This window comes from Oncorhynchus masou, chromosome 31 (genome assembly GCF_036934945.1).
Source record: "Oncorhynchus masou masou isolate Uvic2021 chromosome 31, UVic_Omas_1.1, whole genome shotgun sequence".
NCBI classification, from domain to species: Eukaryota; Metazoa; Chordata; class Actinopteri; order Salmoniformes; family Salmonidae; genus Oncorhynchus; species Oncorhynchus masou.
The window spans coordinates 26,063,317-26,207,495 of NC_088242.1; the positions used below are offsets into that span (position 1 = coordinate 26,063,317).

The following is a 144,179-nucleotide window of genomic DNA, read 5'->3' on the forward strand; positions in this document are numbered from 1 at the left end:
TAAGTATATTTTAAACAAAATACTTTTAGACTTTTATTCAAGTAGAATTTTACTGGGGTACTTTTACTTGAGTCAGGTATCTTTACTTTTACGACAATTGGGTACTTTTTCCACCACTGATGGCCAGCTATGTAATCTTTAACATTGATTTATCCTGCAATAGATGTCATTCAATTTGTAAAATACATTTTTGTCTTCATCTAATGCCTCTTAAGGGGAAAGTAATCTAAAAGTAACTGAATGTAATCACATTACGTTACTGAGTTTGTGTAATCCAAAAGTTACATTTCTGATCACGATTTTGGACCGGTAACTAGCTACGGGTTAAATTTAGAATGTAACCTACCCAACCCTGTAATTCTCATTTTTATAATGTATAGATCTAACATCCATTTATGAAATAACCTTAAAATTTGTCTTATTCGATTAGCCATGCTTAAAGTGCAATCCGTCTGAGCTTCTATACAATTATGCATGCGTAAAAGGAAAACATGTGATCAACAAACAGGTGCTTCTTAATATTTTTTATTAAGGAGTGAAGCACATAAGCATACATGCTGTCTCCTCTTCTCAGCTATATGGAGACTGACTCTAGTGGTACTGCCTGCCCAGAGCAGACACCACCACTGACAAGAACTTGGGTACAGGATCAGACACCTGAGGGGAGCGGAGATGCTGACAGTGTGTGGCTGAACAACAACAGAAGATGACGAAGAGGATGAAGATTTAAGGGACTAACACTCCAAATTAAAGTAAATCTACGTTTTCTTATTTTACCTTGACAGGAACTTTGGGCCAACGTCGTCATAGTCTAGTTTGGAGAAGATGTCGGAGATGGCCGCGCGCTCTTCATCTGTCCACTCAACCATGTTGCTCGTGCTGATTTAGCTTAGTTTCTAGTGAGATTCGGAGTCATGAACAAGTTTGGAAAAAGTTTATTTTTATGTTATTTGTGTACTCTGCCCCCAATACGAAAAAGTAGTATGATTGGTTGGAGATAAGACATTGTTGAACATTGTTGAATAGGCCCTTCTTTAGGCCTACTATCCAGCGGTTTTTGGTGAAACAGCTAAAACCCTTCCACTGAAAAAGCACTTCAGAAACCAGAAATAGATTCTGAGGGTAACCCTCACATTTTTAGCCTATATGCAACACTATCCGAAGTGTCCATAACATTCTGACCAGACCAGACACGTTGCGTGCGCGAGCGTCACAAAATACATTTAGAAATCCATGTTATTCAATTATTGCGCGCGCCAACGAGCGTCTGTGATGCCAAGGGCTAAAATAGAACTCCTTTCTATTTCTGACGCAGATCGCGCTGAAAGTCCTGCCTCTCCCATCTCCTCATTGGTTTATAGAAGCAGGTACCCACGTGCCATCTCCTCATTGGTTATACCCACGTGGGTGATTGAAAGACTAACTGTTTTTCCGGTAGTGGTGGCAATACTATGAAAGTTTAGATGCCAATCACCATATAAGTTCAAAGATGAAAAAGCCTGGAAGGAGGAGAGATAACTAGAAACGATTCAGTTGACCATTTTATGTGTGTATTAATTGTTGGAGAAGAGGACCTTGTGCATTTCAGGTAAAATAACAACTCAATGTTTATATCCCATGACAAATTAGCTAGCAACAGCAAACTAGCTAAATAGGACAAATTAGCTAGCAAGTGCAAGCTAGCTTGCTAAATTGCCATACATGTTTAATGCTTTTCGACCTGTCCCCAAATTAATGTAATTGGTTCAGAGTTTGTTTTGATATTTTAACCTGCGTGTCATGATCGCGTTTGGTGTGGGGGGACTAAATAAATTTATGCAGATGGCGCACGCGCAGCCAGTTTGGGTTCCTTGTAAAGTTGACTGTGCCTTTAGACAGCTTGGAAAATTCCAGAAAATGATGTCATGGCTTTAGAAGCTTCTGATAGTCTAATTGACATAATTTCAGTCATTTGGAGGTGTACCTGTGGATGTATTTCAAGGCCTATCTTCAAACTCAGTGCCTCTTTGCTTGACATCATGGGAAAATCAAAAGAAATCAGCCAAGACCTCAGAAAACAAATTGTAGACCTCCACAAGTCTAGTTCATCCTTGGGAGCAATTTCCAAACGCATGAAGGTACAACATTCATCTCTACAAACAATAGTACGCACGTATAAACACCAGGGGACCATGCAGCCATCATACCGCTCAAGAAGGAGACGCGTTCTGTCTCCGAGAGATGAAAAGTGCGAAAAGTGCAAATCAATTCCAGAACAACAGCAAAGGACCTTGTGAAGATGCTAGAGGAAACAGGCACAAAAGTATCTATATCCAATGTAAAACGAGTCCTATATCGACATAACCTGAAAGGCCGCTCAGCAAGGAAGAAGCCACTGCTCCAGAACCGCTATAAAAAAGCCACTACGGTTTGCAACTGCACATGGGGACAAAGGTTAGCATGAGAAAAAACAGTTACAAGTTTCAAGTTTCTAGGTCAAACGGGCGACGTATATTTAAGGGTTTAAGTAAGACTGCTTATAACAGTGCTACCTATAAGCCAATTGGTGCCATTATTTTTGACCAAGTTACTCATGGCCTCTAGTTTCTGTGTGCCAAATTAGAAACAAGTTACAAATCTATGCCGAGTTATTTGACCATGTCAAGAAAAAACATTTAACTGTTATTGAATAGGAAAACGTATTACTGCAAAACATATATTTTTTTAATGCATTGTAGAAAATAATGTGGGCTAGCAAATTGTCTTGTCCTAATGATGATGTGTGGAGGTGTAGTGACATGTTTTGAGTAAAAATGTTTAAATATATATTGTTTTAATGCCATCAATTAAACAAAAGCATTATATGTACTGAATGATAAGAAAAAACTATTAGAAAATACCTGTCCATCAATTTCTTGTCATTGGTGTTATCTCTTCAAAGGAATTGCAGTTTCGAAAACACACAACTGCCTTGAGAAGTAAACTCAGCAACAACAAAAAAAGTCCTCTCACTGTCAACTGTGTTAATTTTCAGGTGTAACAGGTGTAAATATTTGTATGAACATAACAAGATTCAACAACTGAGACATAAACTGAACAAGTTCCGAAATTGCTGCATTAAGTACAGTACTGCAGTGCATCTCCTCCTCATTGACTGCCCCAGATTGGCCAGTTCTTGCTGTGAGATGTTACCCCACTCTTCTACCAAGGCACCTGCAAGTTCCCAGACATTTCTGGAGCGAATGGCCCTAGCCCTCACCCTCCGATCAAATAGGTTCCAGACGTGCTCAACGGGATTGAGATCCAGAGTCAGTAGAAAGGTTTCTTTAGTGTCCTAAGTTTTCATAACTGTGACCTTATTTGCCTACCGTCTGTAAGCTGTTCGTGTCTTAACGACCGTTCCACAGATGCGTGTTCATTAATTGTTTATGGTTCAATGAACAAGCATGGGAAACAGTGTTTAAACCCCTTACAATGAAGATCTGTGAAGATATTTGAATTTTTACGAATTATCTTTAAAATATAATGTCCTAAAAAAAGGAAAGTTTTTTTTTCTGAGTTTACTTCCTGTGGCAAAGAGCTCATTGGAGGAGCAGCATTTATGGAGGCATATGGTGAGTCTGCATACTCTTTTCATATTCTCACCAATTTAAAGATATCTTTGGTAATTTCATGTGCTAAATCAAATGCCATTGGTCTTCGTCATTCTTATGCAAAGGGGAATATAATCATAAGCAAAACAATTAAGTAAATCACGTAATTCATAGATGTTCGTATGATTGATGAATTATGGTATGAGTGACTGTGGCCTTTATCTTGGAAAAGCCATCTTTTGTATGTCATGACTTGACTTTAACATTAATCTGAAGACTGTTATTTACCTAATTAACTAACTATGTTTAATTGTTACCCGATTAAATTTATAATGTAACAACAGTGGTTCGATAAAGAGTTACCATCTCCAGAGTTAAACTCTGAAAAGTCTTTACCTATCACATCTATAAACAGTCAACTTATTAATCATAACCTCGTATCATCATTCTGAACAGTTGTAACCTCCTTGCATCTGCAAAAACTAGAGCCTTACTTGTGATTCAGTACTACACACATTGGTTTAATTTTAACAACCTGGATGCTTTTTAAAGAAAAGATGGAGAGGAAGAGAGGGACAGAGACACTTAACATTGCCACATTCAGAAACTACTTGTAACGGCTTTCTTGTGGTGAAGGAGAGGCGGACCAAAACGCAGCGTGGTTACTATTCATGGTTTTTAATAAGACAACTAAACATGAACATAATACAAAAACAACAAACGTGGAAAACCGAAACAGCCTATTCTGGTGCAAACTAACACAGAGACAAGAACAATCACCCACAAAACCCAACACCAAACAGGCTACCTAAATATGGTTCCCAATCAGAGACAATGACTAACACCTGCCTCTGATTGAGAACCATATCAGGCCAAACATAGAAATAGACAAACTAGACATGTAACATAGAATGCCCACTCAGATCACACCCTGACCAAACAAAACATAGAAACATACAAAGCAAACTATGGTCAGGGTGTGACACTACTCTCACCTACAATAACCATACAGGGGCAAGAAAAAGTATGTGAACCCTTTGGAATTACCTGGATTTCTGCATAAATTGCTCATCAAATTTGACCTGATCTTCATCTAAGTCACAACAATAGACAAACATAGTGTGCTTAAACTAATAACACAAAAATGATTGTATTTTCTTGTCTATATAGAGTACATCATTTAAACATTCACAGTGTAGCTTACAAAAAGTATGTGAACCAATGACTTCTCCAAAAGCAATCTCTTAAAGACTTGATGTTCATCAGTCCACGGTAAAACAAATTGTCTATAAAGTTCAGCACTGTTGCTACTCTCCCAAGGAGTGGCCGTCCTGCAAAAATGACTGCAAGAGCACAGCGCAGAATGCTCAATGAGGTTAAGAAGAATCCGAGTGTCAGCTAAGGACTTACAGAAATCTCTGGAATATGCTAACATCTCTGTTGACGAGTCTACGATACGTAAAACACTAAACAAGAATGGTGTTCATCGGAGGACACCATGGAGGAAGCCACTACTGTCCAAAAAAAACATTGCTGCAGGTCTGAAGTTCGCAAAAGTGTTCCTGAGTGTTCCACATCTCTACTGGCAAAATATTCTGTGGACAGATGAAACTACAGTTGAGTTGTTTGGAAGGAACATACAACACTATGTGTGGAGAAAAAAAGGCACAGCACACCAACATCCCAACTGTAAAGTATGGTGGAGGGAGCATCATGGTTTGGGGCTGCGTTGCTAACTCAGGGCCTGGACAGCTTTCTATTGTCATCAATGGAAAAATGTATTCCCAAGTTCATTTAAACATTTTACAGGAGAATGTTAGGCTATCTGTCCGCCAATTGAAGCTCAACAGAAGTTGGGTGATGCAACAGGACAACAACCCAAAACACAGAAGTAAATCAACAACTGAATGGCTTCAACAGAAGAAAATACACCTTCTGGAGTTGCCCGGTCCTGACCTCAACCCGATTGAGATGCTGTCGCATGAACTCGAGAGCAGTTCACACCAGACATCCCAAGAATATTGCTGAACTAAAACAGTTTTGTAAAGAGGAATGGTCCAAAATTCCTCCTGGCACTTTTGCAAGTCTGATCCGCAACTACAGAAAACGTTTCGTTGTGGTTATTGCTGCCAAAGGAGGGTCAGCCAGTTATTAAATCCAAGGGTTCACATACTTTTCCCACTCTGCACTGTGAATGTTTACACGGTGTGTTCAATAAATACATGAAAACGTATAATTGTTTGTGTGTTATTAGTTTAAGCAGACTGTGTTTGTCTATTATTGTGACTAAGTGTCAGGATTTGGCCAGGGTTGTTCCGGGTTTTGGTCACTAGATGCCCCCATTGTGCTTTTTGACCTTATGTTTTTTCCCTTGTTCCCCATTATTATTTGCACCTGTGCCTCGTTTTCCCCTGATTGTATTTAAACCCTTAGTTTCCCTCAGTTCTGTGCTCTGTGTTTGTATGTTAGCACCCAGCCCTAGTGTTCTGTGTATTCTTGTCGATTCCGGTGGATGCTCTTGTGGAATTCTGTTTTTGAGTATCTCTTGAGGCTTTTTTGTGCTATTCCTACCCCCTTTTGGATTTGCCATTTTTTGTATTGAAGGACTTCTCCTTTTTACTTTATTAAATACACCGTCTTAAGTACTGCTGTGTCTGCCTCATCTTCTGGGTTCTGCTGACTATTCGTGGCTCAGTTGGTTAAGTAACTGTTTCTCACTCCGGAGACCCAGGTTCGTAACCGGGTCCTGACAGAAACACAGAGCCAAAAATGAACCCAGAGGCAGCCAGTTCCCAGGACCTTTTTGCCATGCTGTCCCACCACCAGGAGACTGTCCAACGCCACAAAGCCGCCCTGGTTCAGCAAGAGGCCTTCATGGCTAGACATTCTCATCTTCTGTCGGAGATGCTGACTTCCATTAAGCAAATATCTGATCGTCTTACCCCGGCAACAGTTCCCGTCCCAGTACCTCAGATTCACGTACCCATGGCAGTTAACCCCCTGGCTGAACCTCGTCTTCCACCTCCCCAACGGTTCTCAGGTGATCCAAGTGCTTGTAAAGGGTTTCTCACCCAATGTTCTCTCTCCTTTGAGCTACAACCCTCGTCGTTTCCCACCGACCGGTCTAAGATCGCTTATATCATCACCCTGCTGTCGGAGAAAGCCCTGGCCTGGGCTACTGCTGTGTGGGATGCCCATAGTTCCTGCTGTGCCAGCTACTCTGCCTTTGCTGAGGAATTCAAACGAGTGTTTCAAGGCCCAAGCAGTGGTTCTGACTCAGCCAAACAGCTCCTGACTCTCCACCAAGGTTGGCGCAGCGTGATGGACTATGCCATCCAGTTCCGCACGGTGGCAGCAGCAAGTGGCTGGAACAACGAGGCGCTCACGGTGTGCTTTCTGAAAGGCCTTTCCGACACTATCCAAGATGAACTGGCCACTCGGGAACCACCGGACAATCTCGAGTCCCTGATCAAGTTGGCCTCACGCATTGACCAGCGTCTGAGAGAGAACTCAACCGTAGACCTCTAGCCCCTATCAGTCCCAGCTCCGAGTCCCCACCTTTATCCTCGCTGGCTCCATCGGAACCCATGCAGATTGGACGCATCTCCCAGGCTGAGAGAGACCGCCGGATGAGGGAGCGACGCTGTCTATATTGCGGCAAACCGGGCCATTTCCGTCCCACGTGTCCCGTGCTCCAGGGAAACGCTCTGTCCCGTACAGACCGGGGGGAACTGTAACGGGAAACATAACCTCCTCCCATCCGTCCAACTCCCGTCTGCTCATTCCAGTCACCCTCTCCTGGGACAACCACAAGCTTCACCTTCAAGCCTTGGTAGACTCTGGAGCCGCAGGTAACTTCATGGATGGTGTCTGGGCGAAGGAGAATGGCGTTCCCTCTGAACCTCTAAGTGAACCCATGAGGGTCACTACATTGGATGGAAGCCCTTTGGGATCTGGACTTGTCACTCATGTCACTACCTCCTTGCGACTTTCAGTTTCACAACACCAGGAATTGATGAACTTTCATTTGATCTCCTGTTCCGAGTTCCCTCTCGTCCTTGGATACCCCTGGCTTCACAGCCATAACCCTCACATCGACTGGTCTGTGGGCACTATCAAGCAGTGGGGTCCTACGTGCCAAGCTACTTGTATTTTCCAGAAGTCCCCGAGTTCTACTCCCGAGTCTTTAGAATCCATCGACCTGACCCGAGTTCCCAAGTGTTACCATGACCTCAAACTGGTGTTTAGCAAACAGAGGGCCACCATGCTACCACCCCATAGACCTTACGATTGCCCCATCGACCTGTTTCCGGGCACTTGCCCCCCCAGGGGTCGGATCTTTTCCCTATCTCCACCCGAACGAGCTGCTATGGATACCTACATCAAGGACACTCTGGAAGCAGGCCTCATGCGTCCATCCACCTCCCCGGCGGGAGCAGGGTTTTTCTTTGTGGCCAAGAAAGACGGTGGATTACGTCCTTGCATCGACTACCGGGGACTCAATGCCATAACCGTCCGTAACCGTTACCCGCTACCCCTTATGGCCACAGCCTTCGAGCTGCTCCAGGAAGCAGTTGTTTTCACTAAGCTTGACCTGCGGAACGCATACCATCTTGTGCGGATCAGACCTGGTGACGAGTGGAAGACCGCTTTCAACACGCCTACTGGTCACTATGAATACTTGGTGATGCCCTTCGGCCTGACCAACGCCCCAGCGGTGTTCCAAGCGCTCATAAACGATGTGCTTAGGGATATGCTTAACATATTTGTGTTCGTTTACTTGGATGACATCCTCATCTTTTCGAGCTCCCTTCAAGAACACACTAAGCATGTCAGACAAGTACTCAAACGCCTCCTGGACAGCCATCTGTACGTTAAGCCGGAAAAATGTGAATTCCATTCATCCCGAGTACAATTCCTGGGATTTGTAGTGGAACCCGGTCGAGTCCAAATGGACCCCAGGAAGGTAGGGGCGGTAGCGGATTGGCCCCAAATCCGTTAAGGAAGTTCAGCGTTTCCTGAGCTTCACAAACTTTTACCGCAAGTTCATCAAGAACTTCAGCTTGGTGGCAGCCCCTCTCTCAGCTTTAACCAAGGGTGGCAATGCAAGGTTTTTGTGGGGAAGAGAAGCTGAGACGGCCTTCCAAGGACTCAAGCAGCGCGTTCTCTCTGCTCCCATCCTGATACTACCGACTACGGATGAACCATTTGTGGTGGAGGTAGACTCATCAGAGGTTGGTGTTGGAGCTGTCCTGTCTCAGAGGGGTGAAGACAAGAAGCTTCATCCGTGCGCTTTCTTCTCACACCGGCTTACCCCGACTGAGAGGAACTACGATGTGGGGGATCGTGAACTCCTAGCGGTTAAGATGGCATTGAAGGAATGGAGACACTGGCTCGAGGGGGCTTCTCACCCGTTTCAAGTGCTTACGGACCACAAAAATCTGGAGTATATCCAGCAGGCGAAGCGGTTGAACTCTAGACAAGCTAGATGGTCTCTTTTCTTCAATCGATTCCAGTTTATCCTCACCTATCGGCCCGGGTCGAAGAATCTCAAACCGGATGCCCTGTCCCGAGTATACGCTCCTGCCATTCGAGATGACACGGACATGCCTGTCCTTCCTGCGGCTAAGATCGTGGCTCCGATCTCGTGGCAAGTTGAGGATACCGTGAGACGTGCTCAAATTAGCGAACCGGACCCGAAAGGAGGTCCTGCCAATCGGTTGTTTGTCCCCAAGGCAGTGAGGACTCAGGTCCTTCTGTGGGGGCACTCCTCTCGCCTCACCTGTCATCCGGGCGTAGGTCGCACCTTGGAGTTCATCCAGCGTAAGTTCTGGTGGCCTACCATAAGAGAAGACGTTGCCACTTTCGTCAATGCCTGTCCCGTGTGCTGCCAGGGCAAATCTTCTCACCTCCGCCCTCAAGGACTCCTTCACCCTTTACCTGTTCCCCACAGACCCTGGTCCCATATCTCATTGGACTTTATTACTGGACTTCCTCCATCCCATGGCAATACTACTATCCTAGTCATAATCGACAGGTTTTCAAAGGCGGCCAGGTTCGTCCCTCTGACTAAGTTACCTTCTGCCAAGGAAACGGCTGTGTTGGTAATTAATCATGTGTTCCGAGTCTTCGGCATTCCTCAAGATATGGTTTCTGACAGAGGTCCCCAGTTCGCCTCAAGGTTTTGGAAGGCCTTCTGCCAACTCATGGGGGCTTCTGCCAGTCTATCATCCGGAGTCCAACGGCCAAACAGAGAGGATGAATCAAGAGCTGGAAACCACCCTCCGATGTATGACTCGTGACAACCCGTCCACATGGTCATCCTTTATTGTTTGGGCCGAATACGCGCACAACACCTTGCGCTCCTCCTCCACTGGTATGTCCCCGCACGAGTGTCAGTTTGGCTATGCTCTTCCATTGTTCCCGGACCAGGAGGCAGAAGTCAGAGTGCCTTCAGCCTTGAAGTTCGTCAGACGCTGTCGGCTTATGTGGAGGAAGACCCGTCTTAATCTTATGCGTTCCTCACAGAGGTACCAACAACAAGCCAACAGACGTCGCCGTCCCGGGCCTACCCTGCGCCCGGCCAGAGAGTCTGGCTCTCCACAAGAGACTTACCTCTACGGGTGGAGTCTCGCAAGCTGTCCCAAAAATACATCGGTCCCTTCAAGGTTGCCAGGAGAGTTAACCCAGTTTCTTATCGCCTACACTTACCCAGATCCCTTAAGATTAATCCCACATTTCACATTTCATTGTTAAAACCTGTTGTTTTTCTCCCCTTGTCCCGGCAGACAGACCTCCCCCTCCGCCTCGTGTCATTGGAGGCCAGCCGGCTTATACCGTCCATCGGATACTGGATTCCCGCCGGGTGCAGCGGTCCTGGCAGTATCTGGTGGACTGGGAAGGCTACGGTCCCGAGGAGCGCTCCTGGGTTCCTGCCAAAGACATCCTGGACCCTGACCTCATTCGTCAGTTCAGGGCCCTCCACCCTGAGAGAGCTGGTAGGAACGTCAGGAGCCGTTCCTAGTGGGGGATTCTGTCAGGATTTGGCCAGGGTTGTTCCGGGTTTTGGTCACTAGATGCCCCCATTGTGCTTTTTGACCTTATGTTTTTCCCTTGTTCCCCATTATTATTTGCACCTGTGCCTCGTTTTCCCCTGATTGTATTTAAACCCTTAGTTTCCCTCAGTTCTGTGCTCTGTGTTTGTATGTTAGCACCCAGCCCTAGTATTCTGTGTATTCTTGTCGATTCCGGTGGATGCTCTTGTGGAATTCTGTTTTTGTTTTTGAGTATCTCTTGAGGCTTTTTTGTGCTATTCCTACCACCTTTTGGATTTGCCATTTTTTGTATTGAAGGACTTCTCCTTTTTACTTTATTAAATACACCGTCTTAAGTACTGCTGTGTCTGCCTCATCTTCTGGGTTCTGCTGACTATTCGTGGCTCAGTTGGTTAAGTAACTGTTTCTCACTCCGGAGACCCAGGTTCGTAACCGGGTCCTGACACTAAGATGAAGATCAGACCAAATGTTATGACCAATTTATGCAGAAATCCAGTTATTTCCAAAGGGTTCACATACTTTTTCTTGCACTGTATATTTTGCACACGAACCGCCGCCCGCTTTGAGCAAGAAATCGTTTATGTTTTTACGTGAAATGCCTGGGTTCACCTGGGATCACTCGATGAAAGGGGCAGCCTTGGAAATTGGGTTGGGCCTTTTCGCGGCATGCTTGGAAGGCTCTGAATGTCCGAAATGGTTCCGACAACATTTCTACTGTTGTCCTTCGTAGGTGCCTGGTATCCGGTGACTTGTAGTGTAGTCCTGTACAGAACTACAGAGTTGATTTTCCTTCCATTCACTCGTGAAGATAGTCTAGCCAGCCGTATCGATGTTTCCCCAGTGGGGTGATGAGAGTAGCTAGTTTGAGCAGAGCAACAGGATGGTCTTACTTAAATTCGCTTTCGAAGATAACTTAATTAGGACAGCTAATCAGCTGTACCAGTGATTGTCCAGGAGGTGATTTTAACGTCTCCACCTTGGGTTGACATTCAAAGTTTAAACCATTTTAAACATGTAGCTGCCGCATCACGTTTTTTCTGGTTCAATGTGTTAATGTCTTATCCCATAATGTATACCTTTTGCTCGAAATGGCCGGTTCCAGTCGGAAGACACGCTCTCTAACCTCACGTGGGGTGTGTGTGGGGGTAATTACTCACTGTGCAAAGTTATGGAAAACAATTGTCTGTCATAGCTTCTCAAGTCACATCCATCTCTTAACAAAAACACTTTAATAATTTTTCATATTACAGTACATGCACAAGCCTTTGTATGGAAACTTCAGCTATGTAGTGTGTGTACTTTCCAAGTTATAGTATTTCCTTTAATGTTTTTAATGACATCACAAAATTACAAACAAAATTACATTAGTGTTATATAGACCGCCTCTGACCATTCCCCACATTTTACTTTAGAAATATTGTTCCAATATTCGCTTTTGAACGTGTTAGAGTTTCAGTGGGGAAAAGTCTGTTGAGACAAAGCACATTCCTTTGGTGAATTTGGAGAGCACAGGCCTGGATCTTCTCTCTTGATTTACATCAGGATGTGAGTTGTTAATCCCCATTAGTTCTTTCCTTCCCTCTCTATGGGTGAGAAGGGGTCTGATTGAAGTTATTAATTGCAAACCTGATCTGACATATTTGGATTCTCATGGACAGTCATGACTGACAGGCTGGTGGATCTAGGCAGTAACTTAGGCAGACGTTAATTAATAATGCACAACACTCATGCAATACATCAGTACATTTCTTTCCCAAATGAGCGGCTTTGTGGCACTAATTGGTGGTTGTATTGGGAACTTGTTTGTGGCAGAAAAAAAATACAAACAAGAAGATATACAAAATATAGTTACCACACCTTAATCATCTAATTGGACTCTATTCTATATACGTCCATGGTCTTGGCTAAATGACTGTTTTGTCTGTGATATCTAAGGTGATCCTGCTTAGTGGTGTGTTGCTTAGGGCACTATCTGAAGTTGATAACTACATGATAAGGCTACAGCTGTAAGGCACTAGCTTCGGACAGTCTACAGGGATGATATATGGACCTCTGGAAAGAAACGGGATTAATGTAGCTGTAGAGTCAAAGTAGCTTCAGGGTCGATTTAAAACTTTACCAAGACTGGTATTTTGCTCAGACCCTTAAGTGGTCTTAGTATAAATCCTCATTAAATGTTCTGTTGTGGATGTGTGTTTATGCTTGCAGGAACGCACATGCCAAGGGCAAGAAAACCAATTATCCTGGTAGGCTGCAAACTGGGCAGAGTGAGTCTGACGTCATAAGATAATTTCCATGTCAATGACTGTGTGTCAGTAAAAATCAGTGCCCACCTCAAGCCATATGCCAAGGGGACCTGTAGTGGTTTTACTACAAATCAATGTGTCTTATACCATTGTAGTTCAGTCCCACTCAAAGCAGAAAATGTATCATTGGAAGCAGAGTCCACTCTGAACGTTGATTCTTTGTTTCCTGAGATGGCCGCAGTGCTTGTGGAAGTGTCTGAAGGACAAGAGAATTTAATCTTAGCTACAGTACCACATGACCCCAAGGAGGAGGGAAGTTGCTCACGCACAGACTGCTTGCTGGAAATCATGAAAATAATAGTCTATCAGGTGTGCTGATTGTACAGTGCCTTGCGAAAGTATTCGGCCACGTTGAACTTTGCGACCTTTTGCCACATTTCAGGCTTCAAACATAAAGATATAAAACTGTATTTTGTGTGAAGAATCAACAACAAGTGGGACACAATCATGAAGTGGAACGACATTTATTGGATATTTCAAACTTTTTTAACAAATCAAAAACTGAAAAATTGGGCGTGCAAAATTATTCAGCCCCTTTACTTTCAGTGCAGCAAACTCTCTCCAGAAGTTCAGTGAGGATCTCTGAATGATCCAATGTTGACCTAAATGACTAATGATGATAAATACAATCCACCTGTGTGTAATCAAGGCTCCGTATAAATGCACCTGCACTGTGATAGTCTCAGAGGTCCGTTAAAAGCGCAGAGAGCATCATGAAGAACAAGGAACACACCAGGCAGGTCCGAGATACTGTTGTGAAGAAGTTTAAAGCCGGATTTGGATACAAAAAGATTTCGCAAGCTTTAAACATCCCAAGGAGCACTGTGCAAGCGATAATATTGAAATGGAAGTAGTATCAGACCACTGCAAATCTACCAAGACCTGGCCATCCCTCTAAACTTTCAGCTCATACAAGGAGAAGACTAATCAGAGATGCAGCCAAGAGGCCCATGATCACTCTGGATGAACTGCAGAGATCTACAGCTGAGGTGGGAGACTCTGTCCATAGGACAACAATCAGTCGTATATTGCACAAATCTGGCCTTTATGGAAGAGTGGCAAGAAGAAAGCCATTTCTTAAAGATATCCATAAAAAGTGTTGTTTAAAGTTTGCCACAAGCCACCTGGGAGACACACCAAACATGTGGAAGAAGGTGCTCTGGTCAGATGAAACCAAAATTGAACTTTTTGGCAACAATGCAAAACGTTATGTTTGGCGTAAAAGCAACACAGCTCATCACTCTGAACACACCATCCCCACTGTCAAACATGGTGGTGGCAGCATCATGGTTTGGGCCTGCTTTTCTTCAGCAGGGACAGGGAAGATGGTTAAAATTGATGGGAAGATGGATGGAGCCAAATACAGGACCATTCTGGAAGAAAACCTGATGGAGTCTGCAAAAGACCTGAGACTGGGACGGAGATTTGTCTTCCAACAAGACAATGATCCAAAACATAAAGCAAAATCTACAATGTAATGGTTCAAAAATAAACATATCCAGGTGTTAGAATGGCCAAGTCAAAGTCCAGACCTGAATCCAATCGAGAATCTGTGGAAAGAACTGAAAACTGCTGTTCACAAATGCTCTCCATCCAACCTCACTGAGCTCGAGCTGTTTTGCAAGGAGGAATGGGGAAAAAATTCAGTCTCTCGATGTGCAATACTGATAGAGACATACCCCAAGCGACTTACAGCTGTAATCGCAGCAAAAGATGGCGCTACAAAGTATTAACTTAAGGGGGCTGAATAATTTTGCACGCCCAATTTTTCAGTTTTTGATTTGTTAAAAAAGTTTGAAATATCCAATAAATGTCATTCCACTTCATGATTGTGTCCCACTTGTTGTTGATTCTTCACAAAAAAATACAGTTTTATATCTTCATGTTTGAATCCTGAAATGTGGCAAAAGGTCGCAGAGTTCAAGGGAGCCGAATACTTTCGCAAGGCACTGTATGTGCTGAGATATCGTAATATCTGCTTGAGTCAGATTCTGCACCAAGAGTTATCGAAGAGTCTTTTCCCCAAGGGGTCCTGTTGACAGATACTCCTTGTGGATGACTATGTTAAAGCCAGCGTTAGGAGAAGAAAGTGTGGTCAGTGGAGAGGACACGGTTACATGTGACCACAATTGGCTGTTTTTCAAATCCATCAGTCGGACCAAACGATCCATCAAGTCTGCTCCGAGAAGCAGGTGTTCAGTGTTGAGGCTGGTAACATACACAGGGTGAACAAGCGATACATCTTGGAAGTGTAGTTTCAGCATGAGTCTCATTGTGAGAGGCGAGGTAATCTGAGTGAAACCTCTGAGTCTAGTGTCGCATAACTCCATTTTTAACCAACGTTAAGCTGAGTTCACAGCCATTTTGAGATCATTGAACAATGTTTGAGGGATGAGCGATATTGTCGAGCATGAATCAAATAGCGCATCACGGGTTAAGCAGTCCTCCAGGACTGTTTCCAGGTAGCGACTTTCAGAGTTACGTTTGGTGGTCATATTCCCCACAAAGTGGCGTGATTGTTCGTAACTGCGTGATATGACATTTGTGTTCATGGTGAAAACAGATCGACTTATTGGCGGTTGAGTGGAATTGGCTATTGCGATGTTGTTTACCTCATGGGTTATGACATGTTTTATCTGTGCTAATCACCAAAGTTGGTTTGTTTATTATGTGATCGGATGGGCACCCGCTAGGGTTTTGAGTGAAAGTGGGGGTTATTTGGCTGCTTATGTCATCACTAAAGGTGTTCATTTTGGCGGATCTGTTCTCTGCCAATTCCACGCCTAGTCATGGCGACTTATCTTTTTCCTCTTACTCTATGTTTACCGCTTCTGTACTTACCTTAGAAGATCTTCTAGAGAGTATTGGTTTATGTTTTTAGCGTCATTGAACGATTTGTTACTCTTGTGCCCTGGCAATTTGTGTGGGTTGAGTTCAGGAGCGTAGCGATAAGGTTGATTGTACCAGTAGTCATTTTGCTAGCGACGTTTTTTGATAGTTACTTTAACCGCGGGGATTGTTGGTGTCGTGGTTTCGTGGTAGATACCGTCTTTGTGTGTCATCTCTCACCGCTCCTATTCCTGATGACGCACTATCTAACTGGAGTGAGTGCTCCTGTTCAATATTGAAAACCAAGATGTTAGGGCTCTTAGCGCTGCTTGTTTTTGATGCCTCAAAAGCTGTGCTCGCAAGCTCTCTGAGTTTTGAGATTGGCAAACCAATGTGGGCTGTAGGACCCAAAGTAGTTAATGACGTTGGAATACATGTTCGACAGAAACATTTGTTTGAATGGTAATAGCTCTTCCATTCCTGTTTCAGTGAGTTGGCCAAAGGAAGCTAAACGAAGCCTATGAGAGTGTGCTTGAGGGTGTTCATTCCGAGCTTGTTTGACGGTGTTAGCCAGCGAGCTGTCGTGTTTGCGAATCGCAGAACCACGGAATTCTATTTTCAAAGCCGTGGCAATTTTCGCATAATTGTTTTGCACGTTTTGCTGTTGTAGACGGATTAACCTTGTCATTTGTCTATTCCACGTTCGCTTCAACAGGTAAAGCCTGTCAGTACCCATAGTGTTCGGGTAGCCATCCAAGGCGTCCTCTATGTCTGCTAAGAACATCACAGTGTTGTTTGGCTGTCGCAATTTCTGCATTTTTTTTCACTTATGGCTTTGTGATCTAACGTTCTCAGCCCTTCGGCATAGTTTGGGTTTTCACCGCTACTGAGGTCAGCGATCAATCTTTCCATGGGTGAGGGTTCACTTATTAACGGGGGAATGGGGGGCACACCCTCTGATAGCTTGCTCATTATTATTATTATGTAAAGTTTGGGTTTTGACTCGTTGGAACCTGCAAAAACAATTTGAATCAGTTTATAGACGTTAGTGAATCATCAATACTGGATCAGTAATGTGGAAGTTGGACTTCAATGAACTTGCAAAAGCAAATGTTATATTTTTTACCTTTATTTAACTAGGCAAGTCAGTTAAAAACAAATTCCTATTTTCAATGACAGCCTAGGAACAGTGGGTTAACTGCCTTATTCAGTGGCAGAACAACAGACTTTTACCTTGTCAGCTCAGGGATTTGATCTTGCAACCTTTCGGTTTTTAGTCCAACTCTCTAACCACCCCAGGTAGCCTAGATTTAGCAATGTTAATGATTAATCACACATGTATAGGCTATCTGGGAATTAAACTTTAATTAACCTGAAAGTGTCGCTGTATCTAGGTTAAGATATAAAATGTTTCATAGGTTGGAACAAGTTAATTGGTACTTAGCCGAGTGATTAACCTGGTAAAAAGGTTTGTTTGGCAATGTTACTTCCTTGTTAAATCGAATGAGACAACGATATCCAATGAGTTGCGATATTATAAAGTGTAACAAGTTGTTATGGATGTGAGAAGATGTTTTCCCCTCACATTGGATTTATTTATTTTTTTAACAATTGTTGCAGATTCTTCACCACAAGGGGTCACCGACCCTGAAAATGGAAATCACACGGGATTCCAGCCAAGGCGGGACTTCGGGCGCCCCAAATCGTGGGATTTACGCTGTAAACAAATAAAATGGCTTCTCTCTGTTAGCTTACCTTCTAATACAAGCTAGCCGTCCTTGTGCAAGAATGTTCAGTTTAAGCACAAAAAGGTCCCCTTCAATTCGGGAATGGGGGTTTACTAATGACGTCTCACGTTCAATCTAATCGGTGTTTCTTGCGAGCAATGTTACCGGAACACATAAAGAAATACTTGTCGTGTCGTGTAATACTTTCTTGGGACAATCTAATATATGCTTTCAAATTTCCTTAAATGGCCGGCCTTTTGTCCTAGCTCTGGAAATGAATAATTCACCCTACACACTCTGACCCCTGTCAGGTATACAACACTGGAGACAATCTCTCCCTTAGGCGCCATTATGTTGTGACTGGACTTGAACACTCATCTGAAGACTTTTATAGTTCCTAATGATTTAATTGTTACATGATTCATTTCATTGGGTAACAATTTAACATAGTTAGTTTATCAGATACATAACAGTCTTCAGATTAATGTTAAAGTCAAGTCATGACATTCAAATGTCTCACTGGTGTTATCACTGGTGTTATCACTGGTGTTATCACTGGTGTTATCACTGGTGTTATCACTGGTGTTATCACTGGTGCTATCACTGGTGCTATCACTGGTGCTATCACTGGTGCTATCACTGGTGCTATCACTGGTGCTATCACTGGTGTTATCACTGGTGCTATCACTGGTGCTATCACTGGTGTTACTGCTCCTCACTTTTGTTACTGCTGTTGCTGGTAAAACCAGTGATTGTCACCAACACCATTGAACTTTTTGTCTACGTACGTTATTATCACAGTTCCTACAAATATGCTAGCAACACAAAATAGCATTGAGTTTTATTACAGTATCTTAACCAAATGCTACTGTGTTAATTTTGTCAGGTATGGCCCACTTAAGTTCATCAGAGAAGCAGGAGCTATATGCAGGAAAACTTCAAAAATACCCCTTTTGTATTTCAATTGAGTGTCAATAGGGGAATTGTAACATATTCCATTCCATTTTCTGTTTTGAGATGTAATAAATGGTCGAAGGTGCTTTGAATAATCTTGTGATAAGTCATTGGTTACATTATGTGCAGTGTAACATGTGTTTTGAACATATGGTATTTTTACCAACCTAATTATAAGATTATTCAAAAGTAAACATAATAAGGATAGAATTACTACATTTCGATGTAACTTTTTATTTCTCAAAGAAGAAGAGCATTTTTTCCACACTGAGGACCACATCGGGTGTGAGTGCTGGCGTGTTGGTGTGTGTTGGTGCTGATTGGTCCTTTAGCGGTACTTCTCCGCCAGAGCCAGGGCCACCAGGGCGAGGAACTTGTCCACCGCAACATGGATCTGAGGGGTGAACTCCTCGGCGAACAGCATGGACAAGACCACCATGATGCAGTGGGACAGAATCTGACGAGGGACAAACAGAGCAAAGAGTCCGTTTGATTTTACTTAGAAAAGTGCAATGACACCTTCTGCAAACGTAGTAGGTAGGCTAATACATGGCCCATATGCCTATAGAGCATATGGTTACATTGGCTATAGTTCGTGAAAATTACCTTGAAGTTGACGGGGTCAACTCTAAGCACGAAGGCATGCAGCTCGCTCAGGTTCAGAAGACCACCGGCCAGGTCATCGATCTTGCTCACCGCCTCGTACAAGCCACCCATGACCGTGATGCCTTGCTTCCTAACCGGAGCACCGTTGGGGCTCCGGTCCTTCCAGTGGGCGAAGTAAGACTTGGTCTGGGGGTACACCACGATCAACCTGCATGGAGGAAGGAGAGAAATGATTGCTTAGGGTATGTGGTAATTGTTCTGTCGAGCATAACAATACTCAGTACCAATAACACTCTGTATCTGACAAGTATCAGTCATGCAGTCAATTTCAGGAACTGGTTTGTATTTTTTTTAATTCATATAGGCCTGTTAGATCCTATTCTATTAGAATTGTTTAATACAATAATGTCTAATACAATTTCCATAAATCGAACGAGTTGAGATAGACTCCACCCCGTTGTAGCCAAACTGATGATAAAGTATCTCCATCTTTACCTGGCGAGAGCCTCGGCGCCGATCTCGTCCGACCTGCTGGAGACTTTCGCAAAGAAGTCCTTGACGATTACTTTTTCCTTCGCTGACAGGCTCATTTTGGCAAGAGGTTCTGCTGTACCACACAAGATATTCAGAGGATGATTGAAGCTTTAGAAGGGTCTGGAGTTAGACGGATCCCGACACCTATTTTATGGCCCAAGACACACATGTCACCAAACCCCACCTCTACTCGTTTTCTAATGGCTATGATGAGATAATTGAGGAAAATGATGGAGTGAGATGGAGCATCAGTTCTGTGAATTTAGGGTGTTGTCTTGCCTTATCGCTTTGGGCTATACATGGTAACGCAAAAAATCCCTATGCGTTTGACATAGGCGTTTTGAGTAACCAAGTTTATCGCTATGCGTTGCCGCCCTATCTATTACAGCTAAATATAGCCTAGAAACACTTCTCCAAAAATGTAGCCTCCTTTTATAGAACAAGGACTTTGTTATCTTACTATGAAATTCATATGAACTGTTATAATGCAATAATATATCTTACACAATAAAACGATAATGAAGACTTACTGCTGCTTGCTATTTGACAATAACTTAAGTATGACAATTGATCTGTTCTTATGAAAATAGATGATACTTTGCACCAATTTCTACTTTCTAAAAATGGTGCACAATTAAGAAGATAGAAAAGTGACCGTTTTATAATTGATTGAGTTGCTAACAGAGGAGTGGTGACTTTATATTAACAGATGGGGGAAAAAACAGAATGAAGACCAACATTCGATAGGTTCTCAACGAATATAACAATTTCTGGAATGAAGTGCTTGATATCGTGATACTGAGGGAATGTTATGTGGTATATATGTATGTATGTGTCAGCTGCCTTCTACACCTGCCTATGTGATGATGAGGAATACTCTGCTTGGGAACAGTATAGCCACAGTGGAGAGACATATGGTTATACATTTTATTGGGATGCTTTCATGAAATAAATGTAAAACGCATATATTCGCCTTTCACTCATAGACTTTCTCAGATCATCTCCGGGCCTACTGTATGTGTTTATAGATAACACTAGGTGTTGCCATTCTTATCTTCTAAAACCTCACATAGGTCACAGCTGGACAGGCCCGACCAGCTGCTGCAGGGGCATGCATGGAACAGGTCGCTGTGGGCAGTGGTGGAAAAAGTACTCAATTGTCATACTTGAGTAAAAGTAAAGATACCTTAATAGAAAATGACTTAAGTAAAAGTGGAAGTCACCCAGTAAAATACTACTTGAGTAAAAGTCTAAAAGTATTTGGTTTTAGATATACTTAAATATCAAAATTAAATAGAATTGCTCAAATGTACTTAAGTATCAAAGTAAAAGTATAAACCATTTTAAATTCCTTATATTAGGCAAACCAGGCCGCATGATCATGTATGGATTTGGTGTAGGAATCTTGAAACTCATGCCTGTATATACAGTAGTGAATAAAAAACTTTTGCCAATATGCACAACTTTAAGAAAAAAATGTATATGGGGTCGTTTCCTGCACCAAACAAACTAGCTTTTCCTAAACGTAGCCTACAAGTGGAGGTCAATATCAAACAAAACGAAAAACAACCTGAACAAGGGATTAAAAGTTTCTGGAATTATACTGTTTTGCATGCCGGATAACAATTTGACAACAGCTACAGTAAACTAAAGTAAATTGAAAGTAAATACTTTTGACAAATGAATATTAACTGTTAAAACTTAAACGACAATTATTATTTTTTTGACAGTAAAAAAAAAAAAAAAAATCGTTGAAGTTGCGCATTCCATCCATGAAGCAGTGATGTGCGTTTATAGCCTTCTTTTACTTCTCAGTCAAGACATAGAGGTGTATCCCTTCGCAGTTTTGTTTTTGTGTGTTTTATGCATAAATAGTCATGTTAATGTTTGCCACGTGTTTTACAGCCAGCAACAATACAATTCAGCCTGGCCAACTCTGTAGGCTTGTAGGCGATATGCATCCATTCACTAACTTGTTCATGTTGTCTAATGTATTATTGAATTCACATTTTTATCATGTGTAGATCTAACATCTATATATGAAATAACCATTGAAACCTTTAAATGTGTTATTATATTAACTATCCTTAAAGTGCAACTTGTCTAGGCTTGTATGTATATAATTACGCACGCGTAAAATAAACACACATGATCAACAAACAGATCCTTATTTGCTTATTTTATTTATTCATCGAAGAGTGAAAGACATGAGCACACAGGCTGTCTCCTCGGCCAGCTATATGGAGACTGACTCTAGTGGTACTGTCTGCCCAGAGCAGACACCACCACTGACAAGAACTTCTGGAAGGATGCCTGATATTCGGGGGTGAATGCGTTGCCCATCTTCCCAGCGATGACGATGGTCAGACAGTCAGACAACAGCTGTGAAAGAGAATAAACCACAGCAGAAGTGATATGTTTAGAATGTATTTTGGGTTAGTTTGATCGAGTGGACTTCAATGTTATTTTGTCGCCTATCTTACCTTAAAGTTGTCGGGATCCACGTGCAGTTTCTCGGAGTGCAGAACGCTCAGCTCGGCGTATGTGTTCTTGATGTCGTCCATGTTCTTCAGAGCTCTGTCCAGACCGTGCAGCACCGTGGTGCCGTGCTTAGCAATCAGAGGGTTGTTCATGATGGCTTCTGCGTTGTACAGGTTGCCGAAGCCCCCGAAATACCTCTGGGTCCAGGGGTACACGATCAGACACCTGAGGGGAGCGGAGAGAACAGTGTGAGGCTGAACAACAACAGAAAATGACGAAGAAGATGAACATTAGGGGGACTAACAATCAAAGTTAAAGTAAACCAAAGTTTCTTGTCTTACCTTGACAGGGACTTTTGGCCAATGTCGTCATAGTCTAGTTTGGAGAAGATGTTGGTGATGGCCGCGCGCTCTTCATCTGTCCACTCAACCATGTTGCTCGTGATGATTTGGCTGAGGTTCTAGTGAGAATAGGGAATAGGAATCATGAAAAAAAATCGGAAATATCTTTAGTTTTATGGTATTTGTGCACTCCGCCCCCAAAACGAAAAATGTAATATGATTGGTTGGAGATAACCAATCTTGCTTTAGATAATACATAGTTGAACATTGTCGAATAGGTCCTCCTTAAGGTGGACTTCCGTGAAACAGCAAAAAACATTTCAGGAAACCTAAGATAGATTCTGAGGGTAACTCTCAGGTTATAGCCGATACATACAGTGCCTTCAGAAATTATGCACACCCTTTTGCTTTAATTAGCTTTTTTGTTGTTGCGTTACAGCCTGAATTTAAAATGGATTACATTGAGATGTTTGTGTCACTGATCTCCCCACACTACCGCATAATGTGAAAGTGGAATCTTGTTTGCAGAACTTTAAAAAGAAAATCATTTAAAAAATGTATTGAGTCAATAAGTATTCAACCCCTTTGTTATGGCAACCCTAAATAAGTTCAGGAGTAAAAATGTGCTTAAGAAGTCACATAATAAGTTGCTCGGACTCATTCCGTGTTTAATAATAGTGGTTAACATGATTTTTAAACGATTACCCCATATCTGTACCCCACACATACAATTATCTGTAGGGTCCCTCAATTGAGTAGTGCATTTTCACATATTCAATCACATAGACCATGGAGGTTTTCCAATGTCTCCTAATGAAGGGCACCTACTGTATATGGGTACAAATTAAAAAAGCAGATCCTGAATATGCTTTGGAGTATAGTGAAGTCATTAATTACACTTTGAATGGTGTATCAATACACCCAGTCACTACAAAGATACAGGTGTCCTTCCTAACTTAGTTGCCAGAGAGGAAGGAAACTGCTCAGGGATTTCACCTTGAGGTCAATGGTGATTTTGAGACAGTTACATAGTTTAATGGCTGTGGAAAGGAAAAAACTGAGGATGGATCAACAACATTGTATTGACTCCAATATTAACCTAAATGACAGAGTGAAAAGAAGGAAGCCAGTACAGAATAAAAATAGTCAAAAACATGCAACCTGTCTGCAACAAGACATTTCAGTAGAACTGCAAACTTGAAATTAAATTGTTGTCCTGCATACACAGCATTATGTTTGTGGCAAATCCAACACGCATCACTCAGTAACACTTCATATTTTCAGGGATGGTGGTGGCTGCATTACCTTATGGATATGCTTGTCATCGGCAAGGACTAGGGAGTTTTCTTGGATACAAATAAACTGAATTCTGAGATTAATTCAACTTTCAACAGGACAATAACCTAAACACAATACCAAATCTAGACTGGAATTGCATACCAAGATGATGTTGAATGTTCCTGAGTGTCCGACATACAGTTTAGACTTAAATCGTCTTGAAAATCGTCTATGTCAAGAATTTGAAATGGCTGTCTAGTAATGATCAACAATCAACTTGAAAGATTTTGAATAATTTAAAAATAATAATAATGTGCAATTATTGTACAATCCAGGTATGCAATGCTCTTAGAGATTTACCCCAAAAGACTCACAGCTGTAATCTTCGCCAAATATGCTTCTACAAAGTATTGACTCGGGTGTGAATGCTTATGTAAATTATATATTTCTGTTTTTCATTTTTGTAAATTAGCTAAAAATTCTAAAAACAGGTTTTCACTTTGTCATTATGGGGTATTTTGCGTAATAAATGAGAAAAAAAATAGATTTTGAATTTAGGCTGTAACACAACAAAATGTGGAATGAGTCAAGGGGTATGAATACTTTCTGAAGGTACAGTATGCAACACAATCGAAAGTATCCATATGGCTGACCTATTTAATAATATAGGCCTACGTTACTTTCGACATCATTTTGTGGTTGTGAATCATTTTGATTGCATTTGGATGAGTTTGCATTGATAATCATTAATAAGTCAAGATCTCCCTTAGTTATGATTGCACAATAAGTATGTAGGCTATGGCATTGGCATGTTATTGCTTTCATTGTAACCCACCCACCTGATAGTGTACTTCCATAGTTGAAATAACAAGGGCAACGTGATGCCATCGTTTGAGATTTCATTAGGCCTAATTAAAAGAGTTACAAAAAACGTTTAGTTACAATCCTCACATTGGGACCAAGTTTCCCCATCCTCTGACTTGTTATTTGCAGCAAACATCTGTGTTATCTCCCACAGCAAGACACTCCCATTTTTGACTCCAAATGAAGCTCAAAAAGGAAAAACCTCGAACGTCATTCGTGCCATGATTGACATTCGTGCATGTAATTTTAATTACATTTATTAAATGTGGCAAGTCACAATTTTAACCAGTAATGAATACAACATTTGCCAAACGGAAACACAAATGATAGTAAGGTTATTTATTTTTTAGATGTACATACGTGATGGGTCTCACATAAGCCCTATGCGCCTCATTTGCGCTGTAATATATTGGCATCCTTGCACGATTCACCATTTCTTCTACAACAAGATGACATTGAAAAAAAAATAACTTTTAACATTTTTAACTTTAAGTAAATAAAATGGCCTGTATTAAATTATTCAGAATTCAAATGAATTTGGTTGGAGTCAGGTGATTCTCGTTTGATGTGTACTGTAATTTATCTCAACTGTAGTAAATTGCAGCTGCCTACAAAAAAAAGCCATTCCACCAGAACGTTCTGTTCCATTGCAGTCCGTTGTAAAGTGCAAGGGTGCCAATATATTAAGCGAAACTGTATAGCTACAAGAACATCAAAATATTACTTTACGCAATGATAGTCCACGAGGAAATATCTACTTTACTTTAGCACAATGCAATTTGGCTTTCTGCCAAGGACATTGAGTGTCCATGTGCCACAATCATGACAATAATGATCATAATCATCATGTCAATAATAAAATGTATTTTTAACACACTTTATGCTTGTGATTTCAACAAATTATATACACTTGGAATCAGTGCCGATTTTAGCATGTAAAAAAAATTGGGACGCATTCCAGCAAAGCCACGACACGACACAACACAACACTAAACAATACACTAATTGCACTATACCACTGCTACACATGGCTAGCGGAGCCTTGTCTGGCAGCGAAACAGTTAATTCAGCCTCATTTACTGACTTGCTTAAACAAATGTGGTTTCTACTGACAATTGAGATGCACAAACTATTGCATAAGGTGACGACAAGCAGATAAGAGGCAATCCTTAATTTCGATGTAGACATTAATGAGCGAGCTAGGATCGAAGTAGTCCATATAACTACTTGTTCAGCACTTTTGAAATGTACAATGACAGAATTCAGAACATAGGCCGTTCTTACAGTGTTCTCCCTGTACACCAAGTCAGAACCATAGGATAAATAAAGGGGGCATATAAGCAGACAATGAAAGCTCTTACAATATTCAATGATTACATTTCTTAAAATCAGGTTATAGGCTACAGTACATGTGCACCACCAAGTCAGAACACTAGGCAAAATTAAGAGGTGAAAATAGACCAAATTATTAGGGTGAGGCGAATGGGCTACCAACAGTTTACTACAACATACAATTTGTATTACTTTCTTAGCTACAGTATACAGTACCAGGCAAAAGTTTGGATACACCTACTCATTCAAGGGTTTTTCTTTATTTGTACTATTTTCTACATTGTAGAATAATAATGAAGACGTCAAAACTATGAAATAACACATATGGAATCATGTAGTAACCAAAAATGTTTTAAACAAATCAAACTATATTTTATATTTGAGATTCTTCAAAGTAGCCACCCTTTGTCTAGATGACAGCTTTGCACACTCTTGGCATTCTCTCAACCAGCTTCACTTGGAAGGCTTTTCCAACAGTCTTGAAGGAGTTCCCACATATGCTGAGCACTTGTTTGCTGCTTTTCCTTCACTCTGCGGTCCAACTTGTCCCAAACCATCTCAATTGGGTTGAGGTCAGGTGATTGTGGAGGCAAGGTCATCAAATTTTGTCATCAAACTTTGTCATCAAAGTCTGACATTCTCTGGATTTATGGTGCTTTCAAGACAACTAGGGAAAAAAAAGAAGATTCAATCACGATGACGTCAGTGATCTTTAGGTCATAGCTCTAGAAAGAGGCCCGAGTTCCCGATTTACAATTCCGAGTTGGATGAAAGTTCAAACGTATTTTCCCAGTCATACCTCGTTTTCCCCAAGTTCCCAGTTATTTTGAATTTACTATAGTCAGATTTTGTAGTTCCAAGATAAGTTGTTTTGAGTGCAGCACAAATCATGCTTCATTGACAGCATGGCCAATGTTGAATGTTTATAATTTTAAACTAGGAAAAGAGACCCTTAATCTTAGACTTGGGACCACACAGCCACTGAATATCAGGCTAATGATTGCTTTGCAATGCTTGCAGTTAGCCACTGATTCCTTCCAAATCTCTCATTGGTGAACTTGCAATTTCCAACTTGTTGTGTAATGTTTATGTTGAATGGCCGATGACTACCGCTACGTTTTATCTTTAATTTCTCTTCATTATTTCTCTTAATATGACAAGGATTAAAAATGATTTGTCAGTAGATTGTCGACTTGATTCATGATGATGACTGCCAGCTAAGATTTTGAAAGTATGATGTTGACATGATCAGTCCAATCAAAGCTACTGTAGATACAAGGTGATTTCACGACATTTTATCTGTGGCCAATAACCTTGAGCCTTCTTGGATGTGCACTTTTAATGTAACTCTATGGCAGCACCCGAGGGGCTTGAATTGTCGAGCTCTACCCTTAGACTTGGTGGTGATGTAGTGTCCCCATGAGTGACAGAAAACGGAGCCAATCACAGCGCAACACTCCGTATTTTCTGCTGGCTTGCCCCACCTGTCACATCTGCTCCTGCAACGCCCTCGACTGCTCATCCTGTGTCTCCTTGACCTGCCACCACTCCCCCAGTACTCTCTCCCTCTCTCTCAGTGTGTGTGTGATTGTGTGGGCGGAGACAGGTGTGCTGGAGTCAGAGCAGATCCCCAACAGCTGCAACCTGTTCCATAATCAAGACCTCTACAAATACGGAGCCCTGCCACTTCCACGCTGCCAGATCATAATCTCTGCTCAGTCAGTCTATGTTGCTAGCCATTTGTTACTATTCAGATCCTGTTATCCTGTTGTGCCTTGCCTGACACTGTTTTCCTCTCCACTACAGTTCTGCCCACTCTGACTCGGGTCCCTGGAGGTGAGAGTGGTTACTTCATCCCAGTCTCCTCGTCTCAGTCTGCTCTTGGGTTCCCCTGTTCCACTCTGCGTAACAGTACGATCTGGCCAAAGAGATGAACCCAGCAGACTCTGCTACTCTCCACCAAACACTCGTCGGGCTAAAGGCACCCTACTCGAGCAACATGACCAAGCCTTGAAGACCCTTCTGGAGTACATCAAGGAGTTTTAACAGAGCCTGTCTGACCTACAGGGCTGACCCATCACCCAGAGCTCCAACCAGTTCTCCTACACTCGGGACCGTTTGTTCTGACTCCCGAGCGTTACGATGGCAAACTCTGAGCTTGCAGAGCCTTTTTGGTATAATGTTCACTAGTATTTCAGCAACAGCCCTAATCTTATGCTAGCGAATGGGCCAAATTTTCCTTGCTGATTGGCTGCCTCCATGGAGCAGCGCTTTCCTGGGCCACGGTGGTGTGGGAGAGACAGTCCCCCATCTGCTTCTACTCCAGATTCACGGAGGAGATTAAGAAAGTCTTTGACCACCTGGTCTGTGGTAAGGATGCAGCTAAACGACTCCTGTCCCTCCGTCAAGGCCTCCATAGTGCTGCTGAGATGGCATGTGAGTTCCGCACCCTCGCCTCTGAGAGCGGCTGGAACGAGAAGGCCCTTCAGGGAGTGTTCCGGGAACACGCTTACTGAGTCCCCCAAGGACGAGTTAGTGTCCAGTGATGAGCCTGAATGACTTGATGAACTCCTCTCTCTCACTATCCACATTGACAACCATCTCCGTGAGCGTTGGAGGGAGAGGGTAGGTAGGGTTGCATGTCCCATAACATCTGCTTCAGTGCCTTGTCCTCCTTCTCCGACTGCATCCCATTCCCAGGCTCGTCCAGATCCTGAACCCATGCAGCTCGTCCGGGCCCGTCTCTCTCCAGAGGAGAGGCAATGACGAATCGCCGCTAGGAGCTGCCTATACTGTGGCCAGGTTGGTCACTTTGTCTCCACTTGTTCCCTGCGTCCAGCAAAAGAGGGGGCTCGGCAGTAGTGGGGGATATACTGTTGAACCAAATCGCCTGTCCATCTTCCCCAAGGTCCCTGCTTGAAGGCAACCTTGTGTGGCAGAGCCAGGCTTTTCCTCTGTCTGCTCTCATCGATTCGGGCGCCGACGAGAGCTTCCTGGACCGAGGTGTCGTTACCCAGTTGATTCTGGACACTGTCCCACTCGCTTCACCCCTCGATGCCAACGCTCTCAATGGACAGCTCCTCATCCGTGTCTGTGAGAGAACCGTCCCTGTCATCCTGTGTCTCTCTGGAAATTACCAGGAAAAGATTGATTTCCACATAATCGACTGTCCTTACTCTCCCCTGGTTCTTGGCCATCCATGGTTAAAGCTACACAACCCACAGATTGACTGGACTGCCGGAAAGGTAACCACTTGGAGTTCATTTTGTCACTCTAATTGTTTACATTCTACCCTTCCCCCTGCCTTGTCTGTGCCCTAGTTCATTCCAGAACCTCCAGAACTGTCATCAGTTCCTCTCGAGGATCACGATCTAGCTCCTGTGTTCAGAAAGCACCACGCCCTGTTGCTGCTTTCTCATCGGCCGTACGACTGCGCCATTGACCTCCAGCCTGGAGCTCCTCTCCCCAGTAGCCGGTTGTTTAACCTCTCTCGTCCTGAGCAAGAGGCTATGGAGATGTACATCCAGGATTCTCTGGCTGCAGGTCTACTGCACCCTCCAACTTGAAGCAGCTACAGTATTTTCACTAGTTATAGCCTAAACAGGGCTTCATATAACACGTTCACAATTAGGTCAAGAAGATTTAAGACATAAATAAATAAGTAATAGGGACCATCAAGTTCCCAGACAGGACAAAACTGAACTGAAGAGTCTTGTTTATCCCACCCATCACCACCCCTGTCAGGCCAGTTTAACTGATGCTGGGTTTTTCTTTGTGAAGAAGAAGGACCGGTCACTGAGGCCGTGCATTGACTTCCGTGGGCTGAATAATATCACTGTTAAGAACAACTACCCCCTGCCACTCATCAGCTCTGCTTTTCACCCCCTCCATGGTGCCACAGTGTTTACCAAACTCGACCTCCGGAATGCCTACCACCTTGTCCGAATAAGAGAGAGGTATGAGTGGAATACTGCATTCAACACAACACTGGGTCACTTTGAGTATTTGGTCTAGCCTTTTGGTCTTACTAATGCCCCTGCTGTTTTCCAGAACCTAGTCAATGACATGCTGAGGGATGTGATTGAACGCTTCGTTTTTGTCTATTTAGATGACATCCTGATTTTTTCCAAGGACCCTGAGGCTCACCAGCAACACGTTCACCAAGTTCTTCAATGGCTGTTGGAGAATAAGCTTTTTGATAAAGCTGAAAAATATGAGTTCCATGCTGCCTCAGTGTCTTTCCTGGGTTATATTATTGCACAGGGACAGTTACGTATGGACCCCGCCAAGGTCATGACAGTCACAGAGTGGCCTGCGCCCTCTAACCTGAAGCAGCTACAACGTTTCCTGGGGTTTGCACATTTTTACAGACGTTTCATCCACAACTACAGCCATCTGGCAGCACCTCTCACCACTCTCACCTCCACCTCCACTCTGTTCCACTGGACTCCTGAGGCAGAGGCAGCATTCCTGGAACTCAAGCATCGCTTCACCTCTGCTTCGGTCCTTACTCAGCCTGACCCAGAACTCCAGTTCATCATAGAGGTGGACGCCTCTGACACCGGGGTAGGTGCTGTTCTGTCTCAACGTTCCCCCTCTGATCAGCAGGTCCACCCATGTGCATTCTTTTCCTGTAAGCTTTCACCTGCAGAGAGGAATTTTGACATCGGAAACCGGGAACTCCTGGCGGTTATCCTGGCTCTGGAGGAATGGTGTCACTGGCTGGAGGGCTCTGTACTCCCCTTCATCGTGTGGACTGACCATAAAAACCTGTCCTACATCCAGACCGCCAAACATCTGAACTCCCGGCAATCCAGGTGGGCCTTGTTCTTTGGTAGATTCAATTTCACTCACTTATCGCCCCGGTTCGAAGAATACCAAGCCTGATGCCCTCTCTTGCCAGTTCACCGCCGACAACACGGGTTCCCGAGCCAGAAGCCATTGTGCCATCCACCTGCATCGTTGCCACCGTCACCTGGGAGATCGAGTCCCGTATCTGCCAGGCTCAGCAGAACCAGCATGACCTCGGGTAATGGTCCTAGTAATGCTCTGTATGTTCCAGATTGTGTTCACTCAGTGGGGGCCATTATACCCACCTCACGTGTCACCCTGGTATGAACCGGACCCTTGGCTTCCTGCGTCAGCGCTTTTGGTGGCCCACCATGGAGAGAGATGTCTGGGAGTTTGTCTCAGCCTGTTCGATTTGTGCCCAGAACAAAATCTCCACTAAACCCACTGTCTCAACCCCTCGCTCCAGCCTCAGCACCTAGTTTACAGCAACCCACCCGAGCTTCCCCTGACCTGCACTTCATCTTCCCCGTGTTTCAATAAATACCTTGGTTACTTCATCCCAGTCTCCTCGTCTGAGTCTGCTCTTGGGTTCCCCTGTTCCACTCCTCGTAACACCATCACAGAAAGCACTGAGTTAGGCTGAAACACCTGCATTTTGGAGCTGCTTTACTCAAGACCATGTTTGTATGCGGCTTTATTAAATATTGTTTGCTAACTGATGTGACACGTATTAATGCCAAAATAACATGCAAAACAGACAAGCCCCCCCCCAAAAGATATGACGGGTCGCCACTGCTTGGGATGTATGGTCCTCAGCAGATGGTTTAGTTTATACATTTCTATTCCCAAAGGGAACTCTGTCACAACTGACAGAACTTAATACAGCTGAACAAGTAACGATTTCCTCCTTATTACAGAGAGTTAACGACAAGCACTCAGGTGTTTCTGTCATGTTTTATTACAAAAGAAAAACACAAATAAAATACTATAAGTTAATGGAACAGCAACATTGTTTATATGATGGGGCTATGATGCTCCTTATCTGTATTTCTCTGCAAGGACGGCTGCGAAGGCCGAGAGGTACTTGTCCATGGCTGCGTGCGCGACAGGATCGAACTCATCACCCATGTGAGCGGCCAAAGTCACGAGGATACAGTGACAAAGAAGCTGTGGGGGAAGTAAACAAAACAAAGGGAAAAAAAATCATAAAATTAACCACAAGTGCACTTGTAAAATTTCCTTCATAGATTTGAAATTAAATTATTGGTATAAGAAATATGGTGGAAACTCCTAGTCTATGCCAACACCAATTTGTGGGGAGTAGTGAATAGGGATGTAGTAGTGAATAGGGATGTTCTAGGGCTAATATCTTATGGAAAAGTTAATCAAGAGAAATAGGGAAGGCACCTTGAAGTTGCAGGGGTCTATTCTCAGTTTGTAGGCATGCAGTGTTTGGAGCGGTGCCAGGGTGACCATCATTGAGCTGATGTCTTTGGAACACTCAGCTATCGCGAGAACTATCTTCTTCCCGTGGGAACGCAGGTGTGGGGACCGGGGTCTGATGTCTAGGTGGGCGAAGTATGTTTTCGTTCCGGGAAAAGTCGTCATCATCCTGTGATACAGTGATAAAGTGTAGGTCTGCAAGTGGGCATTATATTTGTGACTGACAACAGGTCTGTTGTTGCCTCCATTCCCACCAACTTTGGGTAAATAGACCATGAACCCAATTTAATTGCAAAATTATTGTAACAGGCTAACCATATAATAAACAAAAATGTAACAAAAACATACGTTTTGTTGTCAAATACATACATTCAAATACATGACACCTTTCACAAATACATTTTCCAATAGCAGAAGCAAAGACAGTTTTTGCCAACGAAATGTCTTCGTTTTAACACCGTTTAGCCTACCATATCGAAAGTGCCATCTTATCAGAGGAAGTTATGTTCAGATTTGTGTGTTGCTTGTATGTTATTTACAATGAACTTAGGCCTACCTTAGAAGACATTCAGCTCCGATGTCGGAAGCCACGGGAATCATTTTGTCCCAAATTTTAGCGATCAGCTCTTTTTCGTGGTCTGTGAGCATATTGTAACCCGTTGCGCTGGTGCTATGCGTAGAAGTTGAATGTCTGGACGGGTGCACGGCACAGGTCTGCGTAAAGGTGTTAGTCAACCATTTTTTTGCACCAGTATAACCCGTCAACGTGATTTGCTTGCATTTTTTCTGGCAGTATTTACAACAATTGTCTAAATGAGGTAAAATAAATGGTCATTTGCAGCGGTCGTTTGCGGTGGGCCTACTCCTTGCTTCGGGTTGTTTTCCTTCTGAATGCTGAGGAGAGATAACCACTTAAGGGTGGGCAAGTTGCGCAGAAGACCCAACATTTTCTGATATGCGTCATGTGGTCTACTGGGGGCCTCTTTTGACACACATACACAGTTAACTTGACCATAAAAAAACATAAAATAATAATGCAATGAAGTAAAATGTAAGTCTACTTAAGCCTAATGCATTGTAATAAAATGGACTTAAAATGCACCGAATACAGTGGTGAATGTGTGATGTTGCAGTCGGTGTGTCACAAAGTTACCCTACCCTTTAGAAATTCCTTGCTGTGGTTACTGATTTTGACCTAATCTCTAGTCCCTTTATCGTAATCTAAACATACCAGCCAGGGCCAGGCAACTGACTTGGCCGTGACACATATTGTAAATATATTCATGTATATGGGTGATTCTACAGAAGTGGTGTAAATGCTGCCCCCCCCCCCAAAAAAAAAAAAACATTTTTAAAAAGTGTCCAAATGTAGATTGTTATTGCCTTGGGATTAATTAGAACATATCATGATGAAAACTTACATTGTTAAATTAATATAGTACAAAGCCATTGTTTATAAACCTATTTCTAGTCAGAAGTGGCTGGCCCACAACGACTCTTAAACTTCATGTTTGATAATAAATACAAATCTGAAACCATGACTTGTTTTAAAACTATTATTTCAATAGAACACATTGAGGCGTTCTATTACCACATTGAAAGATACAAATCTTATTAGTGTTTTGTTTATTTTTAAACAACTTTCTCTGAAAAATGCTGTCCCATCTTTTGATGACACTACTGAAACAGACTTTAGCTGACTGTAGAATGAATGTGCCTTAAGCCACACCCCTACAAATATCACCAGGTGATGGGATTGCACCCTTCTCCAGCATGGCCACATGGCAAGTAGTCTGTCTGCAATCATTTGAGAAAATAAGTGAGCAAGTTGGTAAAGCTTCATGTATTTTTCAGAAGTGTCACTACCGAACATTAATATTTCATGAAATACGTAAAGTATGGTTTTGGGACTAACATCTGTCCAAATGAAAACTATCCAGCCATAAGCTAGCTATTATCCAAACCGAAATGGTCACAACCTAAACAATTGACACCATATACATTTACAGAGGTCTCACCTTTGTATCTATGTCATTATGGTGTCTGTGACAGCACAGGCAGCGCCATCGAGGCTATCTTCATTTTAAAGTTGCAAGTGCCATGAACTACCAACTGATCGACAAGAGCACTACCATGTCAACTCAAATCCAATTTTATTGGTCACATACACGTGATTAGAAGATGTTATTGCGGGTGTAGCGAAATGCTTGTGCTTCTAGCTCCAACAGTGTAGTAATATCTAACAAATTAAACATATACCCAATACACACAAATCTAAGTATGAATTAAGACTATATACACATCGACAAGCGATGTCAGAGCAGAATGGACTAAGATACAGTAGAATAGTATACTGTATATACCGTTGAAGTCTGAAGTTTACATAGACAAATAAACTGAGTTTAAATGTTTCACAATTCCTGACATTCAATCCTAGTAAAAATTCCACTTTACCACCACAAATCACCACTTTATTTTAAGAATGTGAAATGTCAGAATAATAGTATAGAGTGATTTATTTCAGCTTTTATTTTTTTCATCACATTCCCAGTGGGTCAGAAGTTTACATGCACTCAATTAGTATTTGGCAGCATTGCCTTTAAATTGCTTAACTTGGGTCAAACGTTTTGCGTAGCCTTCCACAAGCTTCCCACAATAACTTGAGTGAATTTTGGCCCACTTCTCCTGACAGGCGGCAGGGTAGCCTAGTGGTTAGAGCGTTGGACTAGTAACCGAAAGGTTGCAAGTTCAAATCCCCAAATCTGTTGTTCTGCCCCTGAACAGGCAGTTAACCCACTGTTCCTAGGCCATCATTGAAAATAAGAATTTGTTCTTAACTGACTTCCCTAGTAAAATAAAAAAAGATCTGGTGTAACTGAGTCAGGTTTGTAGGCCTCCTTGCTCGCACTTTTTCAGTTCTGCCCACCAATTTTCTATAGGATTGAGGTCAGGGCTTTGTGATGGCCACTCCAATACCCAGACTTTGTTGTCCTTAAGCCATTTTGCCACAACTTTGGAAGTATGCAACCTAGAAATAAAGAAACTAGAATTCCCACCCTAGTCACACCCTGATCTAACCAAAATAGAGAATAAAGGATTTCTAAGGTCAGGGCGTGACACTGAGAATCCTGCTGGCTTTACCAAAAGAGTATCCCGAGAGAGCCATGTTTCTGTGAAACAAAGTGTGTTACAGGCCCCGATGTCTCTCTGGAAAGAAATCCTTACGCCAAGCTCATCAACTTTGTTATCCAAAGACTGAACATTAGCAAGTAATATACTCAGAAGCGGTGGGTGGGTTGCGCTCCTTCTAAATCGAGCCAGCAGGCTACCTCGAGTGCCTCTCCTCAGCCGGCGATGTTTTGGTTCGGCCTCTGGAATAAGTTCAATTGCTCTGGGGAGAGTGAACAAAGGATCTGCTGCAGGGAAGTCATATTCCTGGTCGTAATGCTGGAATTTCTGATGAGTTCCCGCCACTCTAATATCCAATAGTTCCCCCTGGCTGTATGTAATGACACAAAACATTTCCTGAGCTAATAATGGAAGAGCGCAGTACCGCTAACTTGCTAGCCATTTCACATCGGTTACACAAACATACAAATATTTACTGTCCTCTACTGTATTGTACTTACTGAACTATACTCAACTTGACTGTACTGTACTGTACTAAACTATAATCATTAACCCATAGGAATCCCCACCCAGAAAATGGTGGAAGGCCTCAATTGCAATGTCTATTCTAAAAGGGGTTATATCCATTAAGAGTCATCTATCTATCTCTATGATTGACACTTGACTGTTAGTCCACTGTATTTTTTTTACATTTATTGAAAAAACATCTGAAAGTTACATCTACATTAAAACTTAGATCATTATTTCTATTTTGGATTATTTGTAGAGTTGTTGAAGGAAAGGGTCATCCATAAGGTGCCAACATGCTGAAAAGTACATCAGATAGTCAGAGAAAAATACAATACAATTTGCATTTTGGGAGTGAAACTGGGCACACATTTGTTTTCAGAGATAGCCCAGAATTGGTTTCATTATCCACAACTCACCATCCAGAACCAGGTTTCCATGACAACATCATACCAGTGAAAAGGCAGAAAGACACAGACAGAAAGAATTGTGTATTTTATTGATCGTCATGAATATATCAATCACATGCCTCATTCGATATGGTGTTAATTAAGTAAGCAATTAAGTTCAGAATGTATACCTCAGTTCACAACCAAAACAATGTCACTACTAAAACACCTGATATTTTGCTACAATGAAGATAGGAAAAGTGGCAATTAAACATCTAACAACATAATTCATTAGATGCATAAGTAATTAAATAAATCAATATGTTTCAGACTAATAAAATCAACACATAAATGTTGCATGCTAATAAAATGTCTAAGATAAATCTGTAATAGAAGGTTAATGAAAATGATCACTACTGTGCATGGTTCTCCCTTTACTGCTACTTTTACACTACGTTTCAGTAGTGACACATTTATTGGGGTGGTAAAGAATCAGGACAAAATGTCATATATGCAATACAAACAAACTGTGTGAGTAGTAAATATGTCTATCTGATTTGGGAGAATTAGGATACAAATTAGCCATTTTTTTCAACCCTGTATTGTTACCCCTTCTGTAGAATAACCTATATATGAGCCTTACTACATGTCTCTATATCGGTCTTCAACCCGAGCCAGGTTGTAGTAAAAGTTTGCTTGTCTTCTGGATCAACAATGCGCCATCTAGTGGTTAACATATTTGCCCTGCCCATGTTTCAAGGTTCCACAGCATGTTTAACATCTGCATAAGTCCAATTCAAGGGTCCCAACAAAACATATTACAATAAAACCAACATCCAAGAGAGCTTGCAACATGTTGTAGGATGATAGTCTTTATTCTACAGTAGTGTACAGTAGGCTATACATAGGCTTTACATACTGTACTCATACGATGGGTACAACAGCAGCTCAGTGTTAGATCTTATACTGACATAAATGGAGAAAACTACAAATAAGCTGCTCTTAGATACATTTATGTGTGTATTTATTGCTTTATTTACTATGGAACCACACACTTTTTGTTAAAACCAGATGTACCTATTTTGCATTTGTCTGTATATCTATGGTTGGAACTCCAGTGGGCATGGCCCAGGTATGGGAGAGGTCAGCCCAGGTTTCTCAGAAAGGGAGGGAGGGGGCTGATAAAGGCCTACAGCTGCCCCTATCAGCAGCACCAGACTGGGGCTCTGTTCAGGGCGGGGCAGGGGGCCAGGGCGCTGTGACGCACTGTGTAGAAGTAGGTTGAATTCCCAAAACACAGATCTAGGATCAGATTACCCCTACCTACAATTCTAACCCTAACCTCTAGGGAGTTTAAACATGATCTAATCCTAGATCAGTGGTTAGGGCAACTTCTACATATGTTTACAGGCAGAAGCATGAGTTAGCAGAAAGAGGGATCTCTCTGCTACCCTAACTACAGAGCATGGGATGAGCCAGATGAAATAATAACATACTGTTATGTTTCTATTTACTCAATATTGACTTCTAAATTAAATTAAAAGATTATTACAAAATAATGACAATCCTGACTAAATAGCAACTTAAAAACAACAAAATAATGACTAAATATCCAATGCTGTCAGACAGAATATGTAGATGTTTCTGGTTTGTCATCTGTTTAAATGTTTCCTCAGTCTGAAAGCACAGTATCCATATCCATGAGAATAGAGACCAAATCGCTTGACAAAAATCCATATTTTCCTGTAACAGTGAGTTAAGAAATTCCGTACAAGTTGGATGAGCTGCTGTTCCTGGTCAAGATGACAATTCCATTATAAGCTAGTTTTGCCTTTAGCATTGTATCTCACCCCTCCACATTGGCTGTCTGTCATCATTTCATGCCAACCAATGCCCAGCTGAGCCTGGCCCTGTCTGTGTTTAATCAGACTCCACCCACCAACACTCCACTCTCCAGAGTACTTTCCATGCACTGAAAGCCAACCCCAGACTTCATGTCAAACCTACATTCCCGGTGTATTTTGTGTTTCATAGGTAGTGGACAGACCCCTGATGAAATAAATAAATGAAATACAGATATGAGTTATACAGATGGTGTAGATGTGTCAATGCATAGGTGTAATAGGTGGCAGGGAAGTCAGGTGCAGGAGAGTCAAATGGAGTGTAAAATGGAGTCTTTTAATAAAGTCCACATAACATGCTCCATAACACTAAAAGGTACATACATAAACAAACATGGGTACGAGGACCCGACGCGCACCTATACAACATAAAACTACATTGACAATAAAACAATCTCTGACAAAGACATGAGTGGAAACAGAGGGTTAAATACACAACAGGTAATGAATGTGATTGAAAACAGGTGTGTGGGAAGACAAGACAAAACCAATGGAAAATGAAAAAAGGATCAATGATGGCTAGAAGACCGGTGACATCGAACGCCGAGCACCGCCCGAACAAGGAGAGGCAACGACTTCGGCAGAAGTCGTGACAAGATGATCCTTCACACAGACTCTCACTTCACTGTTTTCTCATCACATCTCAAGCTACTGAACAGAGACAGTCAAAATTAACTCACAGAAACACATAAAGACAGATGCATACAGTAGCTTCTAGATGTTTTAAAATGCATGTTTCAATTGTTGTAATTCAACCATGGTTTTAGGCCTCATAAAGGTTAGCTAGTAATAGCTAGTGATCTCACGTCTGGCTGATTCTTGCCGGTGATCCGAATTGTTTGGCTCTCAAGCTTTTAGTTTGATTTTAGCTCAATGTTATTTTAGCCCAATCTACAACCTTTTTTATCTCATTGTATAATTGTATTATCTAATCCTAATGTTTAATACAATGTTTCATCTAACACTCTGTCGTAGCATTTGTGTCCACACTGTTTTAGTTGCAGTGTTAGCCATCACCTGCAGCGGAGTCTGCCTGCTCCTGCCTGTAGCTCGTAAACCTGCCAAGATGGATACAGTCAGGAGCCCACTTGACCCATCAACCTGCATGGAGAAAGAGGACAGCCATGAGATGAGTCCTGCAACATGATATTGTTGTTAAAAAAAATGCACTTTCATGAGAAAAAAGTCTCACTATATTTCCCTGCTGTTGTACCTTTCAGGGTAAGGTCTAGCTTTGCTGCCTTATTAAAGGCATGAAAATTAGCACACTTTTTAGTGAATAGGGTGCGATTTGGGATGCAAATACAAAGTGCAGTTACAATGAGTGTCCAACAGGTGACACCATTGTGTTAGACTTCCAAGTCCTTGACAGACCTCTGCTCGGCATATCGCAGGTGTATGAGAATAGTCCTCTCTCCTCCGTCTACATAATTCTATCTGTCTAATTTAAGTATAAGAGTTGCAGGTAAATAAGACGTATTACAGGAATGGAGATGGCTCTCTGTCGTAAAAACAAACTAACTCTCCCAAGGGGCTATAGCAAACACAAAACAGCAAGTGGAATATCAGAGAAAAGAAAGAGGGAGTGATGGGACATCTGTGAAGATTTTCAGAATGAGAAGCAGACAGGAAGGATGTTGGTGACTGATCCATAGGAGATTAACCCTGACCTCTGTCATGCAGCCGGACACAGAACAATCAGTGTGCACAGCAAATTGGTGATATTTCAGTGTAACATTTCTAGTGTTGATTCAGGAGTGGAAACCACTCTGTAAGAGTGAAATTAACACCCCGTGATGTAAAATAACCATCCGAGTTGGTGTTAGCAACGAGAGTTATTGTTTTACACTGTGGAGAGTAAAATGGTTCCATCAAAACCACACCCATCATTATCATATTTCCCAGCATGCACTACTGCAAGTTGAATCATCTTTGTTTTTAATATATGTGTACATTGATTGATTGATTAATTAATCTAATGCTACACAAAGATAAATAACATTCTTAACTAATCCAATCAGTTAGTTAGACTTGTTGCACCCGTTACTGAAATGGTTGTTCCGGTTTAAATTTTTTTTTTAAATCAAGTTTCCTAACCCTAACAGTCATTCTGAATGCAGGTTGCAGTTTAATACAAATTCCGACTGTTGGATACCCTAACTTTGGCTGGATTCCAATAGGAATTACACATACTTTTGCTAGCCAGTATAATGTTACTTGCAAACTAGGAGTTTCCTAACAAAGCTGTGTTAGGGTAAAACCAATCCATCAATTAGGCCAATATGTCAGGCCTTATGATATATGTAATGTATAACGTATTGATAACATTTGCCTAGGAACTCACTTGATGAAAGCCATAGGTATTTCAAAGGAAAGAATTCAACAACAATGTCTCAGTCACTAACAGTTACTCTACAATTTACTCAAAAAGAAAATGTATTATGCTTTACACCATACAGTGTTAAAACAACACTCAACAATTATTTACTGTAACATTACAGGTGTTCATTTACTACACTGAGAAAGTATAACAGCTACAGCACTAAGAAAAGTGAGTCCAGTTGAATTTAAATTGAGTGTTATGTTTTACACTGTAGGTGTTGCGTAATACTCTACAGTAGAGCTATGCAAACACCACTATCAAGTTTCTTTGAACACTTTAAGAGGAAAATGGGGAACCCTGCAACAGAGTTATATATTTAACACTTTCAAATGTGTTATTCTAACACCAGTACAGTGGGACAATCAGTGGTGAGAGCGTGCTATGCATTCTCTTAGCTCTTCCTGCATCATAGAGGGAGTGTGAAGGAGGAGGAGAAGGAGGAGGACTGAACAACATCCAGCTTTTCCCCTAATCAAGATGACTATCTCACTATTGTGTTGCTGTTGGATGGGTTGGGTCTGTCCATACTGTAGCCAGGGGCTAGAGCCGTGTGTTGAAATGAAAGAAACAGGTAGAATGCATTCTCTCTCTCTCTCTCTCTCTCTCTCTCTCTCTCTCTCTCTCTCTCTCTCTCTCTCTCTCTCCTCGCTCTCTCTCCCTCTCCTTCTCTCTCTCTCTCCTCACTCTCTCTCCTTCTCTCTCTCTCCTTCTCTCTCTCTCTCTCTCTCTCCTTCTCTCTCTCTCTCCTTCTCTCTCCTTCTCTCTCTCTCCTCACTCTCTCTCTCTCTCTCTCACTCCTTCTCTCTCCTTCTTTCTCTATTTATCTTGTTTTCTCTCCTCTCTCCCACTCTCTAACTATCACTCTCTGTAACTGCATTCCCTGCCTGGTCTCTCCTTTAGTGAGAGGTGAGGTGATACCTAGTTTTCTGTGTCACCTGGCGACCTCAGTATCTGTCAGGTGATGACTCATCTCATGGTCCACCCATGAGTGACTAAATGTGCTAGTCATGCATCGAAAACACAAACCCACACAACCCACATTGAAAGCTAAAAATAGACTTTAAACGTTAAGATAGGTGGGACCTAGCACATTCATAGACGCTAAGTACCTTCAGCGTCTATTCATGAAGGTATTGTATGGCCGTGGGAGTTTTGTTAAGAGCTCCAACTCTTAACATGCACTGCTTGCGGTAGGTTTTTGGAAACGCATCTTTCATATCAATGAAAAATACCCCAAAATTAACTTGCCAAATCTCTATGTTACAGCGCTTGTTTACAAAAGACAGACGGAAGACAGAGATGACCACCTGTGCTAATTAACTATCTATTAACTACTAACACCTGTGTGTAAGCGTAACTGGGGAGGAAGTGTAGCGGAAGTGTAGTTCATCGGCTGGAGGCACACAGACGTATGGATCTGACCTGCTACAGTAAGTGTATGTTTTTATTTGAAAGATTATTTGTCACTGATATGAAACATAGTTCCATATGATTTGAAAAGTGTATCACAAGCGATGATTATTAAAGTTTCTAAACGTTAAAACAGAGCGTCGTGATTGTGAGTTCACATCGTCCCACTGGTAAGCAGTGCTTATAGCTGAGAACCCTTGGGATAAGGCAGAATGCCTTGTTAACGCCTTGGGATCTTGAGAGCAAGGTGGGACCCACAAACAAATAACAGGAATTTAGTTGAAATAAATAACAGGATTTTAGTTGAAACAAATAACTGTAATACTTGGTGGTTTGGTCCAGCCCTTTCTTATTGGATGAACACTTTATTTGAACTGTTACACTGAGGAGGAGCACTGAGGTGAAGTGTCTAGAAAGGTATAGCAAACGTATCTCTGTACAGTAACTTTTAGAATGGATGAATTATACTCCTCTAATTTACAAAGAAAAAAAGATCTCAATCTGTTTTTCTCCACTATATCCTGTAAGCCTTCACTCCATCCTGACCGACATAGATTGGACTGAAAGCTCATTTGTTCTGCTTGTGCATTGTATTCAGCTTATTCAAAAGGGAAGTGGCTTTCTGAATTTCCTGCACGTAGTTTAGGGCTCACACAGGCTACAAAACAATTAAAAGGGAGGGGAAAGGCCTGCATGCCTTATAAAAGCTATTACACGGTTAAATTTGCTCTCCCTCTCTCTCTCTCTCTCTCTGTCTGGCGTTCTATCTCACTATCCCTCTCTTTCCTCAGTTAATGTGTCTATACAGAGAGAGAGAGAGAAAGAGAGTGAGTGAGAGAGTGAGAGAGAGAGAGAGAAAGAAAGAAAGAAAGAGAGTGAGTGAGTGAGTGAGTGAGTGAGTGAGTGAGAGCGAGTGAGAGAGAAAGAAATAAAGAGAAGTTGAAGGAGAGAGAAATGGAGAGATGAAAAGAGAGAGAGAAGAGAGGGGGAAAAGCTTTAAAAATAACTAAATGAGGTGGTGTCCCTTGAGGATTATTGACTCTGGATTATACATTTACATTTTAGAAATTTAGCAGACACTCTTATCCAGAGCGACTTACAGTTAGGGCATTCATCGTAAGATACCTCGGTAAGACAACCACATATCACAATCGAAGCAAGTACATTTTTCCTCAATAAAAAAGTCAGGGCGGGATTCTGCCGAGAAGGTAGTTGCTCTGTTAGGTTTTAATGTAGTCTGGTAAGTCTCTCAGACCCTAGCTACTATCTACCCTGCAGCCATAATATCTCTTACATAGGCTTTTCATTAACATCTGAAGCCGCACTTTATAATAAGGAAATATTGTAGGCTAGCATTAGGCCACAACGTATTTGAAATGATCTAATAATAAATGGATGTGACTGTGTAAAAGATGACTTGTAGAATACATTATGGTCGTCCCTTGCAAGGACTTCTGGTTGGTTTCATCTCGTTCCTTCTGTCACCACTGGCCCCTGTATTTTATGGTTCTGACAGTAGACGGTTAGGCCATGAATGTGGCTGCTTGTGATGACATGACCATACACTATTCAAAAGACCAGACCAGACACCCCCTGGCATGCGTGTGTGTGTGGGTCACACACAATGACAACGGCTGAGAAACAGGTACCATAAAGCATGAGAATGCTCCCCTCTGCTCCCTCTCTGACCTCTGTGGGTCTTTGTTATTCCAGTTCAGCTGCGCTCCACTGGGACTGACTGGCCTGTCCAAGTGGTTCTGTCTCGTACTTCCCAGACGTGGTCCTCCAACCACCGTAGTGCCATAAACCATCAGAAACTAGAGTTCTCTCTCTGTTCTGGCCAATTATCTGAGCAGCAGAGGTTCCCAGTAAATCTACTGTATGATAACAGGACATACTCCACAGACATTGGAGTGCTCTGGTTAATTATGGCATGTCTGTGTTTGTGTATACAGTATCTGTATGTGCATTTGTATGTATACAGAACAACAATACAAACGCAACATGCAATAATTACATTGATTTGACTGAGTTACAGTTAATATGAGGAAATCAGTCAATTGAAATAAATTCATTAGGCCCTAATATATGGATTTCACATGACTGGAATACAAATATGTATCTGTTGGTCACAGACACCTTTAAAAAATGGGCCTCACAATGGGCCTCAGGATCTGGTCACGGTATTTTTGTGCATTCCAAATTGCCATTGAAAAAATGCAATTGTGTTCGTTGTTTGGAGCTTATGCCTGCCCATACCATAACCCCATCCACACCATGGGGCACTCTGTTCACAATGTTGACATCAGCAAACCGCTTACCCACATCAAGCCATATACGTACGTGGTCTGTGGTTGTGAAGCCGGTTGGACGTACTGCCAAATTCTCAAAAATTATGTTGGAGGCGGCTTATGGTAGAGAAATGAACATTCAAATCTCTGGCAACAGCTCTGGTGGACATTCCTGCAGTCTACATGCCAATTGAACACTCCCTCAAAACTTGGGAAATCTGTGGCATTGTGTTACGTGACAAAACTGCACATTTTAGAGTGGCCTTTTATTGTCCCCAGCACAAGGTGCACCTGTGTAATGATCATGCTGTTTAATCTTCTTCTTGATATGCCACACCTGTCAGGTGGACAGTTTATCTTGGCAAATGAGAAATGCTCACTAACAGGGATGTAAACAAATTTGTGCACAAAAGTTGAGAGAAATAAGCTTTTTGTGCATATGTAAAATGTCTGTGATCTTTTATTTCAGTCTATGAAACATGGGACCAACACTTTGTTGCGTTTATATTTTTTGTTCAGTGTATATTTGTAGTGGTTGGTGGTGGTGTATGTGTGTAGCCACACTGCAGCAGCCCCAGTGCCCCAGCTCTCTGACCCTGTATTCTGTGAAGTGCTGCCAGAGCTGTTTCCTGCTCAGAGCCTCAGAGCTCCGGCAGGAGGAAGGGAGCTTTGAAGCGGTCGCACAGCGGTGTGTTACCGAACATTAGGCATCCCAAAACAGGTCTGCAGGGAGGAAGTAGAATGCACACACACACACACACACACACACACACACACACACACACACACACACACACACACACACACACACACACACACACACACACACACACACACACACACACACACACACACACACACACACACACACACACACACACACACAGCAGTCCTGGGGGTATAGATGCTAGGATGTAAAGAGGTTTAAATCATTTGTTGGAAGTCTCCCTGGTTCTTTATATTTAGGTTCTGACAGAGTTCGCAAGGTCAACCTGATGATTGGTTGGGCCTGTCTTCATAGGGTAATAGTATAACAACCTGTTATGAGATGTATTTACTTTATGACTATTATTTTCTTTGACTGTCCCACAGTCTCAGTAGATGTCAGAGCAAATTGCTTGAGAGGCTCAATGTGATTTACATTTCTCTAGAAATGAGTCTGCGCTGTATTCACGATGATTGTATCACCCTGTCAGTGGATGTTAAAGGAAATGGGTGGAGAGGCTCTTGAAGTATTTATACAGTGAAGAATTAAAATATTTATACTGGACACGGCCACTCTTTAAGATACAATATTTGTGTTACCATGCAGCCAGGATGGTATCATGCTACAGAGCATTTGGAGACGGTCCCTGGCTGATGTTTATCATTTTCTCTCTCTCCATGCCATATCCATATTTTTCTCTCTGAGAAACATTCTCTGACACCTGCTCCAAAAGCAGTCATGCACCCAATGTACCTGACAGGCCTGTAGAGACAGCAGATGTTTGTTTTCCCGGGACACAAGCAGATTTTTTAAATTGGATCAAGTCCCTGCTTTGCCTCTGTCCTTTCTTTCTTTCTTTCTTTCTTTCTTTCTTTCTTTCTTTCTTTCTTTCTTTCTTTCTTTCTTTCTTTCTTTCTTTCGCAAGCTTGTCTAACTATCTTGGGTGGCCCGTCATTTAGGGAAGGAGGGGGCAGGGCCCCACCTGTTTTGAGCCCCACATTCTTTGCCAAAACAATTATAGAAAAGAAAAAGTTTGCACATCTCAATTATCATTAGAAACTACATTTGTTTAAGCAAGTCAGCCATATGAACTGCTGAATGAACTGTTTCGCTACCAGACATGGCTCGCTGATAGCCAGGTGTAGCAGTGGTAAGATGTTGGGACTGCTGGCATCACACTTTCTTGGACGAAAAAGGACCCTGGATGCAGGTCGGGGAGTATCGCCGTCCGAAGGAGGAGATTGAAGCAGCAAAGGCGGAACGGCGACGTTACGAGGAGTTGGAGCAGTGATGCAGGAACGAGAGGCAGCCCCCAAAATAATTTTTGGGGAGGGCACACAGGGAGATTGGCAGAGTCAGGGTTTAGACCTGAGCCAACTCCTCGGGCTTACCGTGGGGAGCGAGTAACCGGTCAAGCACCATGCTATCCGGTTCTGCGCTCCATTCCTTCAGTGCGCATCCACAGCCCGGTGCGCTCTGTGCAAGCTCCCCGCAGTGACCATGCTAGAGTGGGCATTCAGCCAGGACAGATTGTGCCGGCTCAGCGCTCCTGGCCTCCGGGGTGTGTCTCTTCAGTCCAGGTTATCCTGCGCCAGCTCTACGCACGGTGTCCCCGGTCTGTTCCAGCTCCCCGCACTTTATTTTATTTATTTTAATTTTATTTCACCTTTATTTAACCAGGTAGGCAAGTTGAGAACAAGTTGTCATTTACAATTGCGACCTGGCCAAGATAAAGCAAAGCAGTTTGACACATACAACGACACAGAGTTACACATGGAGTAAAACAAACATACAGTAGAAACAAGTCTATATACGATGTAAGCAAATGAGGTGAGATAAGGGAGGTAAAGGCAAAAAAAGGCCATGGTGGCAAAGTAAATACAATATAGCAAGTAAAACACTGGAATGATAGATTTGCAGTGGAAGAATGTGCAAAGTAGAAATAAAAATAATGGGGTGCAAAGAAGCAAAATAAATAAATAAATAAATAAAATAAATACAGTAGGGAAAGAGGTAGTTGTTTGGGCTAAATTATAGGTGGGCTATGTACAGGTGCAGTAATCTGTGAGCTGCTCTGACAGATGGTATTTAAAGCTAGTGAGGGAGATACAGTGGGGCAAAAAAGTATTTTGTCAGCCACCAATTGTGCAAGTTCTCCCACTTAAAAAGATGAGGAGATCTGATTGGAGGAATGGGCCAAAATACCAGCAACAGTGTGTGAAAACCTTGTGAAGACTTACAGAAAACGTTTGACCTCTGTCATTGCCAACAAAGGGTATATAACAAAGTATTGAGATAAACTTTTGTTATTGACCAAATACTTATCTTCCACCATAATTTGCAAATAAATTCATTAAAAATCCTACAATGTGATTTTTTGGATTTGTTTCCCTCATTTTGTCTGTCATAGTTGAAGTGTACCTATGATGAAAATTACAGGCCTCTCTCATCTTTTTAAGTGGGAGAACTTGCGATGGTTCTTGAGATGACATGGAGCCAGTGGGTTTGGCGACGAGTATGAAGCGAGGGCCAGCCAACGAGAGCGTACAGGTCGCAATGGTGGGTAGTATATGGGGCTTTGGTGACAAAACGGATGGCACTGTGATAGACTGCATCCAATTTGTTGAGTAGGGTATTGGAGGCTATTTTGTAAATGACATCGTCGAAGTCGAGGATTGGTAGGATGGTCAGTTTTACAAGGGTATGTTTGGCAGCATGAGTGAAGGATGCTTTGTTGCGAAATAGGAAGCCAATTCTAGATTTAACTTTGGATTGGAGATGTTTGATGTGGGTCTGGAAGGAGAATTTACAGTCTAACCAGACACCTAGGTATTTGTAGTTGTCCACGTATTCTAAGTCAGAGCCGTCCAGAGTAGTGATGTTGGACATGCGGGCAGGTGCAGGCAGCGATCGATTGAAGAGCATGCATTTAGTTTTATTTGTATTTAAGAGCAGTTGGAGGCCATGGAAGGAGAGTTGTATGGCATTGAAGCTTGCCTGTAGGGTTGTTAACACAGTGTCCAAAGAAGGGCCAGAAGTATACAGAATGGTGTCATCTGCATAGAGGTGGATCAGAGACTCGCCAGCAGCAAGAGTGACATCATTGATGTATACAGAGAAGAGAGTCGGTCCAAGAATTGAACCTTGTGGCACCCCCATAGAGACTGCCAGAGATCCGGACAGCAGACCCTCCGATTTGACACACTGAACTCTATCAGAGAAGTAGTTGGTGAACCAGGTGAGGCAATCATTTGAGAAACCAAGGCTGTCGAGTCTGCCGATGAGAATGTGGTGATTGGCAGAGTTGACAGCTTTGGCCAGATTAATGAATATGGCTGCACAGTAATGTTTCTTATCGGTGGCGGTTAAGATATCGTTTAGGACCTTGAGCGTGGCTGAGGTGCACCCATGACCAGCTCTGAAACTAGATCGCATAGCAGAGAAGGTATGGTGAGATTCCAAATGGTCGGTAATCTGTTTGTTGACTTGGCTTTCGAAGACCTTAGAAAGGCAGGGAAGGATAGATATAGGTCTGTAGCAGTTTGGGTCAAGAGTGTCCCCCCCTTTGAAGAGGGGGATGACCGCAGCTGCTTTCCAATCTTTGGGAATCTCAGACGACACGAAAGAGAGGTTGAGCAGGCTAGTAATAGGGGTGGCAACAATTCGGCAGATAATTTTAGAAAGAAAGGGTCCAGATTGTCTAGCCCGGCTGATTTGTAGGTGTCCAGATTTTACAGCTCTTTCAGAACATCAGCTGACTGGATTTGGGAGAAGGAGTGATGGGGAAGGCTTGGGCGAGTTGCTGTGGGGGGTGCAGTACTGTTGACCGGGGTAGGGGTAGCCAGGTGGAAAGCATGGCCAGCCGTAGAAAAATGCTTATTGAAATTCTCAATTATAGTGGATTTATCAGTGGTGACAGTGTTTCCTATCTTCAGTGCAGTGGGCAGCTGATAGGAGGTGTTCTTATTCTCCATGGACTTTACAGTGTCCCAGAACTTTTTTGAGTTAGTGATCCAGGAAGCAAATTTCTGCTTGAAAAATCTAGCCTTGGTTTTTCTAACTGCCTGTGTATAATGGTTTCTATCTTCCCTGAAAAGCTGCATATCACGGGGGCTGTTCGATGCTAATGCAGAACGCCATAGGATGTTTTGTGTTGGTTAAGGGCAGTCAGGTCTGGAGAGAACCAAGGGCTATATCTGTTCCTGGTTCTACATTTCTTGAATGGGGCATGCTTATTTAAGATGGTTAGGAAGGCATTTAAAAAAAACAGGCATCCTCTACTGACGGGATGAGATCGATATTCCTCCAGGATACCCCGGCCAGGTCGATTAGAAAGGTCTGCTCGCTGAAGTGTTTCAGGGAGCATTTGACAGTGATGAGTGTAGTTCGTTTGACCTGCTAACCCATTACGGATGCAGGCAATGAGGCAGTGATCGCTGAGATCTTGGTTGAAGACAGCAGAGGTGTATTTAGAGGGCAAGATGGTTAGGATGATATCTATGAGGGTGCCCGTGTTTACGGCTTTGGGCAGGTACCTGGTAGGTTCATTGATAATTTGTGTGAGATTGAGGGCATCAAGCTTAGATTGTAGGATGGCTGGGGTGTTAAGCATGTTCCAGATTAGGTCGCCTAGCAGCACGAGCTCTGAAGATAGATGGGGGGCAATCAGTTCACATATGGTGTCCAGAGCACAGCTGGGGGCAGAGGGTGGTCTATAGCAGGCGGCAACAGTGAGAGACTTGTTTTTAGAGAGGTGGATTTTTAAAAGTAGAAGTTCAAATTGTTTGGGTACAGACCTGGATAGTAGGACAGAACTCTGCAGGCTATCTTTGCAGTAGATTGCAACACCGCCCCCTTTGGCAGTTCATTCCTGTCTGAAAATGTTGTAGTTTGGGATGAAAATTCCAGAATTTTTGGTGGTCTTCCTAAGCCAGGATTCAGACACAGCTAGAACATCCGGGTTGGCAGAGTGTGCAAAAGCAGTGAAAAAAACAAACTGAGGGAGGAGGCTTCTAATGTTAACATGCATGAAACCAAGGCTATTACGGTTACAGAAGTCATCAAAAGAGAGCACCTGGGGAATAGGAGTGGAGCAAGGCACTGCAGGGCCTGGATTCACCTCTACATCACCAGAGGAAAAGAGGAGGAGTAGGATAAGGGTACGGCTAAAAGCAATGAGAATTAGTCGTCTAGAACATCTGGAACAGAGAGTAAAAGGAAGTTTCTTATTGAGTGATGATTAGAGATATACTGTCTCTAGAAACATCATTGAAACCAGGAGATGCCATCGCATGTGTGGGTGGTGGAACTAATAGGTTGTATAAGGTATAGTGAGCAGGACTAGAGACTCTACAGTGAAATAAGTCAATAAACACTAACCAGAACAGCAATGGACAAGGCATATTGACATTAAGGAGAGGCATGCTTAGTCGAGTGATCAAAAGGGTCCAGTGAGTAGTGAGGTTGGTTGGGGTCACGGCGATTCAGACAGCTAGCCGGGCCATTGGTAGCAAGCTAGCATATGATCGAGGTCTGTTTTTAGCCACCTCGTGCGTTTCCGTTGGTAGGATTAGTGGGGTTCCGTGTGGTAGAGGGGATCAATCCAATTCGCAAAAAAAAGTAGACATAGTTTTAGAGGCCCAAGAAAAAAGAAAAAAATTGTCCGATAGGTCTATTCAGATTGCAAGCCTATAAGACAGCTAACTATTAGCGGACCGCAGATGGGCGTTCAGGTTGGATAACTCCCTCGGGCAGATAACGTCGGTAGTCCAGTTGTGAAGGCCTGGTGGGGCTCCGCGTGGCAGTAAAAAAGGGTTCGGATAGGTGATTGTAGCCCAGGAGTGACTGATGGAACTCTTCAGCTGGCTAGCTCGAGAATAATTTATGTTTGCTCCGGAATCGACGTAAGCTAATGGTCACACGGATAGCAGCTAGCTAGCTGCGAGATCCAGGTATAAATGTCCAGAGCTTGCGGTTGAAATCCGGGGACATGGAGAGAAAAATAGGTCCGGTATGTTCCGGTCCGAGCCGCGCCATACAAAACTGGCGATAGATTTTCGAGCTAAAGGATAGCTGATGACCACAAACCGTGGTTAGCTGAATGCTAACGATTAGCCAGTAAAGAAGCTAACTAGCTTCTGGCTAGCTTCTGATTAGCTTCTGGTAAGCTTCAGGCTAGCTTCTGGTTAGCTTCTGGCTAGCTTCTGGTTAGCTTCTGGTTAGCTTCTATGGAGGATTACAGATTTGAGGTAAATAATACTTTATTTAAAAAAATATTTAAATTGGTTAGGCGGGTTGCGGGTTCCAGCCAGGACGAATTGTGTCAGCGCTGCGCTCCAGACCTTCGGTGCGCCTCCACAGTCCAGTGTGTCCTGCGCTGGCTCTACACACTATGCCTCCAATGCGCAGTCATAGCCCAGTGCGTCCTGTGCCAGCTCTCCACACTCACCGAGCTAAAGTGAGTATCCAGCCAGGATGTGTTGTGGTAGCTCCACTGCCAGTACGTCTCCTCAGTCCAGTGAGACTTGTTCCGGCGCCACGCACTAAGCCTCCAGCGACGGTCCCCAGTCCGGAGCCTCCACATATTATCGGCGGTCTGGTTCCTCCGGCGATGATCAGCGGCCCGGTTCCTCCAGTGAAGGTCCATGCACCAGGGCCGCCACCAAAGCGGAGGGATCTGTGGGTGGAGGGGGTCTACGTCCCGCACCAGAGCAGCCGCCATGAAGGCACCTTTGGGGGGGGGGGTACTGTCACGTCCAGGCCATAGAGAGGTTTTTATTCTCTATTTTGGTTAGGCCAGGGTGTGACTAGGGTGGGCATTCTAGTTTCTTTATTTCTATGTTGGTGTGGTTCCCAATCAGAGGCAACTGTCTATCGTTGTCTCTGATTGGGGATCATAGATAAGTTGTCCTATTACGTTTGGGTTTTGTGGGTAGTTGTTTTCTGTTTAGTGTCTGCACCTGACAGTACTGTTTCGGTTTTCCATCTTTGTTATTTTGTTCGAGTGTTTTGAGTAAAACAATGTATCATGAACACTTATCACGCTGTGCTTTGGTCCACTCATTCCGACAAGAGCCGTGACATACATAGAATTAAGCATAATGATTATGGCTCTAGATTGCAGAAAAAACATGTTTCAGTGTGTAGGAAAAATGCAAAAAATTATACTTCTGGACCATTACGTACTTTGTACCACCTCATATTTTGGGCTTGCATGATGTCCTTGAGTGAGTCACACAGTGATTGGTCATGATGACGAGTAACAGTGATCAGGTGAATAGATCAAATGGGGTATTCTGCTCTCAGGTGTTATCCACATCGATGGGACCGCAGTGGAGAAGGTGGAAAGCTTTAAGTTCCTCGACGTACACATCACCGACAAACTAAAATGGTCCACCCATACAGACAGTGTGGTGAAGAAGGTGCCTCTTCAACCTCAGGAGGCTAAAGAAATTTGGCTTAACACCTAAAATCCTCACAAACTTTTACAGATGCACGATTGAGAGCATCTTGTCGGGCTGTATCACCGCCTTGTATGGCAACTGCACCGCCCACAACCGTAAAGATCTCCAGAGGGTGGTGCAGTCTGCCCAACGGATTACCGGGAGCAAATTTTCCGCCCTCCTGGACACCTACAGCACCCAATGCCATAGGAAGGCCAAAACGATCATCAAGAACATCAACCACCCGAGCCACTGCCTGTTCACCCCGCTATCATCCAGAAGGCAAGGTCAGTACAGGTGCATCAAAGCTGGGACAGAGAGACTGAAAAACAGCTTCTATCTCAAGGCCATCAGACTGCTAAACAGCCATCACTAGTACATCAGAGGCTGCTGCCTATAGACATAGATTAGGAAGCACCGGCTTTTAGAAATGGATCACTGTCCACTTTAAACATGTTTCTGTATCTAATATTACTTATCTCATATGTATAAACTGCACTCTACACTATTCTACGGTATCTCAGTCACTTTTAAATTGTGTTTACATATTGCATCACCCATTTCATATATACAGTATATACTGTATTGTATTCTATACTACACCACTGACTGTGAAACAGCCATCTCCAGCACATCAGAGGCTGCTGCCTATAGACATACATTTGAAGTCGGAAGTTTACATAAACCTTAGCCAAATACATTTAAACTCAGTTTTTGATTATTCCTGACATTTAATCCTAGTAAAAAATCCCTGTTTTAGGTCAGTTAGTATCACCACTTTATTTTAAGAATATGAAATGTCAGAACAATAGTAGAGAGAATGATTTATTTCAGCTTTTATTTCTTTCATCACATTCCCAGTGGGTCAGCGGTTTACATACACTCAATTAGTATTTGGTAGCATTGCCTTTAAATTGCTTAACTTGGGTCAAACGTTTCGGGTAGCTTTCCACAAGCTTCCCACAATAAGTTGGGGGAATTTTGGCCCATTCCTCCTGACAGAGCTGGTGTAACTGAGTCAGGTTTGTAGGCCTCCTTGCTCCCACACACTTTTCAGTTCTGCCCACACATTTTCTATAGTATTGAGGTCAGGGATTTGTGATGGCCACTCCAATACCTAGACTTTGTTGTCCTTAAGCCATTTTGCCACAACTTTGGAAGTATGCTTGGTGTCATTGTCCATTTGGAAGACCCAGTCCCTCCTGCCACAAAGCACCCCAACAACATGATGCTGCCACCCCCATGCTTCACGGTTGGGATGGTGTTCTTCGGCTTGCAAGCCTCCACCTTTTTCCTCCAAACATAACAACAGTCATTATGGCCAAAAAGTTATATTTTTGTTTCATCAGACCAGAGGACATTTCTCCAAAAAGTACAATCTTAGTCCCCATGTGCAGTTTCAAACCGTAGTCGGACTTTTTTATGGCGGTTTTGGAGCAGTGGCTTTTTCCTTGATGAGCGGCCTTTCAAGTTATGTCGATATAGGACTTGTTTTATATAGATACTTTTGTGCCTGTTTCCTCCAGCATCTTTGCAAGGTCCTTTGCTGTTGTTCTGGGATTGATTTGCACTTTTTGTACCAAAGTACAGTCCTCTCTAGGAGACAGAACACATCTCCTTCCTGAGCGGTACGACGGCTGCATGGTCCCATTGTGTTTATACTTGCGTACTATTGTTTGTACAGATGAAAGTGGTACCTTCAGGCGTTTGGAAATTGCTCCCAAGGATGAACCAGACTTGTGGAGGTCTACAATTATATTTCTGAGGTCTTGGCTGATTTCTTTTGATTTTCCCATGATGTCAAGCAAAGAGGCACTGCGTTTGAAGGTAGGCCTTGAAATACATCCACAAGTACACCTCCAATTGACCCAAAATTATGTCAATTAGCCTATTAGAAGCTTCTAAAGCCATGATGTCATTTTCTGGAATTTTCCAAGCGGTTTGAAGGCACAGTCAACTTAGTGTATGCAAACTTCTGAGCCACTGGAATTGTCATAAAGTGAATTATAAGTGAAATTATCTGTCTGTAAACAATTGTTGGAAAATGACTTGTCACGCACAAAGTAGATGTCCTAACCGATTTGCCAAAATCGTTTGTTAACAAGAAATTTGTGGAGTGGTTTTACAACTATTTTAATGACTCCAACCTAAGTGTGTGTAAATGTACGACTTCAACTGTAGATTAGGAATCACTGGCCACTTTAAGGAAATTAAACACTAGCCACGAGCCGTATCATGCATTACTCATCTCATATGTATAAACTGTACTCTACACTATTCTACGGTATGTTAGTCACTTTAATTGTGTGTAAATATTGCATCACCCATCTCATGTATATACTGTATTCTATACTAAGCCACTATATCTTAGTCCAATGCTGCTCTGACACATGTATTTATTCTTAATCCATTCCTTACTTAGATTTATGTGTATTTTGGGTATAAATTGTGAAACTGTTAGATATTACTTGTTAGATATTACTACACTGTCAGAGCTAGAAACACAAGCATTTTGCTACACCCTCAATAACATCTACTAAACACGTGTATGTGACGAATACATTTGATTTGATTTGAGATTTTTTGATTAGACAGAAAAAGTAACCCGGATATAAAGGAGGACCGTTAGACAGAACAGAACATGAATGGACACCCAGCCCGCAAGCTCTGTAGGAGGGAGAAAAGAGCCCACCTGGATAGGGTTTTGCCAGGAGGGGTTCTGTGGTGTTATTCTTGGCTTCACTGGTTAGGGTATCTAGTATCTGGAGGTATCCATGGCCCATCAGAGGTGAGGGGCTGCAATGAGTTTTAAAGGATAAGGAAAAATATAACATGCTCTCACAACTACATGAACCATATATTGCTGGCTCTCTATGGTAGAACGGTGTATTCTATTTCATACTCACGCATAAAGAAGACGCACGCGCGCCTGCTATAGCGCGGGCACACCGGTTGGCGGTGACGTTTGACAACGCTCGGTTTCTCTCCAGCATAGCACAGTCAACCTCGCGTGTCAACTGTACATACGGACTAAAATTCCCCGCGGAATTAGCCGAGCCGATTCGGCGACAGCCAGCGGTGGGAGAGTGTCTCTGTTAAGGCAACGAAGAGGACACGGTTTGTGAGAGTGACTCCTTTCGGATGCAGTTATAAAATAGGTTATATTGTATATGTCATCCTGCAGTTGCATGATTGAATCATGAAGTAACTTGATTTACACGGTATATTGTTCATCGGAGTGCGACCAACAAGGTGGAGCAAGCTGTTGAGGACCGGAGCATTTTCAGTAAGGTAGGTGTTCTGGCAGTTATGAGACCATGCATGCTTTGGTAGGCTACTGTAAAAAAAGTGCAGAGAATTACAAACTTAACATTTAGAGTTTTCTACTGGAGATGCCACATCTATGTTATGATGCACATTGTATAGGCTATTCGAGGGAAAATAGGATTTGAATAAGGAGAGAGGATTGCATTTGGCCTCAATCCAACACATTTCAATTGTTCAAAACATGATTTCGACTGTACAGCCCACGGTGACACGCCGATAGTATTGCATCCGTGATGCTGTAGCATACACGCGTAGAAGTAAAGGAGCCAGGGCCGGAAGACCCTTTTGGGGTTCCAAACATTGCCATACAGGGTGAACCTTTATGTTTCAAAACCCCTCTGAAACGGGTCTTTGAGGAACTTCTGTGTAAAGATGTATTTAATTTCACTTGTCAGTGCAGTTTTTCAAAATACACTATAAGTATAAATGTCAAATCAATTTGGTTAAAATTCAAAACAATAAACAAGTCAAACAATAAGTAATCAAACCAATTTAAGCTAAACAGATCAAAATAAAAAACAACAAGAAAAAAAACAAATATATTCAGTGAATAATCAGGTATCAATTATCAGTCCATCAATTAGTTAGTCAGTTAGTCATGGTTGGTCTGGTGGAGTGGTTGCCGGTGTGTGTCTTTGTGTTGGGGAGGAGAAGCTGTAGGGTCTGGGCTGGCAGTTGCTGGATGGAGGTGGTAGTTGTGGTTGGTCGGTGCTGTGTCCAGGGTTGGTGCTGCTGTTGGGGCTGGGACCAGGAAAACCTGGGTTGGTGTTGGGGCCGGGTTGGAAATCGTGCTGGTACCAGGGCTGGAAACTAGGGGTTGGTGTTGGTTTTGGTGCTGGGATTGGGGACCTGGTAAGAAACAGGACAAACAGGAATTGGGAACCAAGAACCGGGAATGGGGGCTGGTTTAGCATCTATAGAGGGCAGGAAGGACAACCTGAGGAGCAAGCAGACACACAAGGGAGCCCTAGACCTGCAGGTCAATGGTGGAATTTCCCTGTGGGCTGCTGGCTTCGAGTGAAGGTCTGGTGTTTGGTCCCTTCTCCACACCTCTTCTGGTGGTCTGGTGCAGATGGTACTCCCCTGTCGCCTGCTTTAGGCGTAGGTTTAGAGTTTTGGTCCTTCCTCCGCGCCTCTTCTTATGTGGTGATGAATGGTTCCTGGTTCTGGTCTGGTTTTGTGAGAGGGAACCAGACCAGGGGACTACCAGCCAAAACTGTTCGGAAGAGTTTGTGCATATATTACAACAACATTATGTTAGTTTTGGACTTCGGTAAGTTATTTTTTTCCGGTTGTTCGTGCATACATTGTTTTTCTTGAGTCCACACCCCTTCATCTGTGATAGGTCAACAGTAGGGATTTTTTCAGTAAAGTCTTTGTTGTCTTATAACAAGAGACGACTCGTTTTCATGCACATTTCTTAATTGCGAAACACTGCACCAAACATCTTAGTTAGCTGTAAAATTGAGTGACTAAGATCTCCTCTGCAAAAACATCAGTTAATGACACATTTCTTGAGTTATCATAGATTAATTTGGACTATTTTGAGGAAGTGTATACTGGCTATGGCGTCTCAAAATGGACAAGCAGTACAGGTATTCTGGTTGGGTCTGTTGTTGGTCTGTTGTTTGTATGGTCTTTTCCGTTTTGACATTTTTGACCAGTTTGGGTCACCGTCTAAGAACTGGAGTTGTGAGGTGCGGGGGTAAAAACAAGGAATGCTTCATGAATTTGCATGTCATACACCTCTATAAGCCTCATTGAAGCTACAAAACATGTGCTGACAATACAGCAAAATAGATGAACAGGAATGACATTTACTCCCATAGGTTGGCCTAAAAAGATCTATCTGAAAGCCACGCCCCTACTAAGCCACACCTCCAGTCCAGTGTTCCTCCAGAAACCCTTTGCTAAATTGAAACATTAAAGGTTCCTCAAAGAACCCCTCAACTAGTCAAAGATGCAAATATGAACCATTGACTAGCAATGGTTCCTTGAGGAACTCCAGGTGTTCCTTGAGGTTCTCCAGGGCTCCTCGAGTCACCACTAATTCTAAGAGTGTACAATAAGTAGGCCTGTTTGCTTTCTGTGTTAAAGTACATGCATGACATTTCCTCAGGCACGTCAACACGCATGACATTAAGACAGGTTTCTGTCTGTCTACTGCCCCATCACTGTCAAACACACACACACACACACACACACACACACACACACACACACACACACACACACACACACACACACACACACACACACACACACACACACACACAGGTCATTGGGGTGGGATCCCCAGGCTTGCCTGAGGGAAGTCAACTATGATCTCATGTATTTATTTTGAGTCTTGTGAGGCAGGAAAGGGCAACATGATTTCCATATCCTCTACCTTTACTTTTACTGTCATTCTCTATTCCATCTCACTGAATGTCTGATAGGGAGTTTTGGATGTAGGGACCATTGGATTATGATTTGGGAAAGAGCACCAATACTATTACCGATAATCCTCTTTTCTGCAAACTACCATTTCATAATCTCAATTTTATTACATCATCAATTGAGAATAGATCACACTGTGGCTGACTGAGTTATGAGATAAACAACACAAGACCAAACTAAATCTGCTCATTACACTTCAGACTGTGTCATGCCAACTCTACATTCTTAGAAAAAAGGGTTCCAAAAGTGTTCTTCGGCTGTCCCCATAGGATAACTATTTTTGGTTCCAGGTAGAACCCTTTGGGGTTCTAGGTAGAACCCTTTTTTGTTTCACGTAGAACCCTTTACACAGAGGGTTTAACATGGAACCCAAAATGGTTATACCTGGTACCAAAAATAAGTTATCCTATGGGGACAGCCGAAGAACCCTTTTAGGTTCTAGATAGCAGCCACTGTGGGAGCCAGTCGCCAGAGAAGTTCTGTTCATACTGTAGCCAGGGGCCAGATAAGTTCTGTTCATACTGTAGCCAGGGGCCAGAGAAGTTCTGTTCATACTGTAGCCAGGGGCCAGAGAAGTTCTGTTCATACTGTAGCCAGGGGCCAGAGAAGTTCTGTTCATACTGTAGCCAGGGGCCAGAGAAGTTCTGTTCATACTGTAGCCAGGGGCCAGAGAAGTTCTGTTCATACTGTAACCAGGGGCCAGAGAAGTTCTGTTCATACTGTAGCCAGGGGCCAGAGAAGTTCTGTTCATACTGTAACCAGGGGCCAGAGAAGTTCTGTTCATACTGTAGCCAGGGGCCAGAGAAGTTCTGTTCATACTGTAACCAGGGGCCAGAGAAGTTCTGTTCATACTGTAGCCAGGGGCCACAGAAGTTCTGTTCATACTGTAACCAGGGGCCAGAGAAGTTCTGTTCATACTGTAGCCAGGGGCCAGAGAAGTTCTGTTCATACTGTAGCCAGGGGCCAGAGAAGTTCTGTTCATACTGTAGCCAGGGGCCAGAGAAGTTCTGTTCATACTGTAGCCAGGGGCCAGAGCCGAGTGTTGAAATGGAAGAAACAGGTGGAATGCCATCTCTCTCTCTCCTTCTCTCTCTCTCTCTCTCTCTCTCTCTCTCTCTCTCTCTCTCTCTCTCTCTCTCCTCTCTCTCTCTCTCTCTCTCTCTCGCCTTCTCTCTCTCTCTCTCTCTCTCGCCTCTCTCTCTCTCTCTCACCCTCTCTCTCTCTCTCTCTCTCTCTCTCTCTCTCTCGCCTTCTCTACCTCTCTCTCTCTCGCTCTCTCTATCCTCCCCCTCCAATCCATTTTTGTGCTATTGATGTTTCCCTGGGTACAACTGAGACATGTGACCAGCACAGGAGCATCAATAACCTGGTACATTCACATTTTCCCACCTGTACACACGCAAACACACACACACACACACACACACACACACACACACACACACACACACACACACACACACACACACACACACACACACACACACACACACACACACACACAGGTCATTGGGGTGGGATCACCAGACTTGCCTGAGGGAAGTCAACTATCATCTCATGTATTTATTTCGGTTCCAGGTAGAACCCTTAACACAGAGGGTTTTACATGAAAATCAAAAGAGTTCTACCTGGTACCAAAAAGGGTTCTTCAAAGGGTTCTCCTATGGGGACAGCCAAAGAATCCTTTCAGGTTCTAGATAGCAGCCACTGTGGGAACCAGTCGCCAGAGAAGTTCTGTTCATACTGTAGCCAGGGGCCAGAGAAGTTCTGTTCATACTGTAGCCAGGGGCCAGAGAAGTTCTGTTCATACTGTAGCCAGGGGCCAGAGAAGTTCTGTTCATACTGTAGCCAGGGGCCAGAGAAGTTCTGTTCATACTGTAGCCAGGGGCCAGAGAAGTTCTGTTCATACTGTAACCAGGGGCCAGAGAAGTTCTGTTCATACTGTAGCCAGGGGCCAGAGAAGTTCTGTTCATACTGTAACCAGGGGCCAGAGAAGTTCTGTTCATACTGTAGCCAGGGGCCAGAGAAGTTCTGTTCATACTGTAACCAGGGGCCAGAGAAGTTCTGTTCATACTGTAGCCAGGGGCCACAGAAGTTCTGTTCATACTGTAACCAGGGGCCAGAGAAGTTCTGTTCATACTGTAGCCAGGGGCCAGAGAAGTTCTGTTCATACTGTAGCCAGGGGCCAGAGAAGTTCTGTTCATACTGTAGCCAGGGGCCAGAGAAGTTCTGTTCATACTGTAACCAGGGGCCAGAGAAGTTCTGCTCATACTGTAGCCAGGGGCCAGAGAAGTTCTGTTCATACTGTAGCCAGGGGCCAGAGAAGTTCTGTTCATACTGTAGCCAGGGCCGAGTGTTGAAATGAAAGAAACAGGTGGAATGCCATCTCTCTCTCCTTCTCTCTCCTTCTCTCTCTCTTTCTCTCTTTCTCTTTCTCTCTCTCCTTCTCTCTCTCTTTCGCTCTCTCTCTCTCCCCTCTCTCCTCACTCTCTCTCTCTATCCTCCCCCTCCAATCCATTTTTGTGCTATCGATGTTTCCCTGGCTACAGCCGAGACATGTGACCAGCACAGGAGCATTAATAACTTGGAACATTCTCATTTTCCCACCTGTATATGTGAGTATCTGGCTGGTGATATATTTGAGGCAGGTATTAGGCAATCCCGTAGAATATTTGCTGATTAATTATTTATTTAACCTTTATTTATTTTTCAATTGTGCCCTGTGTTATAACAAACAACAATCCCCAAATTCTATACAGAATTTACCCCATTCTCCCAACATGTGAGAGAGAGTAAGCGTTTAAAGACAGGGTCAATTTCCTCTTATCCATCTTGCAGAAGGATGATAGTATCCCATGGAGACATAAACTGACCCATAACCTCAACTGTTTGTTTTGGTTTCCTGTCTGACAGGAAGTGACTTCTGATGACTCAAGGCTTCTCTGTAAAAGTAGTTATTAGTAGACGTCGTTATGGTCCTTCCATAGACTGACTCATCGAATCATCTGAATTATTTGGTCACACTCATTAAGAGTGCATACATGGTGCATTACGTATGGTGTTACATGGTGCATTACGTATGGTGTTACATGGTGCATTACGCATAGTGTTACATGGTGCATTACGTATGGTGTTACATGGTGCATTACGTATGGTGTTACATGGTGCATTACGTATGGTGTTACATGGTGCATTACGTATGGTGTTACATGGTGCATTACGTATGGTGTTACATGGTGCATTACGTATGGTGTTACATGGTGCATTACGTATGGTGTTACATGGTGCATTACATATGGTGTTACATGGTGCATTACGTATGGTGTTACATGGTGCTTTACATATGATGTTGCATGGTGCATTACGTATGGTGTTACATGGTGCATTACGTATGGTGTTACATGGTGCATTACATATGGTGTTGCATGGTGCATTACGTATGGTGTTAAATGGTGCATTACGTATGGTGTTACATGGTGCATTACGTATGGTGTTACATGGTGCATTACGTATGGTTACATTGCTTATTACTATGATGTTCCTCTATAAAAGCTGGTCAATAGAATGCTGGGGGTTTGAGACATCCCAAACCCATGCTGTTTCTGTTGTCAACATGATTAGTTGACAACAGATGGGATATGCCTTTTTTTCCAACACGATACTTAGCTAGAAACATAACACACTGGTCTTACACTGGACTCGGGCCTATCCTGCATGCACCAACAGATTGAAGGGCATGAAATCCAATGGTTCCCTGGAGGGAAATTCCAGTGAATGACACAACAGCTTCCGAATTCCTCTTTACAGCAGCAGTACTTTGGAATCAGTTATGCAAAGTGTTAACGCATTATGAAGGGTGTGGCTTGGTAGTGAAACATGCTCACATGTTGTTTATTATACTACAGAGAGAGAGAGAGGTAGCGTGATGGAGAAAGAAAGAGATGGGGGGAGAGAGAGAGTAGATATTGAGAGAGAGGTAGCGTGATGGAGAAAGAAAGAGATGGGGGGAGAGAGAGAGAGTAGATATCCATCTAACCTTTTCCTTGCTCTGTTACATATTGGTGTGTCCCCTTTTCTAATTACAGCGTCAACTTCAATCCCCATACACACACACACAGCAGCCATGGGAAGCATGTCTGGGATGTTTTCTGCTCGGCACAGTAGGCAGTAAATCAAATCAGTGATGGTATTTATCATGTTTATATCAGGGCTGATGCTGTTGTGCCATCCTGACCTGTCACCAGCCAAGCTGCTGCTGTAGTAGCAGCATTAGTAGTAGCCAGTAGTAATTTGGGTGGTGCTTATATTTGTCCATAGAAATGTTTTTTTTTTTGCATATTCCAACTTCCCCTAAGACACGGACAGGGAGCAATTGGGGTTAAGTACCTTGCTCAAGGGCACAGCAATAGATGTTTCACCTTGTCTGCCCTGGGATTCGAACCAGTGACCTTTCAGTAGTAGTAGTAGTAAGTCAATATCAGTCTACTGTGTCCTCACCTGTATTGTCATCTCACCTGGCTCCATGTGACGATACTGGTTAGGGTCAGTTCCATTTTAATCCTGTCAATTCAGGAGATTGAAAAAGCACACACTTTAAAGATCATTTTTCCTATTCGTATTTTTGGTTGGGAATGATTTGAAATGGAGTCGACCCCATCCCTGCTGGTACGACTTTATGTTGACATTATTATATCACCATTATGTAGTATGCTTTATATTAGAAGGTTCAAGGAAAGTGTTGCTAGGAGATTTCAGTGAATTGGTAACCCGGCCGGGATTTTGCAACTTTCTGCAATTGTCAGTCCAACACCTTAGCCATTACACCCAGAGGTACGAACTTCTTACACCCTTCCCTCTGTGAAGGGAGATTGGCTTTTCCATCAGATGATAGGAATATTACAGCACTGGCATTTACTGCGATTGTTGCTGTAAAAACATTTGTGGTGGTTGCTGTTTGTGTGGGCTTCCCACAGTATGACATGACCAAGATGTGATCTGCGATGTGATCTGAGATGATCCTCCATGATGATGATCTGGGATGTGATCTGAGATGATCCTCAGTGATGATGATCTGGGATGTGATCTGAGATGATCCTCCATGATGATGATCTGGGATGTGATCTGAGATGATCCTCCATGATGATGAGCTGGGATGTGATCTGAGATGATCCTCAGTGATGATGATCTGGGATGTGATCTGAGATGATCCTCCATGATGATGATCTGGGATGTGATCTGAGATGATCCTCAGTGATGATCTATCTGCTATGGAGGCTGGGGGCAACAGCAGTAGATAGATAGATAGATAGATAGATAGATAGATAGATAGATAGATAGATAGATAGATAGATAGATACATTTCATTTAGGGAGATTGCTGTAGGTTGGGGATAGGGTTATATTTTGGTTAAGATGTAGATTTTGCAGAGAGAAAATACACATACATGTAGGTGTGTAATGGAGGCTAGAATCCCCCATAAAAATCTCACCAAACTTGAGTGGTTGAATGGAAAATGCTTCACCAAGTCTAGTCACATCTTTCATTGATGTCAATTAACATGGATGATGTCAGTGCTGTCACAAAGGCCAAAGTTATTCATGGTGACTCCAGACTGAGTGCTCCATTTCAAAGCAGCCACAATTATGACATTCTTCATTCTCCTCTCTAAATATTCTTTTCAGTGTCAGTTTTCTCCCTCTCCACCCTCTTTTCTCCAATGCAGCATCTGTGCGCAATTACCATTAGATGTTTTTATCCAGTGCGAGCCAACAGAGGAAGCTGTTATGTCTAAGTCACAGCATGTGGATGGTCCATAAGAGCTCTATTCATCAGAGCAGACTAAAGGCCACACATTGACTGTGACAATGGTCTTCACTTCCACCAGCAAGCTGAGACAAAGGAGTCTTCCATAAAGAGATTGGCTCTCTCTCTCCCTCTCCCTCTCCCTCTCTCTCTCTCTCTCTCTCTCACTCTGCCTCTCTCTCTCTCTCGCTCTCTCCCTCTCCCTCTTTCGGTCTTTGTTATTAACTATGGGACTGTGTCATCTATAGATCTGTCATCTATCACATTCCCAGCAGACATCAGAAAGCCGTTGGTGCCTTTGACACAATGACAGTGTACAGGCTAAATATCCATGGCACATGGGGCACATTTTCCAGCGAAAAATAAAGTGACATTGGAATGGCCTGGTGAATGTCTGTTTTGGGCTGCTAGGAGTTTATTAATAGATGTATTCGTTTGTGATAGATTCATTGAACTTGTAGAACTGCCACTGCGTGTCCTCTGAAATGTGTGTTGGGCCCCCAAGTCTCCTCCAGTCTCACTGCATATTAGTCAAGCACTAGCCGCTGGGTATCAGTATCAAAAACAGCATTGTGAACTGGAGGATGGGAGCAGATTTACCGCCGCTGTAACTGTCATTTGCAGTGTAACGTGAGTGTAGAAGGTAGACCAGGCAGCAGCCGGAGTCCATTTGAAGCATGTCATATTACAAATATTACACCATGTCATGAATTGGTGAAAGGTCAGTGGAGTTGTGTCTCCCTCAGGTTGAGTTACAGGTGGATCCTTCCTGCTGCATCATAGCGAACCAACGTAATGTAGGATTAGAATTGATTCACACCGTCATTAGTCAGTGGGCTCCATGAAGCTTATAGCAGCGTAGAGACAGTGCTCTCAGTGGATGTGTATGAAACTGCAGCTAATGCCTCATAATTCCCTCTTTGCTTAATGGACACTATGGGCCGTTACCTCTGGCGTGTTTCTGATAGGCAAACAGCTCTCAGAGTTCCATTCCGGAATGGAATGAAGCAGAATTGGAAAACCGACTCCCAATCCATTCTGAGCTTGTTCCACACAGTCTTTATGGTATTGGATGACATTTTGTTGTCAGGTGATAGGACTTGTTGGCTTGAGACTGTGATATGTGAAGCCACACCACGGTAGTGCACTATATGGAAAAGTGTGCCATGCATTTGAGCCCTTAGTCTGCCGACTGACTGGAGTGGGTAGTGGTGACAGCGGAATAGTGTTATTTTCCCAGGCAGTTTGTTCAGTGGCAGTTGGAGAAGAGACCAACCCTCAGACTCCTAACTGTGTCTGTATTCTCTCCTCTCCCCCGAGGGACCGCTTTGTGGTGGGTCTGGCTATTTTCTCCCTGCCATTCACTCTTTCCCTCTCATTCTGGGTCTCTGTTGTCAACTCACTGTTTAAAAATGACAAACTGACAGAAGGGAACCAGGCTATGCCTTCTGCTGTGCCTTCTGCTCAGGCTTTTGAAGTAACTTGGTATGATATTGGGGAGAATTGTAACTTTTTATTTCAAGGTCTCCCTGCAGTCAAATATGCTGTGATAAGATATTGTACATTTCGGAACAGCAGTGAGTTTTCACTATAGGATTTTTTATATATATATATTTTTTTGTTTACATTATTTCTGAGATATCTTCATAAACTTAGAACAGTCATTTATATTTCTAAGGTATGCAAAAGGTATGCAAATTGAGTGAATGTTATCTCAATAAGTTTGATTTAGAAGCAGACCTGACATAATCATGTTAGTGCAGGAATAGAGCAGTGCCTTGTGTGGGCTTTTCTTTGGCCATAGAGAGGCTTTTATTCTCTATTTTGGTTAGGCTAGGGTGTGACTCGGGTGGGCATTCTAGTTTCTTTATTTCTATGTTTTGGCCGGGTATGGTTCTCAATCAGGGACAGATATCTATCGTTGTCTCTGATTGGGAATCATACTATCATAGCCTTTTTCCCCACCTGTGTTTCGTGGGTAGTTATTTTATGTTTAGCTGCCTGACAGAACTGTGCGCTTTAGTTTTTCTGCATGGTTGTGGTGTTCGGTTTATTAAATATCATGAACGCCTACAACGCTGCACCTTGGTCTCCTTCTTCAACCCACGAGAGTCATGACACTTTAACTCAGAAACTAACTGAGTTAAGGGGATACTGCGATATTCTGGCAATGACTGGAAGTCTACAGCTACGATAGCGTATGCAATGGAAATGATGTAAATGGATAGATAGACCCACTCAAGTCTGTGAGTTATCCTGGGGAAGAGAACCATGGCCAGGGAGTCCGAGGGCTCTGGAGGGAGGGATGGTGGGTCCCAGTAGAATTACCACCGTGCTTCTCTTTCTTCTTCCTTCTTTCTATTACCTCTCTTTCTTCACTCTTTTCTTCTTCTTCAATGTGTCGTGTTTTTCTCCATCCCACCCCCTTTGTATGTCTTCGCCTCCTGTTCATGTTCTCTCCTCTCCTCCTTCCTCTCCTTCCTTTTTCACGGCTTGGTGATCCCCTGAGGGACTGAGAGCTTGGCTGATAACCAGCCTCTTACACATGCTGTTAGAGTGACATTCGGAGCTCCAGCTGGGCTGGAATCCTGCTGCAATCCTGAATACAAATAGTGTTTACTACTGTATATAAATGCCAGGTGTGCACTTTTTTAGGATCGAAGGAAAACCCTCATTCACTGTAAATGGTCTTGAAAGATTCAACCTTGTAACTAGTGAGACCGTTTCGGTTTGTCGAATTCGGGGGTTCAGCATAGCAAGCCTTTACACTTCTGTGATTTTGACATACAGTATTAAACCAGCCCAGTACAATGAATGACTGAAACTGTTGATGTTTGAGGGCTTAATTTATGCGTGTGAATATTCTCTATTGGACTACTGAGAACTCTTATTGTGAAAACAGCTGGTCTTTTGCTACGCCTGCATTTTCATTGCTATGGCTCAATAACAGAGTCCTAGGGGGTGAGTTTCCCGAAAGCCTTGTGGCTGAATCAGGCTGGCAGAGTGGTTTTGGTTCTGTAGCTGTACAGCCATGCCACACCATCACGGTTCACCAGAAACAGAACTGAGTGGGATGAAATGGGGTGGAACGGCCTGGTCTCTCAGGAGGAATGTGAGGTATTTCCGAGCATGTGCACCACAGAGTGTCGAGCCAAACAGGCGGTGCGCCAGGACTATCAAGGGCACCACTACCACAGGACTTCTGGTATGGTTAACTTACCCTGGTCAAATAAAGGTTGAGAATGATCTGTGCTAGCTTGGTGGTGGATCTTAACTTGACCGGATCTTAACTTGAGGAATGCACACAACAGCCGTTCTCATAAATCTTGTATTGATGTGCATGGGATTTGGTTTTAAATTCGAGTTATGCATATACATTTACGTCAGGATTGGGCTTTATGAAAAAAGAGAGGAAGTCTTTAGTCAAAAGCTTATACTTCCCCTTGTTTCCTGGTTGACCACTGGGTCTGAGGGTTGAGGCAAATAGAATGGACCCGTAATACCAGATTAAACTTTGTGACATATGTCAATAGTAGAATGAGTTGGAATACAAAAAAGATTACTGTATTTTCTCTTTATCAGATCATATTTTGGCTTGGTTTTGTTCTGCTGGGGATGATGACGGTGTGGGCGGTTTATGGAACAGTTAGTCCAAAATGTAGGTAACCCTTAGTGGAGTCAAACTAAAATGTGACCTCTTGTTTGAATTTCTGAAAAAAATCCATAAATTCTCTTTCCAATATGATAAGGAGATGAACTACAAATACTCATTGACTTTCTGTGACAATGAGTGTACCTCTTCTTTACAGTAGGTCAGGGATGGGCAACTGGCCGCCTGCGGCCCGCGGCAACCCTTTTGTCGGCCCGCGGAACAATTAAGTCAACTTAAGTCAACTTACTGTTGAGAGTTAGAATACACAAGGTGCTATTCTATTTACTTATTGGTCAGTGAGTCTAGCGGCCAGCTATCTAAACTTGTAGTTAGCGTGGTCGAATGACCAAACGGGGCGGGGTCCATTGATCATCAGCTATCATATTAAAAATGATGAACATTTGCCTCCACCCTATGACAAAATGTATATAGAATTGCAGGAAATGTGTTAGAAAATTGCTAACTCTTCTCTCCGCCCCATGGCAAAATGTGTAGAATTGCAGCAAACTTGCTTTAAAATGGCAACATTTTCTCTACGCCCCATGGCAAAATGTGTAGAATTGCAGGAGATGAACTTTAAAATGATTTTTGCTGTCACTTGGGGGGGCGCTAAAATGTTAGTGGTGTTTTTTTTTGGGGGGGGGGGTATGGTTGTGGGTACGCAGACCCACAAGCCACTGCTGCCGCTCATAATGAGTTCAGTTTCTTTGTGGCCCCCACCCCCATCAAAGCAGCCCATCCCTGCTGTAGGTCATACTTTTATTGTGCATTCTGTGGCTGTTTTCTCTGTTATACTCACTGTTGTTAGGTAGATGTGTTTTTTGCAGATGGCCTGAACGTGTGCTGTAGTCAAACAAAGCGAGGGTAAGGCACCGGAAGAGGGACACAACACAACAAACACAATACAGCACCACTCTGTATAAAGGAAGCAACAAAATGAGGTCATCCATCGCTGGAGAACACACACACAAAGAGATATGACTGTAACATCTGGCACAGATCAAACCCACTACACAGACCTCTGATGATGTCACTGTTGTGGGGGGGGGGGCATAACTAGGACTTATCTAAGAGCAGATGGCGGTTCGCTGGGTTTCGATTTTTCCAACACATCAAATATTGATTTCAGCCAAAGATTCATAACACACGAGTCCATTTACATGACACAAGAGAATAAATATCATCACTTTTTGAACTGAGATGATATCAGGCCCATTGCTTTGTCCATGGGGTATAAAGCATACAATGCAGAGCTCCTCTACAATACTGTGTCAAGCTGAAATGAGAAGAGGTGGTATTGGGCTCTGTAAGGTTACACTGACCTTATCCTGAGTTCTAAATCGAGTGATTGTTTTGCATTTCAAAAAATGCTATTTTGAGACGTAGGGAAACACAGTCGGTGAAGGAAGTGTCAATTATAATGTCAAATACAGCTTGGCATTTCTGTACTCGAGCAAGGAAGGTTGAAATGAGAGGTAGAAAAAGAGATGAAGAGAAAAGAAAGGAAAGATGGGGAGAGAGAGAGAGAGAGAGAAAGAGAGAGAGAGAGAATAGGAGAAAGATTGGTTTGGAAAGTGCAAGGCTATTGAAACAGACACAATGAGGAGTAACTTGAGCTCAGTTCAACCCCAGTACTGTCCGGTGCAAAGCTCTTTCCATGAGCACAGCAAAGAGGGTAGGAGAGGACAATGTTTGGACAACTCTTTTATGCAATGTGACATTCTGTTTAATTTCAGCAAGATGTGTCTGGAAGAAATGTCCCTGAATGCAAAACAGGCCTAAGTAGTTGATATTGGGCAGCGTAACTGTAGGAAAAGATCCAGCTGCTTCTCCAAATCCATCCATATACTGTAGTATACAGTATTTTATAGGCCGTCATTGTAAATGAGAATTTGTTCTTAACTGGCTGGCCTAGTTAAATAAAGGTGAATTATTTAAAAAAATTTAAGTAGTGAAATCAACACTTGCATAACACAAGAGCAAATCCATTCAGTTTCATTCAGTGATAACTCATTTCCATTCAGTTCCTTTTGACTCCTGGTGCAGGGTGACTTCCTGGACATTCTTTATGTTTGTCACCCGTTCAATCCATGTCCTGATCTCCTGCCAGGCTGACGGACAGGAGGAGGCGTATTATCACGTGGTCTACTGCAGGATTAAAGCCTGTCCGTTGGACCTTAATCTGCTTGTCACACACACACACACACACACACACACACACACACACACACACACACACACACACACACACACACACACACACACACACACACACATACACATACACACACACACACACACACATATATATATGGAAAAAACTGACCGGGTGGAAGAGTGATAGAGGGATCATGGAATAGAAACAATGTGTATGTGTGTTGATTGCTGTTTTGTGTCAAAAGGGGATGAGGGAAAAAGGGAGTGTTTTCGTTATTTTCATTTTACCTCTCGTACTGCTAACTTCTGACTTAGGCATTACAGTTTTTTCGATTGCTAAACGACAGTGGGCACAACTGGAGTCACATGTGCAAAACTCTAACTACAGTCTGCACTACCAACAGTCACCTGAGCTAAACAGTTCACATCACCTGCAAAACTCATTCCAAGCAACACAACTCTTAACACATGGCTCAAAACACGCTCAGTGCTTCCAAACACTATGCACAACCCTCACTGAGATAACACACACTGTCACTCAGAACACACTGAGAGTAAAAACACTAGCATCAAACACCAATACAGAAAATACAAACTTTTCATCTTTACAGTTTGAACAATTTCAGTGACTTCATACGAAGTAATATTTTCTTCAAAGAAAAGAGTGACATTCTTTCACATGATTTATATTTTTTTTTAGAACATAACAATTCTTTAAGGTAAATGAAAATTAGCAGTTTGCTTCAATAGTCTGTAGTAATTTACGGAATTACAGTAATGAGAAAAAAAAGGTAGAAACTAAAAGTACATACTGTAATTCGAACAAATAATTGAGGGGCTAATCCTGCCTCTCTCTAGCATCAGGCCACAGGTTTTCTTTAACATCACATCTAATGTTTTCTCTTGCCATGCACCTGGGGAAGAACCTTCTGGAGTGCCTTATCCATCCCTGGCAGTCCTCTGGACTCGTGTCCTCTTTTGGCTTCCAAAAGAGACATTTGGTCATGTGGGTGGTGACCAAACACTTTCCACCTCCAGGCAGAGAAAAACTCCTCTATTGGGTTGAGGAAGGGTGAATATGCAGGCAGGTACAAAACCATAAATCTGTGATGTGCTGCAAACCAATCTGTGACAGCTGCAGAGTGGTGAAAAGCAACGTTATCGCAAACTATGACAAAAACTTGGGGGTTTCTTACTGGCTCCCCCTGTTCTGCTGGCACTAGCTGAGCATAGAGCTGTTCTAGGAAAGCTATATGCCTTTCTGTGTTGTATGGGCCAATGAGTGGTGTGTTGAGAAGCAAACCATCATTGGCCATTGCAGCACACATGGTGATATTTCCCCCCCTTTGGCCTGGAACCTCCACAGTGGCCCTTTGACCTATAACATTCCTTCCTCTGCGCCGTGTTTTGGCAAGGTTAAATCCAGCTTCATCGATAAATACAAATGAATGTGGTCTTTCCAGTGCTTCCACCTCCATTACTCTTTGAAAAACAGTAAGTGCACAGTTTTACTGTAGAAATGCTAGTGTTTGTTTTACTGTAAATATTTTGTATAGCTGTGTACGTAACCTCAGACGTCTTACCTGGACATATTGGTATCTTTGCTCTTTTACCCGTTCACTGTTTCTCTCAAACGGTACAGTGTATAACTGTTTCATTGTAACTTGGTGTTTCTTTAGGACTCAAGCAATAGTTGTTGTGCTGACAGAATTAACATTTTCAAATATATCATTATCAGCCAGCACTCTATCTTGAATCTCCCACAGTTTTATTCCATTGTTGACAACAACCATGTCAACAATAGCATTTTCCTGCGCATCTGAAAATATTTTTCCTCTTCAGCCTGTTGGGGGCAGCCTTTGGGTCCTGTTGTAAAAACATATTTTACAGTCAAACTTACTGTAATATATATCTGTGTAAATATTCTATAATTGCAATACAAAATAGATTCCTGTAATGTTTTCATTTACTGTAAGGATGGTAATTCTCACCTGTTTGTATGATGGAAAATTCGCATTACAGATGCCACTGTGGATCTTTGCAGATTGTGTTGCACTCTCAACCCTGCCTCTCTCAATGAGAGACCATGGTTCACGACATGGTCTATAAGTGTAGCCCTTATTTAATCTGAAATAACAGCTCTTTGTCTTCTTTGTCTTCCTCCACGCATCCGCCCTCTCCCTGCCACCCTTCTCCCTCCACAAACCCATCTTCCTTGTTCCATTTCCAAAATGAGTCTTTCTGAGCTCTACCTATATATACTGTAATATGTGTGTGTGTGTTCACTAACAAGTCTAAAACAAGACACCTGCTTAGCCTTTCAGCTGAAATTGCAATCAGCAGTGTTTGAAAGGCACAAGGCTGAAATCTATTCCGTTTTGAATGTGTGGTTCACAGTTTTGACAGCAGTGTGTTAGCATTTGAACAAAGTGCTGTAAATCCACAGTGTTGTGCAGGTTGTGGTTAAAGTCATCGGATAAGTGTGTAGAGTTTTGAAAACTGTGTTCAAGCAATGAAAAACGAACTAGAGTTTGGTCCACATGAACTGCTGCTGTGCAGACTGTAGTTAGAGTTTTGCACATGTGACTCCTGTTGTGTTCACTGTCGTTTAGCAATCGAAAAAAACTGTAAACGCAGTTTGTGTGCATACATGCAACTGTGTGTGTGCATATGTTAGCATTTGTGTGCTTGTGTATGTGCGTGCGTGTGTGCGGCCATAGGATATGGTCATATTGTTCTGGTGAGATGCTATTTGTAGGAGTGTGTTTACTCTCTCTGTCTCTGAAGGAGCACACAGGGTTCTAGAACCCGCCACAGAATGACCTTCAGAACACAGCCAGCTGAGGGATAACTCTTTATGTGCTGCTTTTCTCTGAATTCTTACCGTAAACTCCATTCCCTTGGGTTTGGAAACACACCCACTCTGACTGCCTGGCTGGCTAGTGTGTCGCTGCTGGTATTGAATAGCACACCGCTTGTTGGACTTGGCTTCAGTGAGTCTCAAGCCCCAAGAATCAATGGTGATAAAATAGACGATTGTTCTGTTAATGATTTCATGGCAAGACCAGCGACTGTAATTTCCCTTCTGAGAAATATTTCAAAATGGACCTCAAAACCATCCACATCTGATATCTCCTTAAATGGTGGTTGTCTGTTCAGTCTTACAGATGCTGCATTCAGATGTCCTTTTCATGATCATCTCATGTTTAACTCTTATTTAACATTGGCTCTAGGACTTCTTTTCCAGATCATAGTTAGATCCCACATTGTCACCACACAGACATAGGACAGCCTCAATACTTTACGGCCTCCTGTTAGTCAGCCAAGACCACCCTGCTGAATGGATGAAGGATTATGTGGATACAAGTTTGCTTACATCAAAGATCATATCTTAGCTCTTGACACATGGCAAACAATCTATTAGTCAACTGCTTCAGTAAGGAAGCCCTGCTTGTCTGTAGACAGTGTGGGTTTAGGTTTGACTCAGTGGGTGTGCTACTGTATGTGTACAGTATACCAATCAACGACTCTCTGTGGATTCCTTAGTAGTGTATGTTTGTATGTGTGGAGTGGAGCCCCTAAGTATACTGGGATTGAGTCAGGCTGTTCCTTTGATGCAGTGGTTCTGGTGCTGATGGTTGTGTGTGTGTGTGTGTGTGTGTGTGTGTGTGTGTGTGTGTGTGTGTGTGTGTGTGTGTGTGTGTGTGTGTGTGTGTGTGTGTGTGTGTGTGTGTGTGTGAACAACCTCAGGGGTGGCTGAGTTACTCGGGGCTCCTGAGTGGCGCAGCACTCTAAGGCACTGCATCTCAGTGCTAGAGGTGACACTACAGACCCTGGTTCAATTCCAGGCTGTATCACAATCGGCTATGATTGGGAGTCCCATAGGGTTGTGTACAGTGTCGTCCGGGTTAGGGTTGGGTCGGGGTAGGCCATCATGGTAAATAAGAATTTGTTTTTAACTCACTTGCCTTATTTTTTAAAAATAAATAAATAAAGTACAACATTGAGTGGGGTTGGATGAGGAGAAGTTTTTGAGGCAATTAACGCCCCCTTGTGGGAAAATATACTAGTACAAAGTCTTAAAAAACACACAGTCCATGGAAATCATAGGTTTGCTTTGATATAAGCATTTCGCTACACCTGCAGACAGTGGACACAGGGCAGGGTGTGTCCAGATGGGCAGACAGACAGTGGACACAGGGCAGGCTGTGTCCAGATGGGCAGACAGACAGTGGACACAGGGCAGGCTGTGTCCAGATGGGCAGACAGACAGTGGACACAGGGCAGGCTGTGTCCAGATGGGCAGACAGACAGTGGACACAGGGCAGGCTGTGTCCAGATGGGCAGACAGACAGTGGACACAGGGCAGGGTGTGTCCAGATGGGCAGACAGACAGTGGACACAGGGCAGGCTGTGTCCAGATGTGCAGACAGACAGTGGACACAGGGCAGGCTGTGTCCAGATGGGCAGACAGACAGTGGACACAGGGCAGGCTGTGTCCAGATGGGCAGACAGACAGTGGACACAGGGCAGGCTGTGTCCAGATGGGCAGACAGACAGTGGACACAGGGCAGGGTGTGTCCAGATGGGCAGACAGACAGTGGACACAGGGCAGGGTGTGTCCAGATGGGCAGACAGACAGTGGACACAGGGCAGGGTGTGTCCAGATGGGCAGACAGACAGTGGACCCAGGGCAGGCTGTGTCCAGATGGGCAGACAGACAGTGGACACAGGGCAGGCTGTGTCCAGATGGGCAGACAGACAGTGGACCCAGGGCAGGCTGTGTCCAGATGGGCAGACAGACAGTGGACACAGGGCAGGCTGTGTCCAGTTTGGAGGGCACGTTGTCTGTTTGTGTTAGACTGGCTGGCAGCATCATCTGCATTAGGATCAGCCAACTTCCAATAATGAAAATTACTCCAAAAAGCTGCTTCATGTGCTCTGCTCTGTCAGATCACTGGGTTTATCTGTAATACCGCTGCAATGTGTGTGTGTGTGTTCTGAACTTCTGTCTCACATCTCTCCTTCTCTCCCTGGGTCTCCAGCTGGCAGGCGTAGCACGGTAGGGGGTGGTAGAGAGCATGGCTGAGCCAGGCCAGCCCCAGGAGAGCAGCAGTCTGCAGAGGAAGAAACCTCCATGGCTCAGAGTGAACATCCCCCCACAGCTGTCCCTGGATGAGCCCTCAACATTCATACAGGTATGATGACACATCTCTCTCACATCTCTCTCACACACAACACACACACACACACACACACACACACACACACACACACACACACACACACACACACACACACACACACACACACACACACACACACACACACACACACACTAACACACACACACACACACACGTTTGTTTTACTATACTTGTGGGGACCAAACAATTGATTCCCATTCAAAATCAAACTCCTAACCCTAACTCCTAACCCTAACTCCTAACCCTAAACCCTAACTCCTAATCCTAACCCCTAACCCTAACTCCTAACCCTAACCCCTAACCCTAACCCCTAACCCTAACTCCTAACCCTAAACCCTAACTCCTAACCCTAACTCCTAACCCTAACCCCTAACTCTAACTCCTAACCCTAAACCCTAACCCCTAACTCTAACTCCTAACCCTAATTGTAACCCTAACCCCTAACTCTAACCCCTAACTCCTAACTCTAACCCCTAACTCCTAACTCTAACCCCTAACTCTAACCCCTAACCCCTAACCCTAACTCCTAACTCTAACCCCTAACTCTAATTCTAACTCCTAACCCTAACTCCTAACCCTAACTCCTAACTCTAACTCCTAACTCTAATTCTAACTCCTAACCCCTAACTCTAACTCCTAACTCTAACTCCTAACCCCTAACTCTAACTCCTAACTCTAACTCTAACTCCTAACCCCTAACCCTAACTCCTAACTCTAACTCCTAACTCCTAACCCTAACTCCTAACTCTAACTCCTAACTCTAACCCCTAACCCTAACTCCTAACCCTAACTCCTAACTCTAACTCCTAACCCTAAACCCTAACTCCTAACCCTAACCCTAAACCCTAACTCCTAATCCTAACCCCTAACCCTACCTCCTAACCCTAAACCCTAAACCCTAACTCCTAACCCTAACTCCTAACCCTAACCCCTAACTCTAACTCCTAACCCTAAACCCTAACCCTAACCCCTAACTCTAACTCCTAACCCTAATTGTAACCCTAACTCCTAACCCTAACCCCTAACTCCTAACTCTAACCCCTAACTCTAACCCCTAACTCTAACCCTAACTCCTAACTCTAACCCCTAACTCTAACTCCTAACCCTAACTCCTAACTCTAACTCCTAACTCTAACTCCTAACTCTAATTCTAACTCCTAACCCCTAACCCTAACTCCTAACTCTAACTCCTAACCCCTAACTCTAACTCCTAACTCTAACTCCTAACTCCTAACCCTAACTCCTAACCCTAACTCCTAACTCTAACTCCTAACTCTAACCCCTAACCCTAACTCCTAACCCTAACTCCTAACTCTAACCCCTAACCCTAACTCCTAACTCTAACTCCTAACCCTAACTCCTAACTCTAACCCCTAACCCTAACTCCTAACCCTAACCCCTAACTCTAACTCCTAACCCTAAACCCTAACTCCTAACCCTAACTCCTAACTCCTAACTCTAACTCCTAACCCTAAACCCTAACTCCTAACCCTAACCCCTAACTCTAACTCCTAACTCTAACTCCTAACCCTAACTCCTAACCCCTAACCCTAACTCCTAACTCTAACTCCTAACGCTAACCCCTAACTCTAACTCCTAACTCTAACTCCTAACCCTAACTCCTAACCCCTAACCCTAACTCCTAACTCTAACTCCTAACCCTAACCCCTAACTCTAACTCCTAACTCTAACTCCTAACCCTAACCCTAACCCCTAACTCTAACTCCTAACCCTAACTCCTAACCCCTAACCCTAACTCCTAACTCCTAACTCCTAACCCTAACCCCTAACTCTAACTCCTAACTCTAACTCCTAACCCTAACTCCTAACCCCTAACCCTAACTCCTAACTCTAACTCCTAACTCTAACTCCTAACCCCTAACCCTAACTCCTAACTCTAACTCCTAACTCTAACTCCTAACCCCTAACCCTAACTCCTAACTCTAACTCCTAACTCTAACTCCTAACGCTAACTCCTAACTCGAACTCTAATTTTAACCCTAAACCTATAAAAGCCTTTTTCCTTCTGGGGACCAGCAGAATGCTTTCCTTGTTTTACTACCCTCAGGTCCCCACAAGGAAAGTATAACCAAACCACACACACACACACACACACACACACACACACACACACACACACACACACACACACACACACACACACACACACACACTCACTCACTCACACACACACACACACACACACACACACACACACACACACACACACACACACACACACACACACACACACACACACACACACACACACACATTCATACATGTACAGTTGCTGTAATCTGGCTTAGACACAGGCTCAATACAGATTCAATACAAGCGTACAATAGAGACCAGCTACAGTAAGTCCACTCAGCTGTTGAGGTGCAATGTCTTCTTGTTGTCTGGTGTGTGTCACAGCCGGTGAAGAGGCAGGGGTTCCTGCGCAGTGTGAGCATGCCTGGCGAGAACATACAATCAGGCATCGCAACCTTTGACCCCAGCAACTATCTCCAACCCCCCTTGCAGCGCCAGCCCTCCATCACACAGACCATCAAGAGGTGAGACCACACACACGCACACGTGTATCACACAACACACCTTCCACTCTACTTGCTTCTGCATTCCCTGAATATCTTTTCTAAATAACACTAACTTTTACCAACTCACTATTACTCTTTTCCAGCTGATCTGAACTTATACTCTTTTCATTTCCCTTTTTACTCCTCTCCTTTATTTCCCACTCTCTCTCCTTTCTCTTGGTGCCACTTCCTTCTCCTTCCCCATCTGCCTACCTGCCTCCCCGGCTTTCCTCGGTCTGGTGTGTGTATGTGTGTAGTGAGAAGAGGGTGCATTTCAAGCGGGTCAACACGGTCCCTCCTAAGGGCCAGAGGGGCCCCCGACGGGTTTCTGTGCTGCGCAGGCGCTCCTGTGTCCCCAAACTGGTCACCCGCCGCCGCTCGTCCATCCCCAAACAAATCATCAAGTAAGAGTGAGAGAGGGGGGAGGGGATGAGGAGGGATATGAAGAGAGAGAAGGATGAAAGAAGGAGCAAGGGAAGAGAGAGAAGGAACAGATTAAGATAATGTGTCAATACGACAATGTAAGAATCCTCACTATGACAATGTAAGAATCCTCACTACGACAATGTAAGAATCCTCACTACGACAATGTAAGAATCCTCACTACGATAATGTAAGACTCCTCACTACGACAATGTAAGAATCCCCTGAAGATATAACGCAAACTTCCAGAAATTCGCTCACCAAATCATGTGTTTAAGGATGAATCGTCAGAGCAACACGCAGGGACCACATCTGCTGTGTGTTATGTTTTCATGTTTTTGACTGTGTTCCATGACGCATAGAGGATGCATTCACACGTTCCACCCACCACCCCTTATACAGACACACACTCACACACACACACACAATGACTCATAAAGAGTAGCTACCTGGCCTCCCACATCAAGGCCGCTGTGAATCCATCGGAGCGCCATGTAGCTGGCTTGTGTGTTCAGCTCATTGTGTGACAGTGGACCAACACCAAAGACAGCTACCTCTTCAAAGGCCTGCCTGAACCTTCGCATTGGAAAGGTGGAACCACGGTGTGTGTGTGTGTGGTCCAGTTGGCTCCAGTAGGACTCTATCAATAGCATGACAGTAGCACACTGAGGGGGCACTTGTACTGGCAGGCTAAGGCCTGTGAGAGGGACAGGAATGTCAGCAATGCTAACTTTCTATTGACAGCTATTGTCACAGCTATGGAGTTATATTCATAGACATGATGATACAGTATGTGACTGACTGAGTTTGAACCCCCGTGTTAGCAGTGTGTCTGTTACAAGACTGTGTTCGCCTGCTGAGGGAAAGGTATTAGTTAACCTTTTTCACACCTCACACTAAGGTAGTTTCCTCATGATCATGCAAGGGGTTCATGACTTTGCTGCGTCAACCTTGTGTGCATTCTTTCTCTCTCTCCACCCCCCCTCTCTCTCCCTCTCTCTCTTCCTCATTCTCTCTCTCTCTCTCCCCCTCCCCCTCTCTCTCTCTCTCTCTCCCTCTCTCTTCTCCCTCCCTCCCTCCCTCCCTCCCTCCCTCCCTCCCTCCCTCCCTCCCTCCCTCCCTCCCTCCCTCCCTCCCTCCCTCTTCTGTTCTCTCTCTCTCTCTCTCTCTCTCTCTGTCTCTCTCTCTGTCTCTCCCTTTGTCTCTCTTATCCCCTCTCTCTCTCTCTCTCTCTTGTTGAGACAGGTCCCACACACTCCCTCCACCGCCTGATATGTACAACCTACCTTGTTTTTTCTCTCCTTCTAATCTCTCTCTTCCTGGGAAGTGCTGGTATGTTAGTGGGAGCATTGGCCAATTTACACAAACTCCCCAAACAGGGGGGGGAAGAGAAAAAGGGAGAGAGGAGGGGTTAATAGAAAGAGAGGGCTAAGAGAGAGGGAGAGAGAGAGGGAGAGGGAGAGAGAGAGGGAGAAAAAAAGAGGGAGAGGCATGTAGAACTAAGTGTGTTAGGGAGGTGAGAACAGAGATTCACAGAGAGCAGATATGTAGAGCCGTTGTCCATTCCCACTGAGGATCAGGCAGCTCGAGAGGATTCATGGAGATACAGGCGGAAAGATTTCACAACCTCAAGTTCAGAGAGACAATCTTCTGTTGAATTAAAAGGAATCCTGGAGAGAGAAGACCATTTTGAGGAAAACTGGATACTCAATTCTTCCAAGCATAGTAGACGGATCACAGATCATAGCCTGGAGGTTATGGAACTGAAGACAGCAAATCCCTGTAATAGATACAGACTAGAATATCACACTGCGTCAAGATTGTCTCAAGTTCAGAGAGCAAATCTTCTGTTGAATTAAAAGTCTGTTGGATTCTATTTCCAAGCACAGTAGGCGGATCATAGTGCTGCAGGAGAAAGACAATTATTTAGAAGTCACACTGGAGTTCAGCCAGCTTCTAGACGACACGTTCTCCTAGTGTGATCCGCTGGTCTGAGGAACATCAACTTGGCCAGGCCGTTTGATTGACCCCCTCTCTGGGAAGAACATACTACTGAATGGAAGTACATTTCACATCAGCACCCAGTGGATGTATTGCAGCTCTCAGCCTCAACGGACCTTCAATTATTCTCACCAGCTGTGAACCAGAGGGTGACTTGGGGTCAGACGTTGGACAGGAGTTAGGGGTGAGACCAGGACATTATGTGGTTGTGGCTCCAGGCTGCTGTAGCTCTGTGTGAGCCAGAGGCATGACCCTACCTGCTTCCTGGGACTGGGATGGACTGGACAGGTAAGAGGACTTTGGGGGGGGGGGGCAACATGGGAATGGCTGGACAGGTAAGAGGACTTTGGGGGGGGGGGGCAACATGGGAATGGCTGGACAGGTAAGAGGACTCTGGGGGGGGGGCTACATGGGAATGTCTGGACAGGTAAGAGGACTTTGGGGGGGGGGGACATGGGAATGTCTGGACAGGTAAGACAGTGTGGAACTGGGTAGAGGAACATGTGGGAAACAGGAGGGAGGAAAGGAGTTGGGGAATAGGAAAGAAGAGAGGGAGGGAGCGAGAGGGAGGGAGAGGAAGGAAAGAAGAGCGGTCGAGGGGAGGGGAGACTAGAGGAGAGGATTTCCAGCTGTGCAGGGATCACTGACAGTGTTTTACAAAGGAACTGTTTATCTTTAGAATTTTCATAGTTGAGGGATGCTTGTTTCTACAATGTGAGGTGCTCCAATGTGACCCACATGTAATAGAACAAGGGGAACAGAATATGCATGGATCAGTGTGACATAAATAAGGATGTTCAACCCTCACTAAATGTCTCCCCAAGCTACACATGACCTTTGTCTGTATGTCTCTGGTAGTGGAATAATACCAGGAGCTTCTGGCTCTACTGGCAATAGCTGTTGATTGTTATGATCTCTACCGGTCTCAGAATGATTGGAGAAAGTGGTAGCATTGGCTATCCTGATAGGGCACTACTTTCTGTTGGCATCTTTGTCTTTCTTTGAGTGGCAGATTTATTGCTTTGTGTGTGAATAGTCAGCTAAGCTTCCCCTTCAGAGGTAGATAATGATTGTGAATGAAATAGTACACTGTGTGCACCAGCCAACCCTACCTTTAGGATATCAAAAAGCCTATTGATGTAGGGTGATGTAGTTTTAATCGTTGTCGCTTGGCAGACTGATGTACTCATGAACCAGTTGTTGTTGTGTTATTTAGTGTGGGTGTGACTGTGACACGCACACACATCCACACACAATCACGCACATTCAAATGCAGACACGCAAGCGTGCACACCAGGGTTTCCGTTAGCCGGTAATAAATAGCCAGCTTTTGGCCTATAAAAAAATAGAAAAGCCGTTAAGGAAAATTGCCGCCGGCCAATTGTCAGGGGAAGAAGAAAAAATCCCATTGCGAAATAATTCCTTTTAGCCTATTCATTAATGGAATTACCAGTTGATGTAAATACATTTGACTGGTCTATTGGTAGATTTGCATAATTTTGTGGAATTAAATTTGCGCGTATGAAGGCTACAGTATATTCGTTATGTATCTTATTTACACTACATGACCAAAAGTATGTGGACTCCTGAACATCTCATTCCAAAACCATGGGCATTAATATGGAGTTGGTCCCCCCTATACTGCTATAACAGCCTCCTCTCTTCTAGGAAGGCTTTCTACTAGATGTTGGTACATTGCTGCAGGGACTTGCTTCCATTTAGCCATGAGCGTTAGTGAGGTCGGGTACTGGTGTTTGGCGATTAGGCCTGGCTCACAGTTGGTGTTCCAATTCATCCCAAAGGTGTTTGATCTGGTTGAGGTCAGGGCTCTGTACAGGCCAGTCAAGTTCTTCCACGCCGATCTCGACAAACCATTTCCTTATGGACCTTGCTTTGTGCATTGTCATGCTGAAACAAAAGGGCCTTGGAAGCACAGAATTGTTTAGAATGTCATTGTATGCTGTAGCGTTAAGATTTCCCTTCCCTGGAACTAAGGGGCCTAGCCCGAACCATGAAAAACAGTCCCAGACCATTACTCGTTGTACACCAAACTTTACAGTTGACTATGCATTCGGGCAGGTAGTGTTCTCCTGGCATCCGCCAAACCCAGATTCCTCCGTCGGCTTTCCAGATGGTGAAGTGTGATTCATCACTCCAGAAAATGTGTTTCCACTGCTCCAGAGACCATTGGCAGCAAGCTTTACACCACTACAGGCAACGCGTGCCATTGCCGCATCAGTGGAGGCTCCTGAGGGGAGGACGGCTCATAATAATGTCCGTAATGGAGGAAATGGAGTGGCATCAAACACATCAAAACCATGGAAACCATGTGTTTGATGTAATTGATACCATCCCACCTATTCCGCTCCAGCCATTACTACGAGCCTGTCCCAATGAAGTTGCCACCAACCTCATGTGTTGCGCATGGTGATCTTAGGCTTGTGTGTGGCTGCTCGGCCTGGATGCCCATTTTATGAAGCTCCCGACAAACAGTTATTGTGCTGACGTTGCTTCCAGATGCAGTTTGGAACTCGGTAGTGAGTGTTCGAGGACAGGTGAGTTTTACGTGCTACTTGCTTCAGAACTCGGCGATCCCGTTCTGTGAGCTTGTGTGGCCTACCACTTCGTAGTTGAGGCGTTGTTGCTCCTAAATGTTTCCACCTCACAATAACAGCACTTACAGTTGACCATGGAAGCTTTAGCTTTGACGGTGCCACGTTGAAAGTCACTGAGCTCTTTAGTACGGGCCATTCTACTGTCAATGTTTCTCTATGGAGGTTGCATGGCTGTATGCTCGATTTTATACACCTGTCAGCAACGGGTGTGGCTGAAATAGCCTAATCCACTAATTTGAAGGGGTGTCCACATACTTTTGTATTTCTAGTGTGTCACACCATACAGCATAGAGTTACAGAGCATGTGGACAGGAAATCTGTCAGACAGTGCAAAAGTTGCTGCTGCAGGACCTCAAATGGCAACTGAAGGTAGGCTTCATCAGCGCGTCACACACCAATGAGCTGGAGGCAGTAGGCTATGCATTTTGAAAACGTCATTATTTGAAACCTGCATGTTTAAATACATATTATGAGGCATGTCTTACCTTGCTTCAAAGTAGCCTATTATATCTCCTCTCTTTCTACATTTCTAACAGGTATTTCCATCTCTGTCACATGAAACCACTTGCATGTGCAGTGCCCTTATGACAACCGTGTTCATTGTGGAATGAACATTCACACGTAGCATACTGCCTTGTTCGCATTGCTATGAAGAAATAATAGTTAATCAACATTTTAAGCTAAACATTCTGATCTGTTGCATCAGACTCATTGCTTAATTTTTTTTATGTAGCCTAGGCCTTCTGGTTGTATGAATTTGGGATCTATCGATCCACAACTCCCAGAGTGTTTGGAATAGGCTATTCCTCGAAAAGTTGACCAATAGAATAGGTACAAATAAAAATCTATGGGTGATAGTAGATTGACATAGGCTAGTGATGTTGCTGTTTCTAACACATCTTGTTGACTGAGGAAAAGTAAATGTGGCCAGTTATTGTTACATCTTCAAATTAAACATCAGAATTCAGGAAGAAGCACCTCACATTGTTGCATCCTCCACTTGCATGTTCTGTTAATATGAATTACCATCAACTAAATGTGATTTCTGTCATTCTGAGCAACGTGGATGGACGCCCTAATAATGTTACGAACCCAATGCATTTGGGTCTGGCATATTTCTCAAATGTCCGGTAAATTAAAATGTTGCCGGTCAAATGACCAGCTCCACATTTTCCTAACGGAAACCCCGGTGCATACACACACGCACAAACCTAGTGAATCAAGGTGTTTATTTTCCTAGAAACAACCTTCCACAGAGTAAATGAGTCTTCCCAGAACCTCATCTCACAGAGTGTGTTTAACTGTAAAGATGGACTGCATGTGTCACTCTGTTTTCTTCTTCTGTGGTGTTTACGTATCCTGATACCGAGAGCCTCTCTCTGTCAATCACCACTACTCAGTCTACCCACCCCACCACCACCCCAACCCTCCTAAACCCTCTCAACCACCATTCTCTCTAAGCTGCTCGTGTGCACGGGACTGCCATGCGGCTTAGAGGGACTGCCACGCAGAAGAAATATATCAGCCTGGGCAGAGAAGTAAGAGATTGAACTTCACTCAACTTTGTAGAGTTTTCACCGTTAATTAACACGATCAACGTTTCCCTTCACTGTGGGAATTGTGATCGAATCAACGCAATATTTGCCCCTTTCAATGCAACATACCGAAACGAAACTAACTATGAAAGATATATTTTTTTAAGCAGAACGCATCGGAGTAGGATTCTATTGCACTGACAGGCACGACTCAGGCCTGTACTCTACACAGACTGGGGCGCCATAGCCAATCAAAGCTGCAGTAGGCCTATATGAAAATGGACATTACCATATTTGGATCTGTGCCATTCACTTTGACTGGACTGTTTTTACAGCATGAGCAGTCATGAGTAGATTGTTTGAGATCAAAGCGAGAGCTGCATGTAGCCACGTGTGCACATTTGTTCATATCCTTTGCTAGTTACTGAGTTATTAGCCCAGTTATAGATAATTTGTAGTTAGCAATTGGGGAGTGGTTGCTTCCTACAAGAGCACAAAATGTGTGCATTTCTAGCCATCTTTGAATAGTAAAGAGCTTGTTTTTGTCTTAAAGGGGCAGTGTTGTTTTGAGACAGGATTGTAAGCTAAGTAGCCAATAGCCAGCCAATAATGATGCATTTTATTTTGTAGAGTGCTTTCTTGCATCAAACAATACAACAAATGTTCAGTCACCTCCTTGTCTGAAGGCCAAGTGGGATAAACAGGTTAATGTCATGCTCTGCATGCAGGCCTACATTGAACACCACACATTGGCTGCTACTGTAGGCTGAATGATATAACAGCTATTTCCATGTTAAAATGTTATGGGATGCGTTTTCTCCATTGTGTTTTTGATGGTAGGCCACTCTGGCAGGCCTACATTATGATCAAACAGCCACATTAGCCTACTTGAACACTGTTCAATTGTAATTTAAAGCGGGTACAGCCTCAGTGCGTGCCAGAAGTTGCACAGAATTTTCACAATGTTCAAGTTTGCACTCAGCAGACCTGAAATTTGCTCAGTGCCTAAAATCATTTGAGGGAACATTGCTCCCAACCTAAACCTGTGACCCCTCTTAAAACATTACTCCCTCCTGGGAGGAATCTCCCTCCCTCTCTCCCCTGACGGTGCGCAGCCTTAAAAGGCTTCCCCAGCTGGCTGGTTTCTCTCTAATGATGGAGACTGTGTTATTACTGAATGTCCTCTACTGTAAACACTCCTCTACCCTCTGACCCGCGTCCTTCACAGAACACTTCTTCTCCTGATTTACACACTCTGAGACACTCCTACATATACAGAGGGTCACTAGGGGAAGACATACACATGCAGTATAATGCACACACACACACACACACACACACACACACACACACACACACACACACACACACACACACACACACACACACACACACCAATACTAATGCATACACTCACACATGCACACACACACTAATACTAATGCATACACTCACACACTCACACACACACTAATACTAATGCACACACTCAAACACTCACACACACACTAATACTAATGCATACACTCACATACTCACACACACACACTAATACTAATGCATACACTCACACACACTAATACTAATGCATACACCCCCCCCCACACACACACACACTAATACTAATGCATGCACTCACACACACACACTAATACTAATGCATACACTCACACACTCACACACACACTAATACTAATGCACACACTCACACACTCACACACACACTAATACTAATGCATACACTCACATACTCACACACACACACTAATACTAATGCATACACTCACACACACTAATACTAATGCATACACCCCCCCCCCCCCACACACACACACACTAATACTAATGCATGCACTCACACACACACTAATACTAATGCATACACTCACACACTCACACACACACTAATACTAATGCATACACTCACACACACACTAATACTAATGCATACATAAACACACACACACACACACACTAATGCTACATTTTTTTACAGTCACTTTGGCACTAATTTCAGAACCTTGTGGTCATTTTTCAAAACTCTAGACACAAAACTCAAAACGGTCATCACTTGTAACACAAGCTGTCCAATGTTCAAAACATTGCATTGTACATGAATATCTTTAAAGAAACCTTGCACTTGCAGAATCATTGGTTCAAATAACTAATTTATCACGAAATACCATAGGAACATTCATTTAGATCACCCACACACAAGATACCGATAGTTTCAGTGTGTAGTTGTTTGTACAATCATTAAATATTGTAGTACAAAATATGTGATACATGTTTCATTATGCTACTACACGTAAATACATCACTGTAAAAGGACTAGTAGAGAGAATACTACAGACACAGTGGAATCATTGAACAAAATATGAAATTCATTGATGAAATACAATAAAATCACAACATAGGTTTCTTTGAATCAAAGCAAAAAAATAATTAGCTACAAAAAAAGAAAAAAACTACAGTGAAACGTCAACTGCAGTGTTCCTCACCTGGCTTACTGTAAAACATCACTGCAGTGTTCCTCACCTGGCTTACTGTAAAACATCACTGCAGTGTTCCTCACCTGGCTTACTGTAAAACATCACTGCAGTGATCCTCACCTGGCTTACTGTAAAACATCACTGCAGTGTTCCTCACCTGGCTTACTGTAAAACATCACTGCAGTGTTCCTCACCAGGCTTACTGTAAAAAGCAAAACAAAGGGTTGATTACCGTACTTCTATATTTCCCTCAACCCTGTCTTGTGGGTTTGGCCATAGGTTCTCATCCACATCACAATGGATGTTTTCATTAGCCAAACATCTTGGGAAGAATCTTCGGACGAATCCAGGCCTGACACTGGTCTGCCGTAACGTCATTGCATGCATCATCCATGGCCTGGAGAAGGGTGGCTTGTTCGTGAGGGCGCCTATCATATACAGTGGGGCAAAAAAGTATTTAGTCAGCCACCAATTGTGCAAGTTCTCCCACTTAAAAAGATGAGAGAGGCCTGTAATTTTCATCATAGGTACACTTCAACTATGACAGACAAAATGAGAAAAAAAATCCAGAAAATCACATTGTAGGATTTTAATGAATTTATTTGCAAATTATGGTGGAAAATAAGTATTTGGTCAATAACAAAAGTTTATCTCAATACTTTGTTATATACCCTTTGTTGGCAATGACAGAGGTCAAACGTTTTCTGTATGTCTTCACACACTGTTGCTGGTATTTTGGCCCATTCCTCCATGCATATCTCCTCTAGAGCAGTGATGCTTTGAGGCTGTTGCTGGGCAACACAGACTTTCAACTCCCTCCAAAGATTTTCTATGTGGTTGAGATCTGGAGACTGGCTAGGCCATCCAGTACCTTGAAATGCTTCTTACGAAGCCACTCCTTTGTTGCCCGGGCGGTGTGTTTGGGATCATTGTCATGCTGAAAGACCCAGCCACGTTTCATCTTCAATGCCCTTGCTGATGGATGGAGGTTTTCACTCAAAATCTCACGATACATGGCCCCATTCATTCTTTCCTTTACACGGATCAGTAGTCCTGGTCCCTTTGCAGAAAAACAGCCCCAAAGCATGATGTTTCCACCCCCATGCTTCACAGTAGGTATGGTGTTCTTTGGATGCAACTCAGCATTCTTTGTCCTCCAAACACGACGAGTTGAGTTTTTACCAAAAAAGTTATATTTTGGTTTCATATGACATTCTCCCAATCTTCTTCTGGATCATCCAAATGCTCTCTAGCAAACTTCAGATTGCTCTGGACATGTACTGGCTTAAGCAGGGGGACATGTCTGGCACTGCAGGATTTGAGTCCCTGGTGGCGTAGTGTGTTACTGATGGTAGGTTTTGTTACTTTGGTCCCAGCTCTCTGCAGGTCATTCACTAGGTCCCCCCGTGTGGTTCTGGGATTTTTGCTCACCGTTCTTGTGATCATTTTGACCCCACGGGGTGAGATCTTGCGTGGAGCCCCAGATCGAGGGAGATTATCAGTGGTCTTGTATGTCTTCCATTTCCTAATAATTGCTCCCACAGTTGATTTCTTCAAACCAAGCTGCTTACCTATTGCAGATTCAGTCTTCCCAGCCTGGTGCAGGTCTACAATTTTGTTTCTGGTGTCCTTTGACAGCTCTTTGGTCTTGGCCATAGTGGAGTTTGGAGTGTGACTGTTTGAGGTTGTGGACAGGTGTCTTTTATACTGATAACAAGTTCAAACAGGTGCCATTAATACAGGTAACGAGTGGAGGACAGAGGAGCCTCTTAAAGAAGAAGTTACAGGTCTGTGAGAGCCAGAAATCTTGCTTGTTTGTAGGTGACCAAATACTTATTTTCCACCATAATTTGCATATAAATTCTTTCAAAATCCTACAATGTGATTTTCTGGATTTTTTCCCCTCATTTTGTCTGTCATAGTTGAACTGTACCTATGATGAAAATTACAGGTATCTCTCATTTTTTTAAGTGGGAGAACTTGCACAATTGGTGGCTGACTAAATACTTTTTTGCCCCACTGTACCTTCCACCTCCATGTGGAGAAAAATTCCTCAATCGGGTTAAGGAATGGAGAGTATGGGGGTAAGTACAGGGTGGTAAATTGTGGTTGGGCCTGAAACCATGCTTGCACCATTTGAGCATGGTGGAACCTGACATTATCCCACACAATGACATAGGTCATACCATCAGCTCTACAGACCTGATTTAGCTCATCAAGGACGGTTACATCCGAACAGCAAATCATGTGGCTGCCTGCAACTCAATATATAGAGTATATAGAGTAGAGAGCTTTAGATGTTGTGTTAATGAGAGGGGTCAGAGGAAAATGTCCAGACTCATTCAAGCTAACAGAAAGGCCACAAATGCTCAAATAACAGCTGTTTAAAACAGTGGTGTGCAGAATGGCATCTCTTAACATATAATTCAGGGTGTTGTGGAGGCAAAAGGGGGTCCTACACAGTACTAGATAGGTGTACCTAATAAAGTGGCCGGTGAGTGTACAGTAATGTCAAATCTGAAAACATGGTCTGGAAAAGTGGTACATGAGACCATAGAAACAGTGTCTGATAAAGAATGATGATAAAATATTACATCCATAGATAATGTAGTCCAATTGGTTCATGTTCCACGGTAATTGATGTCAATGGATCTCGTTATTCTGAAACTTTTTGACCTAAACATGGAATATTGTTTGTCAGTTTCCATAAAACTATGCATTAAGAGTAACGCAACAGTTACTTATCATTTTGAGCAGTTGTATCAATTGATAGTTAGATCATTGTAATGAAATGAATAGACAGTCATTTCAGATGTAATGTGTGAATTGCATTTTGAAATGGTAATATTTTGATGTTAAGTTGTGTCATTTTGAACAGGTGATTTTAGTTCAATGAACAAATGATCTTAGCTTTATGTGTATTGCATCCAAGCAATTGGACGAAGTGTTAAGCGTTTTGAAAAATGTGCATTTTGATCATTGGTTGTGAGTTTCGTGTCTAGAGTTTTGAAAATGACATCAAGGTTCTGAAATTAGTGCCAAAGTGATTGTAAAAAACTGTAATACAGACACTCACATAAATACAGACACTCACACTAATACAGACACTCACACTAATACAGATACTCACACTAATACAGACACTACTAATACAGACACACACACTAATACAGACACTCACACTAATACAGACACTACTAATACAGACACTCACACTAATGCAGACACTACTAATACAGACACACACACTAATACAGACACTACTAATACAGACACTCACAATAATACAGACGCACACACTAATACTAATGCATACACACACACACTAATACTAATACACACACACACTCACACACACACACACACTAATACTAATACACAAGCTCACGCAGGCACACGCACACACTCACACACACACACACACACTAGTACTAATGCATACTCTCTCACGCACGCACACACACACTCACACTAATACAGACACTCACACACACACTCCCACACTCACTCACACACACACACACACACACACACACACACACACACACACACACACACACACACACACTAATACTAATGCATACACTCACGCACGCACGCACACACTCACACACACACACACACACACACTAATACTAATACAGACACTCTCACACACACACACACTTACACTAATACAGACACTACTAATACAGACACTCACACTAATACAGACACTACTAATACAGACACTCCTAATACAGACACTACTAATACAGACACTCACACTAATACACACTACTAATACAGACACTCACACACACACACACACACACACACACACACACACACACACACACACACACACACACACACACACACACACACACACACACACACACACACACACACACACAAATAATGACACTACTAATACAGACACTCACACTAATACACACTACTAATACAGACACTACTAATACATACACTCCTAATACAGACACTACTAATACAGACACTACTAATACAGACACTCCTAATACAGACAATACTAATACAGACACTCACACTAATACACACTCCTAATACAGACACTCCTAATACAGACACCCCTAATACAGACACTACTAATACAGACACTCTTAATACAGACACTACTAATACAAACACTCACACTAATACAGACACTCATACTAATACAGACACTCACACTAATACAGACACTACTAATACATACACTCCTAATACAGACACTCACACTAATACACACTACTAATACAGACACACACACACACACACACACACACACACACACACACACACACACACACACACACACACACACACACACACACACACACACACACACACACACACACACACACACACTACTAATACAGACACTCACACTAATACACACTACTAATACAGACACTACTAATACAGACACTCCTAATACAGACACTACTAATGCAGACACTCTTAATACAGACACTACTAATACAGACACACACTAATACAGACACTACTAATACAGACACTCACACTAATACAGACACTACGAATACAGACACTCACACTAATACAGACACTCACACTAATACAGACACTACTAATACAGACACTACGAATACAGACACTCACACTAATACAGACACTACTAATACAGACACTCACACTAATACAGAGACTACTAATACAGATGCTCACACTAATACAGACACTACTAATACAGACACTCACACTAATACAGACACTCACACTAATACAGACACTACTAATACAGACACTCACACTAATACAGACACTCACACTAATACAGACACTCACACTAATACAGACATTACTAATACAGACACTCACACTAATACAGAGACTACTAATACAGATGCTCACACTAATACAGACACTACTAATACAGACACTCACACTAATACAGACACTCACACTAATACAGACACTCACACTAATACAGACACTACTAATACAGATATTGCGAATACAGACACTCACACTAATACAGACACTACTAATACAGACACTCACACTAATACAGACACTACTAATACAGATATTGCGAATACAGACACTCACACTAATACAGACACTACTAATACAGACACTCACACTAATACAGACACTACTAATACAGACACTCACACTAATACAGACACTACTAATGCAGACACTCACACTAATACAGACACTCACACTAATACAGACACTACTATTACAGACACTCACACTAATACAGACACTACTAATACAGACACTCACACTAATACAGACACTACTAATACAGACACTCACACTAATACAGACACTCACAATACAGACACTAATAATACAGACACTCACACTAATACAGACACTCACACTAATACAGACACTACTAATACAGACACTACTAATACAGACACTACTAATACATATATCCACTAAAAGAGGAAAGAGGGCTTATCTGTAGACTTTATTCTCCCAGGTCCTTTTTGTCACTGGGTTTGATGTGTATGTGTGTGTGTGTGTGTGTGTGTGTGTTTGCGTACATGCGTGTGTGTTCATGCATTTGGGGCTGTATTGGGTGTGTCTGAGCATGTTTTTGTGTAAGTGGCATGTCATTGGTACTGTAAGGCACCTATTTTGCAGCTGGAGTTGACTTCCACTCTGTGTGAGTGGAAGTGATGTAATCCTGCTGTGCTCTGTCATTGTTTGACTGAGTGGTGACGCACAACACTAATGCCCTGGCCCGGTCAGTCGCTCCAAATATCTCAGGCTTTACACTGGGGTAGGGTTTGAAATGTTGGAGCTGAGGAGAGAGGAGTAGGTAAACACACTCACATGGTGACATCAAATGGCCACACTCCATATACAAATAAACTACAAACCCACTACGTTGCCTGGGCTGTTTAATCTATGTCATTGTCATCTGTTTCTGTCTTTTCTGTGCACTCTCTGCAAAGAAAAGAGCCCACACTCAACCCGAATACTGCCTCGTAGAGGGAGTGTTTGTTTCGTGCCATTTCTCGTTGAATTAAATTGGAACTTTTTCTACCAACTATTACTACCAGGTACAATAGTGAACTGAGATTCACCCTGACCTAATCTCCGTCTCTGTCCCTTCAGGGGCACGGCAGACTGGTTCGGGGTCAGTAAGGAAAACGACAGCACCCAGCGATGGAGGAGGAAGAGCCTGCAGCACTGCAACCTGCGCTACGGCCGCCTCAAGGCCCAGGTGATGAGGGAGATGGAGCTGTCCAGCCAGGACAACCTGTCTCTGACCAGCACTGAGACCCCACCTCCCCTCTACCTCCCCCCACACCACCACCACCACCCCCACCACCCCTATGCCATGCAGCGGGTAGGGCAGAGCCGCCCACAGACATACTATACATTCCTAGACTCTCTTTATATCTCTCTTTCTCTGTCTCTTGCCATACATATGTGCATATGTCATGTGTTGTGTTTCTTTACCCAATATCAATCCTATGTCTCTCCCTTGGGAACAATGATGTTATTTAATACAATTCAAAATAGATATCAGAATTGACATTTTGCTTGTTTGTGGTTTTTGTTTCTGTGATGTAAGCTGATGAGTGTATTAATACATGGAATAATGCAACTATTAGAGGTCCATCACTATGGTAACCTGTGTATTGATATGACTGTGAACTTGACCTGTCATGTAGCCTCTTAGCAGAGCCCCATTGTTGTAACTATTCAAGTGAGTTCACCACCAAATAACCTAAAAGGATATTCTTGGCTCAGTGGTGTTTACAATCCCATGGGACATTACAGTGTCTGCCTCTGTGTGTGTAGATTGTGGACCCCCTGGCGCGGGGCCGTGCATTCCGCATGGTGGAGGAGGTAGATGGTTACAGCGTACCCCAGACCCCCATCACCCCTGGTGCCGCCTCTCTCTGCTCCTTTTCCAGCTCGCGCTCCGCACTCAACAGGTTACCGCGGCGACGCAAGCGAGAGTCGGTCGCCGTCATGAGCTTCAAGGCCGCCGCAGCGCTGGTTAAGGTGTGTGTCGCAAAGACATTGTTAACAGTGAGGATCAGAGTGTGCGTGTGTGTTTGTAGTGTGTGTGCATGAGGATCAGAGTGTGTGTGTGAGTGTGTGTGCGCGCGTGTGAGTGTGTGTGCGCGCGTGTGTGCGTGTTTGTTTGTGTGTGTGTGCATGAGGATCAGAGTGTTTGTGTGTGTGTGTGTGTGTGTGTGCATGAGGATCAGTGTGTGTGTGTGTGTGTGTGTGTGTGTGTGTGTGTGTGTGTGTGTGTGTGTGTGTGTGTGTGTGTGTGTGTGTGTGTGTGTGTGTGCGTGCAGGGAGCAGATGTGTTTCCCGCATGTTTACCACTGTACTGTTGATGAATCATCCCCGATACTCCAGCAGCTGAGATAAAACAGTTCTAGTAACAGACACTGCTTTGATCTAACTAAATGCATCATTGGGAGTCACCTTGACTCATATTTACTATCTCAAGCCAAGTATGCAAACACCTTAGTCTCTGTAGTGTCAGTACCTCTTAGATGCTGTCTGTCTGATATGACTCTGGTCATTGAACAGTTTCTGCTCTGTGTCTTTGTTAATGGTAGCACAATAAAACGCAACTAAACACAGCAGAACCCTACTGGATTGCGTTGTTTGTTCTCGGCATTGATCTCTTTGCCCAAAATGGTTATTGAGAGACTTAATCACACAACCCCAGTTTACTGTAGCCTGCTTGTGGACACACAAACGCACACGCACACGCACACACACACAAGCACAAACACACAGAGTATGTGTATGTTTATATCGTATAGGACGATTACCAATGTCAGTGTTATGTAAAAGTTGAGCTCAGGCTTGTATTGTAGGATTAGGCTTTGGTGTAACAGTACAGTACAGAGGCTGTTCCTCTCTCCTGTCCTGTGGTGTCAGGCAGGGTGGTGGGGGGCACATAGGTAGATGACTAGGCTGGGGAGGGAGACAATGTTTACATCCCAAATGGCACCCTATTCCCTATTATTTAGTGCACTACTTTTGACCAAGACCCTGGCACTAAATAGGGAATAGGGTGCCCTGGTTAAAAGTAGTGCACTAAATAGGGAATAGGGTACCTTGGTTGAAAGTTGTGCACTAAATAGGGAATAGGGTGCCATTTGGGACACATACATTAACAGATGGCATTAGGATAACCCTGCTGTCAGTCCCGTCCTCTAGTCAGAATGCTCAGCTGTGTGTCTGTTCTGTTAGCCAGTAGAATACTGTGTATTCTGGAACTGAAACATTGAACGCTGCAGGGCTAATCCCGCCTCAAGAGGTCAAAGCATCATAATCATCATGGCCACTGGCCACAGATGGTTGTCAGGAGTAAGAGAGGACACTGGTCTGGGGCTTTGGGGATGCTGTTTACCGGATGTGTTTTTGATCCCGGGTTGGGGTCAATTCCATTTCTATTTGAAATTGAATTCCCTTCTTAAACTGACGGAATTGAAATGGAATTGACCCGTCATGGTCTCATTGTCACACACAACAGTAATGTAATATCATGCAATAAATGTATATCAGAGAGTATTTATTAGCGGTTACAACGAAGGTGATGATGATGACAACGTGATGATGATGACAGTGAGGATGATGACAGTGATGACGATGATGATGACGATGATGATGGTGTGTGTCAGGGCCGTACGGTGAGAGAGAGGGAGGGCGCTGCCCGGCGGTGTCGCAGGCGGAGCTTCATGCCAGTGAGTTTCCTGGAGGATGACACAGTGGACTTCCCTGACGAGCTGGACACCTCCTTCTTTGCTAGAGTGAGTAACAAACACACATCCCATCACACATTCACGCACAGATAGCATACTCGCACAGTTCCTCCTGTCCCTCTTCATCTCTTTTCCTTCTCCTTCTCCTCCTCCTGCTCCTCCTGCTCCTGCTCCTTCTCCTTCTCCTCCTTCTCCTCCTCCATGCAGGATGGTCTGAGGAGAGGAGATGAGGAGCTGTCTACCTATGCAGATGATGTGTTTGATTCTCCGTCTGAGGCCGCCATTAAAGAGGAGGAGTCTAACACAGCAGCGGATGAGAGTGACCTCACAGGTGGCGCCTTGGACAAGAACGAACTGGAGAGGAGTCACCTGATGCTGTGAGTGGAACACACAGACATCACACATGCAAGTTGTTACTGCTACTGTAGCCAGTTTCACTTAACACACATCTCTCTCTCCCTCTCTCTCTCTCTCTCTCTCTCTCCCTCTCTCTCTCTCTCGCTCTCCGTCTCTCGCTCTCCGTCTCTCTCTCTCTCTCGCTCTCCGTCTCTCGCTCTCCGTCTCTCTCTCGCTCTCCGTCTCTCTCTCGCTCTCTGTCTCTCGCTCTCCATCTCTCGCTCTCTCTCTCTCTCGCTCGCTCCCACTCCACTCCACTCCACTCCACTCCACTCCACTCCACAGGCCCCTGGAGCGGGGCTGGCGTAAAGGTAAAGAACCTGGATTGTCTCAGGTCCAGCCCAAGGTGCGTCTGCGCCAGGAGGTGGTGAGTGTGAGTGGGCAGCGACGGGGCCAGCGGATCACAGTGCCCGTCAAGAAGCTCTTCGCCAGAGAGAAGAGGCCCTACGGCCTAGGGATGGTGGGAAGGCTCACTAACAGAACCTACCGCAAACGCATCGACAGCTTCGTCCAGCAGCAGATAGAGGACATGGACGACCACAGGTACACTTTATTGTCAATGAGTATTTTCAGATTCTTTAATTTCAATGTGGAATTCTGAATTTGCTACATTGCTATGCATTTGACTTCAACTCTGGCATGGTCACATAGTCGCACTGTAACATCAAACATGTCTAAGATTTAATCACACTACAGGAGAAGAGCTCAGTCACATCTGTAGTGGAGGTCGGAGCTGTGTCTGAGGTTGCCCCAGATAAGATACAGTATGAGTCATCACGGATAATAGAAAGCACCTAATTTCTGTGACTGGCCTGGCCTCTAGATTAATAAACAAACCAGGACTGTGTGACTCAGTAACAGATGGTCGAGTCCCAGCACACCATGTGGGAAACAATGGTTTACACAGTTGTTGTCATACATTACTAACTCCTATCCTAGTGGATGCAGCTGTTGTCCGTGTGAGGTCCACACTGACATACTGAGATAGTTTTTCTAACAGACGAGGAAAGCTGCTGTACTATGTGATATACCGTATTGATATTGTGTGTGTGTCTGTGTCTCTGTGTGTGTGTGTGTGTGTGTGTGTGTGTGTGTGTGTGTGTGTGTGTGTGTGTGTGTGTGTGTGTGTGTGTGTGTGTGTGTGTGTGTGTGTGTGTGTGTGTGTGTGTGTGTGTGTGTGTGTGTGTTTGTGTTTGTGCGCAGGCCTTTCTTTACCTACTGGATCACATTTGTCCACCTGTTAATCACCATCCTGACTGTTTGTCTCTACGGCATCGCCCCTGTGGGCTTCTCCCAGCACGAGACCGTCGACTCGGTCAGTACAGTGACTGTTATATAACGTAGTTTGCGTTATGAATGTTGCAGTGATGGTTGTATAGTCTTTGCTACAATGTGATGCGTGATCCGTTGCGTCAATGTGTTATGTCTTTGCATGTCACTTCGTAAAGATGTCTGGCTTCTCCCCTGTCTCTCTTTAGGTATTGAGAAATAAAGGTGTTTATGAAAATGTCAAGTTTGTGCAACAAGAAAACTTCTGGGTGGGACCAAATTCTGTAAGTGTAACTTTATTTTAGGCTAACAGACTTCATTTGATCATTTAAACCGATATGTCAGCTATGAGACGCTGTGTTGTATTTGAACAAACCGTACCTGATGGTAAGTCATAGCGCTGGTAGCATAACTCTCTGTTACACTGCTCCCAAACTTAATAGTTTAATAACATTTTGGTGATTTAGATGTTTATTAATACGGAGGGTTTCCGGCACAAAAAGCACATCTCCGTTCTTGTTCCATGAGCATAAGGGAACTGTGTGTCACAGCTGGATGGGCTGTGCTTTCGCTCACAAAATCCATGCCATTACCAACCGTGTTACCGCTAATACTTGCTTTTCGTTGGTCTTACATCTCTCGATATGCGCTCCAGGGGTTGGAACCAAAATACTTTTTGAACAGAACCATTATTTTCTGGGGGTTCGTTCCACTGTTCCGACCAGATTTACTTCACCAATCAGTGTGGATAGAGCAGCTTGCTATGGAGCAGGCAGTCTATAGTTACATGTGTGATGGAAAGAAAAGTGTAGGGCATGAGATGCGACTAAAATGTTACGGGTGGGGAGAGAGCAAGAGAGGGTGGAGAAGGACGTTTGGCTTGAAGCACTGGGGATCTTGTTTTGACATGCATTATCTGAATTAAGCCCACAGAATTATACCTACGGAGGTGCAGCTTCTATGGAGGAACTTTGAATGTCTTTGATCTTCAGAGAAATTGCTTAATGTTGGACCTAACAAGCTTGTGTGTGCAGACCGGCACCAGAATTCTGAATCATGCTTGTAGTGTCAGTAGGCTACAGGAGCCTATGCTTCAGAGGGGAGGGGCAGATAGACTAAACACGCACGCACTCTGACAAAGATTTTCTGCTGGCAGGCAGACACTGGAAGAAGTTTCTGAGAGACAGAGGGAGGGCTTTGCATAGCTGCTTTGTTGCGCTTTTTGTGGGACAAAAAAAATGCCTGCAACGTTAAATAATGTTATTAACCGGTTCCCATGCTTTTAAAATAATGGTTCTGTTTCCCGGAAAAGTATAGATCACTTTTGTTCCCGGTTCTGATTCTGTTCCTTTTCTGTTTCAGTTCTGTTCCCTGAACAGATTCCAACCCCTGCTTTTGTGCTTGTTTTCAAGGACATACCACAAATATTCCTACCTCAGCGCAAGCTAGCTGATATTAGATAGGTAAATTGATATTAGACAGGTAAATTGATATTAGACAGGTAAATTGATATTAGAGAGGTAAATTGATATTAGACAGGTACATTGATATTAGATAGGTAAATTGATATTAGATAGGTAAATTGATATTAGACAGATAAATTGATATTAGACAGGTAAATTGATATGAGACAAGTAAATTGATATTAGATCAAATCAAATCAAATTTATTTGTCACATACACATGGTTAGCAGATGTTAATGCGAGTGTAGCGAAATGCTTGTGCTTCTAGTTCCGACAATGCAGTAATAACCAACAAGTAATCTAACTAACAATTCCTAAACTACTGTCTTATACACAGTGTAAGGGGATAAAGAATATGTACATAAGGATATATGAATGAGTGATGGTACAGAGCAGCATAGGCAAGATACAGTAGATGGTATCGAGTACAGTATATACATATGAGATGAGTATGTAAACAAAGTGGCATAGTTAAAGTGGCTAGTGATACATGTATTACATAAGGATGCAGTCGATGATATAGAGTACAGTATATACGTATGCATATGAGATGAATAATGTAGGGTAAGTAACATTATATAAGGTAGCATTGTTTAAAGTGGCTAGTGATATATTTACATCATTTCCCATCAATTCCCATTATTAAAGTGGCTGGAGTTGAGTCAGTGTCAGTGTGTTGGCAGCAGCCACTCAATGTTAGTGGTGGCTGTTTAACAGTCTGATGGCCTTGAGATAGAAGCTGTTTTTCAGTCTCTCGGTCCCAGCTTTGATGCACCTGTACTGACCTCGCCTTCTGGATGATAGCGGGGTGAACAGGCAGTGGCTCGGGTGGTTGATGTCCTTGATGATCTTTATGGCCTTCCTGTAACATCGGGTGGTGTAGGTGTCCTGGAGGGCTGATAGTTTGCCCCCGGTGATGCGTTGTGCAGACCTCACTACCCTCTGGAGAGCCTTACGGTTGAGGGCGGAGCAGTTGCCGTACCAGGCGGTGATACAGCCCGCCAGGATGCTCTCGATTGTGCATCTGTAGAAGTTTGTGAGTGCTTTTGGTGACAAGCCGAATTTCTTCAGCCTCCTGAGGTTGAAGAGGCGCTGCTGCGCCTTCTTCACGATGCTGTCTGTGTGAGTGGACCAATTCAGTTTGTCTGTGATGTGTATGCCGAGGAACTTAAAACTTGCTACTTTCTCCACTACTGTTCCATCGATGTGGATAGGGGGGTGTTCCCTCTGCTGTTTCCTGAAGTCCACAATCATCTCCTTAGTTTTGTTGACGTTGAGTGTGAGGTTATTTTCCTGAGGTTATAGGGCCCTCACCTCCTCCCTGTAGGCCGTCTCGTCGTTGTTGGTAATCAAGCCTACCACTGTTGTGTCGTCCGCAAACTTGATGATTGAGTTGGAGGCGTGCGTGGCCACGCAGTCGTGGGTGAACAGGGAGTACAGGAGAGGGCTCAGAACGCACCCTTGTGGGGCCCCAGTGTTGAGGATCAGCGGGGAGGAGATGTTGTTACCTACGCTCACCACCTGGGGGCGGCCCGTCAGGAAGTCCAGTACCCAGTTGCACAGGGCGGGGTCGAGACCCAGGGTCTCGAGCTTGATGACGAGCTTGGAGGGTACTATGGTGTTGAATGCCGAGCTGTAGTTGATGAACAGCATTCTCACATAGGTATTCCTCTTGTCCAGATGGGTTAGGGCAGTGTGCAGTGTGGTTGAGATTGCATCGTCTGTGGACCTATTTGAGCGGTAAGCAAATTGGAGTGGGTCTAGGGTGTCAGGTAGGGTGGAGGTGATATGGTCCTTGACTAGTCTCTCAAAGCACTTCATGATGACGGAAGTGAGTGCTACGGGGCGGTAGTCGTTTAGCTCAGTTACCTTAGCTTTCTTGGGAACAGGAACAATGGTGGCCCTCTTGAAGCATGTGGGAACAGCAGACTGATATAGGGATTGATTGAATATGTCCGTAAACACACCAGCCAGCTGGTCTGCGCATGCTCTGAGGGCGCGGCTGGGGATGCCGTCTGGGCCTGCAGCCTTGCGAGGGTTAACACGTTTAAATGTTTTACTCACCTCGGCTGCAGTGAAGGAGAGACCGCATTTTTCCGTTGCAGGCAGTGTCAGTGGCACTGTATTGTCCTCAAAGCGGGCAAAAAAGTTATTTAGTCTGCCTGGGAGCAAGACATCCTGGTCCGTGACTGGGCTGGATTTCTTCCTGTAGTCCGTTATTGACTGTAGACCCTGCCACATGCCTCTTGTGTCTGAGCCGTTGAATTGGGATTCTACTTTGTCTCTGTACTGACGCTTAGCTTGTTTGATAGCCTTACGGAGGGAATAGCTGCATTGTTTGTATTCAGTCATGTTACCAGACACCTTGCCCTGATTGAAAGCAGTGGATCGCGCTTTCAGTTTCAAGCGAATGCTGCCATCAATCCAAGGTTTCTGGTTAGGGAATGTTTTAATCGTTGCTATGGGAACGACATCTTCAACGCACGTTCTAATGAACTCGCACACCGAATCAGCGTATTCGTCAATGTTGTTATTTGACGCAATACGAAACATGTCCCAGTCCATGTGATGGAAGCAGTCTTGGAGTGTGGAGTCAGCTTGGTCGGACCAGCGTTGGACAGACCTCAGCGTGGGAGCTTCTTTTTTAGCTTTTGTCTGTAGGCAGGTATCAGCAAAATGGAGTCGTGGTCAGCTTTTCCGAAAGGGGGCGGGGCAGGGCCTTATATGCGTCGCGGAAGTTAGAGTAACAGTGATCCAAGGTTTTTCCGCCCCTGGTTGCGCAATCGATATGCTGATAAAATTTAGGGAGTCTTGTTTTCAGATTAGCCTTGTTAAAATCCCCAACAACGATGAATGCAGCCTCCGGATAAATGGTTTCCAGTTTGCAAAGAGTTAAATAAAGTTCGTTCAGAGCCATCGATGTGTCTGCTTGGGGGGATATATACGGCTGTGATTATAATCGAAGAGAATTCTCTTGGTAGATAATGCGGTCTACATTTGATTGTGAGGAATTCTAAATCAGGTGAACAGAAGGATTTGAGTTCCTGTATGTTTCTTTCATCGCACCATGCCTCGTTAGCCATAAGGCATACACCCCCACCCCTCTTCTTACCAGAAAGGTGTTTGTTTCTGTCGGCGCGATGTGTGTAGAAACCCGCTGGCTGCACCGCATCCGAGAGTGTCTCTCCAGTGAGCCATGTTTCCGTGAAGCACAGAACGTTACAGTCTCTGATGTCCCTCTGGAATGCTACCCTTGCTCGGATTTCATCAAACTTGTTGTCAAGAGACTGGACATTGGCAAGAAGAATGCTAGGAAGTGGGGCACGATGTGCCCGTCTCCGTAGTCTGACCAGAAGACCGCCACGTTTCCCTCTTTTTCGGAGTCGTTTTTTTGGGTCGCTGCATCCGATCCATTCCGTTGTCTTGTTTGTAAGGCAGAACACAGGATCCGCGTCACGAAAAACATATTCTTGGTCGTACTGATGGTGAGTTGACGCTGATCTTATATACAGTAGTTCTTCTCGGCTGTATGTAATGAAACCTAAGATGACCTGGGGTACTAATGTAAGAAATAACACGTAAAAAAACAAAAAACTGCATAGTTTCCTAGGAACGCGAAGCGAGGCGGCCATCTCTGTCGGCGCCGGAAGATAGGTAAATTGATATTAGAAAGGTAAATTGATTTTAGATAGGTAAATTGATATTAGACAGGTAAATTGATATTAGAAAGGTAAATTGATATGAGACAGATAAATTGATATTCGACAGGTAAATTGATATGAGACATGTAAATTGATATGAGACAGGTAAATTGATATGAGACAGGTAAATTGATATGAGACAGGTAAATTGATATGAGACAGGTAAATTGATATGAGACAGGTAAATTGATATGAGACAGGTAAATTGCTGAACCTGGCGCATGTGGTGCAAAATGCTGGAGTATCTGTTTTTACATGCTGTAATGTCAAAACGAACTTGCGTTTGGCACTTGTGCTGCCGTAGCGCCAGTCGAAAATAGGGCCCCTTGTCTGTGTTCTGACTGTACACCCTCCCACTGACCTGCAGGAGGCGCTAATCCACCTGGGGGCGAAGTTCTCCCCCTGCATGCGTCGGGACCAGCAGGTCCATGACCTGATCCAGGAGAAGAGAGGAAGAGAGCGGGAGTCAGCCTGCTGTGTGAGGAACGACCGCTCCGGTTGTCTCCAGACCTCACAGGAGGAGTGCTCAGTGAGTTACCTTGGTGTTCCACTACTGTTACAGTCATATTATATTTACTATCCTACAATCTGCAGCAATTCACCCCTGTCTCTCTCTCCCCCTGTTCTCCCTCTCCAGTCTACTCTAGCAGTGTGGGTGAAGTGGCCTCATCACCCCAGTGCTCCTCTCCTGGAGGGGAAGGTCCGTCAGCACGGCTCAGTCTGCCACCAGGACCCCAGGTAATAAACTGCTTCTCTCTCTCCTCTTCATCCATCTCCCTCTCTTCTTCTTTATCTCCTCTTCCCTCTTCCCTCTATACATTATATGTTCTTTCCTCTGTTCCTCTCTTTTCAGAATATGCCTGGAGCCAGCCTCTGTGTCGCCTCATGAGTGGCCTGATGACATCACCAAGTGGCCAGTGTGTACCAGGTACAACCCAGGCAACCACACTAACCTCCCCCACGTAGACTGTGCCATCACCGGACGGCCATGCTGCATTGGGACCAAAGGGAGGTGAGGACAGAGAGTACCCTCCACAAACTGCACGGTAGTGGTGAATACTATATGAGTTTCCTCAACTGGCCCCTCAATTATTCTGATTTTTTAAATTTTTTAAAAACTTTTTTTTTACAATTATTGTTGGACATAAAATACTGGAAAAAGGTTGGAAAATCATCTCCAAGTGATTAACATTTTGGAAATCTATTCCAAAGTATTTTTACGCATAATATAAAGATACAGCTCTAGAAAAAATTAAGAGACCACTGCAAAAGTATCCGTTTCTCTGATTTGACTATTTATACGTATGTGTTTAGGTAAACTAAAATAAAAAAGTTTTTATTCTGTAAACTACTGGCAATATTTCTCCCAAATTCCAAATAAAAATATTGTAATTTAGAGCATTTATTTGCAGAAAATGACAACTGGTCAAAATAACCACAAATACGCGGTGTTGCCAGACCTCGAATAATGCAAAATAAATATGTTCGTATTCATTTCTAAACAACACAATACTAATGTTTTAACTTAGGAACAGTTCAGAAAGCAATATTTGGTGGAATAACCCTGATTTTCAATCACAGCTTTCATGCATCTTGGCATGCTCTCTGCCAGTCTTTCACATTGATGTTGGGTGACTTTATGCCACTCCTGGCGCAAAAATTCAAGCAGCTCGGCTTTGTTTGATGGCGTGTGACCATCCATCTTCCTCTTAATCACATTCCAGAGGTTTTCAATGGGGTTCAGGTCTGGAGATTGGGCTGGCCATGACAGGGTCTTGATTTGGTGGTCATCCATCCACACCTTGATTGACCTGGCTGTGTGGCATGGAGCATTCTCCTGCTTGAAAAACCAATCCTCAGAGTTGGGGAACATTGTCAGAGCAGAAGGAAGCAGGTTTTCTTCCAGGACAACATTGTACGTGGCTTGATTCATGCGTCCTTCACAAAGACAAATCTGTCCAATTCCAGCCTTGCTGAAGAACCCCCAGATCATCACCGATCCTCCACCAAATTTCACAGTGGGTGCGAGACACTGTGGCTTGTAGACCTCTCCAGGTCTCGCACCCACTGTGAGGATAATTTTTTCCAGAACTGTATATGTGATTGTATAGTGATTATGTTTTAGTCATCTGTTTGGGCTTCTTGTGGTCAATCTGCGGTCTATAAATGATTTGTAATTATGTTCTGGCCTCCTGAGCATCTGCTCAAGAAAATATCTAGTTCGTGATCCCTGCTATATGACTTATTGAAACAATTAACTATGTTTTGAAAGTGTGTTGCTGAGGAGCCTGTACTTTATGCTGTTCAGTTCCCTCAGTCTTCACAGATATAGGTAGTTGATGTTGTAATGGCTTGTCTTGTGTGTTCACTATTCAGGTGCGAGATCACGTCCAGAGAGTACTGTGACTTTATGAAGGGCTACTTCCACGAGGACGCGACTCTCTGCTCCCAGGTGGCCTGTATGGATGATGTGTGTGGCCTGCTTCCTTTCCTCAACCCTGAGATCCCAGACCAGTTCTACAGACTCTGGCTCTCTCTATTCCTCCATGCAGGGTGAGTAGTGTTTCTCTGTAAAGAATATTCATTAGAATATTTTTATGTGTCTATTTTAAAGGGTTAAGCTAAGAACATGAACAACTTCATAGTGAAGAACACTAGCACAATATGGAAGAAAATGAAACTTATTCTACAAGAACCAATATCACTCCGTAAAAACACAACCCTATGGTACAATCCTTGGATAGCTTTTCAGAAATTACCAGATAAATTGGTCCACATGGAAAAGTAAAGGCATAGAATCCGTAAATGACTTGGTAACAGGAAATACATTTATTTCCATGACAGAATTAAAAAGTCTTTTTTTACTGACCAGTGTTGATAGTTTCAAATACATCCAACTTAAAAGTTACATATCACAAAATTTCAGTTTTAAATCTTTAAGACATCAGAGCAACATTGTGGGAATCTTATTTGAGTCAGAAAGGTATGTTCATATGACAGGGAAGATATACAAAACCATGCGTAGAGCATATCCAAATGACAATCTCTTAGTTTTTTTTTTAAAAGAACAGATGTTGGCACAAGATGAAGGGAAAGTTGGAGCATAATTAAAGAAATGACAGAAAACGTATGCTTAATCGAGTATAAACGAATGTATAGCATTTATTATACAAGAGATTGAAAAAAAATCAGAGTCGATGTCTCAAGAGTAAAACTAATAATGACTCTAATGCTTTCTGGGAATGCTATAAAGTCTGGAAGTTGTGGGCGGGGCTAGACAGTTGGCTGTATTACAGGAAGTACTACAATATAAACTTACTTTTGATCCGCCTGTCTGCATATTTGAAGACATGGAATATGGGGGTGGAGTGAGATACCTGGTGAGCTGGATAATTCTCTTTTCATCACTCATCTTGAAAAAACGTATACTAAATACTTGGAAGTCAATCAATCCGCCATCATTGACACAATAGAAAAATCCAATTATTTATTATTGAAATAGCATGAGCGACCGTGAAAAAAAATCATTGGTAAAATTTAAGGCCAAGTGGCAAACAATAATGCAGGCACTAGCGATTGGGGTGTAAGCATGCGGATCTGGGCAGATGAGATGTAGTCATTGTTTGTGTGTGAGTTTGTTTTTAAAGTTTAAAAAAGGGGGGGGGAACTAAGATATATATAATACCAGTAAAAAGTTTGGACTCAACTACTCATTCCAGGGTTTTCTTTGTTTTTACTATTTTCTACATTGTAGAATAATAGTGAAGACATTCAAAACAATGAAATAACCCATATGGAATCATGTAGTGACCAAAAAATGATTAAACAAATAAAAATATATGTTATATTTGAGATTCTTCAAAGAAGCCATCCTTTGCCTTAATGACAGATTTGCACACTCTTGGCATTCTCTCAACCAGCTTCATGAGGTAGTCACCTGGAATGCATTTCAATTAACAGGTGTGCTTGTTAAAAGTTAATTTGTGGAATTTCTTTCCTTCTTAACGTGTTTGAGCCAATCAGTTGTTTTGTGACAAGGTAAGGGTGGTATACAAAAGATAGCCCTATTTGGTAAAAGACCAAGTCCAAATGATGGCAAGAACAGCTTAAATAAGCAAAGAGAAACAATAGTCCATCATTACTTTAAGACATGAAGGTCAGACAATACAGAACATTTCAAGAACTTTGAAAGTTTCTTCAAGTGCATCATCAAGTTCTATGATGAAACTGGCTCTCATGAGGGCCGCCACAGGAAAGGATGACACAGAGTTACCTCTGCTGTAGAGGATAAGTTCATTAGTTACCAGCCGCAGAAATTGCAGCCCAAATAAATGATTCACAGACACATCTCAACATCAACTGTTCAAAGGAGACTGTGTGAATCAGGCCTTCATGGTCGAATTGCTGCAAAGAAACCACTGCTAAAGGACACCAATAATAAGAAGAGACTTGCTTGTGGCAAGAAAAATTAGCAATGGAAATCTGTCCTTTGGTCTGATGAATGCAAATTGGAGATTTTTGGTTCCAACCGCTGTGTCTTTGTGAGACGCAGAGTAGGTGAACGGATGATCTCCGCATGTGTGGTTCCAACCGTGAAGCATGGAGGAGGAGGTGTGATGGTGTGGGGGTGCTTTGCTGGTGACACTGTTAGTGATTTATTTAAAATTCAAGGCACACAACCAGCATGACTACCACAGCATTCTGCAGCGATATGCCATCCCATCTGGTTTGTGCTTACTGGGACTGTCATTTGTTTTTCAACAGGACAATTACCCAACACACCTCCAGGCTGTGTAAGGGCTATTTGACCAAGAAGGAGAGTGATGGACTGCTGCATCAGATGACCTGGCCTCAACAATCACCTGACCTCAACCCAATTGAGATGGTTTGGGATGAGTTGGACCGCTGAGTGAAGGAAAAGCAGCCAACAAGTGCTCAGCATATGTGGGAACTCCTTCAAGACTGTTGGAAAAGCATGTGAAGCTGGTTGAGAGAATTGCAAGAGTGTGCAAAACTGTCATTGGTGGCTACTTTGAAGAATCTAAAATCTAAAATATATTTTGATTGTTTAACACTTGTTTGGTTACTTCATGATTCCATATGTGTTATTTCATAGTTTTGATGTCTTCACTATTATTCTACAATGTAGAAAATAGTACAAATAAAGAAAAACTCTTGAATGAGTAGGTGTGTCCAAACTTTTGACTGGTACTGTATATATGTAAAATAGTAAATGGTATTAGACAAGTTGTGTTCAATATGTTTAAACTGTCCTGCACAATGTCCTGCATGATGTGTCAAACATCATGAATAAATTAGGAAGCTACTGTATTTGGGCAGAAAATCGTATTTTTGCGTCTCAAACGTTATGTGAATGCGCAACGTGTAGACGTTTGTTTGTCTTGTGTATTGCGAGTCAGCTTTGTTCCAGGGCGTTAGTGTGCTTCACGCATACCAGTCGACACACTAGCTCTGTTAACCACGGTTACTTGTGCAGCAAGTGAGTACATACCAGCTCGGCCTGGTAGTTTTGAATTATACATGTCATTTCACCACCCATGCTGTTGGGGGCGGTAACGCACCATCCTCTCTGGCACCAACCTCCTATCTCATGTGGGATGTCTCACAGTGTCTGTGGTGTGAAAATGCATCTGCTGGAGCCAGACCCTATTGGAAAATAATGTTGTTTGTAACCTGCTGAGACTCTCCATGTCTTTATTTATTTGCTCATTTGTATCCCTGTAGGATCCTGCACTGCCTGGTGTCGGTGCTCTTCCAGATGACCATCCTGAGGGACTTAGAGAAGCTGGCTGGCTGGCTGAGGATCTCTATCATCTACATCGTCTCTGGCATCACTGGCAACCTGGCCAGCGCCATCTTCCTACCCTACAGAGCAGAGGTACAGTACTGTAGATACACTGATCATATAGGTCTAGTGATATCACTGGTGTAATTATGGGATATTTGTTTGTTTATGATGCAATGCAGCCATAATAAACAAGAATCTCAAATGTCATTTATTTTGTTTTGTTTTCATTCCACTGGCTGTCCCTCAGGTGGCAGGAGGCCAAGTATTTAACTGCCAATATGACACAATGTGTGTCTCTCTTTCTGTTCTCCTGCTCCCTCTCCCCCTTCCTCCCCAGGTGGGTCCAGCTGGCTCTCAGTTTGGTATCCTGGCCTGTCTGTTTGTTGAGCTGTTCCAGAGCTGGCAGATCCTGGAGCGTCCGTGGAGGGCTTTCACCAAGCTGTTGTGTGTCGTCATCTTTCTCTTCTCCTTTGGCATGTTGCCCTGGATAGACAACTTCGCCCACATCTCCGGATTCATCTCTGGACTCTTCCTCTCCTTCGCCTTTCTGCCATACATCAGGTGAGAGCTGGTTTGATTTAGTAATATTTGGGGGATTTTTTTGTGTATGTAATGTAAAGCGCTTTGAACTACTTAAAAAAAAAGAATAATGTGGCTCAGATCTAAATGGCTCAGTTGGTTCTGGGTTTGCGGCCTCATATGCCTGAATATATTAGGTTTTACTGTAACTTTAAGTTACTTTGGGTAATATTTGTATATATTTTATTATTACATTGAAATTAAATATGGCCTCAAGGTTATGCTATACCCTTTAATACGTAAAACACTAATATTGATTTTATGATCTTATTCTCCTTATTATTTCCAGTTTTGGCCGTTCGGACATGTACCGTAAGCGTGTCCAGATCTGTGTGTTCCTGTTGGTGTTCCTGGGTCTCTTCTCAGGACTGGCTGTACTGTTCTACATACACCCGGTCAAGTGTGAGTGGTGTGAGTACCTCACCTGTATTCCCCTCACTGACAAGTTCTGTGACAAGTACGACCTCAACGCCCACCTCCACTGACCAGGCCTTTGACTGTACAATTGCAATGACTAGAATGGACAATCTCAAAGAACTATAGCCTCACGCGCCAGGATAGCAGGACGAAAGGGTCGGCTGGTGAACAAGACTCTAAGCAACGTCACGGCATGGACCAGACCGGCGGCCATATTTGGTGTAGTATTCAGGACATTGGATGTGAAGATTGCCAATCTTGGAAAAATAACTGTTGATCTTAATAACTGTTGATCTGTCTCCATTTGATTTTGTTTATTTGGACATTGCTAGCGAGTGACCTGTCACTTTCAAAGCATAAATCCTTAAAGAGAGAAGGGGGGGGGGGGTTAAATGTGACTGTTGCCTTGCCGCTGCTCTTATTAAAAACAGACACAACAGCACCACTTTGTGGCCGTCAGACCACATACAGCTGTGGAGGGATTTTGTTTTGTATTTTTCTACACACGTCATAAAGCTGACGAAAAGTTGTATTGGTTTATTGGATGACCTCAGACAGGGAATATCTCACAGGAAAGAAAGGGGATTCCTGCAGTACTGTACGATGACTGCCTCTGGTGCCTTGGTTATTACTGCCATATCTAGGTCCAAGTCTCAAATGGCACACTATTCTCTATACCAGAGGTTCCCAAACTTTTTCACTCAGGCCCCCTTCCAGCGTTGGAGAACATCTCACAATGGCACAAGCATTGTTCATGACACCAAGTGTTCACACCCCTCTTGTTGGCAGAGAGTTGTAAATGCTTATTTCCTGCAATTCTAGACATTTTGCAGAGCCTAATGTGTATTCATGTGATATTTGAGTAACTCAAAAATTACAACAAAATCTATGGGCTAAAAAACATTAGCTGACATGGGTTAGTTATAAATAGGTTATAAATAGCTCTCTAATGTATGCAATGACTGACATGACAAGAGGAACTAATGATGCACTACCCAATATCGAAAATGCACCTTTTGCATTCAACTATTACAAATTACAAGTGTTTTTTTTTTAGTTGGGGGTGGGGGGGCTGCCGACCCCTCACACCCCCTTGGGTAACCACTGCTCTGTACAGTGAACTATATAGGGAATAGTGTGTCATGTGTGCCCTATATTACACTAGACAAGACACTTGTAGGTTAACATGTGTACTGCTGTCTAAGTGGTGGTGAGTGTTTGGAGGGTAGCGTTTTAGCTACCTGCTTATCTGTACCTGCCAATACAGCAACACAAACTGACGCTTTCTGTCTGTGTGTCCAATTTATTTCTGTTGTGTGAATGTGTGTGTGTGTGAGGGATCTGAAACTGTCTTATGCCTTGTTGCACATGCTTGCTTCCCCCAGTAGATGGCAGAGTTGCTTTGAGTAAATGGCTGCCATCAGGAACATGTAACGTACACAAGATGCATGTCTGATGTCCTCATATACCCTTAAACAAACTTAGTCTGAATGGCTCTTAAAGTAAGATATATAATGCACACATTGTGTGCATAGAAACATTTCTAGTACTCTGTGTTATCGACATTGTCTCTGCTAGGGGATTTGTAGGCTAATGTCGACTACAGACCTATGTTGTTCCGTGGCTCTGGCCTCGTGATTTAAACGTGACATGTTTATCCCACACAACTCTTAATGGTGCACTTCAAGACATTTCTTTTGTCGCTGACTAATTATCTCTGCCTCCCCTTGAGTCGCCAGCCTCTTCCCACGCATACACACACACACACACACACACACACACACACACACACACACACACACACACACACACACACACACACACACAGTCTGTAATTTATGGTGCGCTTCAAGTCCTCTCTCTTTTGCCGTTTACTAATTCTCTCTTCCACCCCCCTCTCCTTGAGTCACCAGCCCTTACACACACACACACACACACACACACACACACACACACACACACACACACACACACACACACACACACACACACACACACACACACACACACACACACACACACACACACACACACACACACACACACACACACACACACACACACGCACGCACACACACTGAGTCTGTAATTCAAAGTTAATCAGTGCGTCGACTCCACTCAAGCCTCCTGTCGATAGAAAGCTGAATATGACAAACCCTTATTTGCAGCCAATGTATATTTAGGAGCTATTCCATGAATCCCACCTTACAGATGCTTCTCTGCCTGTAGACTGAATGCCATATTACTTTCACCCATCCAGCCCTTTTAGATGGGACTAGTTTAGGCTCACTTTCTCCTCTCAACTGAATGCATTTTCAACCGTATATCTCTCCCCCTAAAAATGTCTCTCTCACTCTCTTTGTTTTTCTCCCATTCTCTCTCTAAGACAGCTGAACAGCTGAGGCGGGCACACAGTGCTGTTAAACTCACCCAGCCTCTCTCTTCCCATCCTATCCTCCCCACCATCCCTTCCCTCTCCTCCATCCATGGACCTATGGAGATGCTAATTTGATTTTAAGTGGGCAATACCCCTTCCTTTCCCTCTCCACATCAGCCGACTAGATGACCTCTGTCTGATTAGCAAACTGCACTGGGTCATATGTATCAAAGAGAAGGGGACATGCTGTCTGGCCTTTTTACCTCTTTCTCTCACCACTCTAGTTAAGTAAATGTTTTATTCATTTTCTGTGTCTTATTTGGACATTAGTCATTGGTCCCCCTTTACAATACATACCCACTTTAATTTAACTAGGCAAGTAATTTAAGAACAAATTATTATTTTCAATGATGGCCTAGGAACAGTGGGTTAACTGCCTTGTTCAGAAGAACAGATTTGTACCTTGTCAGCTCGGGGATTTGATCTGGCAACCTTTCAGGTTACTAGTCCAGCGCTCTAACCACTAGGCTACCTGCTGGTTACTAGTCTAACCTTCTAACCACTAGGCTACCTGCTGGTTACTAGTCCAACGCTCTAACCACTAGGCTACCTGCTGGTTACTAGTCCAACGCTCTAACCACTAGGCTACCTGCTGGTTTCTAGTCCAACACTCTAACCACTAGGCTACCTGCTGGTTGCTAGTCCAACGCTCTAACCACTAGGCTACCTGCCACCTACGTTATTAATCACGCCTTCCATAGAATAACCATTGTGGAAATGTTATGTCTGTCTTTCCAATCCTAAGCCATAGTCTTACATCAGATAGTGCAACGCAGTGTTGTAGTACTTGAGTCCAGAACTCAGACTTGATGTTGTCAGAAAATCTTTCTCCCTTGCTCAATTCACTGCAGTAGCTACTGTATTAGCTAGCTATCCCTACTAATGTTCAGCACCGTAAGTCAGCTAGCTTTCTACATTATTAAATGGAACTTCAAAGATTGCTAGACCGCAGCTTTTAGCCTATCAAGGGACTCGCGACTCTACTTGGGACTCTATAGGACTCTGACTCAAACACTAGGGACTTGGGACTCTATAGGACTCTGACTCAAACACTAGGGACTTGGGACTCTATAGGACTGACTCAAATGTTAGGGACTTTGAACTCAATTTGGACTCAAGTTGTTGGGACTTAGTGAACCATTGTATGGGTAGTTCATTTAGTTAAATTGCTACAATTGCAACTGCTCCAGCCTCTCTAACTTATTGTGTGTGTGCATATCGGAGGGATTGAAAATACATTTCCGTCCCGTATAAACAAATAAAGTCAATATTTCATCTCTTATAAAAAGGGAATTTGAACTGTATCTCTTTTTATCCATGTCAATGTTCTAAATGGAACTTTACCTGCTGAATGAATAGAAACTGTAATCAATGAAATAACCTGCGGAAGACATTTACTGCAAACAGAAATGTTTTTCACTGTTTGTCACACCGGCTAGTCTCTCCACCCACTGGTGCCCATTGCCCAGTAAACTCCTGTTATACTAGAAAGCACAACTTTGGCTATATCGATTCATTAAGGTTATTGGGAAATCGATGCAATCAGAACTACTTCACAAAAATTCAACAATCAAGTCTCTGCATGATAATTTAGTCAAATTGCTACAATTTAGGAGATAAAACTGAATTTCAACAGTATCCCCCTTTTAACCATGTCAACGTTCCAAACATAACTTTGCCTGATTTGATCTTTGTGGCATACTGTAAGAATGTAGGTGATTAACTGAGAATTAAACATGTAGTGACATTATTCTGGAAAGAACATTAGATTCATGATGATATTTACCAACCATTTAGTGGTGGAATAAATAAATTGACCTCAACTGTTCAGCTTTTATTCAAGTACAACATATATTTTCATTTTTGTTGCTTCATGGTATAAGAACCTTGTCGGTTCAGTTTAAGGTTAGGGTTAAACTAACCTACCGTAGCAAGCGTGAAAAGACATGGATGGATGAAGGGATGGATAAATGGATGGATTGATAAATGAATAGATAGATGGATATATGGGCAGGCAGGCAGGCAGGTAGGTAGGTGGGTGTGCTACTGCCTCCCTGGCTGGAAAGCCGACCCTGAAACTGGACCCTGACAGCTGCTCAGCAGGTGGTCACTGACAGGCTCTCTCTCTTCATTGTGCCTGGAGCAACACACACACACAGACACACACACCAGGCCCCCAGGCTCTTAGCCCAGGTGAGAGGGGTGGGAGGTGAGGGGGGTGGCAGAGGGTCCACAGTGCACCTGTCTGAGCCCACCTCCACCCCCTCCAATGACACAGTATTATTGTGAATAATAATAGCCTGAATCACACTTGGCCTATCTGCCACCTGGGCTGTGACTGACTGGCCTACTTCCCCCTGGAAGAGAGAGAGGAGGGAGTTTAAGCACTAAGAAAACACTGAGCTAAGCGTATCCACACTGGTTCTCTTTTCTTGGTTTGTTGTTCTTGTGTGACTGACTGTCCCCCTTCCCTCTGGCAGAGAGGAGACACACGGAGAGGAGAGTGTGTGTACTAAGAATCTGCATCTGCTCTTGAAAGGGTGCACATTCAAAAAACACCCTCCTGTCCTGCTGTCCCCCTCCTTTCCTTCACCCCTCACCTGTCAGCTCCAGAACCCGTCCTGCCAAGTCCCTGTGTCCCCCAGCAGCCCTGCAGATGTCCCCCCCGGCCTTAGCCCTGATCCCCTAAGCCCCTTCTCTCTGGTCCTCTGTTTCTAATCACACACACAGAGAGGGATTTGGGTGCCCTTTATAGGACAAATGCATTATGGGTAAGGTCAGAGAGTACAGCGGACCTTATTTCTCTAATAGTTTATTTTCAAAAGATGAGAGCAGAGGCGAGGAGAAGAGAGGGAATCAGTGTACTAATGTATTCACATCCTTTCAAACACACAGATGATTCAGCACATCTCTGTTTAACCCCGGTTAGAGGAAGTAGAAACATTTCCATCCATCATGGTGTATGACGTCACTCCAGAGGGAATGTCCACTTGAGCTCCTGTTCTAAAGAACTAGAACGTCTTATCCACCTGGGCTGTGTTCCACTGACTGTACTGTGTGTTGGGTCAATAGTTGTGAAGAAGCAGGCACCCAATTGTTATATTATGTGCCCTGTGTAAAACCATCAGTGAACAGGGCAGGTAGAGATCTGCCTGGATGGAGGAGCGGTCCGTATCCCTGGTCAGGCTTAATATATTGTCCCCTTCTGACTCAGCACTGGGAACAGAACAAACACACAAACACATGCATTCAAATTTATGCAGGCACACAGACACGAACGGGTGCACACACGCAGGAAAGCTGCTGTAGATTTGGATGAATGCTCATATTATTATTATTTCTCTCAAAATCTTTTGACCTGTGGAAAATCACCCTACATCACTATATTGAATGTGGAAGGCCAGGATCAGCCAGTCCCCACCACTGAAAGTGGGGAAAAAAATGAAATCTCTCTCTCTATTTCTGCTTCATTTAGGAAGAAATTAATTTGTTAAAAACTGTTTACTTTCTCTCTCTTTGAGTCAACTACTCACCTCATCTTATGCACTGCAGTGTTAGCTAGCTGTAGCTTATGCTTTCTGTAGTCGATTAATTCTCTGATCCTTTGATTGGGTGGACAGCATGTCAGTTCATGCTGCAAGATCTCTGATAGGTTGGAGGACGTCCCCCGGAAGTTGTCATAATTACTGTGTAAATCTACAGAAATGGGTGAGAACGATGGTGAGAACCTAGTGAGAACTAAGTTTTGTATTGAAGTCAATGTACTCAGAGGACGGAAGCTAACTGTCCTCCGGCTACACCATGGTGCTAACAAACAGAGTGCTGTTGAGGCTACTGTAGACCTTCTTTGCAAAATAGTGTGTTATAATAAATTATTTGGTGACGTGTGATTATATTTAGTATAGTTTTATCTAAAAAGGATAACTTTTTAAATGTTTTAATTTGTATGAAATTCACTGAGGAGGACAGTCCTCCCCTTCCTCCTCAGAGAAGCCTCCACTGTCATAAAGATGTATATTTTTAACCACTAACCTGTTGATAAAAGTATGTCAGAAGCTGATCCATCAAGTCAATTAATTAAGGCATAATTCTAATGATGTCATGTATAATTTTCAAACATTCAGTCACTTTTTGATATTTTGCTTACATTATAAAGGCAATATGAACTACAGGAGACAATGGCCTGTGCTTAATGTGCTTAAACAATTTTCAATTTTATTCAGATCATCAGTTTACGTTGTATTACTTGTCTCTCCAGTAACTTCTCTCAGGCTAACATCCAAGACTAGCTAGCATGATGCTTGAAACCTATGCTGTTATTAAGTCATTAAATGGGTTACGAAAATGACATGTGTTTGGAACCTTAACGGTTGAGGATTATAGAGCAGGTTTCAACCCTTTACTTCCTGATGCCTTGACAAGCCTTGTGTTTATTGTCTTTGTCTCACTGTCTTTGTCCTTTCAGTGCAGCTAAAAGAGCAGGCACACTCTTTCTGTCTCTTTTTTTACACAAACCATCCAAAACATTGTAATAGGGACCACAATGGAAATAAATCTTACTTTTTAGTGATATACCTGTTATGTTTTTAAAACAGTGCATACATTTTAAAAATGTGTTTTTTTTAACTGGCAAATAAAATCAATCAATAAACCTGTATTTACCTCAAGATGGTTTTGTAATGTCACATACACCGGATGGGGTGCAGTGAAATGTGTTGTTTTGCAGGGTCTTTCTCAAGGCCATATGGACAGATTGTTCACCTTGTTAGCTCAGGTATTTGAACCAGCAACAGTTCAATGACTGGCCCAACTCTCTAACTGCTAGGCTACCTGCCACCCAACCAAGATCACTTCCCTAACCCCCAAAACCTCAAGAACAGAACCCTTGTTATTAGGTCAGGGGAACTCTGTGTTCTATCCGATCTATCTCTGCCGTGGTTGTTTGTTGTCTCACCTCCCTTTATCTTTCCTCTGTTTTATATGTGTCCTGCTCGTCCCCATTCCATTCAGGCCTCACTTACCATCACAATGGCCGCCCGGGGAGACCCTCTACCCAGCTATAGCCCAGGCCGCTGTGGGCTCCTGGCAGCTTCATTCACTGGGCCAATCCATTGTGAGCTGTAAAGGGGTGGTGGATGTCTGGGTTGGATGTATAGGGCCCCATAGTAAAGATTCAGACCACGCTTGTTGTGTCTGGTGGATGTAAAATGGAGGACCGGGACGGTTTGGGACAGGATGGTGCTGCTATTGGTTTTATGTGCTGACTGTGTGGAAAGTGCACTCTTGAATGGACAGGAAAGCTGCTGGACTGCAATTGTGCAGTTAAATTTGGAATAGGCAGTGGAAGAATAAATTGCCACGTATGGTGCAATGTTGTTCCAATTCTTGTACTTAGTTTCGGTATTATAGCCATTGGGAAAACAACTGGTTTTGGTACTGAGTAAATGAACTAGGACTGTTGTAGTTGCAGTTCCGCCATGCATCAGGTTTCAGACAACCTTTCCTATCTTTTCAAATCTGCCAACAGATTTCTTTGTCTGAAGGAAATGGTTACGTTAGAATCTCTCTCTCTCACGCTCTCTCGATCTCTCGATCTCTCCACTAGGGTACTGACTCAGTGTGCTAATGGCATGAATGGGAAACGTGAATACAGTATAATGTTGAGTTGTGTGGGGGAGTTGAGACAAAGGGGTTAGAAGTGACTCCTTGGTGGGGTTTTGGAGGTCAGTCAGGCTGGTTGGAGAGTTTAGGCCTCTTTAGTAGCTGATGGAGGCAATAAATGATTGCTTAGTCTGAAGAGCTACACTCCATCCAAATCAAGCAAGTTGTAATTTTGTCGCCGGGCATCGACAGGGTCTGTGATTAGAGGAGTCTGTGTGTGTGTGTGTTTGTGTCCTCATGCCTCAGACCTTGGGAGGGCTGGCTGTGCAAGCCTGAGCTTGCCTTGGTGATGTCACAAACCCTGTTAGAGTTGAAGGACGGTGGCAGTGCTAGCTAGGATAATGTTTCCCTAGTCGTGCATTATCAGAGCAAGTACACAAACCCCACGTCATAGTCATTATCTATCTACCAAACCTGGGTGAAATGTGTAATGTAAAAATACTTTCAGATACTTGAGCTGTGCTTGGTTAGTTCTGCCCAGTGCAATGGAACCAATTGAATAGTTCAAAACTAGCAAACTCCAATAGCACCTCAATTACCTTCATGCATATTTGAAAGTATTTGACATACACTGCCGTTCAAACGTTTGGCGTCACTTAGAAATGTCCTTATTTATGAAAGAAAATCACATTTTTGTCAATTAAAATAACATCAAATTGATCAGAAATACAGTGCAAACATTGTTAATGTTGTAAATGACTATTGTAGCTGGAAACAGCTGATTTTTTATGGAATATACAATACATAGACGTACAGAGGCCCATTATCAGCAACCATCACTCCTGTGTTCCAATGGCACATTGTGTTAGCTAATCAACGTTTATCATTTTAAAAGGCTAATTTATCATTAAAAAAACATTTTGCAATTATGTCAGCTGAAAACTGTTGTTCTGATTAAAGAAGCAATAAAACTGGCCTTCTTAAGACTAGTTGAGTATCTGGAGCATCAGCATTTGTGGGTTCGATTACAGGCTCAAAATGGCTAAAAACAAAGACCTATCTTCTGAAACTCGTGAGTCGATTCTTGTTCTGAGAAAATGAAGGCTATTTCATGTGAGAAACTGACAAGAAACTGAAGCTCTCGTATCATGCTGTGTACTACTCCCTTCACAGAACAGCGCAAACTGGCTCTAACCAGAATAGAAAGAGGATTGGGAGGCCCCGGTGCACAACTGAGCAAGAGGACAAGTACATTAGAGTGTCTAGTTTGAGAAACAGACGCCTCACAAGTCCTCAACTGGCAGCTTCATTAAACAGTACCCACAAAACACCCGTCTCAACGTCAACAGTGAAGAGGCAACTCCGGGATGCTGGCCTTCTAGGCAGAGTTGCAAAGAAAAATCCATATCTCATACTGGCCAATAAAAAGAAAAGATTAAGATTGGCAAAAGAACACAGACACTGGACAGAGGAACTCTGGCTAGAAGGCCAGCATCCTGGAGTCGCCTCTTCAACTGTTAACGTTAAGACCCGGCGCCTGAAGGCTGAATTGTGTTTCCTCAGCGATTCACATTTCCTGCTAGGTAACCAAATGACACCTGCATCTCCAGCTGTAGCCACCGAAGCTAGGCGCTCCCGAGTGGCGCAGCAGTCTAAGGCACTGGATCCCAGTGCTAGAGGCGTCACTACAGACCCTGGTTTGTTCACAACTGGCCGTGATCGATATCACAACTGGCCGTGATCGGGAGTCCTATAGGGCGGCATACAATTGGCCCAGCGTCATTCGGGTTAGTGGAGTGTTTTGCCAGAGGGGCTTTTCTTGGCTCATCTCGCGCTAGTACTCCTTGTGGTGGGCCGAGTGCCTGCAGGCTGACCTCGGTCGTCAGGTGAATGGTGTTTCCTCAGACACATTGGTGCAGCTGGCTTCCAGGTTAAGCGGGCGGGAGTTAAGAAGTGCGGTTTGGCGGGTCATGTTTCGGAGGACGTTTAAAAAAAATATCAAGACTTAACATTTTCTGAATCTACATCTCTGAATCTCTGAATCTGAATCTGAAACCTCTTATGAAGTTGGTTTTGAAGCATATACTGAAAATGTGATATTTTTGATTGATATTAGGATTGTCTTTTTGCCTGCAAAGTAGTTAAAATGCTGTCAGTTCCACTTTAAACCCCTCAGAGAAGCTTGACTTTTGTGAGGTAATCAGTAAAATGTTGTGTATGAGGGGTTGAGGGTAGGGTAGGGGGCCTGTGTGTACGGATGATTGTATGCATGAATGGACAAAGCCATCGATCACATGACACCATTCATTCCTATGCGAAGACTCAATATTGCATTGAAACCAAATGAAGTCAGTTAAGATGGCATCTCATGGAGACATAACATGCGCAGTTTGAGCTAATCCAGAAAGTGGTGTTGCAGGCTAACTCAGTGCTGCCCACTCTCATTGAGGAACTAAAGTTGAATACCAACTGGGTACTGCAGGCTGCCATGAGCAACTAAATTATCCTTGTGTGCAATTTTTTTATAAATCGGTTCAAGGACATACATTATTGGTACCATGATTGTCTTCTAAAAAATGTTTTATTTACACGAAGACTGACATTTTTCCATTCAATATAATGAGGGATCCTTTTTCTGCTAACAACGCCCGCAGTACCGTTGTCGGCCTTGAACTTCTGTGGCCTAAATGAGAGGGGGCAGTCGTTCTCCCCTGGTGTGTACTCACAGCACTGAGAGGGTGAGAGGAAACAGACTCTTCCTTTCCTCCATTCTCTCAGTACTACTTCAACGCAATAAGAAATACATTATCACCAGTGTCCTGCTCTTCCCCGGCACACACTGTGGGGTCATCTGGTGACCCCAACCCTCGACACACACATGCATGTGGACTCTGACATTGCTTGTTCTGATATTTCTTCATTTCTTTCTTTAAATTTGTGGGATTTGTGTGTATTGTTTTGTATTGTTAGGCATTAGTGCACTGTTGGAGCGAGAAATAAAAAGCATTTCGCTGCACCTGCGACATCTGAAGAATATGTGTGTGCGACCAATAAAATTTGATTTGATTTGACATGTTTACTAGAAGTCAGATTCAAGGCTCACTGACATGACCTTGACATGACCTTTATCTCTTTTCATCCCTGTAGCCTTTCTTTTCTCTCCTCTCTTGTATCCCTTTGTTTGTTTGTTCTTTGTCTCTCAGGGCTGTAAGGGTCTTTGGAAGACCACCTTGTGTGTTTGGCATCTCTTCTCGTTTTACTGGTAGTCACACACACACACAGTGATCACTCACACGCATGAAGGCACAGAAGCACACACACACTTTTATGTCCAACATTGTCAAGTATTGGCATGAATTCAATGTTCTGTACTCAGTGTATATTGTGTGGATTTAAAAGGAAGTTGTGTCTTATCCGCTCAGTTTGCTAGACAAAGCGGTAGCTACTGGGAGATCAAACTATGTACTCTGAACATATACTCCATTTTCTGAAAATGAAATCCTTTGTCTGTAGCCTTTTGAATATTCAGCATTTGATGTTGGATTTTGAGTCACGGACATTATCCTGTTTATTCATCCAAAGTCAAATAAAGAGCACAGTGTCAAAAATAGAAATATGGATATAAACGCAAATCACAAGTGTGAACTTTTATGATCCCCTAACATTTCCAGATGACACCAGTAGTCTCTTTGTATCCTCAACCCTCTCGTAAATAATTGAAATGCTATAGGTCACATACTGTATGCATCTCATGGATCATAATGTGACCATTTTTGTCAAGTTTATTGTCTATTTCATTTCAGCTTTTCATCAAGTAAAAGCTTGACATTTGTCATTGTGACATAACCCCGAATGAGAGATCAAATGTCTATTCAAACACAGCCCTGACTTTGGGGTAGTTTAGTTGGGACACACACACACCAGTGATGGTCGGTACCGTTTAAGATGAGGGATGAAGATTATTTTTAATGAGAATGGTCTTATTTCTATTACAGCATATTGCATGATATTCCATTCACCCAGCTCAAAGTATCATCGATAGGTCTAGGCCTCTCTAATTTTCCCTATACCCATCATGAGGTTGCAACGACGTAGCCTATGAATGAAAGTTTACAACGTAGGTGCACAGGTTGAGAGACATTTGAGTAATCAAGGTGACAGACATTGACACATTCAATACCGCCTTGCACAATCTTGCCTGCATCTAGCTGATCTGGGGTGTAATCATTAGTCCACAATCTTGCCTGCATCTAGCTGATCTAGGGTGTAATCATTAGTCCACTCTTGCCTGCATCGAGCTGATCTAGGGTGTAATCATTAGTCCACTCTTGCCTGCATCTAGCTGATCTGGGGTGTAATCATTAGTCCACTCTTGCCTGCATCTAGCTGATCTAGGGTGTAATCATTAGTCCAATCTTGCCTGCATCTAGCTGATCTAGGGTGTAATCATTAGTCCACTCTTGCCTGCATCTAGCTGATCTGGGGTGTAATCATTAGTCCACTCTTGCCTGCATCTAGCTGATCTAGGGTGTAATCATTAGTCCAATCTTGCCTGCATCTAGCTGATCTGGGTTGTAATCATTAGTCCAACAGTTGCAAATGAACATTTCTATTGCACAAATTCAGGTATGTTTATCCCCGTTTTGTTCCGTTTGCTTCCGTTTAAGAAAAGTTGTTCAACATAATTAACACACCCCTGATCATATGCAAGCACAGTTCACTTTCATAGCAGCCACATACGAAAAGCATGATCCCTTTGATTGTTGTATTCCTTCTCGCATCTATGCTCTCTTCTCCTCTCACCTTTTCCTTTGCATGTGGACTTCAGTGCAAAACACATCAGCTTTCTGTGACCAGGTGAACAAAAACTTTCCAAGCCAAACCTTCATAACATAACCGCTAGCCACTATACACAGCCTTCATCGTTGTCACCATATTAACGTCATAGTCATCATAGCTACTAGAACTAATGTGTTAGTAAACCCGCTGCGATCATGCAGTACAGTATTCAGTCAGCAGCAAGCACTTTAGCAGTTACTCCGACAGGCCCCGGAGGAAATAAATGAACAAAACCAAAAGCTTACCTTGACTTGGAAGAGTTCCAGTGTTGGATAGCCATAGTCAGCTAGCTAACATAGCATCCCTCTATGTTTGAGCCCGGTGTTTGACTAGGCTAAACTAGCTAGCTGCATTTGCTAGTTAAATAAAAATGCAACAAAATCTCTCTCTATCTCTTGCTTCTCCTTCATTTCGGAATAAATTAATTTGTTAAAAACTGTTCAACTATTGTCTTTCTCTCTGAGTCAACTACTCACCATATTTTATGCACTGCAATGCTGGCTAGTTGTAGATGATGCTTTCAGTACTGGACTCATTCTCTGATTGGGTGGACAACATGTCAGTTCATGCTGCAAGAGCTCTGATAGGTTGGAGGACGTCCTCTGGATGTTGTGTCTAGGACATCAACCACCCGAGCCACTGCCTGTTCACACCACTATCATCCAGAAGGCGAGGTCAGTACAGGTGCATCAAAGCTGGGACCGAGATATTGAAAAACAGCTTCTATCTCAAGGCCATCAGACTGCTAAACAGCAATCACTAACTCAGAGAGGCTGCTGCCTACATTGAGACCCAATCACTGGCCACTTTCATAAACGGATAACTAGTTACTTTATACAATGCCACTAAATAACGGCACTTTAATAATGTTTGCATATCTTACATTACTCATACCACATGTATATACTGCATTTATACCATCTATTGCATCTTGCCTATGCCACTCGGCCATCGCTCATCCATATACTTATCTGTACATATTCTCATTCACCCTTTTAGATTTGTGTGTATTAGGTTGTTGTTGGGGAATTGTTAGATATTACTGCACTGTCAGAACTAGAAGCACAAGCATTTCGCTACATTCGCATTAACATATGCTAACCATGTGTATGTGACCAATAACATTTGATTGGATTTTATTTTATTTCTATGGAAGGGGGTGAGAACCACGAGCCTCCTAGGTTTTGAGTTGAAGTCAATGTACTCAGAAACTGCCTGTTCTCCAGCTACACCATGGTGCTACCCTACAGAGTGCTGTTGAGGCTACTGTAGACCATCGCAAAACAGTTTGTTTTGATCAATTATTTGGTGACATGTGAATATACTTAGCATAGTTTTATGATAACTTTTTTAATGTTACACTATTTAAATAAAAAATGAAATTCCATGAGGAGGATTGTCCTCCCCTTCCTCCTCTGAGGAGTCTTCAATGACACGAACACACACACACACGCACACGCACACGCACACGCACACGCACACGCACACACACACACACACACACACACACCACATGCACGCACATACAGGCACACGCACACACCACACACACGCACGAATACACACAGTTCGTAGGTTGTGGGTTGGTATTTAACCTCTCCCCCTCTGATCTTAATTGGCAATGTGGGAGGCTGAGGGGGTTTAATGACACATTATTACTGTAGAGAGGGATCCTGTAATCACCACCGCTAATGAATTCACACCCCTCACCCCAATGTGCACTGGACCAAATCAATGGTACATGTCTGCACTGAAAACACAGCCCAACTGGCCAAACTGGACACACACACAAACGCAGTTACGCCTGCTCAGCAGGATCCTTTCACACACTCCAGTAAGGTAGCATTGATTGCCCACAAAGCCACAGACTACATGCACTTAACAAACACATGCCCTCCCTCCTCCGCTCTCATCTCTCCTCCCTCCCACTCTTCTCTCCTCTGTTTGCCTGGGTTGATTGGCAGTGTCACCCAGGGTGTCTGTGGTCTAGCATAATAAGCTCCCTATGACAGCAGAGTTGGCCCGGGTCTGGCATTAGGGAGAAAACACTTGTCTCTCCTCTCTTTTGATCTCATTTTCTATTTCTTCTCTTCTCTTCGCCTGAATGGGAGAATGTGTGGATCCAAATGGCAGAGAGATACAAGAGTGGGACTAGGAAGAGAGAGCGAGAGACACACACCACACCTCACACACACACACACACACACACACACACACACACACACACACACACACACACACACACACACACACACACACGCACACACGCACACACACACACACACACTGCTTTTTATTTTTGTCAGCGTAAACTCAGGGACACTCACTGTGAGATTGACAAAAAGACTGGACTACTTTGATACTGAATCAGAATAAAGTTATTTTGGAGTCTGGCCCCACTTCCAGTACTGGGAAAAATCATGTTCGTGCCACATCTGTTCACAACCTTCTTGTTGGTGCAGAAAATTGAGCAGGTTTAAAGCTTATGTCCTGCAATTCTACACAGTCTGTCATGGGGTGCAAAGAACATTTTGCTGTTTTAAGGCACATTTTCTTGCAGTATACATGTTGCCATGTCTAATGTGTATTCATGTAATATTTCAGTGACTAAAAAATTACAACAATATCTTTGGGCTAAAAAACCTAAATAAAATAAAAAATTAGCTGTCATGGGCTACTTGATCTGAACATTTCTGACAAGTTATAAATAGCTCTCTATGGTATGCAATGACTGACATGACAAGAGGAACTGATGTTGCACTACCCAATATCAAAATGGTACCTTGTGCATTCTACTATTAAAACTTTCAAAAGTAATTGAAGCCAGGCTGAGTTCCTATAAGAAAAATACCATTAAAAGTTATTTTATTTTTCTGAGGGGGGGGGGGGGGGGTTCTCCTAATTTGCTACAGTGGGGTGCCGTACAATTAGCTGACCCTGTAAAACAACACATTTCACTGCACCTCTCTATGTGCTTCCGGTGTATGTGACAACAAAACATATTTTTCTCTTTTCCCACTCTCTCTTCTCTATCTCTTCTCTCGTATCTCATTATCTCTCTCCTCTCTGCTCTCTCTCTCCTATCCCTCTCCCCCTGCTCATCGAACAAGCTCTTACAGCTCCTCACCCCCTCTCTCTCCCCCCTGTTTCTCTCGCTCTCCTCTCTCTTGCGTTCCCATCCAGCCTCGGTGGAGATCTCTACCATGGTTCTGTCTGTTCTTTAGGGGCCAATTTGACTGTTCTAGCCTGCTGGCAGAGCACAGGGAGGTGTGTACTGTTAGTGGCTGTCCCCTGGCCCTGGCATGCTGCTGCTATAGAACATTGCTTTGCTTAGCTGACATGAACAAACAGCACGTAGCTCTAACCAGCCTGTGACAGAGCAGAACATAACATGCTAATATGAACACACCATTATCTTAGCACAGATAGTAAAAGACAATGCTCTTAATTTGCTTGTCTGTATGGATTTCGCTCGTTGTGTATGTGTGGGTACGCATGTGTGTGCATCTCATGTCTGTGTTTGGTGTGTGTGTGTGTGTGTGTGTGTGTGTGTGTGTGTGTGTGTGTGTGTGTGTGTGTGTGTGTGTGTGTGTGTGTGTGTGTGTGTGTGTGTGTGTGTGTGTGTGTGTGTGTTTCTGTACGTCTTCCTGTCTGCGTTTATGCAGAGTGATAGGCCTAATGTAGTGCTCGTGGGCTCTAGATGCTGTGTCTATACCCCCAGCAGTCCCAGAAGGATCCAGAGAGGTGCACCATGCTCTTTAGAGTCACTTCAGAATGCTAATGCACGACTGCTGATTAGGCCTACACTCTGGAACACTGGAACACTCTGGAACCAATTCCTGCCTCCCTGCAGCTTCATGCCTGTCTCACTGAGAAGCACTGCACTTGGGGAGGGGGAGGCACTGCTTAGCTTACACATATGTGCACACACAGACACACACACACACACACACACACACACACACACACACACACACACACACACACACACACACACACACACACACACACACACACACACACAATAGTACATGTGAGACTGATACCTTACCTGTCAGGGGTAGGTTTGGTCCCACAAGACCCAATCAGTTTTAATTAACCCCTTGTGTGTGTGTGTGTGTGTGTGTGTGTGTGTGTGTGTGTGTGTGTGTGTGTGTGTGTGTGTGTGTGTGTGTGTGTGTGTGTGTGTGTGTGTGTGTGTGTGTGTGTGTGTGTGTGTGTGTGTGTGTGTGTGTGTGTGCGTGTGTGTGTCTGTGCGTGCGTGCGTGTGTGTGTCCGTACGTGTGTGTGTTTGTACATAATGTGTGTGTGTGCGTGAGTGTCTGTGTGTGCTCTCTCAGGCAGGCTCTACCTGTCATAGCTTACTCATCTAATTCAGCTCAGCCAGGTTTGTCATCATGCAACCATAGTCCTGCAAACAAACTCTTCAAAAACATCTTCTACCATGACCATGTTGATGTGGTCACTATAAGGCAAGTTGAGGGAAGACACCTGATGTTTGGCATAATGGCCGAATCACACCCCACACAGGTGACCAGTCAGTTCATGCATATTTAACCAGCAGGGGATTAGTTTAACTAAGGCCTGACAGATAGAGTTACACACCACACAGTCACCCTTATGTAATCAGAGGTGCTTTCCCAACAATGGAGTGAGATCATAGAGGTCATGATCAGGGTCAGAGAGATGTAAATGATTTAGAATGGCCTGTTTTTTGTTAGGAGCGCTGCTTATGCTACTGATGATGATGGTGGGGATGGATTGTGTATGTATGTATGTATGTGTGTGTGTAGACAGAGCCCAGGATAAGGTGGACCGTAGCTCTCATGGTGTGCCAGATGCCAGGCTTGACAAAGCATAGTCCAGCCAATCAAATAAGAGCCCTAGGCAGTGTATGTATAGTCTGAGAGAGAGAATGGAGTGTGCGTGGATGGCAAGGAGAGAGAGGCTCAGTGTAGGGCCTTCAAGAGGATAACACAGTTGGTATATAGAAATACAGGCACACGCAATGAACCTTTATTGAACTAGTCATTTAAGAACAAATTCTTACAATGACGGCCGACCCCGGACAACGCTGAGCCAATTGTACACCGCCCTATGGGAGTCCCAATCACAGCCAGATGTGATGCAGCCTGGATACGAAGCAGGGACTGCAGTGACGCCTCTTACACTGAGATGCAGAGCCTTAGACCGCTGCGCCACTCAGGAGTCCCACACATACACACATTCTACTGAATTCTTTGTTGTTGTTGCAAGTCTCAAGAAGTATTATACAAGCATTCATTTCATTGTCTTGATAATATCCACCATGACTTTCTCCACCATGACAATCTCTACTATGACAGTCTCCACTATGACAGTCTCCACTATGACAGTCTCCACCATGACGATCTCCATCATGACAATCTAACCATGATTGACAGTGTATCTCTGTGAAAAGCCAAAAGAAGTGTCTCAAGAAAGGCGATTTGACCTGTCTGCTACTGCTACACTCTCCAGTCAAAGCCCATCTACATCCGTTCTCATGGTCTGCCTGTTTAGTATTACATTATTCCTTCATTTAGAATGTTGGTTGCTTTGGCCGTTTTGTAGTGCAGAGTTCATTCCGTGAATAGATTGAGAATCTGAATTCCAGAGGGACAGTGAGCAAGAGAAAACCTCCCAGGAGATGTATGTCTGAGGAGTGGAGAACGAAGAAACTATACAGCAGACACAATACGGGACAGTCTAGGCACAGACTTGTTCTCTGCTCTGCTGCTTGGCATGGGGCAGTGTGTGTGTTTGGCATGGGGCAGTGTGTGTGTTTGGCATGGGGCAGTGTGTGTGTTTGGCATGTGGCAGTGTGTGTGGCAGAGGTCCAGGAGGACTGAGTCCCTCTGGTCCCTCTTGTCCCCCACGCCTGTGCCCAGTTTACCCACCCCAGACATGCTGGCCTCTGGCTGGCCTCCTCTCTAAAGCCAGCAGCCTGTAGTCTCATAGGCCCCCCTCCCTTCTCTCCCCTGAGCTGCCAGTTTAGTCCCATAGTACCCAAAGATCATAGTGACCACAGGGAACAGAAAGGAATGCCTTTCACTGACATGGGTAGTGGCAACACACACCAATACCCTCTGGAAAACAGTCCGGGGGACTCCCTGGAAAATAGTGGCAATTTTTCCTGAGAGAACACCAGTTCACACACTCAAAAAACACAAACCACCAATGCACACATCACTATGGCATATACCAACTCCATCATACACCACAGTCCATTGCACTGCCTCATCAGACTAGAGGCCAGTTATGAGACCTGACTGGACTGATACTTTACACAATTTGATAGACAGAGAGGATCTTCTACAATGAGCGAGCACTATAAGCTATTCATGAGATTCATGAAAATAAATGTCATGTCTCTGTTTCCCATCAAGCTCTCGGTTCTGCAGCATATAGATAACCCCATAACTACTACTATACAGTGGTTCAATGGTGGTACCCAATTCCAAATCGACCCCCAGTCCCTAACTGCTAGGCACTTGAGTAGACCTGAAAGTATTTCATAGGTATATTCATAATGTGTTAATAGTTTCACCTTGACCCCTACTATACTAGTTGGTGTTTTTTTCACCATTTTGCTTCCATCGTCTATATCCTATAGTTCAGGTGCCGAGAATAGCTAGGGGTCCATTTAGAATGGGTGGTTGTCGTCTTTGACCGAAGAAGAAGTTATAAGACACAGCCCTTGTTAATCATAGTCACATAGACAGAATGGTTCATTGCTTCAGGAAAGCTTTAGGGTTTAGCTTAACAATAACATCCCTAAACCCCATTCAACACAGGCTGCTGAGAGCTTTAACATGTAATGTGTTCTGGACAGACAGACACATGGACACACTTAGACATGTAGGCACGCACACACACATTCACACACACACACACACACACACACACACACACACACACACACACACACACACACACGGACTACAATTTTGGACACAACGACCTTGTAAGTGCACGGTCTTTCATAATGTAAATCATTGTATCACAGGAACACAGCAAAGCACATGGATGAAAAGAGCAAATATTGTCAAATGAAACAAATGGAACCTAATTTACATGTCATACATAAACATAAACCTATTAGGAAATACACCTCAACGATCTTTCTATCTTAGCCACTCCCCTCCACTTTTCAAATTCCCTCCTCCTGTCCTGTATGTGTTAGGGGGGTCTGTATGCAGCCCGCTAATCAGGGTTTGTCCATGGATTGCCAGGGGGGGCTATAAAACACACACACACACACACACACACACACACACAGTGCCAGAGAAGCTATAAAGTAGCGTAGCATTAGCCCACTGTGACAGGCGAGTCTTGTTCCTGGTCTTGCAGTCACAGCGTCCGCGTGCTGGGCAGCGCTGGTCTCAGAGCCAGGGTGAATAGAGCTGCAGAATCCTGCCTCCATAGAGATAAGGTTATCTATTCAAACATGGGGGCCAATATTTAAACCTCACACACACACACATTTACAAACCCCCCCCACACACACACATACATACACATAGACACACATCAAGGCACACACACACCCTCACCACCACCATCATCATTATCATTAGAATAAGCAGGACTCCTGGGAGACTGAAACATAATAACTGGTACAGGCTGGTGTGTAACTGATATAGCATAGTTATCATCAGCTCTCAGGAAATTGTGAAATCACGTTACCTCACGATTCTGTCTCTTTGCACAGTCCCTGCTGTTTCTAGGAATCTGAGTTATTTGGCTGATCCCAAAAGATCTTTACTCCCGACCTCCAACTGCAGGGAGGGAGAACCAATGGGTTTGGATAATCCACATTTTTCTCCCCTTTTTTGGCTTTTTCAATTAAAAAGAGATTTGAAGGGAGAAACCATGTGTGTGTGGCACAGACGTAATATCCTTGAAAACTGTTGCTCTTAGTTCAAACCAACCTGGTTTGAGAGAATATTCTCTGGATATAGACTTGATCGACATAACTGCTGAGAGAGATTAACCTTTCAAATTAAAGAATATACAGCAAAATGAGACAACTGGAAATAGAAAATAACCCATATGCCGTTCGTCATGCTCCAACTGCAAGAGATTTCTTTGTTTAGCATCTGAACTGAGAGAGCAAGGTTCCCTTTCACATTATATTCTATAAACGTTCCACCTGTACATAATGCTCCTTCCTGTTCAACCTCTATTCACCAGCTCATAACCTAGCCTAGCACTGATCCTGGCCAGATCACATCGACCCACGATACTGGCAGAGACCTCACAGAGTTATAGGTATTTGTTCAATGTGATGTTGCAATTCTGAGAGACCAGGCTAGTCTGGGCCTGACCAAGAATGATATATTCTGTATCTTCTCATCTATGAACAAGCTGTTCTTGAGCCTTATTGACCAATGGATTGCATCTTTGACTTTCACATGCAATATGGCAAACGAATGAGATAAAACATCTAAATTGACAACATTTATTGCATTGAGGCATGATTGCATTTTTAACAACTTATAAGAGTACAAATAAAAACAACAGAATGACATTGAAGACATTGTATAAAGGTTGATCTGATCTTCACAATTGACTCAAGAAAATCAAACCTTTCTAAAGCACAAGCCTTTTCATTGGTTCATCCGTTTTCCCAAACAACATACCATTTTAAATTAATCATCCTTTCAAAAACAGTCCATTGTTGTTAATTGACATATTTATCGTGGTTTGACGTAATCAATCAAAAATCAGTAATCATTATCACAAAATGGAAGCCAATCACCCAGTGAGAGAATTCAGATTTCCTCAGTATATTCTGAACAGACTCATTAATAGAGTTCAATCAAATGTAAGATTGGCAGAATGAAATGAAAAACTTGAACAAAACCGTGAGTGTCTACGAAGGCTGTGGTGTTGCTGTCAAATAGTGGTGTGTGCACGCTGAATCTGTGACATTACATGTTTTATGGAACAAGGGAAAATAGCATTCTGATGCACAGCAGAAATATTTTCTATCCTCAAACATACCTGTTGTCACTCAAAGTGCATATGCTTGGGTATTCTGATTGAGGCATTTCAGTTCATTTCTGTCCCTCTTTCTGCTTAGCCTATGACACACGACACATGGCCATCTAGGCTCTTATCGTAGACTCTAATCGAGATATATATATATATATATTTTAAATTGATTACTTGAAAAACACATTGAAATTGGATCAATAGGTTTGACTATGACCCAACACTAAGTACTGCATTTGACTTCATTGACTTCTCTAGTCAGCGATCAAATCAGAAATATAGATCTTCATAAAGTCATAAAAGTACAGCATAGATCTCCCAAAAACATAATGCAAAAGAACAAACAAGAAAAAAATACATTTGATGTATATAAGATTTCATGAGGCTAATGTAGAAAAATAGTCGTCTGTATGTAGGTCTGCCCCACAAGCCAACAGAGTGCATATCTGTTTGGAGTGTGGAGCACATAGCAGAAGGTAAGACCAATAGTGTTTCATTGTCTTGTGAAACAAATACAACATGCTCCTTCAAACCACAACAACCCAGTCTTTAACCATAGTCTGAAGGAACTGCATGGACAGGACATGAATGACCAGCAGTCTCCTGAATCCCCTGTCCCAGCATTTACTATAAGGAAGTCGTGGCTAGGGCCTGAATCCCTTGGCTAAGGGGTGGCGTAAGCATTGGTTCAACAGTGGTTGGTTTGTCACAGGTAGGCCTCAGCCCTCTCCCAGGGTTGTATCTCTGAGAAGAATCCTTCACACAGACCAAAGCCCTGATCCAGAGTCTGAGGGATGGCCTGCACTTCCTCCTTCATCTCCTCCCAGGGGTGCACCTCCTGCTGCTCTGGGAACAGAGTCACCTCCTCAAACTGGTGCAGGTGGGTCTGTAACAACTGATCCTGGTTCAGCTGCTGTTGTTGAATGTAAAGGTTCCCTATGTTACTACTATTACATCCCACTGAGCCACTCAGCTCCATGTAGCCATAAGAGTCATGGGTCTGGGTCTGGTTCTGGGTCTGGTTGTCCCCCTCTCCACACCACCTCCCCAGCCCGACAGAGTGCCTCTCCTGCAGGGTCAGATCCAGCTCGCAGCCCAGGGAGCTCAGAGCAGTGTTGATGTCCAGGTCTTCGAATGTACTGCAGTTTCCACTGAGGACATCGTCAAACGCAGATGCAAGGTCAAAATCTCCCCTCAGAACTACATCTGCACTGTGGGCCTCTGTAGCTAACAGTGGGGATCTGGGTGTCCCCGCCATCTTGCTGTTTTGCCTTGGAGAAGGTTGTTTACGCTTGTTGCCGGCTCCAGCTCCTTGGTAGTGGTAGCCATCTTGGCCCTGCTGAGTGGCTCTGTGGTAGCCAGTTTCCTGGTTGTGTAGGAGCTTGCTCTGCCTGTGGGTGTTGTAGTGGCTGGAGGACATTCTCCTTCTCTTGAAGACTCCGTTGACGAACATGTCAGCGTACTGAGGGTCGATCTGCCAGAAGCCTCCTTTCCCTGGTTCATCCTTCTGCCGCGGAACTTTCATGAAGCACTTGTTGAGCGAGAGGTTATGGCGGATAGAGTTCTGAGAGGGCGAGGGGAGAAGAAACAAATGTGTTAAATCCATGTTAAATGTGTATTTAATTTAATATAATGTATGAATAGTGTGTGTGTCAAATAGAGAGAGGGAGAAAGAGAAAGGCATTTACGGGAGAGGCGGAGGAGGTATTGTTGTTGTTTGTGTAGGAAAGCAAATGCACCTAATGAGGCTTTCTAGTGTAGAGTTCTGTGCATTTCAAACATGATCAGCCGTGCTTGGCTGCCAAGGGAGCTCTCACAGGGATCCTCATTAACACACACGCACACATGCGCGCGCGCACACACACACACACACACACACACACACACACACACACACACACACACACACACACACACCTCCCTGGAGCAATATAGCACTTGTGCTTGGCCCCCTGAGAAAGAAGCCTGACAGAGATTTCTTGGAGGGTAGAAATTGCAGAGATGTTCTGTGATTTGAAATGTAAATGAAAATGAATATGACTAGGCTAGTCAAGCTGTGTCATACATAATAGAATACAGTGTAAGTTACTGTTAGACTAGATGATTATGAGAAATAATAGGATAAATGGGTTTTAAATGTATGTTGTAAAAGTGCATTAATATTCTCACAACCAAACAACAGGTTTAATATGCATTTGGCAAACCTTTTGCTCCCCCTTCTCCCCCTCTCTTCTCTCCCTGTCACCATTTAGCTAATCAATAATAGAGAGACAGAGGAGAGCCGGGTCATTTACCTGCCAGCTGGGCTCAGCATGTCTGTAGTAGCAGAAGTTGTCTGTGATCCAGTTATAGATGGTGGAAAGAGTCACCTTGGGCTTCTTGCTGGCCTGCATGGCCATACAGATGAGAGAGGCATAGGAATAAGGCGGTTTGACTTTGGGGTTCGTTTTAAAGTCAATCTCCTCTGGTGGGATGATCTGCGTGATGTGGTGGTTGAGGTGAGGGTAGGTTGTGGTTTGGTGGTGTGGATAATTCACCAAACGCGCGTCGGTGGAGTTACTGCCAGAGGTAACGGGGCTCCCGAGGCAGAGAGGCATCCCGGTAGCGGCCGTGTCCCCTGCTGGAGGGCTAGACGGGGAGTCGGTGCCCGGGGGGTACAAGCGCTGGTGGTAGCAGACCAGGTGCTGTGAGGGGCAACAGGAGCCGGTGCCGGTGGATCTTTCTGAGTTAGTGCTGAGGATGGAGAAGTTCTGAAGCCAGTGGAGGCTGGTCAGGCTGTCGTCCAGGTGCACTGACCCGGCTGCGGTGTCCTGGTTCTCCGGCTGTAATTTCAGACATTTCTCCTTAAACTTGGAGGCGATCTCCGGACTCATCAGGACAGGCATTCTGAGCGTGACGCACGAGACGGTCACCCGCAAAAATGTGAAAATTTTGTAGGACTGTTCAATGAGATGTCCTGCACAAAACAAATATTGAAAAACACATACACATTCTAATTTGATCCACTACCCCCATTACAGTATTAAAAACACACCATTAAAAAAATTGGCTATTTGGCTCAACATGCCAACGTGTCAAAACGTGATTCGAAAATGTAATAAATTGATCATAGTACAGAAGATAGCCTATATCCTTACCTCAATGACAGGTCAGCGATGATGCTCGGGAACAGTTTGCACCTGTTGCAACCGTCAGTCGATCCGTCCCTGTGCTCTATTCCCAAAGGACTTCAGCGAAGCACTATCCTCTGCGCAACAAGAGTAGAGGGGGAAGGCTCACCAAAGTAGGATCCAGCTGTTCATTTAAAAATCCATCAGATTATTTCATCCATTTCAGTCGTTTTTGCATAATCCTAATTATTTAATTCCCGGCCAGTTGCTTTACGGAATGATACATGAAAAGGTCTGGGTGCTGGAAGGTTTTTGGATGCTCATAATAAAGGTGGAGAGACTGCCCACAAGCCCTTTAAACGTATTGGACGTCTCTGATTGGCTGGTTCCTTTCTCTCCAGGTTTCACTTGGCTTGTCAGACACTGCTGACGTTCATGGGGATATGAGGAGCGCGCTGAACTGCATATTCAACCTCCGAATTGATGTAGCATACGCATAATTATATCCACAGAAGGCTAGCCTATGTTAAAGGGGGAAATCATCTGAAGTTGTTATATCAATTTCTGGACGTATAAATGATATGTAGGCCTACCAATGGATTCTAAAATGATATACATACATGCATCATGAGCTTAGTTCAAATGTAGTAGCCCCTCAGAACCAGATATATAAGCTTGTTTTACTCCAATGTTGGTAAACAAAGTAAATGTTAACAAACACTATATAGCCTCAAAACATGGTTAAAACTATAGTTGTGATATCAGGGATGGTCAGTCCTTGCATCCATAGCTCTGTCTATGAATTTGAGAGTGGTTTCATTTCTCTGCCCAAGCTTTTTACCGAAACAGGGGCGGGGAAAACGCTTTCTTGTAGTTTAAACTGATTATTGCCCCTTTAAGGTTAAATCTCGGAATACAAAAAATACCACAAAATCAACAACACTTGGCCATCTCGTTCTTCTTTCCTAAAGGCTATTGTTGTCCCGACCCCAAACGTCATCCATAACCCGTTGAGAGCGATTTGGCGCGACAGTCCTCCCGTGGAGCGCTGAAACGTCGCGCCACATGTCCCGCGCTTGTACTGCACTTTACCCTCAATATTCCATACATTTAGTCCACATTTAATAACTAACCCCTTATTTACTGTAAACTATCAAATAGCTCCATTCAACTGCAGAGGGAAATATGAGAAGAAATTCCTACACAAGTGCATCAAACTATAATAAAGCATAGAAATCTGAATTGTTTTTGTTTAGTTTAATTTACATGCCATGAATATCAGTCTTCAAACAACATAATGGTTTTGAAATAAAATCCAAAATGACTCAAGTTGTACAATTCAAATGTTATTTGTTACCTGCTTTGTAAACAACAGGTAAACTAAAGGGAAGTGCTTAGCCTACTTATACAGCCCTTCCCAACAATGCAGAGAGAAAGAGAAATAATAGAAATACAAGGCAACAGTAAACATGTAATCCCCAACGAAAGGGCGAATTGAGATAACTGAAATGTGTTTGTGTGTGATGACTGATTATCCTTGACATTGACCAGATACTCAAGTGGCCTCTCTAACAATGAAAATAAATGTCTTCAAAAATGGAAGGCAGTTAGTTACCCTGGGTACCAGTCTCTTTAGCTAATCCACCCCCTGTTCTCCATGTCATGTGCCAAAGAGACTTCAAATATGAACATTTTCATTAATCAGTTCGATGAGAATAGAGGATTTGATTAAGCAATAAAGCTTGAAGGGTTGTGGTATATGGCCAGTATACCATGACTAAGGGCTGTTTTTATGCACAGCGCAATGCGGAGAGCCTGAATACTACAGCCCTTAGATGTGATATGTTGGCTATATACCACAAACCATTAGGTGCCTAATTGCTATTGTAGACTGGTTACCAACATAAATAGAGCGGTAAAAACAAATGTTTTGTCATACCCACGGTATATGGTCAGGTATATGTTTTTTTTTTACTACAGTACTGCCATTGGTGAATTATAAAGATTTTGAATCCATGAGATAGATATTGGATCAAAATTAAACCTTGACAATACAGACATAAGGTAATTCCATTCCACTCTCAAATGCTTTTTCAGCCTCAAGGGACACTGCAACATTTGGGGTCGTAAGATCATTAGCATGAAAAAGAAAGACTTAAATTAAAATATACTTAAATGAACAGATGAGAGACGACCCTGCAGAAAACCAGTTTGGTCTGTGTGTATGTGACGGTAGGCGCAGAGTTAATATTTTAGCAATCAATTTATAATCAACAGAAAAGTGACTGGTCTATGGGAGGAGCACAATGTATGATCTTAATCTTTATTGTTTCAGTAAAGTAAAAGCTGCAACATGTAAGTATGAGGAAGCTGTTTTTTACTATAGACAGACCTTGATCATAGGAAGAAAAAGAGGCATAAACCACTCAGAGAATTGCCTATAGAATTCTATAGGTAACCAATCTAATCCCAATGTCTTTTCATTTTGGAGGGAACCCATAGCATCTGATAGCTCCTCAGTAATAATGTCTTGATATAAATTTAGCCGTGCTTCTTTAGGGCTAGGCCCCTTTTTTCTCCACTTGCTGTCTGAATGACGTGCCCAAAGTAAACTGCCTGTAGCTCAGGCCCTGAAGCCAGGATATGTATATAATTGGTACCAATGGAAAGAAAACACTTTGAAGTTTGTAGAAATGTTCAAATAATGTAGGAGAATATAACACAATAGATATGGTAGGAGAAAATCCAAAGAAAAACCAACCAGAATTTTTTTTTTTGAGACCAACCTTTTATAAATTCAAGAGAAAGGTCATATTGAAATTTAGCTCCCTGGATGCAATTCCTATGGTTTCCACAGGGTGTCAGCAGTCTATGTTCAAGGTTTCAGGCTTGTAACTTCAAAAACAAATAAGAAATATCATTTTTAGCAGAAGGACACAGTCTTGGAAATTTGTGTTTGCTCGCGCCATGAAGACAGGACGCACCTGCTAAAATCGGTTTCCTATTGAACATACTTCTTTCCGTAAGAAATATTATAGTTTGATTACATTTTAGGGTATCTGAGGAGTAACTGGAAATGTATTTTGACTTGTTGAAGCAGAGTTTCGGATTCCTTTCTCTGCATGATGAATGAGTGGATTACTCAAATCGATGGCACCAACTCAACTGACTTTCTGGGATATAAAGAAGGATTTTATCTAACTAAACGACACAACATGTTATAGCTGGGACCCTTTGGATGAAAAATCAGTGGACGATTTTCAAAAAGTAAGTGAATATTTAATCATTATTCGTGAATGTATAAAACCTGTGACAGTGGAAAAATATTTTGATTTGGGGCGCCATCCTCAAACAATCGCATGGCATGTTTTTGCTGTAATATCTACTGTAAATCAGTCAGTGCAGTTAGATTAACAAGAATGTAAGCTTTCAGCCAATATAAGACACATATGTACATAAATGTTGAAAATCCATATTATTTATGATTATTTATATGAATTGCGCGCCCTCCAGTTTCACCGAAAGTTGTCCCGGGACCCCTAGCCCTAAGTTATAAAGTTGGTATATTGATATCCTTCAGGAAGGCATTAAAGAGTCTGAGTTACATTGCAAACTAGATGAGTACAAGTCTTCATAGAATAGTCTAAACGTTTCATTAATTTGAAGTGGATCAACTGTTGAATCTAACACTACCCTTCTAATGAACACGATGGGAGACAAAGAGTTGGTTTCAAGCGCAGGGCACAGCAGGTGCTTATTTGTAAAGGACCACAGGAGGAGGCAGGTAGCTGGGTCCAGGGGCAGGCAGAAGGTCATACACAGGGGATCCAAAAAGGCAAGAGTACAGGCAGGGAAAAGGCTAGTAATGTCGTTTGGGAGATCAGGCAATAGGTTGATAACAGGAAATCCGATAGGCTAAAGTAAAACATACAATACCTCACAATGATGGGATGCAAAGAACTGAACTAAATAGTGTGTGATAATGACATACAGGTGTGTGAACAGGTGATCAGAATTCAGGTGATTGGGATCTGGAGAGTGAGCTACGTTCAGGGGATCTTTGTGTTTGAGAGTGTGGGCTGGAAAGTGGTCTGGAAAGTGAGCTGCGTTCAGGGGATCTACATGATTGAGAGTGTGGGCTGGAAAGTGGTCTGGAAAGTGAGCTGCGTTCAGGGGATCTACATGATTGAGAGTGTGGGCTGGAAAGTGGTCTGGAAAGTGAGCTGCGTTCAGGGGATCTACATGATTGAGAGTGTGGGCTGGAAAGTGGTCTGGAAAGTGAGCTGCGTTCAGGAGATCTACATGATTGAGAGTGTGGGCTGGAAAGTGGTCTGGAATGTGAGCTGCGTTCAGGGGATCTACATGATTGAGAGTGTGAGTTGGAAGCAGACCTTACAGCCATCCTTTCTTCTGTTTCTTTCTTTCTTTGCCAAGCCAGTAACTTGCCAGCCATTTCACCTTGTTCTACATATCTTTGTTTTGTTTTTAAAATAGATAGTTCTATAGAGTGAATATATCAAGGTGTTGTATCTCATATTTTAATTCTCTAGTTGGCGAAGTGTGATAGATTCTTTAGTAACCGAATGCAGATTCTCCAAGTGTTTTATCTCCTTTTCAATATATTTGAATGCATATTTTGTTTTCCTTTTTAGAGAATAAGCAAATGCTATGTTGTTCCCTCTAAAGTACACTTTCAGGGTATCCCAGACCTTTCAAGGCATACTGCTGTGTTCCCGTGCACTTCACATGAACATAATCAATACATTCATGATTTACTAGTAATGATATGTTGAATTTCCAAGACTTTGGTGTCAAAGGAGGTTCTGCAAATTCAATTGCAATAAACAGGACAGAGGGGCCAGATAGGATTCTAGGATACTAAACACAATTTGAAATCTTGGAGAAAAATGTTTTTTGGAACAAAGAACAAATGTATTGTTGAATAGGATTTGTGTACACTAGAATAAAAAATAGCCTTTCATTAGGATGTTGAGCTCCATACTTCTTGAAGTCCCAAATCTTGAGTGTTATGGACAAGTACTATAGACATATTGGACAATGATTGGACATTAGTCGATGATTTATCAAAAATGGCACCCCCCCCCCCCCACACACACACACACACTTGGGGTCATCATGATTAGGGAAGTAGCAGTTTAGTAAGATGACCTCAGACTTAATTTATTCTGGGGAAAAATACATATTTTGTCTGATCAGGATGGCAGCACCTCTGTGTCAGATGTAAAAGAGGAATAGAAAACTTTCAACCTATCCAGATCAAAGTTGCTCATGAGCAGGTGGTAAGAGATTAGTCTTTTGTAGAAAAGCGGTCTACTCTCTTTTTATTCAAATAACACCATATTTTTTTATTTTTCAAAGTGCTATCCAAACCATTGACATTATGGCTCACAAAGTTGTATTTGAGCACTTAATTTTCAAATTCATAATCATCTTAGGAGTCACATAATAAACACAGGAAAGAAAAACAAAATAACAACACAACATAACACAATAAGCACATATAACAAGCAAGACATGAGGGGGAAAAAGTCCCCCTCCCCCACTCACAATTGCAGCTGCCTGAGAATGCTGCTCCCCCCCCCCCCCCCCCCGTACAGATGCAGGGTTGTGGCATAACAAGGTGCTTAGCATCCGTCTCCTAATGTGAAACATGAATTACTAAAGAAATTAGCCGTCTAAATAAAAACATTTTCATTTTATTTAAGTGCTATATTATTAGCGAATACAAAAAACACTATGCACAAATGCTGATCTTAGGCTGCCTGCTTGAGATGTTCATTCATGTCAGTGTTCTTACGAAGCATCCCAATGAGCAGCGCCTGCATGGCTTAATTAAATATTTTTTTAAACTCGGCAGAGGAAAATTGTCAATTTACTTTCCCAGTTCACTCCCACCCCATTTGTATAACGGCCAATTAGCAAAAGTGAAACGCTACTAGATATTGTATAGGCATAGATTATTTCGATTGTCATAACCATATACTTAACAGGGCTCCAAACAAACAAAATGATTTAATTCTTGGCAGATCATCTGTTCAAACACAACAAGTCTCAATTATTAGACCAAATCTCAGTAAATTAGAACTAGTCGGAGTGGTCTGCACAATGTCCATAACCAGAGAATTGATTGTTCATTATTGCCCCCAAAAATGATAATAATAGCACCCAAAAATAGAAATAGCTTGTTGATCATTTGGCCCTATCAACAGACTCAGATGGAATCTACAGAATAATTAGATCTATCGTCTGATAGGTCATTAGCCTAATTAGCTAATACAACAAAAGAAAAAGCATCAGTGAAGCATTTCGGCCGAACAGCCAGTGGCGATTTTAGCATGTAAATCTTGGTTGGGCAAACTCCATTTTTTTTAGTTGTATGACAGCAAAGCCACTACACAACACAACACAACACTACACAATACATGAATTGCACTATAATGTGATAAATTGTGCCCACAAACTGTTAGGGCCTACATAAAGCTGTCCCAACAGCAGAGCTTTCTTTTTAGCACCTTTGAGTGAATCCTTACCACTGCTACACCTGCCTAACAGCGCAGCTAAGACTAACATAGTCAACATAACTATTTGTCCAGCACTTTTGAAATGTACAGTGACAGAATTCAGAACATGGACTGTTCTTACAGTATTCTCCCTGTACACCAAGTCAGAACTGTAGGATATATAAAGGAGGCATATAAGCAGACAATGAAAGCTCCTACAACATTCAATGATTACATTTCTCTAAACAGGCTATATGCTACATGTGCACCACCAAATTAGAACAGTAGGCTAAGTTATGAGAGGGAAAGGGACCAAATTATTAGGATGAGGCACATGGGCTACTAACAGCTTACTACACAACATACTGTTAGTATTACTTTCTTAGCTACAGTATACATATCTCCCTGGCATATTACATAATTTATGCAGCAGCATACAAGGCATTTTTGGACTCACCATTGTGTTGTACTCACTTGTACAGGAAGGTGGTGCGGCAGTCCTACTTGTGGCCAAATTTTGTCATGATACTTGATCATCAAAGTCTGGCATTCTCTGGATTTATGGGGCTTTCAAGACAACTGGGAACTCTGAAAAAAACAAGGTCGAAATCACGACATCAGTGATCTTCAGGTCGGAGCTTTAGAAAGACGTCCGAGTTCCTGACTTGGAATTCCGAGTTGGATGATCATTCAAAATGTATATTCCCAGTCGGAACACATTTCTTCCCAAGTTCCCAGCTGTCTTGAACTCCCTGAAATCGGAGATTTCCCTGTTCCGAGTTTCCAGTTGTTGTGAACGCGCAAAAAGGCATGCTGGATTGACAGCATGGCCAATGTATTCAACCTTTTCTGGCCCATGGGGTTGCGTGTGAATGTTTATCCTTTTAACGTGGAAAATAGATGAATTAAATCCAGACTTGGACCACACACCCTCTCCACTGAATAGCAGGAGAAGCAAAACAGTGATGCATGCAGTTAGCCACTGATTCCTTCCAAACCATTCATTGTTGAATTTGCGATTTCGTACTTGTTGTGTTATGTTTATGTCCAATGGCCAATGAGCACTGCTACGTTAGTTTTATCTGTGGCCAATGACCTTGAGCCTTCTTGGATGGACACTTCTAAATGTAAATCTATGGCAGCACCCAAGGAGGCTTAAACTTTCTAGCTCTCCCTGTAGATATTGTGGTGAGGTAATGTGACAGAACACAGAACACTGAGCCAATCACAGTGCAACTGGAGATGTACCAACCCCTATGCTCTGTATTTTCCGCTGGCTGGCCCTCCACCACAGAAAGCACAGAGCTAGGCTGTCTGTATGCAGCTTTATAACTCAATATATTTTTTTTTTAACATTATTTACATTATATGTGACACGTATTGATTTCAAAATAACATGCAATAACCGGCTCAGCCCATTCTGGCTGTAGCCTAGGCCTACTTGAATCTTAAGAGGCTGCATAACCCACAAATGAGAGCACCCAAAAATAAAATACATATTTCCATCAGACTGGAAGTGGAGCTAGGCTAATGTCCAAATTATCAGACGGGAGATGGACGGAGCTGTTGCGCATTGGGCCAAGAATTGGTTTGAGTACCATAGTGATTCTCGGTGTCTTTGGAGTCTCTGAAAGATATTGTGATGTCCCGGAAAGTGACAATCAGCCTGCAGGGAAATAGCAGCCCATATCTGACTTTTGTATCCTGCAGGTGGGTATGCACTTTGTTGAACGATGCCCTGTCTTTCATCAGTTCAGCAGAGACATCCAGGTAGATGTGCACTCTCTGGCCCTGGTACTTCAGATTGCCAGCAGCCTCACCAGCCAGCCGCACAATGGTCCGCATCGTCTGACGATTTCCTCAGATCCTCAAAAAGATCTACAGCTGCACCGGAGACAGCATCTTGACTGGCTGCATCACCGCTTGGTATGGCAACTGCTTGGCATTCGATCACAATTTGCTACAGAGGGTAGTGTGTACGGCCCAGTACATCACTGGGGCAGAGCTCCATGCCATCCAGGACCTCTATACCTGGTAGTGTCAAAGGAAGACCCTAAAAATGGTCAAAGACTCCAGCCACCCAACTCATAGAATGTTCTTTCTGCTACCGCACGGCATACGGAACCATGCACCAAGTCTGGAACCAACAGGACCTTGAACAGCTTCTACCCCTAAGCCATAAGACTGCTAAATAGTTAACCAAATAGCTACCCTGACTCTCTGAATTGACCCTTTTTTAACTTACTCTATTGACTCACCACATACGCTGCTGCTACTGTTTATTATCTATTATGTTGCCTAGTCACACATACAGTTGAAGTCGGAAGTTTACATACACTTAGTTTGGAGTCATTAAAACTTATTTTTCAACCACTCCACAAATTTCTTGTTAACAAACTATAGTTTTGGCAAGTCGGTTAGGACATCTACCTTGTGCATGACACAAGTAATTTTCTAACAATTGTTTACAGACAGATTATTTCACTTATAATTCACTGTATCACAATTCCAGGGGGTCAGACGTTTACATACAATAAATTGACTGTGCCTTTAAATAGCTTGGAAAATTCCAGAAAATTATGTCATGGCTTTAGAAGCTTCTGATAGGCTAATTGACATGATTTAAGTCAATTGGAGGTGTACCTGTGGATGTATTTCAAGACATACCTGCAAACTCAGTGTCTCTTTGCTTGATATCGTGGGGAAAACAAAATAAATCATCCAAGACCTCAGGAAAAAAAATTGTAGACATCCACAAATCTGGTTCATCATTGGGAGCAATTTCCAAACACCTGAAGGTAGCACGTTCATCTGTACAAACAATAGTACGCAAGTATAAACACTATGGAACCACGCAGCCGTTATACCGCTCAGAAAGGAGACGTGTTCTGTCTCCTAGAGATTAATGTACTTTGGTGCAAAGAGTGCAACTCAATCCCAGAACAACAGCAAAGGACCCTGTGAAGATGCTGGAGGAAACAGGTACACAAGTATCTATATCCACAGTAAAACAAATCCTATATTTACATAACCTGAAAGGCCGCTCAGCAAGAAAGAAGCCACTGCTCCAAAGCCGCCATAAAAAAGCCAGACTACCGTTTACAACTGCACATGGGGGGGGGGACAAATGTCATACTTTTTGGAGAAATGTCCTCTGGTCTGATTAAATAAAAATAGAACTGTTTGGCCATAATGACCATTTTTATGTTTGGAGGAAAAAGGGGGAAGTTTGCTAGCCGAAGAACACCATCCCAACCGTGAAGCACGAGGGTGGCAGCATCATGTTGTGGAGGTGCTTTGCTGCAGGAGGGACTGGTGCACTTCACAAAATAGATGGCATCATGAGGAGGGACATTTATGTGGATATATTGAAGCAACATCTCAAGAAATCAGTCAGGAAGTCAAAGCTTGGTCGCAAATGAGTCTTCCAAATGGACAATGACCCCAAGCATACTACCAAAGTTCTGGCAAAATGGCTTAAGAACAACAAAGTCAAGGTATTGGAGTGGCCATCACGAAGCCCTGAGCTCAACCCTATAGAACATTTGTGGGTAGAACTGAAAAGGTGAGTGCGAGCAAGGAGGCCTACAAACCTGAATCAGTTAGACCAGCTCTGTCAGGAGGAATGGGTCAAAATTCACCCAACTTATTGTGGGAAGATTATGGAAGGCTACCTGAAACGTTTGACCCAAGTTAAACAATTTAAAGACAATGCTACCAAATACTAATTGAGGGTATGTAAACTTCTGACCCACTGGGAATGTGATGAAAGAAATAAAAGCTGAAATA

The 144,179-nt window shown here is 43.3% G+C and overlaps 5 protein-coding genes across 8 annotated transcripts; 1 reads left to right on the top strand and 4 right to left on the bottom strand.

Moving 5' to 3' along the window:
• Positions 1-18,705: 18,705 nt before the first annotated feature.
• Positions 18,706-19,699, bottom strand: LOC135525139 (hemoglobin subunit alpha-2-like). Its single transcript, XM_064952878.1, has 3 exons — positions 19,545-19,699; positions 19,050-19,257; positions 18,706-18,900 (listed from the first exon to the last, which is right to left on the bottom strand). The coding sequence occupies exons 1-3, from the start codon at positions 19,637-19,639 to the stop codon at positions 18,772-18,774; spliced, it is 432 nt and encodes a 143-aa protein (XP_064808950.1). The 5' UTR covers positions 19,640-19,699; the 3' UTR covers positions 18,706-18,771.
• Positions 19,700-21,750: 2,051 nt separating this feature from the next.
• On the bottom strand, positions 21,751-31,520 carry LOC135523680 (hemoglobin subunit beta-2-like). The gene is made up of 5 exons (XM_064950505.1): positions 31,215-31,520; positions 24,523-24,591; positions 22,406-22,524; positions 22,067-22,289; positions 21,751-21,965 (listed from the first exon to the last, which is right to left on the bottom strand). The coding sequence occupies exons 2-5, from the start codon at positions 24,538-24,540 to the stop codon at positions 21,837-21,839; spliced, it is 489 nt and encodes a 162-aa protein (XP_064806577.1). The 5' UTR covers positions 24,541-24,591; positions 31,215-31,520; the 3' UTR covers positions 21,751-21,836.
• Positions 31,521-31,610: 90 nt separating this feature from the next.
• Positions 31,611-33,059, bottom strand: hbae4 (hemoglobin alpha embryonic-4). The gene is made up of 3 exons (XM_064950506.1): positions 32,670-33,059; positions 32,078-32,282; positions 31,611-31,837 (listed from the first exon to the last, which is right to left on the bottom strand). The coding sequence occupies exons 1-3, from the start codon at positions 32,759-32,761 to the stop codon at positions 31,709-31,711; spliced, it is 426 nt and encodes a 141-aa protein (XP_064806578.1). The 5' UTR covers positions 32,762-33,059; the 3' UTR covers positions 31,611-31,708.
• A 22,230-nt stretch (positions 33,060-55,289) lies between these two features.
• rhbdf1b (rhomboid 5 homolog 1b (Drosophila)) lies at positions 55,290-115,956 on the top strand. 4 transcript variants are annotated; one of them, XM_064950508.1, is made up of 17 exons: positions 55,290-55,562; positions 74,694-74,846; positions 77,274-77,413; positions 92,603-92,837; positions 93,296-93,502; positions 95,149-95,277; positions 95,437-95,606; positions 95,911-96,168; positions 96,829-96,940; positions 97,104-97,178; positions 102,427-102,588; positions 102,697-102,797; positions 102,913-103,071; positions 104,436-104,612; positions 107,805-107,958; positions 108,206-108,429; positions 108,737-115,956. In XM_064950508.1, exons 2-17 carry the CDS (start codon positions 74,730-74,732, stop codon positions 108,930-108,932), a joined length of 2,616 nt encoding a protein of 871 aa, XP_064806580.1. In that variant the 5' UTR covers positions 55,290-55,562; positions 74,694-74,729; the 3' UTR covers positions 108,933-115,956. The 4 variants fall into 4 exon arrangements, with proteins under 4 accessions (XP_064806580.1, XP_064806581.1, XP_064806583.1 ...); XM_064950509.1 differs by having other exon boundaries at positions 92,603-92,711; XM_064950511.1 differs by lacking the exons at positions 107,805-107,958; positions 108,206-108,429; positions 108,737-115,956 and adding an exon at positions 106,824-107,790.
• A 14,253-nt stretch (positions 115,957-130,209) lies between these two features.
• Positions 130,210-134,151, bottom strand: foxj1b (forkhead box J1b). Its single transcript, XM_064950512.1, has 3 exons — positions 133,897-134,151; positions 133,054-133,715; positions 130,210-132,323 (listed from the first exon to the last, which is right to left on the bottom strand). Exons 2-3 carry the CDS (start codon positions 133,642-133,644, stop codon positions 131,466-131,468), a joined length of 1,449 nt encoding a protein of 482 aa, XP_064806584.1. The 5' UTR covers positions 133,645-133,715; positions 133,897-134,151; the 3' UTR covers positions 130,210-131,465.
• Positions 134,152-144,179: the final 10,028 nt, after the last annotated feature.

What these genes read in the sequence shown, in the direction of transcription:
- LOC135525139 (XM_064952878.1), bottom strand. Translation starts at nt 19,639, where the DNA reads ATGAGCCTGTCAGCGAAGGAAAAAGTAATCGTCAAGGACTTCTTTGCG. An exon ending in GGCGCCGAGGCTCTCGCCAG is followed by an intron (nt 19,258 to 19,544) that starts GTAAAGATGGAG and finishes TCCTCCATGCAG; the next exon opens with GTTGATCGTGGTGTACCCCC. An exon ending in TTGACCCCGTCAACTTCAAG is followed by an intron (nt 18,901 to 19,049) that starts GTAATTTTCACG and finishes GTCCCTCGTCAG; the next exon opens with ATTCTGTCCCACTGCATCAT.
- LOC135523680 (XM_064950505.1), bottom strand. An exon ending in GGCCAAAAGTCCCTGTCAAG is followed by an intron (nt 22,290 to 22,405) that starts GTAAGACAAGAA and finishes CGCTCCCCTCAG; the next exon opens with GTGTCTGATCGTGTACCCCT. An exon ending in TGGATCCCGACAACTTTAAG is followed by an intron (nt 21,966 to 22,066) that starts GTAAGATAGGCG and finishes TCTCTTTCACAG; the next exon opens with CTGTTGTCTGACTGTCTGAC.
- hbae4 (XM_064950506.1), bottom strand. Translation starts at nt 32,761, where the DNA reads ATGCTCACAGACCACGAAAAAGAGCTGATCGCTAAAATTTGGGACAAA. An exon ending in GGAGCTGAATGTCTTCTAAG is followed by an intron (nt 32,283 to 32,669) that starts GTAGGCCTAAGT and finishes ACTGTATCACAG; the next exon opens with GATGATGACGACTTTTCCCG. An exon ending in TAGACCCCTGCAACTTCAAG is followed by an intron (nt 31,838 to 32,077) that starts GTGCCTTCCCTA and finishes CTTCCCCCACAG; the next exon opens with CTTCTTTGTCACTGTATCCT.
- rhbdf1b (XM_064950508.1), top strand. Translation starts at nt 74,730, where the DNA reads ATGGCTGAGCCAGGCCAGCCCCAGGAGAGCAGCAGTCTGCAGAGGAAG. An exon ending in CCGCCGCAGCGCTGGTTAAG is followed by an intron (nt 93,503 to 95,148) that starts GTGTGTGTCGCA and finishes GGTGTGTGTCAG; the next exon opens with GGCCGTACGGTGAGAGAGAG. An exon ending in GAGAGGAGTCACCTGATGCT is followed by an intron (nt 95,607 to 95,910) that starts GTGAGTGGAACA and finishes TCCACTCCACAG; the next exon opens with GCCCCTGGAGCGGGGCTGGC.
- foxj1b (XM_064950512.1), bottom strand. Translation starts at nt 133,644, where the DNA reads ATGCCTGTCCTGATGAGTCCGGAGATCGCCTCCAAGTTTAAGGAGAAA. An exon ending in ATGCTGAGCCCAGCTGGCAG is followed by an intron (nt 132,324 to 133,053) that starts GTAAATGACCCG and finishes TCGCCCTCTCAG; the next exon opens with AACTCTATCCGCCATAACCT.